The 127,581-nt window shown below is 45.2% G+C and overlaps 1 protein-coding gene, 1 long non-coding RNA gene and 1 other non-coding gene across 4 annotated transcripts; 1 reads left to right on the top strand and 2 right to left on the bottom strand.

The window, feature by feature from the left end:
- Positions 1-25,968: 25,968 nt before the first annotated feature.
- On the top strand, positions 25,969-94,772 carry Cdhr3 (cadherin related family member 3). The gene is made up of 20 exons (XM_015488209.2): positions 25,969-26,130; positions 35,486-35,688; positions 42,325-42,490; positions 44,642-44,739; positions 55,396-55,490; positions 56,264-56,368; positions 61,563-61,711; positions 64,857-65,046; positions 71,270-71,441; positions 72,452-72,554; positions 73,260-73,358; positions 74,825-75,051; positions 77,439-77,610; positions 79,754-80,004; positions 82,098-82,279; positions 85,053-85,066; positions 86,247-86,278; positions 88,019-88,067; positions 89,561-89,852; positions 94,187-94,772. The coding sequence occupies exons 1-20, from the start codon at positions 26,085-26,087 to the stop codon at positions 94,194-94,196; spliced, it is 2,655 nt and encodes an 884-aa protein (XP_015343695.2). The 5' UTR covers positions 25,969-26,084; the 3' UTR covers positions 94,197-94,772.
- Positions 57,740-94,217, bottom strand: LOC125611391. 2 transcript variants are annotated; one of them, XR_007341578.1, is made up of 6 exons: positions 93,487-94,217; positions 92,568-92,802; positions 87,194-87,251; positions 82,113-82,249; positions 66,276-66,305; positions 57,740-57,857 (listed from the first exon to the last, which is right to left on the bottom strand). It is a non-coding gene; the product is annotated as an uncharacterized LOC125611391 (long non-coding RNA). The 2 variants fall into 2 exon arrangements; XR_007341577.1 differs by lacking the exon at positions 93,487-94,217 and having other exon boundaries at positions 92,568-93,473.
- Positions 94,773-123,718: 28,946 nt separating the features above from the next.
- On the bottom strand, positions 123,719-123,790 carry Trnaa-ugc. Its single transcript has one exon. It is a non-coding gene; the product is annotated as a tRNA-Ala (tRNA).
- Between the last annotated feature and the right edge of the window lie 3,791 nt (positions 123,791-127,581).

The raw sequence follows: 127,581 nt of genomic DNA, 5'->3' as shown, positions 1-127,581 counted from the left end.
GGTATTTTTTTTTTTTTTTTTGGTACCAGGGATTGAACTCAGAGGCCCTCAACCACTGAGCCACACCCCCAGCCCTATTTTGTATTTTATTTAGAGACAGGGTCTCACTGAGTTGCTTAGCACTTGCGACAAAACATTCACAAGTTCAAGACTGGGGAAAATGTTTTGCGGCACATATATCTGACAAAGGGCTTATACAGCATATCAGCATATCTTCGCAATTTTTTTTTTGTTTGTTTTAATTTTGTTGCTTGGAGTTGAATCTAGGGGCTCTTTACCACGGAGCTACATTCCCAGACCTTTTTTTTTTTTTTTTAATCTTAGCAAGACCTAAGTGAGGGTCTTACTAAGTTGCTTAGACTGGCCTCAAACTTGTGATCCTCCTGTTTTAGCCTCCCAAGTCATTGGAATTACAGTTGTACACCACTGACTCTTAGCAATTTTTATAATTCAGTATGACAATTAGCCCAATTATAAATGGCCTAAAAGCACACTACCGCCATTAACCGTAAGGGAAATAGAAATCAAAACCAAATTGTGCTAAAGTGACTAAAATTAAAATTTGTTTTTAGCAGCAATGGTGAGGATGCAGAAAAATTGGAACTCTCATTTGTGTCTGACAGGAGGATAAAATGGTACAACCACTTTGGAAATTGGTCTAATGGTTATTCATAAAGAGAAATATATACCTACCGATGACCAAAATCACTGTTTCTGGGTGTGTGTGTGTTTTTTGCCTGAGATAAATGAAAACAAGCATATACTAAAAGACTTAACAGCTTTATTAATAATAGCCTAAAACTGGAAACTGTCCAAATGTCCCTCAGAGAATGGACATACAAATTGTTGTGTATCAACCACAAGAATGGAATCCTAATTAGAATAAGTTATACTCTATGTATGTATAATATGCAAAATACACTCTAATGCCATGTATATCTAAAAAATACTCTCAGTAATAATACTAATGAAAGGAGGAAACTATTGATTGACATGAAAACATGGATGAATCTTGAAAACACGATGCCAAGTCAAAGAGACCACATACACACAAGTACCTACTGTGTGCTGGGCATGGTGGCACATGCCTGTCATCCCAGTGGCTCAAGAGGCTGAGGCAGAAGGATCACAAGTTCAAAGCCAGCCTCAGCAAAAGCAAGTGCTAAGCAACTCAGTGAGACCCTGTCTCTAAATAAAGTACAAAATAGGGATTTTTGGTCTTTGTGGCTCAGTGGTCAAGTGTCCCTGAGTTCAATCCCTGGTACAAAAAAAAAAAAAAGTACCTACTGTGTGATCCCATTCACATAAAGTTCGACAACGAGCAAACTAAAATATGGAGAAAGGAATCAGAACAGAAGTTTGCCTCTAAGGTAGAAATGTCTATGAGTGACTGGGAAGCTCAGGGTAGAACTTTCTGGAATGTTGGATACATCCTACATCTTGATGATGGTGTGGGTTACAAAGCATATGCACTTATTGAGACTCATTTTCACATTTGGATCTCAGATGTTGCACATTTGATATCCAAACATTCAACTTAAATAAATTACATTACAAAAGGAAAAATTGAATTTGGAAAAAGTTCCCCAGACCATTTTGCTGCACAATAAGGGTTGAGAGTCAACGCTATGCCATCCAGTTCTTAAAACGTCTCCTGCCTTGACCTTGCAGTTTGAAAACCTGTTCTACATCCAGGCACCTCGTCTGCCAGCACTCAGTCTCCCAATCTCTTGCTGTTAGGAACTCCAGAACATCATGAGCGCTCACAGAAGATGTCTCATTTCCAGCATACCACCCACACTTCTCTGTTGGATAAAACAAAGTAAACCACACCAGGTCTCCTTTCTGGGCAAGGGAGTCCTCAGGAAGACAACTGGAAAAGTGACCACGGCTCTTCTGGTGGCAGAGGCTGGGGATCTGAGGTCCTCTGGCAGGCTGTCTTCCCTGCACGCAGAGCTGATGTTTCCCTGTGACTTTGGGGGAGAGCATCTTTTTGCTTCTGTACTTACTGATTTGGATGTAGTTGAATGTGTTCTTATTTAAAGTGAAGTTCTGTGTTGCTTTTTGTTAGACATACTTCTTTTGAATAAAACATGCTTTTGAAAGTTACTATTTCCATTCTAAATTCTCTCTTGCCAAGACCCAGGGATATCTCGGGGAATGTTTAACCATGATGTGTCTGGATTTTCAGACTACTTATCACCATTGCCCATGCCGTGCCTTACTTTCTTATCTGAGGGAGGTGCTTAGAAGTGATTTAGCTTCTGTTTTTAAGAACCTGCCTCAAATACCCATGAGCAATATGGAGGTGATGTGTGTCCCCTACTTAGCAGCTTTAACTGTCTAGGACTCAAATAATAACTAAAAAGTGAGCCACAGGGAGACTCTGAAGACACAAAGTAGATATCATAAAATCCATGCACCTGCCTCCGAGGTGAGCCCCGTGGATTACTCAGAGCCAATTTACTCTCACCTGGTACACAGGTGTAAAGCCTTCACAGCCTGGCCAGAAGAACCAAGACCCAAAACAGAACAGAGGTGGACCTTACAGATAGGTCGATAGCTCTCAAAAGGGGCAGCTGACAGGAGAGAAGAGGCAATCCTTTCCAATATCACCTTATCCTACTAAAATGTAAAGCAGTAAAAAAAAATCTAGTGGCTGTTTGTTTCAGGAGCATGTATGTAAAATCATTTCCCCAATAATCTCCAGAGGCATGATCACATTTGAGGTCAACACAAAGCTGCCATTGATGGCTATGTTTTTAAGCCATTGAGAGAGACTAACTTTCCATGCAAGACAAGGAGCAGAGAGTGTGTAATATGGCTTAGAAAGGTTTCTATCAAACTGGGTGGAAATAAAAATTTTGAGAGTTCCTGTGAGTAAGCTGCAGTATCTCAAACCTTGACCGTCTGGCGCCATGCCCTTGAGGACAGCTCTGGGTGATGGTGCCCAGGTGACAATTGTGGAGGCAGGACCAGACTCTCTCTGCTCCATTCCATGACTTGCCCTTGTCCCTTTTGGGTGGGGGAGTCCTCACCTGCAATTGCAGCCATTTGTGTGTGATTCTGGGCCCCTGACCCACCCTTCCGTTACATAGTACCTGTTGTTGTCTTTCTTCCTCAAAACCTCTGCCAATGGCCACCCTTGGCTTTCTCAGTCTCCTCGTGCCTCCAAATCTGACTTCAGTTTTCTCTGCCTGCACTCTTCACTCTACAAATCCATTGGAGGCTCACCTCCAAATCCTGTGACTGTGAAATAAAAAGAAGTTCTACAGATGAAATGTTAGTGATGTTTAGAGTTTGTTTTTAAAATAATTCAACGGGGGTAGAGTAGGAACAAGGGGTCCACTAACAATTGTGGAATTCAATGAGTGCAAACTAATTATTCTCTCCCTTTGTGTATGTTAGAAACTAGCCATTAAAAAAAGTTACAAAGATGTCAGACATAGAGGTGCATACCTGTAATTCCAGTAGCTTGGAGGCTGAGGTAGGAGGATCATAAGTTTGAGGTCAGCCTCAGTAATTTAGTGAGGCCCTATCTTTAAAAAATAAAAAGGATTTGGAGCTGGGGCTAGGGTTCAGTGGTGGAGTGCTTGCCTTAGCACATGTGAGGCACTGGGTTTGATCCTTAGCACCACATAAAAATGAATGAATAAGATGGGGGTGTCCTGTTCATCTACAGCTACAAAAAGAATTTTAAAAAATAAAAATGAAAAATAAAAAGGACTGGAGATGTGGCTCAGTGGTAAAGTGCCCCTAGGTTTGATCCCCAGTACCAAAAAAAAGTTACAAAGAAAACTGTGACAGAATGTCATATAACCTAAAGTACCTCTTATTTTTTATGGAAAGCTGGACAGAGAGTATAAATTTATTTAACCTTTAACCTAAGATCACTTAAAATTGTACCCTCAAGAACTTCATCCAGGAAATAAAACATTCAGGAATTATTTTATTTATTTTTTTTGGAACTAGGAATTGAAAACAGGGGCCCTTAACCACTGACCTACATCCCCAGCCTTTTTTATATTTTATTTTGAGACAGGATCTTGTTAAGTTGCTTAGGGCCTTGCTAAATTGCTAAGGCTACCTTTGAATTCACAATCCTCCTGCCTCGGCCTCCCAAGCCACTGGGATTACAGGCGTGCACCACCATGCCTGTCCAGGAATTTCTTTTTTTAAAAAAGAATCTCACTAGTGTGTTCATCTCTTTTTGCCTAATATAAGTTATGGTACAGATTATTCAGAGCAGATTAAAAGTGTCAATGTTGAGTGCCACTCCATGAAGATGGGACAGAAGCCAAGGCATACTTTACCTTTGAAGAGTCCTGGCACTCAGGCCCACATCTTTAGGCCAGTCCAGCAATCTGAATGATGGAGGTGAAAGGCCAAGTCTGAACACTTGTGAACTCTGATTCTTCAGGAAGGTGGCTCTCTGATCAGAAATTACTTCCCTTTTCTCTCTTGGCTCAAGTTTTCTCCCTTCCCTTTCCTTCTCTCCTTAGCTTCTTTTTATTTATTTTTCATTTTTTATTTATTTATTTTTTGAGAGAGAGAGAGAGAGAGAGAGAGAGAGAGAATTTTGATATTTATTTTTTAGTTTTTGGCGGACACAACATCTTTGTATGTGGTGCTGAGGATCGAACCTGGGCCCCAGGCATGCCAGGCGAGCCTGCTACCACTTGAGCCATGTCCGCAGCCCCTCCTTAGCTTCCTTTTAAACTCCACCATCACTACAGAAGGCCATGGTATGTTCGTGGGAGAATCTTACAGAGCTGCCGTCAACCTTAAGACACAAGTGTGGGCGGAAATTTTCAATTAATTAGAATAATTTTGATCATTATAATTAAAACAATAATTATGGACATGTTGAACATCCATCTTACTAATAAATGAACCTTTTGTGCCAATCACTCATCTTCAGCAGATGCTCATACATAGCCAATTTCCTTCCACCTGCCCCTCACGTCCATCCTCTTCCTCACCCCACCCCATGTTACTTTAAAACAAGTCCAAGGATAATATTATTTTATGTATAAATAATTAAGTTATAGTTCTCTGACTCTCTCTCTATCCTGTGTGTGTGTGTGTGTGTGTGTGTGTGTGTATGTTAATAGGAACTGAACCCAGAGCCTTAGGCATACTAATCAAGTGCTCTGAGCTATACCTAGCCCAATTCACAGTATTTCTAAGAGATACCTATCCTTTGAAAACATAATCATAATAGTATCATCACATCTAAAAATACCAACAATTTGTTAATATTATAAAATATTTGGTTAGTTCTCAAATTTCTAATTATCTCAAAATTTCTGTGTATTCTTCTTTTATTCAAATCAAGATCCAAGTAAGGTCCACACATTGCATTCAGTTGGAATGGCTCTTACCTGTTGTCTCTAGGCTTCCTTGCCCTCTTTTCTTGCCACTTACTTATTGGGGAACCTGTGCCATATGTCTTATATAATTGTCGACATTCTGGATTTTGCTGAGTTCATCCTCATGGTATTGTTTAACATGTTCCTGCATTGCCTGTGATTTCTGTCGGCTGATCATTGTACCTAGAAGCTTATCATTAGTGCTAGTAATCACAAAGACTTCCTAAGACTGACCATTTCTGCACAGGACGTCTGACCATGGTGAATGAGGCAGGGTCCCAAACTCTTCTGAGGCAACAACAACATAAAAGATGACCCCTTTGGTGGTAATGTCAAGTTTAGTCTCCGATCACTTCACAAAAGAAAGTCTGTCCGTCATTCCCACCTGCCTGTGAACTAGAATGGGCTCAGCCTCCCCTCTGGTTGTGGGAATGAACAGAGATGGGTGGAAGAAACACGAGCTAGGGAGTCAGACACCTCTTGATTCGAACCTGAATTCCCCTTTCAATAGGTACATATCTTTTCTAGTTACTTAATATCTTTAAGTCCCTGATTCTTTATGTGTACAAAGACAAAGTCTGTCCCACCTGGCTGCTGAGATGCACCTGTCATGTAGTGTGAGTTCAATAATCGCCTGTTTCTTTTCCAGTTTAGGTTAAAAAAGGGAATTGTCAAAAACCCACAAATCCACAGTTTGTTTAGAGCCAAACACAAATATGACATTCACTAGCTTCATAAACAATAGAGAAAGTTTTCAAACAAGCCTCAAGAAAACACATCCAGAAAGGGGAAGGAGCATGGGAACTGGAAATATTGCTCCTTTTCCCGCCTTGTAATTAGAGAGTTCAGGAAATTCTTCCCCAAAAAAGCGTGACCTAGTTCTGTCCCAAAATGTGCTGTTCTCTGGACGCTGCTGGCTTGAGAATGTATTTCTCTTACCAAAAAGATGAGTTCACAGTAAATGACTCAGAAACATATGGATGAAATTTCCCTGAAGCCACTCAGGGGATTAGAAATTAAGGGAAAGAGTGCTTGGCAAAATGCATTTGGGGTTTTGCCAAGACTGAGCCAACTGAGAAATAGTTAAGACGCAAGGCAGATCTCCAAGGTTGCCAAGTTTACCCATCTTAGCGGGACAGGGATTTATAATTACTCAGAAAAGCACTACCTCACGGTGGCAGAGGACAAAAAAGCCTTTGTCCCCAGTGTCTCAATGTGGTTATTTCCCTGATGGACCCTTTACAGCATGCATATCCTCTCAATCAGGGGTCAGGGGTCCTCAAACCCTGACCCAGCCAGCGCAGCTCATCTGGACGGAGCCCCAGACGTGCTCTCCGGGACTCTCATTTCTGGCCAGGCGGGATGTTGCTCACAGTGAATTCCTGGATGCAGAGAGCACATCTTGATGGGAGTTCTTGAATTACCCTGGAGAGCTGTTATGGGAAGACGTGACAAAGCAATTTCCTTCTCCGGTGTACACCTCGCCTTTCTGTCCCTTTCCTTTGTCACCTCCCACTGTGTTCTGTGGGTCTCTCTTTTCTGCAAAATGAAGGGATTCAGTCAGCTGTTTTCAAACTGTGCTACCTGGAGCCTTAAGGGTCCGGCTGGGCCCAGTGGAAGGTGCAGGCCAGGGAAGTAAAGAGAGAAAAGCAGAAGTGGGTCCAGCAAAAGATTTTGAGTGAAGCGAGGATTCTGGGGTTAGGCAATTTGGAAACCATGAGTCGTCTAATGGGTGAAGTCTAATGTTCCTTCTGACTCATCAGTGCCGGTGCTGTCTGTCCTACTGCTCAGTCTCCACTCACTGAGCCAAGTGTCCCCGGCGATGTGCACTGATTCTTCCAGCACTCCTCAGAGGGCTTCCCGGTGCCAGGCCCTCTGCTAAGCACTGGGCAGACACAGTGTGCAAAACATAGCTCCCACCCAGAGGAGCTAGAGACTAATTAGGAGAATCAGCACTAAACAAATAAATATGCGAATCCAAACCAAGATAGACACCATGAAAGGCAAGAGCGTGGCGGACAGTGAGTGGGCCTGGAGATGGGGGCAGGTGGTAGCATGTTTCCTGGCCCCCCTCTCAACCTGGCTCGCTGCCTGTTGCTATATAGAATAGCTAATCCTTGTTAAGTCATTGAAGGTTTCCATCAAAAATACACCTCAGTTACCTGACAGGAGAGGGCCAAGAAACCTACAGCACCAACCAGCTTGTGGGTCAGCTAGCTAATTGCTATGGCAGAGGGTGGACCTGAGAGAACAGAATGCAGCCTGCAGAAGGATAAATGTGGAGGCATTCACAGCCCGGTGGGCTGAGGAGAAAAGTCAGGTAGGTCACCTGGCAAGATATGAAAGATCCAGGGAGAGGTGACCCGAAGTGCTTTTGCCACGCGGGTAACGCATCCCCCACCCTTACTTATCTCACTCTTGTAAGGAAAGTTGTTCTTAATTCCGCTTCCTTGACCTCCACTGAGTTTAATATGCTCTACCTGTTAACTCATTACCACATCTTAATCCTATGACTACCCCTTGCTTCTGTTTAGCTCTTTCTCTTTATGTACATTTTGTCAAGAGATAACAAAACCAAAAACAATTCCTGGAGACATTGCCCTGGTTCCTACTGTAGGTAAGGATGTCCCTGGCCTGGAATGTGCCTGGCTACTTAGCTGGGAGGGAGGGAAGTGGGGGGGGGGGGAGGCTCAGCAGAAGGAGACCTACTTATCTGCTTAAAGAGTTTAGGCTCCTGTGGGGCACTAGATGGCAACATTTCCCCAAATCTAAACCTAGCAGAGGCAAGGGCCTGTGGTCAGGCCAACTTGGCACCGCTGCCAGTCCTGACATAATCTGTGAAACCCAGCTCAGGAAGGGAAGACTGAAGCTGGATCTGATGGAAGGGGGTGCCTACCAGTTTCTTGCTCAAGGCCTGGTCCATGTTGAGGACAATGCTGTTAGCTGTTATCACCACCACCATTATCACTACTACCGTTACCACTACCACCATTGCTAGTAACACTACCAATGCCACCGCTAGAAATTGAGTCACCCATGATGTTTTTGTTGATGTTAAAATGAAACTTTAATTTAGACTAATTTTAGGAGGAGAAATCTAGATATAGGAGCATATCTTTTTAATTTTAATTTTTTTTTGCCAATGTAATCTACAATTAGATTGACAAACAGCCACCTGATATAGAAACCTAGGAGAATTTCTTTAATGAATAGATATGAATGATTTGTTTTTGCATATCATTTTTTTTTGCTTCTTATCTGCTTAAACAATATTTGAAAACAGAGTGTTCTATGTAGACTGAAAATACCCTCTGGAGTTGTGTGTGCAGTATCAATTTATTTGGCACACTCTTTCTGCTTAGCAACCACCCCCACTCCCTGGGCTCTGTCCTTTTAATGAGTCACCTGTCACTGTATTTCAGTGTTCCTATTGAGGTACACCAACTGACCCATGGAGACTCAAGGCAAAGCACTTGACACAGAGCAAATATTTGCTAAACTTCTCATTTAATTGGGCTGGTCAATGAGTTTTTTTCTCAGAGACTAGAAATCAAACTCCTATGAAAGGACAGAATGAAGACTCTCAAGAAGTTGACAATGGCCAGGGGAAGATTATGCCAAGGCAGAAGGACAGGACCCAAAGTTGACTGATGGTTGCTAGTTAGAAGATAAAGCGTGCATACATGCACGCCATAGATCCCCTATGTTCCCCAGTGGCCACCGGACAGGTAATCTTTTATATAGTTCCATTCACGTTTTGAATCAGGAAATAATGATTGACGTCTAACATTGCCCAGTAAACGCCAGGCTTTTTGGATATAACAGTAAGCAAGGTAGGTGCCCTAAGGACGTTCACGTACTGATGAAGGAGAAAAACTGATGTGCAGATTACCAAATATAATTCAGGTTTGATAAGTGCCAAGAAAAAATGAAGCAGAATTCACACATAGTGATAAGTAATGGCGTGTGTGTGTGTGTGTGTGTGTGTGTGTATGTGTGTTTCCTTTGGCTATTTTTGTTAGATTCATCAAAGAAGGCTACTTGGAACAGATGACATATGAAAAGGCAGACCTAAATGAAATGAAGGGGTAAACTTGTTGAGAGTCTCTGAGCTAAAACTGAACTGACTTTAGTCATATAATGCACAGCTCTGATGAACAGAACCTAGGCCTAAGCTCCCTAAGCATGTGTCACCAATCTATACCTCAGTCCCACTCAGGTGCTTTTAGTTATTAAAATAGTTATTGAAAGAAGACTGAGATACATTTCAACAAATTCAAACAAATTCATATGTTGGCATGTAAGCCTCAAGGTGATGGCATTAAGAGGTGGGACCTTTTGGGATGTGATTAAGTCAGAAGGGCTTTACCCTCCTTATTGCCATTAATACCTTTGTAAGAAAGGCTTCAGAGCTGGACATGGTGGCACACACCTGTAATCCCATCGGCTCAGGAGCTGAGGCAGGAGAATTAAAAGTTCAAAGCCAGCCTCAGCAAAGGAGAGGCGCTAAGCAATTCAGTAGGACCCTGTCTCTAAATAAAATACAAAATAGGGCTGAGGATGTGGCTCAGTGGTCAAGTTTCCCCAGATTCAATTCCTAGTACCCGCCCCCCAATCCCCAAAAAAAGGCTTCAGAAAACTACCTGGTGCTTCCATCCCTTCTACCATGTGAGGGCACAACAAGGCACTCACTGTCTTGGAAGCAAGGAAAAGAGCCTCACCAGACCTGAAATCTGCCAGTGCCTTGAACTCAGACTTCCTACCAGGCAGGTTTTCAGGAAGTGGTGCTGAGACAGAGTCCAGGATGAAAAATGTTTATTAGGAATCAGACCCTGTGATTGGAAGGGAAAAGACCGTTGTCAGAAACAAATGCAAATGACATGGAACCAGTTAATATATGTGGCTAGTTCTGCTTTTAAAAAAGAAAGAAAGAAAAGCTCATTTATAATTGAATATTGCAAAGAGTAGAGATGATCTTTAAACTTCCTTTATTCCTCTTACACTTGTCTTCTTTTGCCAGAGCATGATGGGATCTATTTCCTTATCGATGGAGTTTATAATCTATTAAATTAACTGAAGAGAATTATTAATGGTAAATAATTGCTTTATTTGAAATCTGCTTTTTCTAGATGAATTTAAGTTCAATAACATTAAAGGCAAATTTAAAGAAAGGGAAAGGGAAGAAATCTGAATTGGGCAGAGGGGAAAACGGAACAATACTGCACACTGACAAGCCGCAGCCAACCCAAGGCTGACATCCGGGGTGAACATTGCACACTGGGATTGTCAAGCATTGGACAAAATTGGGATGAAGGAGAAAACCTGATATGCAAATTATTAAATATAATTCAGGTTTGTAAGTGCAATAAAAAATGAAGCAGAATTCATGCATAGTGATGTTATAATGGTGTGTGTGTGCGTGTGTGTGTGTGTGTGTGTGTGATTTACCTGGCTCAGTCACTGGGTAAGTTATAGGCAAGTTGTTCTCTACGACCAAAGCAGAACCTGAGGGTTCAGGTCATTGGCAGTGAGGCTCCCCACAGCTGGGCCACGATCCTCCTGTGAAGTGGGAATCTGGGCCACACATCTGTGTGTCTGCCACACTGCTCGTGAACAGTAAATAGCAAAGAATGGAACAGGTTTAAAATATTTTAGCCAACTCACATATCTTAAATACCTCAATTTCACCAACAAAAATCCATTTCTAATATCCATTGTACTTATTAACAACTAATTTCGACAATAATCCATTTTTTAAAAAATATTTATTTTTTTTAGTGGTAGTTGGACACAATATCTTTATTTTATTTATTTATGTGTTGCTAAGGATCGAACCCAGGGCCTCGCACATGCTAGGCAAGCACTCTGCCGCTGAGCCCCAGCCCAAGCCCCAATAATCCATTTTTAACATGCACTTTGCTGATTAAGAAAGCCTCAGTGAGACGTTGATCAAGGAAGCACTTGTCTGGCTGCCTCTAGACTGGGGCCTTGGAGAAAATACTAGCTCAGTACCCTGGAGTAGAATTTTCCATTAGAACAACTGACTGCCCTTAGAGTAAAAGCTAAAGTGAACCAGCATACACTGATGTCTTTCACTATCTCTACCTTACTGAAGAATTTTAGAGTAACTCACAGTCTTCCAATACCTCATTAGATATGCTTATCTTTGGGGTCCTAGAAGTCTGTTCTCTGATCTTGTCCAATCACACTGTGTTGGGGATTTGTTGTTGTTGTTCCTTGGACAGAAAGCTGCACAAACTAGTTTGGGTTTCATGGGGGTTACTGTGGGGACCCAAGGACTCAGTGGGCAACCTCTAGACACCAGGTTGGCAAGGAAGGCTCTTTGGACCACTCAGAGTAGGGCTGTGTGTTTGGTCTCCAACTTCGCCTGCTGCTCTTACTGGGCCTGTCTTCTTCACTTTTCTCTGGGTCTGCTCCTGTCCCCCTCTTCTCTTCCCTTCCCCCTTTCTTATTGTATACTTCCCCAGTCCTGATTCTACATAACATTGAGCAGAAGCACACACCATCATTTGAACATCTATCTCCACATCTTATAGGTCAATGCCTTCAAAGAGAAAATAGAATGGGGCCTGTGGCCTGAGGTCCCCTGGGTTACTTGAGCACCCAGGGTGTGTTGTGCATGATCAAGGGTGCAGCATGAGCAGGGTAAATGAGGGTCCTCCTTCTACAGGCTATGGGAGGACAAGTTCCCCAGGAAGAGGATGAATATGGGAGGTTCTGATCAGCTGCACACCTCAGCTCTACTTACTGGTAGTACAGTATCTTGCCAGAGAGTTCTTTGATGCACACACCCCTCTGTGCACAGGTACATGCAGGCACACCACATATAGTTGAGTAAGTTGATCCTAGAGTGGCCAAGGATATGGTTATGGTCTAGATATGAGATGTCCCCAAAGCTCCCGTATTAATGCAGGAATGTTCCGGGGTAAAATGATTAGACTACAAGGGCCGTAACCTAATCAGTCCGTCATTGTTTAAATGCACTGACTGGGTGGTAACCGAAGACAGAGGGAGCAGGGTGGGAGGCTATGGGTCATGGGACGTTCCCTGGAAAGGTTTGTTTGCCCTGTAGCCCTGTCCTCTTTCTCTCTCTGCTTCCTGGCTACCACGTCTTGAGCAGTTTTCCTCCACCTTACCCTTCTGCCATGATGTCCTGCCTCGCCAGGGCCCCAAGCAATGGACTTGGCTGACCTTGGACTAAACCTTTGGAACTGTGAGCCAAAGAATACTTTTCCTCCTCTAAGTTGTTCTTCTTGAGTATTTTGATAATAGTAATGAAAAGTTGACTTACACAGCCACATTTTTACATTATGATATTCAAGTTACACAAAACATTATTTCCCTGATTCAGTTCATGAAGTTCAGTTCACGATGGCGCACGCCTGTAATCCCAGCAGCTCAGGAGGCTGAGGCAGGAGGATTGTGAATTCAAAGCCAGTCTCTGTAATTTAGGGAGGCCCTAAGCAGCTCAGGGAGACCCCGTCTCTAAGTAAAGTATTTAAAAAGGGCTGGGGATGTTGCTCAGTGGTTAAGCATCCCTGGGTTCAAACCCTTGTACCAAAATAAATAAATAAATAATGAAAATAAAAAAAGGTCTTCTTGTTAGCTTTCTTGAAGACTTCATCTTCAAGAAATATGCCATCTTTTCAGTTATAACTTAAAGAGTTGGGAATTGACTTCTTCGGTGATGGCCACTTCCCTGAATCTAGGTAGAGCCCGGTAGCTCGGCTGGCCCAGTGTCTCTCCACAGACCACACACAGTGGACTTCTGTGGATCCAGTAGCTCACGAGGGGACCTTCTCTACAAGGGAATTGGCCTGCACCCTAACTGGCAATGAGTCCTCAGTGTGTGAGCCTATCAGTGGGGTTCTGATGAAGGAAAGCAAATCCATCCTCCTGCCTGAGTACACAGAAACCTCATATTGTTCTCAGTGTTTCCTTCCGTGCTTGCTCACTCACTTAGCATTTCCCAGGGACTCTGGTGTGCCGACTGATCTTACCAGCTGGGCTTTTTTTTTTTTTTTTTGGTATTGGGGACTGAACCCAGGGGTGCTTAACCACTGAGTCACATCCCCAGCCCTTTTTTATATTTTATTTAGAGACAAGGTCTCACTGAGTTGCTTAGGGCTTCCCTAAGTTACTGAGGTTGACCTTGAACTCAAGATCCTCCTGCCTCAGCGTCTCAGGTGTTTGCTTTCTCCTGAAAGCCTGTTGGAGAAATGTCCAAAACTGAAGACACTAAATAAAGACTTTCTTAGAGTTTGCCTCCCTCTAACGGCCCTTCAGGCCAGTTGTCATGCTCCTGATCACACAGCTGGCCCTGACAACTGAGTCCCAGACACCTACACTCTGTTCACAGCCTCCACCCAAACTCTTGCTCTGACTCACTCCTTTTCCTCACCGGCCTCTGATTTCCTGGGTGCTGAGCCCAGTCACCTGTTATTTATAGCCTCAGTTCCTCCTTCACACATGAAGCCCTCTCCAGCTCTGAGCTCTGCCTCTGCTCCTGAGTTGGGATCCACAGTCTCACTTTTGACCACGCACTACTCCACTTCCCCAGCCTTTTCTTACCCCTGGAGCTCCACCCTGGGACAGGACTTGGTGGCCGGCAAACCCTGGAGCCTCAGATCAGAGCAAGAGATATGTACACACACACAGAAAAGCAAATTGGAATGGGAACCATACTTCAATGTGGTAGAAAAGAGGAACTGTAGCCAATTTTGTAAGCAGCGTATATTCTCGTCTCACCCTGCTCCCTCCCAGCACAACCAGGCAGCTCCCCAGGAGAGGTAGACTCCAGGGCTTTTAACCCTCCTCTGGGTCATGAAGGTCAGGACAATAAAACCTGGATGTGCTTGTTTTTCACGAGAGACAACAGGCAGTCCTGGTTTGGGGCAGTGCTTGTTGATGGCCCCTTGACCTGACACATTGCACAGGGACTTTAGAGGCAGCCCTCAGCTGCTAAGGCCCCCAGGGCAGGGGTGAAGGGTGGCTTCTGGGTTTGGCCCTGCTCTGAATGAGGGTAAGTGGGTGGGAAAGAGGGGCCACTGTGTTCCAGACGCATCACACAGAGTGCGATAATGTTACCTAGAACTGTCTAGAGCCAACCCCTCCAAGACTGGTGACAGTCACATCCTTGCTGCTCACCCCCACCTCCCATCCATCAGCTGAGAATCCCAGGGAGGCCCCAGAGCAGAGGAGGAAAGGAGGCCCACCAGAGCCGAGGTGTCGGGCTCCCAGGCTGCTCTGCTGCCAGGACTGCTGCTGCCCCTTGTCGGCCCAGGTGTCTAGGTGTGGGGGTGACTGCACACATCAGCTTTACCAGAGAGCCCCTCGCTCAGGCTTGTGGGAGCAGAAAGGGGCCCCAGAGCTCAGGTCTGCCATTTTTCTGCTGGCATTTTTTGGCCCCAGAGGACATGGTCAAGGCTGATTTAGTTGTCTGCCTTTGCAATCCCTCTTTCCAGGCCTTTCTCATAGGATTCACCAGGGGTTGAGGCTCTTTTTTATTTCTCCAAGTAAAAACCTACCGAGAATTCATTCCTTCTGTTCTCTTTCACAGTAAAACCGGATGGTTCATCTGCAAGTGCCTCACGGCCCATTCACAAGATCCCTGAGGTCAAAACACCAAAGAGCCTGGCCCCCTCTCTGAGAGCAAGGAGCACCCAGACCCCTGAAACACCTTCCCTTCCATCCTGAGGACCAACCCCTCCCGCCTGCTCAAGGACAGACAGGGACAGAGCAGCAAATGACTGAACAAAAGAAAACCCAAACAGACTCAGAATGATTCCTGGTTCTGTGGGCTCTTTCCCTCACCCCTGCCCCCTCCCTATGCATTCACGCATGCACACACACAAAACACAAAACACACACACACACACACACACACACTCTTTCGGTTACCTTTCTTTCCAGTGAACATGGGAGTAAAAATGATAGAACTGCTGGTGGGTGATGGGGAGTCCCTTCTATTCAGGAAGACTAAGCGTGCTCTTGATGTACTCAGGCCACCTGGGTGGCACCATCCTTAGGGACAAAGAGGCTGACAGTGGAGTGGCTTGGAACGGAGACTCCAGGGCCAAATCAACTGGGTTTGAGTCCTGGCTGTACCCATTGCTAGGACTGTAGTCCTGGGCAAGTTCTCTGGCTTCTCTGCGCCATGGTTTTCCCATCTGTGAGATGAGGGATAATAGCATTAGTACAACTGTCTCACGCGCTGTGGTGAGGATGAAAGAGTCCGTCTATATTAAGCATGTAGCACCGTGTGGCTCGTGGAAAGCACTGGATAATGCTTGCTCTGATTTTTTGTAGAGAGATGACATAGGATTTGTTGTTGTCACTATATGACATGTGGGGAGCAAGTCTCTTCTGTCATTTATTCAGAATGAATCCTCAGCTACTTCCCGAAAGGATTTAAAGTGACTGAACAATGACAGAAACTGGAAAGCTCATCAGCTGGGGCCCTGTGTACAGTTCCTTTGTAAAGGATAATCGTTCTTAACTCAAAGGGAAAACTGCATTTTTTCCTGTTTGTTTCCTCTTGTGGTGTAATAGAAAGGATTCATAAACAGGGGGACCTGAATGGCGATTTTTTTGGGTTTTGTTATTATTTATTTTTTATGCCATGCCGAGGATGAAACCCAGTGTCTCCCACGTGCTGGGAGGGCGCTCTGACACTGAGCCATAACTCCAGCCTCGGCAATTTGGATGACACTGCAGGGGCTCAGTGACTCTTTGGGACTGTAAGTACTGTTTGGAGCACCTTCCTTGTGCTAGACCCTCACACAGATGGCCCCTTTGAGTCCTCAAAATCAGTTCTGCAATGTAGATACTATTATTCACATTTTTTGTACAAGAAAGCAAGATGGGGGATGTTAAGCAACCTCCTATAGGCACAAAGCAAGTGCTTGGAGTAGCAGGGCCAAGGCTGGGCCCAATGCAGCTGCAGGTGCTTCCTGCTCTTCCACTACCCACTGTGACTCGACAAAACAGGGACCACCTTTTCCAGGCCACCAGAGCCTTGGGTTTTGCAGGAGAAAAATCAGAGTAACTGGAACCTTCTGCCTCTTCACATCTGGATGAGGAAGGACAGGCCCCTTGTCTGGGATCTAACCCAGATATCAAGCCACCTAAGCATGTGGAGTTCATATCAATTTTTAACAAGCAGCAGAGACTGTAAACAATGAACCTGACCTTAATTCAAACACGAAGTGATTATGTTTGACAAAGAAATGTAAACACAGCTCCAGTTGATTCATGTGCTCACAATTGGTGGCTCATTTGTTATTGTCTTCTCTGTAATAGCCTCCATCTGGGATCTGGGGCCTGGGCTGCTACTGGAGTCTCTGCCACTGGTTGAGCTCAGGGCCAACATTCCTTTGTTGATTCATTCATTCATTTAACACATTAATGACACTGGGTTACACACATGAACAAAACATACGTGAACCCTGCCTTCACGGCACTCACAGTCTGATAGGCTGAAGACAGATTAACTCACGAAGAAATTAATAGTGAAAATGTGTGGTAAGAACCAGAAATGAAGGGAAGGAGGGAGCTCTGAGGGAGAGTGATCAAGAGGGGTAGTCAAGGAAGGCCTGTCTGAGAAGGGAGCTGCAAGATGAAAAGAGCCAGCCATTGATTGGGAAGTGAGTGGGGGCAACTATGTTCAGATGGGGCAAATAGTACTGTGCAAAGACCCTGGGGCAGGAAGAGCTTGGTGTTCTTGAGGGCATGTGGGCCACTGGGGCTAGAGGGAGCCATGGGGGGCAAGTTCCTTGGAATGAGGTAGTTAATAGGAAATACAGGGAAAATAGAAACATGCTAAACAACACATGGGGGGGTAATTATTAGAATACAGACTGTAGAAATACAGACTGGCCCCGTTTAACAGCAAATAGCAAATATTTGACAAGGGAAAAGAGGTAGAGGGAAAACCTATTGATTGAAAGTTAAAGAGTCATACCATAGACACGGAGAAATTGGAGCCCTCATACATTAGTGGTGGGACTGGAAACTGGTGCTTATTGGCAGTGACAGCAATCCTGGGGTATGGGCAGCAGCATTTTATTAATGGCCATGACCGCCGCTCCCACCATCTTCACACACTGCATTTCTGTACACAGAATGATTTCTGTTATGGGTTAAAATGTGTCTCTGCAAGAGATGTTGAAAGCCTAACCCACAATCCCTCACCTCAGATTATAACTATCAGGGCGCTTCAGAGAAACAGAACCAACAGAAGATTAAATGGCTGGAGAATGAGTGGATACATAGACAGATATTTATTGTAAGGAACTGTCCCACATGACTGGAGGCTGGCGATCTGCAGGGTGAGCCCACAGGCTGCAGACCCCGGGAAAAGCCAGGGTTGCAGCTCAAGTCCAAAGGCAGCCTGCTGGTAGAACCCCTTACTCAGGGAGGCTTTGATGCGGTAGAGACATTGAATACAGGCATAGAGAGCCCACAGGGACACAAAGAGCTGCTGAATACCCAATGGACTGAATTGAGAATTATTTTGGAGGATGGTTACCCCCCACAAGATGTGCAAGTGCACCTACATCCAAACATCCAAACGGAGCTTTCCACGTTAAGGGATAATATGCTTCTGATAAGATGCATGTTATGATTCGGATCTGGAATGTCCCCAATATCTGATGTGTTGAAGGCTTGGTCCCCAACGTAGCCATGTTCAGACGTGGGGCTTGTGAGAAGTGATCGGATCATGGGGCCTCTTACCTCATCAGTGGATTAATCCATCTGATGGATTAAGAACCTGAATGGACTTCTAGGAGGTGGGAGAAACTATAGGCAGGTGTGATGTGGTTAAAGGGAGTAGGTCCCAGGGGCAAGCACTGCAAGGGCATTTCTTGTCCCTGGTCCCTGCCAGCCCCTACCCCCACCCCCTCTCCTGAACCCTGCCTGCCTCCCCCATTCCCCCACCCTCTGTGTCTCTTTCTCCTCCCAACTGCCATGAGCTGAATATCTCCCTCCACCACGTTCTTCCTCCATGATGCCTTGGTGTCAGTTGGCCATGGACTGAAATCTCTGAAACCATGAGAATAAATATTACAAAATTAAATATTATAAAATAAATAAATATTAAAATAAATATTATAAAATAAATAAAATAAATATTTCCTCCTCTAAGTTGTATTTCTCAGGTATTTGTCACAGTGACAGAAAATTAACACAGTGCATATTAAGTTAAATTTTTTTGTATGTGTGAAACATTTTGATTACACAAAGAGAGGAACCACATTAAAAAGGAAGAAAACCACAAGTTCTCAAAGCTAAGCACAATCCATCAAGGAAACACAACTAAATTATTTTTATTGGAAGAGCACACGTTATTTACTTATTTTGAAAATTAAGATAATTTTCACTGAAGTTTTAAAAATACACATGCCTGGAAGGATATAATAATAAAAATTATTTCCATGTTATTTGTGAAATTTCAAAAGTTATATATTATATATAGTATACCTGAGTCATATGATAATATTTAGCAGGAACCTGATTTATAGAAACTTCCATAAAATCTTTATGTTTATGACTTTGAAAATACAACATAACAAAAAATGTTTGATAAAAAATGATGAAACTTTAGGCAGGTGGGATGTGGTTAAAGGGAGTAGGTCCCAGGGGCAAGCACTGCCATCAATGATGTTTCTTATTTGGCAATTAATGACTCAAGCATTAAAAATAGTTATTAACTTGTTATACCTTCAAAAACAGAAGTTTGCAATAAGCTTTCAAGTGTACTTAATTCTGGGGCTGGGGTGTGGCTCAGCGGGTGGAGCACTTGCCTACATGTGTGAAACACTGGGTTCAATTCTCAGCACCACTTACAAATTAATAAAATAAAGGTCTATTGACAACTAAAAATTTTTTTTAAAAAATTAGTTAATTTTGTAGACTAAGAATAAAATAGAATCTGTAATTGTAGGAAATGAAAGAGAAAGCAAAAACCTTAAAAGGTACCAAAAAGAAAATACAGATTTCTCAAAACAAAAATCAGAAAAATTTCAGACTAACAGCAAACTATTCAGAGATAGGATAGAACCAAAAGACAAGGAGAAAATGCCTTCAAGGAATGAAGAGAAAAATAATTGTTAATCTAGACTTTTATACTTAGCTAAACTATTATTTAAAGTGAACATGCAATTAAGATACTTCCACATACATAAAACTAAAAGCACTTATCACCCATGGACTCTTGCTGAAAGAATTACTAAACAGTATAACTAAGAATAAAACTAGAGAAAATGATTGAGAAAGAAACAAAGAAGAACCAGGTGCAGTGGCACACACCTATAATCTCAGTAACTCAGGAGGCTGAGGTAGGAGGACTGAAAGCTTGCTCAGTAACTTAGCAAGACTCTGTCTCAAAAAAAAAAAATTTACTGTAATCCCAGTGGCTTGGGAGGTTGAGGCAAGAGGGTTGCAAGTTCAAAGCCAGCCTCAGGGAAAAATGAGGTGCTAAGCAATTCAGTAAGACACTGTCTCTAAATAAAAGACAAAAATAGGGCTGGGAATGTGGCTCAATGGTCAAGTGCCCCTGAGTTCAATCCCAGGTACTCCTCCCCCTCTAAAGAATTAAAAAGGATTGAGGATGTAGTTCAGTGGTTTAATCCCCAGTATCCCTCCTTCTTGGAGGAGGAGGAGAAAAATTATCAAAGATTTACAAAGAAATCTGTAAAATATCTTGATATGTATAAGTACCAACAATATTGATAGTTAAAAAGTACATCTTAGAGGACTGGGGATATAGCTCAGTTGGTAGAGTGCTTGCCTCACATACACATAGCCCTGGGTTCAATCCCCAGCACCACACACACACAAAAAGTTCATTTTAGGGGCACTTGTGAGGCACTAGGTTCGATCCTCAGCACCACATAAATAAACAAAATAAAGGTATTGTGTCCATCTACAACTAATATATATATATATATATTTCAAAAAAAGCACATCTTAGCCAGGCATGGTGGCGCATGCCTGTAATCCCAGGTTAAGGCATGAGGATTACAAGTTCCAAGCCCATCTGGGTAGCTTGGTGAGATCCTGTCCCAAAATTTAAAAAATAAAATAGAATAAAAAGGATTGAGGATGTAGTTCAGTGGTAGAGCCTCCTGGGTTCAATTCCCAATACTGGGGAAAAAGAAAAGAAATTTAAAAAAGCATGTTGTGTTGTGTATAAAAGTCAAGAAGCTACTTAATTCTAGCAGAAAACAGAAAATGGGAAGACAGGTGAAGAGGAAAATTAAAAATTGGCAAAGGTCTTTGTTTTGAGAGGAAGAAAATAAAATAAAATTTAAAAAAACCCAGCTAGGATTGCTAGCTAGAGGGTCTGGGGTGTCAGAGGGATCCCCAGTGTGTCATCAGGCTGGCTCTGGCCTTGTTGCAGGAGGTCAGGAGAGTAAAGACATAACTTTAGGCAAAGGCAGTGCAGAAGGAGAATGTGGAACACCCCGTCCTGAAGAGTCAGACCCTTCCTTGGCACCCACGTGGTGACAGTGACTGGGGTCAAGTCAGCCATCTACTCAGTCCGGAGCTTTGTGATGGATGGGATTACTGTGTACAAGGCAGCAGACTGACCTGTCTAGAACATCCATGGGCCCACGTCCATGCAAATAAGGGGCCCCAGGCCTGGAAAGGAAAGTCTCAGCTTGATTCCTTCACCCAGTGGGAGAGGCCCTGTTCTCCTGTAAGTGGCCTGCTCTGACCTGAAGGGAGTTTCCTTCTCTTTTCTTCCAGGTATACTGTGGCAAGAGGCAGATTTTTTTTTTCATTGTAATAGTTCAATCCTAATAGTTAATCACTTTTTGAATATGAAAAAAAAAAAAAAAGTATTCCAATGTCCCCAATTCTTTAAGCCCATCATGAGGACTCTGGCTGCTTTAGTTTAAAGAAAACCAACTCCAAGACAGCTGATGGGAAGGGAAGTTCCCTCTGGAACCTACCTCACATCTGAAGGAACTATTCCAAAGAAACCAGAGGCCGATATTTGAAAATAAAAGTGTGACAATACTAGAAGAAGATAGCTGTATAAATCGGAACAACCTCTTTTTCTTACAGCTTACAGTATTTTTCATATTTTTTTCCTTTTTACTTAACAATATATCTGAGAATTCATTTTTAGAAATTTAATTCATAAATATACGCTCGCAAGCTCATTACATATGTTGATTGCATATGTTCAGTGATATTTATTGCAACATTATTTGTAACAGAAAAAGTTTGGAAACAAAGAAAACATCTATCAACAGGGACTGTATAAATAGTGACGCAACTATAGAAAGGATACTATGCCATTATAAAAAAGAATGAGCTGCTTTAATGTACTGATATGCCAGAATTTCCAAGATCTATTAAGACAAAAAACCTGGGTGAAGTAGAGTCTATGAGAAGCTGCGGTTTGCACTGGAGCAATGGAGATGCAGATGGTATGTGCTTGGTTTGCATAGACTGTCTCTAGGAGGACCACTGTAAGGGTGGTCTCTTTGGGAACAGGGTAGAACAGGAAGACTTACTTACTTTTCCTTGTTTACTCTTTTGAACACTTGGAATTTGGTATCGGGTGCATATTTTACCTAGTTGGGAAAAAAAAGTGTTTTCTTAAACACTGAGCTCCCCCAGGGATCAGTCAACTAGCAGAATACAGAGGTGGTAACCATGTTATTACAGACCTTGACGCTATTTCTTCCTTAGCCCAGTGGCTTTGTCCTGCCTTTCTCCGGCTCACTCTGCCACTTGCAAACTTCTCAGACGGCTCCACTCCCAGGCTGCAGCTGACTGAAGCCTGCTCTCACTGCCCCTGAGCGGGCCTCAAACACAGCCCCTGGCCCACTTGGTTGTGACTGTGGGATTACCTCTTTGTCTCTGGACAGGTTCAAGGTCTCTGGTGGGACAACGGTGTTAGGATAGACCTGAGGATCCTAGTCCCCAGCCCAGGGCCTGGCACATGGTGGGCTGCCCCGGGAGTGACGGCTGGCCAACTGGATGGATGGAAGAAATGGTGCTTCCAGAGTGTCAGGCAGGTGGCCAGGGAGCCTTTGTCTGTCTTGTTCCTTGCTATAAAGTTAGCGTGGGCAGCAGGGCTTGGCACGTAGACCACAGTCAATATTTGCTGAATGAATAAACAAGTGCCCCACCGAGGGAGAAGGAAGAAGTGAGTAGGTGGCATAAAGATATTTGAGCAAGGAGGCAGAGAGGTTAAGTAGGAGGCCTGTTGCTTGGAGCAGGGGTTCTGGGAAAGCCAATGAAGGCCGCTGGCTGGACACATATGAGGGAGAGGACCACGGGGCCCCCAGCCAAGTGGCATGGACACTCTCCTAAGGGAGAGGGAAGCATTTCCACTCCTCTGAGAAGCTTGGTGCCCTTAGCTTGGCTCTCATTGCTCTGAGTGTGGGCCTGGTCTTCAGGGGGACACGGGATGTCGGGGTGCTGCAGTGGTGGAGCCTGCCCTAGGATTTAGGTTCCTGCAAGCCTCTGTTCCAGGCTGGATGAAGAGGAACCAGGGATAGAACTTCCCCACAGACACAAAGGCGGTACGGTCCTCTGGCCAGCTGGCCAGTGCCCGAGGACCAACTCAAGGAGCTGAACTGTTGAACATTCGCAGCAAAGCTTCTGTGGTCATGGTCAGTCTGGGTGGTGTCAAGTGCACTGGAGACTGCGTAAGGTGTGTGGGCTGCAAACAACCCATCCACTGGAAAGTGTGTTCCCAGTTCTAAAGTCAACAAATATTCAGAACTCCACTCCTTTGGCACACTAGGCACTTGCTGGTTCCCAGGGGGGTCCCCTGAAATACTTTCAGGGCTGACCCCTGCTGGGCCAGGTAGGACTTAGGAGAAGAATCTCTGGTCCTTCATGGAAGCTGGAGTGGGGCCTTGCTCCAAAGGTTCTGGCCCTGGGTGTGAGCAGCCCCATCCACCAGCTGAGAGCAGGTGGAATAGGGACAGCTTTGTGCTGAAGTCAGGGGCCAGGAAAGCAAGGGGCCCCAGGGATCCCTCAGTCTCTGTGTGATCCTGACCCAGTCAGGGTCCCTGGTGCCGGGACCACGGGATCAGAAGGAGATGGGAACTGACACAAGGCAAAGGCCAACCCCAGTGACGACCACAGCCTCAGGGCTGGAAACAGAAGCTGCAATTACTAGAGAACACACACACACACACACACACATACACACACATCAAAATATGACCCTCCTACTCCCCAGAACCAGGGAGGGCAAGGGAGGAGAGACTCACAAGATCCTGGTGGGAACAGGGTAACATGAAAAATGCTGTGTAGTCAGGCTGAAAATGAAACAGATGTGAGTTTCTTTAATTCAAAGCCTTAATTATTCTGACGTTTTCCATAACTTAATCTGCGCCATCACTTCAGCTTTAATTATGCATAATGAAATGGATTATTTACAGTAACTAACACGACAGGAAAAACGGAGGGGTAAGAATTGGTAACTTGGCAACCGGTGTCTACTCCGCTTTTTTATTGAGCTGGTGCATATTGAACACCTACTATGTTTCAGCCCTTGCAAGGTACTACAGACATCCTACTGGGAAAAATAGTATCGTTGGAAGAAAAAATGCGGGCCAGTTTATTTCACTTTGTTATCTCATCCACTGCTTGCCATCGTTCAACAGAGCTAGCCTTATTTCTACTGATTTATGGAAGTGAACAGACCTGAGATTCAGAAAGGTTTGGTAATTTGCCCAAGGTCACACAGCAAAACCTGTGGGTTTTTTTTTTTTTTCTTGCCATCTATCTACTTCAGACAGAAGCCTGTAGTCTAAACATTCCAAATCTTACTACCCTTCCTGCTTTATACAATTTTTCCTAAGGGGAAAAAAGTTGTCTGTTATTTTAAGTAAGAAAGTGAGTGATCAAAATTGTACTTTTGGAAAATTAACCTGACAGACCTGGTGGGTTGCACTGGTGGCTATGGAGACAATTCAGGTCAGAGGCAAGGACCTTAAACCAGGGTGGTGGCATCGGGATGTTAGAAGGGGCTTGATGACTCTTGGACTTTGTGGGAGGGGAGGAGGACAGCCTTGCTGCCCTGGGTTTGGCTAGCAGGGAGCACTGGCTGGCAGTGCCCTGGGGCAGGTTGCCCACCCCCTGAGCCTTAGATTCCCTAAGGCTATCGCCAACCCTAATTCAGGGCATGTAAACCACAATGGCTTTATTTTTCCTTTATTCACTTTTTCAATGGACCTCTGTTAAATCTCCCTTTCTTGTCTCTTTTAACATCTTACTTTTGTGATGGCCCAGCTACTCAGGAGGCTGAGGCAGGAGGATCACAAGTTTGAGGCCAGCCTCAGTAAACTTAGCAAGACCCTCAGCAATACAGTGAGACCGTATCTCAATTAAAAAAAAAAAAAAAACAAACAAAAGGGCTAGGGATGTGGCCCAGTGGTAGAGTGCCCCTGGGTTCAATCCCCCGGACCATGAAAATAAATCAATAAATACCTCTTGCTTTCTGGTCACCATCAGTTATTCATAGCCCACTGCAGTTTAAAGCTTGCATCTCAGACTGGACTTAAATTTCGCTTCCTGCCACTGTCCTGTCCCCAGGCTGGCACAGCTGGGGCTGAGACTCTCAAAGTGTGGCATGACTGCCAGCTCCCTTCTCCCTCTCTGCCTTGGGGTGGAAGATGGGGGAGGGGAGGAGGAAAGGGACAGTCTACTCAGCTGGCCCTGGCTCTTGTCTCTCTGTTACTGTGGCGGCTCCTCTTGCTCACAAGGGCTAACTGGCAGGTGTTTTGTGCTGGTTTGCCAATGGGGCGTGTGTGAGGTTCTTGAGAGCACCTGTCAGGGACAGAGAGGTTCTGTCTCAACACCCCCTACTCCACTCCTGATGCCAGCCTTGAGCTGCTGAATCCCCCCTCCCAGGGGGCAGCCGTACCATGAAAGAAACAGAGAGACGGTTCCTTCCACAGTCCACGACTATTCTTACTGTTCCCAGTAGTGGACAGGCTGCCCTCTACCATCCTTCCTCTGCCCTGCATTGCCCCTCTCCTGAGTGGAGGCTGGAACCCAACCTAAGTCCACTTATTTGTCACTCCTTGTGCCCTGGAGCAGGGCTACTTGGTGCATAAAAACATGGTAAAGGGACAAAACGACCCCTGAGGGACAGGCCCCACCATTCCCTAGGGGGCTGAAGCCTCACGACCCTAGCAATCTTCATCCGCATTCTTCTTTAGGGTCTGGAGGGGCCGGGTGATGGCTGGAGTCAAGGGCAGCTCTACCAACACGCGTCTGCCTTGAAGAGAAGCCAGCTCTCGGCTCCTCTCAATTCAGGACAGCAGAAAAATCCCACCTCTGACGACACCTGATTGTGGGAATGACAAGCCTGGTTACAGGACAACTGAGACTATCAGGAGCCTGCTGGCTCCCTGCAGAGCCACAGGGTGCATGAGGACTTTTAGGATGGACTGGCTGGAGATTGCCGAGGCCTGGTTGCTGGGCCCCATGGGTACCATGCCATCAGAGAAGCAGGTGATCAAAGAACAAACAGTCCTGTGCTGTTTAGAGTCTCCCTAAGTTACCACCAAAGCCTCTGTTTGATTCCCTGCATGGCAACAAAGGCAGGAGGGGAAGATGAGCGGAGTCTGAGATAGACCTTGGGTGTGAGTCTGGAGTCAGTCCTGGATCCGTGCTGGAGGCGCACACAGGCGGGAGCCATCATCAAGCATGCGGGAAGCCGTCATCCTCCTGGTCCTCCTGGGTGCCACCTCAGGTGGGAGCTCCATTTTGCTTTGGAAACTTGCAGGGTCTACTTGGTTCGCAGGATACCATGGTGTGATAATGTCTTCAAAGAGGAAATTTCTTCTGGGAGGCCTTATTCCATGGTGGGCTTATCTGCAATGATGAATCAGACACAGCAGCTTCAGGAGGCCTGGGGGCTGGCGCAGGGGGTGCAAGAGAGAGGTGCTCCGAGGACCACCATCTAATCTGTCCGTACAGAGTTCACTCTCCCCCGTGCTCTGACTGGCTTGTGCTGGAACTTTCATAGCAGCGCTCTGTGCACACGTCAAGTCAGGCTTTATGGAGTTTATGGCTCCTCTCTGGAGCCTTGGGGGACAACCTAAGGTTGGCAAGTCTGGGGAAACTGAGATCCTTAGAGGCCACCGTCTTTGTATGGAGCAAAGAAAACACCTTCTGATAGAAAGAACCAAAAATTCAGCCTAATCCTTCTGATATCCCCCTCTTTCTTAATCAAGAGCTTTAAGAACTGGATGATCTTTTTTGATGTTGTCAGTTTGGATTATTGAACTTGAGATTTTTAAATTCTTTTATTTTTGAGTAGGTCGTTTATGCATAATGTATGGAATTCAATCATGTTAATTTGTAGATTAATTTAGGGATCATTTACATCTTGGATGAGTTATGTAGTCAAATACTTAGGGGAGTGTCTGGAACATAGTAAATGCTTAGTAAATGTTAGTGATTATTATTTGTGCAGCTGAGTCTTCCTGACTGAGGAGCAGTGTTCTAGATACTTGTTCAAGTCTTCCTTTGTTTTCCTCAGGAGTATTTTAAGGTTTCCTTCATATAGATATTGCACATTCTGATCATGGCTATTTCTAGTGCTTTCCTTTTTCTATTTTTACATGTGCAGATGGAATCTTTTCTTCCCTTGTCTTTTAACTTATTATTGTATGATATAGGAAATCTATTAGTGCATTATCTCACCATTTATGCTCTTCTCAGTTGATTCACATGCATTTTCCAGGTTTGAAAAGAATGAACATTTCTACTCTTCCTCTCCTATTTTTATACCCTCTGTTTCTCCCTCTTATCTAATTGCCAGGCCTATGCCTGCAGACCATTGTTAAATAATAAGAGTGTGCATTTCTGTCCTGTTCCACACTAAACATGATGCTAGCTTTCAGAGCGAGAGAAATGTTTGACATACTAAGGGGTTAGCCTTTGTTCTTGTTTTATTGGGAGTTTTTCTAAATAAAAATGGATTTTTAAGTCAAATGCTTTTTTAATGATCTATGGAAATGACCATTTGATTTTCCTCTTTGATCTGCTAACCGAATAAATGCCTGGGTTTCCTAAAGTGGAGGCTTCCTTCAACTTGGGCTTTCAGACCCTGCAGGGAGCAGGTGGAACTGTGCAGAGAAGCAGTCCTTGAGCAGCCCAGCCTCTTGCTTGAAGTAAACATTGCAGTTTCTGCAGAAGTATGGGCTTTTAGGCCATAATCATTTGAGTTAAGGGGTGACATTTATTGTCACTGTGGAGGGGAGAGTGAGGTTAGGAAGAACCCAGTGCCTCCTACTTGAACACTACCATTTGGATCTTTTTTATCAGATGTGTGAGAGGAGCAGATCACAAAGGTATGCAATAAATATTATATATATATATATATATATATATATATATATATATATATATATATATATNATATATATATATATATATATATATATATATATATATATATATATATATATAAAATTTAAAAAGATAATTCTCTGGAGGCTTTCTCAAAATGTCCACATCTTCTGCTCATAGTGGGTCCCCAAAGACCATGGATTTTATCATGCTTTTACTTCCACAGTTCAAATCCTAGTTTTGGAAGGGCTATCAGAATGCAAACTCTTCATCTCTCAACTTTTGTGAGTCCAAGTACCTGATCATGACGCTCCTGATATTGCACATTTTTTTTGGGGGGGGGCTATTGGGGATTGAACTCAGGGGCACTCAACCACTGAGCTACATCCCCAGCCCTATTTTGTATTTTATTTAGAGACAGGGTCTCACTGAGTTGCTTAGTGCCTTCCTTTTGCTGAGGCTGGCTTTGAACTCTTCCTGCCTCAGCCTCCTGAGCCACTGGGATTATAGACGTGCACCACCCCACCTGGTGATATGGTGCGTTCTGATTATGTCTATTTCTAGTGCTTGAACACTAGGGTGACAGGGGATTCTGGGGGCAAGGGCATACATATCAGCACCTGCCTTCAGCATGCAGGAAGTAGGCATCACTGTACACTCTCAAATAAACTAACATCCTCTCAGGCTTCTCTTCCCTTTCCTCGGGCCCTATGCTTCTTTCGAGGACCAGTTCAAGCCCCACCACCCTGTGGAGCTGCTCTATCTTGGGAAGAGCCCTCTTGCCACTGCACCCCGGAGCTCCTCTTGCCTGCATGACTGCTGTGTGCCAACCACTTGGCACAGTGCCCCACACACTCAGTGGCACTCAGCAAAGTTAGCAGGAGCTGTCATTCTGTAATCCATTTGATATGCGCCTGTCCCGGCTCTTCAACCACACTGCCATCCCTGCCGTATCAGGTTTAATGTTTCCTATTACCTTGTGGGTCCTGAGCGCCACACAGAGGAGACCCAATAAATGTTTGTCATTTCATCAACCACCATGCCTTCTGAATCTAGTGTGGGTTGATTTATTTTTTTCCCCACTTACTGATTACCCCCTCACCAAATGCAGAATTTTAGATTTATTTTTCTGCCTGCTTCATGTTGGCATTTAAAAAAAAATTTTTTTTAGTTATAGATGGACACCATACCTTGATTTTGTTTATTTATCCATTTTTATATGGTGTTGAGGATCAAACCCATGGAGGCTTTCTCAAAATGTCCACATCTTCTGCGCATAGTGGGTCCCCACATGTGTGAGGCAAGCACTCTACGGCTGAGCCACAACCCCAGCCCCTTCAGTTTGGCATTTAAATTAGCTTCTGTCCTTTTCATCTCCTATTAGGATGAAGGAAATGAAAGTTTCTCTTTGGGAAGGGATCATGTCCCATTCTAATAACAACTTACAAAGAAAGCACCCCTCCCCACACTGCAAAAAAAAAAAAAAAAAAATCTAGATGAAACTCTCAACTGTATTCATGGGAAAGGGTTGAGACAAAATAGCCTTCTCGAGCTGCCTCAGCACTGAAGAACCACCTGTAATTCTCAGAAGATGAAGGTCCTATTAAAGAAGCCTTGGTGTATTTGAACCCACTGCACTTAGAACCTGTCTACATTTCGAGAAAGTCTCCAGGGGACTAGCTTTTGTATTGCTCTCATGGAAATAGAACATTCCAGGGTTTTTACGGAGAGAAGGGTTCCTTGGTGATGGAGATCTCCATGAACATGCAAAGGTACCAAGCCATCTGCCTGACTTTTGTCCATAGCTGCAAAGCTATGCCTAGTCTCTCCAGGAAGTCCCTGAGCCCATCTTCTGGGCTTGGTACTTTGCTAGGCAATGTCAAGAAGTCAGAAAAAGTCCAAGATTCAATGTTTTATGCCCCTAGAGAAACTAGGTATAACTGTTTCTTAATGCTCTCTTCATTGAAAAAGGCAGGAAGATGCAGTCTATTTCCAGAAAGTCTTTCTCAAACACTGGAGTGAGGGCTCAAGTCCCTGGAACCCACCTGCTTTTCACCTTTGTGGAGCTGGTAAAGGTTTGAAAGAAACCAACCCTTCTCATATCAGAACCTGAGTGATGCTCCAAGGCAAGCAATTTTTTCTCTTGCCAATTATAATATAGTGCCATGTCCAGAATCATTGCGAGAGTTCTCTTCTTTTCCTCTGTGTCCAATTAAGGGCTCTGGTCTATCAATCTTTTCTGCATGGATCAGCTCTTCCAAAAGGAAAGGCAAGCATCCCATTCAGAAAGTACACATGGTGGAAATGAGAGCAACAGAAAAAAGTTGCACATACCCAAACAAACATTCTGTCATCTTTCATAGTTTACTGAATATAGGATTTTCATTTATGGTATCTGGGCTGTAACCGTGAGTTCTAGCAGGCCTGGTATGAGCCTGAGTTGTTTTGCTAAAGTTCCTGCACCATGCTGACCCTGATCAAGGCGTGAAGCAATGCTGCTTAGTAATGTGGTTTTGTAACCATGGGTCCTAGGAGTTTCTGCATGGTTTGTACCAGCCTGTAAGCATTGTTTAATTGATAACAGTGAGATTGATGATTTGCACCTGGTCTCACCTAGAACCTCACAAGGCTGTGCTGTCGAGGCTGGTTATATAGCAAGAATGTGCCTACAGCAAAAGAGAAAAAAATTCCAGCAGAGGCTCCATTTTGGGTACTGTGTTTCCAAGGTACTTGCTATGTTTCGAATGTGTCTCCCAAAGTTAAGGTCTTAGAAACAGTTCCCACTGAGAATATCAATGAGAGATGGAATCTTTAAGAGATGATCAGGTCATTATTGTGGAAGCTAAATGCCATTATGATGGGAGTGGGTTTGATGCTAAGGGAGTGGGCTGGACTTCTCTCACAGAACAGTGTCTTCTGCTACATTATGAAAAAAGCAGGAAGGCCCCTCAATTCGGATTTTCCAGCCTCCAGAACTGTGAGCCAAATAAACTTCCATTGCTTATAAATTACCCAGTCTGTGCTCTTCTGTTACTTGCAGCACAAACAGACTAAGATGGCATTTGTGCTTACATCTGTGATTCCTGACCTGACAAAGTGTATCCTGCATGTTCCTTAGAGGAAAAAGGGACAACAGGAGCTTACTTCCAGCCCTTCTGGATCTCTTGCTATGAGGCATCGTTCAGAGGTGATTAAGTATCCTCACTTTAATGTTCTTGCTATGTTGTATATTTTTTCTTATAATAAAACTGTAGATTCGCAAAATTATCACTGGGTCCTGGGCAAGTTCACCGGCAGTAGAACCTGCTTAAAAGCCCCTGTTGGTGTGGCACTGCATCCCTGAAAGACAGTTGATAGGGAAGCTCAGGCAGGGCCCAGCCCACTGTCACACAATCAAGTAGCAGCAAAGCCAAAGCCAGAAGCAAGAGCTAATTTCAAATCCCTTGCTCCTTTCACAACTCTGATTTCTTTTACTACTATTTCGATTAGCTACTAGAGAGTGGCACCTCAGATACGCACTATTCTCTCTGTGTACTGAAAAGAGCTACAAGTTAGAGCAGCCACGTCCCTAGAAGGAGAAGGTGGCCTCACCCCACATCCTGAATCTATGTCACCATTTATGGGGTTGGGGGCCCAGGGCAGTCACATTCTCCCCTGTAACTGAGGCTGAGGAGGCCTTGCCTCAACACAGACTCCTGGGAGGAGGCCCCAGGAGCTGTTTCTGGAAAGTCAGTGATTCAGGGGAAACAAGTGAGCACGTCAAGCACCCAGATCTCAAGCACAAGAGAGAAGCTGCAGTGGGCTCAGGGGCCGATACTAGATCTCCTGCAGGCCTTTCCTTTTTCAAAGTGTAACCTTCAAGCAATTCTAATTTGAGCATTAATTAAGATTCATGTGTAAGTCAAATTCCATTAAACCCTCATTCCTGCTCTTCAGTATTCAGACCATAAAATAAAGCCTTCTGGAAAAGTGACTTCCAAAGACCTGGCCCTTGGCCTTTAACCTGCCCTCTGCCACTGCTCAGTGGGGTGCTTTGGGTACACAGCTCAAACTTATCTGTGTAATGAATGGATTGACCATTTTGAACACTGCATCTTACTAATTGCTCTATTTATAGCACGAGTCACTTTTTAAATTATTGCTATTGCTATTACTAGTACTTTTTTTTTTTTTAAAGCAAAGAAGCTGGAAAAACTGGGCATTTAGATTGCAGTGGGTCTACCTTTCTTATCAGTATCCACAGAATGTCTGCCTTAAAGCTTTTGGATTCAGGTGCACAATCCTGGAACACACAACTGTACCCTGGGAAGAGAGGTCACCAGCCAAGTAGAACATTACCAGCAAGAATGTCCGCAGAATGGGCATATCCAAGGACAGCTTGGCTCTAGCCACATGTGGAGCAAACAGTTTTCAATACAAATTGCTTGAGGTCAAGGGATCTATCCACTTCTCCTTCCAAAATATCTCCCTCACTACAAAAATGACCATTCCAGGAAGACTATGAAAAGCCATATATATATATATATATATATATATATATATATATATATATATACACACACACACACATACATACAAGGAGGCAGTATAGAGCTGTACTTGAGTCAGATGTCTTGTGTTGGAATGCTGGTGTTCTTTCATGACATTAGTCTCCCAGACACAGTAATGCCAAAGTCATGATTGATGCAACAAAACCAAGGGATGCTCTCCCAGCAGAGCAAACCAGAACTGTCAGTAGACAATATATGGGGATGACAGCTTCTCGGTTTCCCTCAGCTCCTCAAAGGGAATGCATCAAGTTTGGTGGCCATGAGAATCTGCCTATTCAGGGCGAGGCTGTGGAAAAATCCAACTGGAGCTTAGCAAGCTGCTCATCCATGAACCCCCAGCAAGCTCATTTCCCAGCCCAATTCTTTATGTTATTCTAACAAACAAACAAACAAACAAACAAACAAAAAAAACAGCCTCTTGTAGATCACATCATCCAGATTTAGCATCCAGGTGGAAGGTCCAATTTCTTATCAAGCCCTGGAGCCATGTTGCTGCAGTGTTCCCAAGTGACAGAATAACTACTATGTGTCCCAGGTACATGGCTGTGTTGCAGATACAGAGCAACAGACTCTGTGGTAGGTATGGACTGTCAGTTATCTACAAGATCCAGAGGCAGGAAGCCAAGCCCACCACAGTCACTTACTGAGTGTGTGATGACTTCAGGTATGTTGGGAGTGGACGCCATAGGTAGGAAAGCCCCTGGCACTGTGCCTGGTGAGGTGAGGTTTGGTAAATACAGGTGGTTAATTGCTTCAGTCTGTTCATTTGGGTGGGGCAGGCTATTCATTGAAATTTTTTTAAAAATTAAAAAGTAGCAAGTTATGTCTTTGCTCCTCAATGGAGGGGCACAAGTCACTGAGGCGCAAGGAGGGGTGGAAAGGAGTACGGGCAAGAAGATGGGGCCCTAGAAAATTAAGTGCCAATCTCTGATTCTGCTGTGGTTGCCCTTGTCTTGCTAAGCAGTGAGGAAACTGTCGTGAACAGCTTGGGGGGTGCCCTGGTGAGTTTTGCTTGTGGTGAAAAGAATGTGAGCACGTTAGGCCTAAAAACTTTGTCCAACCAAAGTGATTCATTACTCTGCTCATTTTGAAAAACTCTTCATGGAAGCATTTCATCTCTAAATATTCCAACCATACTCTTTAGCTCCTGGTTTTTATTGCAAGACTGCTATTATATCAGAGTCAAGGTAAATAGATGTAAAAAAGCTACTCATAACCACATCACCCGAAACCTCGGCTGTTTGCATGTGTGAGTCCTTACACAGTCCCTGCATATAAAGCGCGATAATTCTGTGAGCAAAAATAAAAAGTATGCATTTTAATCTCTAAGTTGAAAGTTTGTATTCATGATGTGCTTCTATTTCAATTTTTCTCACACTTCCATGTATTCCTCTGCATCCCTCCCTTGCTGAAATAAAAGCATCCCCTGATAAAGCCAAACCTTTCCCCAGGACTTGACTGTCTCTAGAATCTTCACACCTTTCAGTAGGACAGATCCTTCTACTGTCCCTCCTTACCCCTGTGTCTCCTACCATTCTGGGAGTTTGGATCCCAGTGGCAGATGGTGGTCAAGAAGGGGAAGCTGCCTGGGAAGTAGAACCTCAACGTAAGTCTTGGCTTTGCTATTTGTTATTTGCTATGTGACTTTCCACTAAGCTTCCCCATCTGTAAAATGATAATATTAATACCTATCTGAGAGGGGTGGGTTTTTCTGGGTGGTGGGGGTACTAGGGATTAAACTCAGGGGCACTCAACCACTGAGCCACATCCCCAGCCCTATTTTGTATTTTATTTAGAGACAGGGTCTCACTGAGTTGCTTAGTGCCTCACTGTTGTTAAGGCTGGCTTTGAACTCATTCATGATCCTCCTGCCTCAGCCTCCTGAGCTGAGGCGCCACAGCGCCTGCCCGAGAGGGGTGTTTTTGAGAAGTAAATGAAGTAAAGGATTTTTCATTATACACTTATTTAGAACATTGGGGAAATGGTCATTGGATTTATTTCCTAGGGCTGCTGTGACCAATCACCTCAAATTGGGTGGCTTAAAACACTTTTCTCTCACATAGTTCAGGAGACCAGAAATCCAAAATCAAGGTATTGGCAGGGTTAATTCTTTCTTGAGGCAAAATCTGTTCTGTGCCCACTTCCACCTTGCTTCTGCTGATCGCTTTTTATTCCTTGACTCGTATCTGTATCTTTCCAATCTCTGCCTCTGTTATTTCATGGCCTTCCTGTGTCTCCGTGTCCTGCTTCCACACAAGGACACCAGTCTTGGGGTTAGAGCCCACACTAATCCAATATGCCTTCCTTTTAACTTTACTAATTACATGGGTGAAAACTCCATTTCCGAATCTTTGGGGGGAACTACTCAGTCCAGGACAGTCACAGAAACTAGGAAAGCCTGAGAGAATGGGGTCTCCACTGGCTCTCTCTGTGCTGGTCAAGTCTCACAGAGTATCACGAGTGTCTTAGAATGGTTCCAAGCCTTTCTTGGAAGAAATACCCTTTCTCTTAAATTAAAAAGGGACTTGTGTGTCACACAGCCTGAGGCAATCCACGTTCCCTCGCTTGATTCTCATTTTCTCCTCTGTGAAAGGGAGTTAATCAATCACCCAAGAAGTGCTGATGGACTCCCTACATGATGTCCAACAACATGGCACTAACAATGACAAAAAATTGCCCTTGAGATGGCTGGTAGATGTGGAGAGGTCACCCATGAGGTTGGAATTGTCTAGTCATACACACTCGATTCTCAGATGACCTCATGAATTGAACACTGCTGCGGAGACGGAAAACAAAATTACAAACTGCAAGAGAGAGAGAGAGAGAGGGTGTCCTTACCACACTAGGGCCTTCAAGGCGGCAGGGGCTGGGGAAGGTCCTCTCTCCTTAGATATCACATTTTTCTTTTCTTAGCTCTTCATAAAAACGGGTGTGAGGAAGAAGAAGAAGAAAAGTAGGGAGACAAGAGAAAAGGCAGCAGCTTCACTGACTGAAGGACAGAGCAGATTGCTGGGGTTGTTCCTCGGTTCCCAGAAGGTCTCACATTTCCTTTTCTAGCACTTGGCAGCAGCATTTGTTCTTGGGGAGTGACCAGGTCTCATCACTGCCGTGAACTGAAGCCACAAACCAAGTTGATAAGACCCCTGTTCCCAGCAAAAAGCTCTGTGCTCATGTCGTTTTGTGTCTTTTTTAAATCCACAGGAGGAGGGACCTTACATCTAATCCACTTACCTGCCACAAGCAATGTGGCAGAGAATTCCCCACCTGAGACTTTGGTGCACAAGTTTTCTGTGAATTTGTCAGTATCATTGTCACCTGTGATCCCAGGATTTCCCCTGATAATCAACTCCAATCCCCTCACTGAAGCCTTCAGGGTGAACTGGCTGTCGGGCACTGACTTTGAGGTAAGCTGCCTTTCACCAGCTCCACCCACAGGGAGTCATCTGCAAAGGGGTGGTCCTGAGATGGGGAGGGCTGGCAGTTCAGATCAGTGATCCTTTTCCCTCATTCCCTTGTTTAAACTCCCCTCTGTAAGATCCAGTTGTCCTATTTGGGGCATCCTAGCCAGCACCCCCTGTTCCTGATGCCTCTGTAGCCTTTGGACCTTCTTTCTCCATTGAATGCAGTCCCCATGAGCACTGGGAAATTTGTTAGGAAAGGAAGGCTTGTTTCTTTCTGGTGTGTGTGTGTGTGTGTGTGTGTGTGTGTGTGAGTGTGTGTCACTGGGGATTGAACCAAGGGGCTCTTAACCACTGAGCCATATCCCCAGCCCTTTTCTATTTTATTTAGAGACAGGGCCTTGTTCTGAGTTGCTCAGGCCCTCGCTAGGTTGCTGCAGCTAGCTTGCTTGAACTCATGATCCTCCTGCCTCAGCCTCCTGAGTCACTGGGATTACAGGTGTGCACTACCACAACCTTCGAAGGATTGTTTCTTACTGCCAACAAGCCACATGACATCAGGTGTTAGGTGTACTACACTAAATCCTTTGGGTTTGATAGTTTGGGTATTAAGCTCTTTAAAAACCAGGCTCTGATGAATTTGGGTCAACTGATTTTGCTTTTCCGTGATTCTGTGAGTTTTTTAGAAGGAAATCTATAAGTAGGTTTATTTAATATGCAAGGCATAGGCCCTTTAATAAAATATAAGTCTAAATGTCCACCTCTAATGTGCAACTGTTTCCTCTTGGGTAACTGAGACAATAGTTCAAGAGCTGTGCCACTGTTACTGCTTTCTTGCTCTTTTTTTTTTTTCCTTCAGTGCTGGAGATTGAACCCAGGGCCTTGCTCATACTAGACAAGTGCTCTGCCACTGAGCTACAACCCGAGCCCTGTTGCTGTTTTTCAGTTTGTCATTTGAGTCTTTCTCAAAGTTGTCATTTCCCCACAGGGAGGACCAACTTGCTGGTTGCATGCTTTACACTCCAGGGTCTTCTCAGGATGCCTTTAGCGTCTAGGTGTCTGGATTTGCCCAGGCTTTGATACTCCACACCCTGATCCCCTTCCTCAACTGGCCTAGGAACCTCCTGCAATTCTATCCTCAGCCTTGCCATTGGTCCTTGGGGTCTTTGTGGGACCCAGTGGGCTCTGGCCTGCCTGGTCCAGGCTGGGCTGCTTCTGTGAGGCACCTACGGGGTGTTCTTAAGGCAGCTCATCATCAGTCACTAGTAGAGCTTTCCAGAAGTTTGCAGATCTGCTCTAGAGCAGGTCTGCAGAACCTATGACTTGAGGTCAGCGCCCAGGCTTCTGGTACTCTGGTCACCCCAGGACAGGGCTCTCTGGTATGGTCAGTCTTCACTTCAGCATCCTCCCTGCATTGTCAGGCCCAGATGCCAGTCTGTGACTTAACTGCCTGCCTACCTGCTCCTTTGATGGCTGGCTTGTCTTCAACAGCTGCTGCCTTCTGTTCCCGTCAGTCTTGCCAACCGTTTACACTTACAGAGCACGTCACATATGCGAACACTGTTGAGAGTATGTTATAGGTGCTTGCCCTTGTGACCCCCAAAACAATCTAGTGACTGTGTCTGTAGTATCAGTCTCTTTTGCAGATGAGGAAATGAAGCCTGGAGAGTTTAAGTGATTTTCCCTGGGTGGCACAGCTAGTGGGCAGCTGAGCTGAGATGGGAAACCAGGCCGTCAGGCTTCAGAGCTCTCATTATTTTTTAAAACAGCTTTGTTGAGATACAATTCACACAGCATATTATCCACTTATTTAAATTGTACAATTCAGTGGTCTTTTGTATACTTACAGAGTTGTCCAACCATCACCACACTCTAATTTTAGAAAATTGTCATTATCCCAACATAAAACTATATCCTCATTAGCAGTCACTCTGTATTCTCCTGTTCCCCGTCGCTGGCAACCACTAATCTACTTTTTGTCTTTACAGATTTGCTTGTTCTGGACATTTCATATGAACAGAATGCATGTGGTCTTTTGTGACTGGCTTCTTTTGCTTAGCATAAAGTTTCGAGGGCCACCCATATTATAGCATGTATCAGTACTTCCCTCTTTTTATGGCTGAATAATATTCCATTTTATAAGTATATGCCACATGTTGTTTATCCATTCTTCAACTGACAGACATTTGGGTTGTTGCCCCTTGAGAGTTCTCATTCTCAGCCCTGTGGTCTGCTGCCTTTAATGATACTTCTCTTCCTTCACATTTGCATAAAGCTTCCCAAGAATATTCACATTCTTGATCTCCTGATTTTTACGATTAATAACAGTATTTCAAAGTTTTAATTCTTATTTTAGATATAATGCAGGGACAGCGAGTTTAAATGATTTTTTTCAAGACACAGCCATAAAAGATGGGATAAGAACTTAGCTCAGAGCTGGACACAGTAGTTTACACCTATAATCCCAGCAGCTCAGGGGGCTGAGGAAGGAGGATTGCGAGTTCAAAGGCAGCCTCAGCAAATTAGTGAGGTCCTAAGTAACTCAGTGAGACCCTGTCTCTAAATAAAATATTCAAAAGGGCTGGGGATGTGGCTCAGTGGTTAAGTGCCCCTGGGTTCAATCCCCAGTACCAAAAAAAAAAAAAAAAAAACCCAAGAAGAAGAAGAAGAAGAACAACAACAACAACTTAGCTCAGGTGTTCAGGTCTTCTTTCCCAACCCCAGGCTCTCGGTCTCCTCTTTTGTTGTGCATATTGATGGCCATTTTGGTGAGCTCCCAAATCCTTCCTCATGGGGTAGGTATGCTCTTTCCACATTTCGTGTGATTTAAGCAGGGCAACCAATCAAGGAAGAATTCCCTCCTATCCCCAAACTCTTGAAATGTCAATGTCTTAGCCCTTCAGCTAACTTAGGCTCAAGCATTTGTTGCATTATCCCTGTGCTCTCTGGGCACCATGCCCTGCAGCTGCCCAGACCCTTGCTTTAGCATGAGGATGGGCTTCTTCCTGGAAACCACCCAGCGTCGTCAGTGAGCCCACGAGTCACTCCTGCCCCCTTCCAGGCACAGTAATGCCGTCTCCGTGAAGGAACCTGGCTCCTGCTTGGGTTCTCTCCACACTCTGGAGGCTGATGGCCAGAAGTCTGGTCACTGATGGCCTTGAGACTCAGTCATGTCTTCTGAGGGTAAGCTCTGAGTTGTGCCAGAGGCCAGGTTTCCCTGCTTTGAGACACAGCTGCCAGGACTTCTCAGGTGGGGGGGATGTGAGGTGATTAATGATGACGCCATCAGCAACTCACATTGACAGAACATTTACCATATGCCAGGAATTTCCAGAATGTTTTATGGTTTCATTCATTTACTGTTTACAATAACGCTATGGAGTCCTTTACTGTTTTATTTGCAAGTTAAAGGTGGGAAAACTGAGGTATGGCTGACTCCAGGAATCCTTGTCCATGGTGGCCCCCATGCTGTGCTGGCTCACTATCGCCAGCAAGAGAGGTGTCAGCCTTAGTCAGCCGCAAGCGGCTGATCCTGGGTGGAGGGATTTTCTCCTGCAACAGCACCCTGAAGGATAGCTCTGAGAAGCCAGTAGCTGGGAAGACAGGAGCTCTCCAGGGTCCTGCACCTGCCACACTTTCATCTGTTCATCTCTTTCCCCATCTATTTTTTTTATTTGTGAGGGGTGTTACCAGGGATTGAACTCAGGGGCACAGGACCACTGAGCCACATCCCCAGCCCTATTTTGAATTTTATTTAGAGACAGGGTCTCACTGAGTTGCTTAACTCTTCGCTGTTACTGAGGTTGGCTTTGAACTCGTGATCCTCCTGCCTCAGCCTCCTGAGCCTCTGGGATTACAGGTGTGTGCCACTGCTCCTGGCTAGTCCTGAATTTTAAAATTTTGCTTATTTATTTTGTGATGCATGCTAGGCAAGCATTGTACTACTGAGCTAAATCCCCTTGGCCATGAACATTTGCTCAGCTTTGTCCAGGATGACTTCAGATTTAACATACTCTGTAGTGGCTTGCTTGCAACCAAATCAAGGGGTCGCCACTGTCAGATGTGAACTTAGGAGAGTCCCTTCCCCTGTCTTAGTGTCTTTGAATGTAAAATGGAGTGGGGTGGGGGGTTTACCTTTCACAATTGTTAGCATAAATAAAATGTTCCACAAAATAGCTTGACAAGATGTTAACAAGAACAAAAATAATTTTTTCCTTTGTCTGGATAGCAAGACAATTATTTTGGTTCCAAGATATAATGTTTTTGAGCCCTTTTTTGAGTGGTTAATTTGCTTGCTCTAGATTGTTAGAGTTGGTTCTCAAAGAGAAGGTGGCAATAGGTAATATTTAGGGAAGAGATCCATCCCAGCTCGGGATGCAGGAAGCTAGGGTATCAATCAGGAAAGCGGGGTGACCATCTTAACAGAGGGTCCTGCTCTGGGGAACATACATTTTAAAAAAAAAACTTTTTTTTTAGTTGTAGTTGGACACAATATTTTTATTTATTTATTTTTTATGTGTTGCTGAGGATCCAACCCAGTGCCTCACATGTGCAAGGCAGGCGCTCTACCACTGAGCTACAGCCCCAGCCCGAATGTACATTTTTGATGGCCTCATGTTGATAAAAGTCAGCATTAGCAAGATATTAGTTCTGAGCCAGGCAAGGTTCTACGGACTTCTCATGGATTAGCTCATTCGTCTTCACCCTATATAATGTTATTTTAACCCCCATTTTATAAATAGGGAAACTGAGGCATGGAAATAATGGGAAGGCTGAGCTCTAAAATCAGTGAGTCTGGCTCTAGAGTCTGTGATTGTGACCCCTGTGTCATGCTGCCTGACCTTCTATATGTAAAACAGAGAGACCATGTCACCTCCATTTAAGTGGCTACCAGATTGACCCTGCACAATATGGACACAACCTCTCTTCTCTCTCAACTCTTTGTGTATTCTTCCTCCACTGAGGGACGCATTCACATCTGAGGTTGTCTTCTCCACTCTTAACCAGGCCAGATCTCGCAAACACAATACCCACCACCTCCTCCGTGCAGCCTTCTCTGACCACACACAGCTCATGACGAATCGTCTCCCAATCTTCCATAGGACCCTGGCCTGGCTCTTTGTTATAATACTACGTATTATACTTCAGCTGTTTAACTAGGGCGAGGGATAGTTCCCTAATTATCATCACTTGGAAGCAAAATCAGGGGAAGGGAAAGCAACTCTCCCAAGGTCACATGGAAGTTTGGTGGTGGGAATGGAATTGCAGCCAGGTGCTCTCCCACTGCAGGATGCTGAATAGCTTACCACCTGGCCCCAGTCACATTGGTAGCCAAAAGTTCTGTTAGGACCCGTTGTGGATATATAAGAAATTTAGTCCTTGTTATCTGTCTTCATCTGATTTCTGCTACTATAACAGAATAGCACAGACTGGATGATTTAAAAGAGAAGAAATTTATTTCTCATAGTTCTGGTGGCTGGGAAGGCAATGTCAAGATGCTGGCATCTGGGCTGCGGATATAGCTCAGTTGGTAGAGTGCTTGCCTTGCATGCACAAGGCCCTAGGTTCAATCCCTAGCACCACCACCACAAAAAAAAAAAAAAAAAAAAAAGATGCTGGCATCTAGTGAGGGCCTTCTTTCTGGGACATGACGTGACAAAAGTACCTGCATGGTGAGAGAGCACTCAAGAGAGCAGGAGGGTGGGACAGGAAGCCCAGAAAGCCATGGCAACGAGGGCATCAATCCATCTAAGAGGTGGACCCTCGTGCTCTAATCTCTTACAGGACCCACCTCTCAATATCGTTATAGTGGCAATCACACTTCAAGTTAAGTTTTTATGGGCTATTCAAACCATAGCAATGTCTCAAAGGGCTGTGAGCTTTATAGGAGTTCCAGGGGCTAAGCTGATGGCAGAATGTGCCTATAGATATAAGAGGTCTCAGACCAGCCCCAGTTAGCAGGACCCCCCCACATGGACCCCAAGCGATCCTGCTGGCAACAGCTCTTAATTCTGGTGATGAGTCTCTGGTTCTGCCTCTTGATGTTGCTATCCCGCCTCCAAAGTACTAATAGTGCAGAGGACAACACTTCCTGACAATGGAAGGATGTGGGGGAAGTCGCAAGAAGAGGGAACAGTCTGTTGATTAAGGAAATATTCCTTCTATGTGCAGATGTATCCTTCTCCTCTTGCTCATTCTTGCTTGTGGCCTTAGGACAATTAGAGTGGAGTGACAAGTTGAGCCGCAGCTGGACGGCAACCCCAGGGAAGGGCAGCATCCTTTCTTAAAGATGAGAGACGATCCGACTGTATTCAGGGTACCTACAGGACTTTTCTAGAAGCCTACTCCCAAAATATGGTAGGTGTTTAATTCTCAGGCTTTCCGTCTCTGGTGAATTGCACCAGGATGTCTCCTGGATATTTTTCTTTCCTGTGAAAAGCAGCCGCACGCACAGGAGCCTTCAGTGTGGAGTGTCATGGGACTTACATTGAGAGCACTAAGACAAAACAACCGTTTCCTCTGGCAGCAAGTGAAAAATGGTCTTCAGGATGCTGGTTGCTTCCTTGCTAGTAAGGACCCTTTGCAAATGTGCGTGTGAAAAATCAGACCTTCTTTCACTAAGAATTTTTCATTTTGTTTTAGGTTGTCACCACTGGGGAGGAACAGCTAGATTTTGAAACAGGACCAAACATATATGACTTGCAGATTTATGTTAAGGATGACGTGGGTGTCACAGACCTGCAGATCCTGACTGTCCAGGTAACAGATGTGAATGAGCCTCCTCGGTTTCTAGGAAGGTTGGCAGAAGGTAAGATATACCAGAGTGTGCAATGCAGCCCAGACGGTGGCATCAGGGAGGACCCTGGAGGACAGAGAAAAACAGAAAAAAAAAAAAATAAACAAACAGCTGTTTCCTTGGAAAAGGCAGCTGCTTAACAAGCAGGGAATAGATGAAATGTCCTCCGGCTCAGCACACCCAGTCACAGTATCCAGCCGTTTACCAAGCCCTCCACAGCCACGGTTTCTCTTGGCCCCTTCCCTGTCCTATGGAGGAAACTGAGGCTCAGGGACCTCAAGAGGGTCATTCTAGAGGACCCTGGGCCAGGCCCATCACAGGCTTGTCACTGTGTTGCAGTCGGTGACTGACTTGCCCCTTCTTCCCATGGACTCTTCTCCTAGATGGCACTGAGTGTTCAGGGTCTGCCACAGAGTGGGGACAACATAAGGGTCCCCACTTATGTTGGAACAGGGGAACCTCCTACCTGTTCACTCCAAGCTCGTGGCTTTGATCACCACCTGAACTCTGACACCCCCAAGTCTCTAATTTGAGTTAAGGTTCTTGGCAGAACTTCTCACTGAAATGTCTGCCTGTCTTATCTGTCATCACCCAGATGTCTAATGGACTTCCCCAACTTAGTGTACCCCCCAAACCAAGTTCCTGACTCCCACTCCTCCCCGCCTCACCCTAGTCTGCTTCCCCGGTGTCTTTTCCAGCTTAGTTAATAGCCACTCCGTCCTTCTGGTTGCTTGGGCCAATATCTTCAGTCACCCCTCCCTGGCTTTCACAGCCAACATCCAATCCACCAGGAAATCTTCCCAGCTTCCAAATACATCCAGATCCAACCAGCATCTGCACCCCACCAACAGCACGGTCCAAGTCACAGTTGTGTCTCACCTGGATGATTGCCAGGGTCCCCCAGCTGGCCTCCTGGCTTCTGCCCCATCCCTCTCCCTGGGCTCACTCCAGTGGATTCTCCAGACAACAGCCAGAGGGATCCTGTTAAAATATCAGTTAAAGCAAATCTGAAAACACTGTGAGAACTTCTCACCTCATTCAAACAGACAGCCAGAGTCTCAAGGCCCCGTCCAAACTGGCAAGCCCCCTGCTACCCCAACACTGCCCATCAGCCTCTTCCCTCCTCTTCCTCCCCCTCCCCAGCTGGACCCTGCCATAGCTGCTCTATTTGAAATTGCAAGGCACCTCTGAGCACTCCCTTCCCTGACTTTGCTCCGTACCATTGCTCCCTAACATACACCTATTTTTCCGCACAGATTTTATTATCCATATCTTCCCACTGGAATGCAAGCGCCTTGAAAACAGGGTTTGGTCTGTCTGTGAACTATTGTCTTTCCAGTGTCTAGATCAGCCTTTGGGACATTCAAAGCACCATTTATTTTATTTTATTTTTAACAAAAGTATGAACAGTGACGAAAGTGAAGGAAAGTTCTGCTCCTATCCCTCTCCTCTGGGATTAGCTGAGGTGACGTCATAGCTTGTCTGAGCCTCATTTGTAAAGTGTCAATAACATGGAAAGAATAGTTACAATATCTTCTTCATAGGGCTGTTATGGAGATAAAATTTATGTTAGGTCCTCAGCACAGTGCACCTCAAATGTTGTTTGAGGTGTTGCTTTTAATAATATTAGTCACTTAGTGCAGGGTTGTGGGGCCCCTCAGGCAGGCCAGGCAATGTGGCCCTGCATCCATTAGCCAAGATGATCTCTGAGAGAAACTAGATAGGGTACTTGGCCTTTTCCCTGAGCCTCTGCACCCTCCACCTCTTCTCAGTCCCACCGGAGACACCTTGTTGAGAAGCTCACTTCTGCTGAGATGCCGAGTGCACGTCAAGGGGTCGCTTAGCACAGCTGAGGAACTCTATGCACATTGCAGTGGGTGGGGACCTGGAGCAGTCCCACGCTGGAGGCTCCTACCTGTGGTTCTTCCCAACCCTGCTCAGCAAGCAGCACCTCGTCACTCTCCATGGAGGAGATCGGTGATGGCTCGACACCATAGCATTTTGTCAGTTCCCATACATGGCTGGGCACATGCTCGCTGGCCAGTGGTCTTCCTCGTGGCCTGGGATATTGCTGCCCTCTGTCCCATGATGCCAACACACCTGGTTCCACCACTTGCTTTATCTAATAAAATGTTTCTTCTTCTACTTTGCACACTCGCACAGGTTTAGACCTCTTCATAGCAGAAAGAGAAACACCTGGATTTATTTATCAGGTCGAGGCCTTTGATCCAGAAGACACCAGACGAAACATTCCCCTCAGTGTAAGTCCCCTTGTCAAACTAAGAGGCTCTTGTGCCCATGGGTTTTGGCCAGGAGCCTGACATCCTGAGCCTTGGCAGGGCAGGGAGGGTCAGGGCAGTGGCAGTTGGGGGAATATGTTGTCCACTCCAAATCACAGAATATGGGGATGGTTGGAATGGATAGGGGGCTCTGGAGACAATTACCCCAGCCTGGATTCAGGGCTTTGTGTGATCTTGGACAAGTTCTTAATCTCTCTGAGCTTCAGTTTCTTTGTGTGTAACACAAGGAAAATAATAGCACCTACCACAGACGGAGGATGGTGTGTATTAGACAATGCATTCAAAGCCACTTAGCAGTGCCTGACATGTCAAAACTGCTCTATATATTTTTAAAATCTAAGCTGTTAAAAATCTACCTATACTGTTTTAAAAGTAAGCATAAAATGTATCCCCCAAAGCCAGGTATTAACATAACCGTTTTCAAGAGATAAAGCCAAGCTGCTTGGAACCAAATTAAAAAGAACACTTTTTTCTTAGAGTACCAGGAATTCTTGGGTGTGGGACAGGAGACTGGGCCTGGAGAGCTGCCTCACAGTTCAGTCTGAGACGGCTGAAGTCTCTCCTCTCTTTTTTCAGTTCCGTGCCTCAGTTCTTAACTCTGCCCACTAACATGCCCTGTGTGTACACCGCAGCCCGGCAGCCCAAGTTGGAGAGAAAAAAAAAAAACAAAAACGGAGCTAATTCCACCTGACCAACCTCTGCACAGGCCACACTCCTGCCAACCTGGCCTTGCAGAGAAGAGCATCCTTGAAATATGGCTCTCAGGGAATTGGTGACACCCGGAAGCTGCTTCCACTGTTCTCCGCATGATTTGTAGCAGCTGCATCAGTTTTGCTCATAGGATGGAAGTGAGCCTTGGGAATACACGCCAGCCAGGCGTGGAGGCACACGTCTGTAATCCCAGAGGCCAGGGAGGCTGAGGCAGGAGGATCACAAGTTCAAAGCCAGCCTCGGCCACTTAGGAAGGCCCTAAGCAACTTAGCGAGACCCTGTTTTTAAATAAAAAATTTTTTTAAAGAAGGGGGGCATGGGAAGGGGCTCTGGGGTTAAGCACCCCTGAGTTCAATTTCTAGTACCAAAAAAAAAAAAGTCTGTTGGGAACAAACTCCAGGACCCATATAATATAGTCCACAGGATCTGAAACAAAGCTGTTAAAAGATTATAAGACATAACTTAAAGTTAGGGGATAATCTGTTTTTATTAGATGATGCTTCTGTCCAAACAACAACAAAAAAGGCTCATCCATTAATTCACTCCCTTATTCAAGACTCATTCTTGTCAACATTTACATGGATAAGTGAATGAATGTGCAAACACTGAATGGGATCTCTACTCTGTGCTAAAAGTGATATTAGGTGCTTTAATGACATACTATGACAGTGACATGCTAGTTATGTCAAGTAGAAATATGTTTGTCAACAAATAAGAGAAAACTTAACCATAATGGCAGGCTGCCCAGGGCTGGTACAACTGCTGCCATCAGGAGCCTGATGCTACTGCTCTTCCACCCAGAGCAGTTTGTTGGCTTGGTCCTAATTTTCTCACCTCCTGATTACAAAATGACTGTTGCATCTCCAATCTTTACCTCTGAATTCCATGTAGGAAGAAGAAAGAAGGAAGTAAGAAAGGGTCAGGGTGAGGGGGTATGATCTAATGATAATAAATTAGGGAGACCTTAGTAGCGCTGTTTGTTCAGATTCTTCTTGGCCTCTGAGGATAATGCAGGATCCCTCTGGAATAAGGGTCTTATAACCTACTTCAGGTAGGCCAGAGAATTCCTTTATGACTTTGCTTCAGAGGCAAGCAGAGAGAAGGTCCCAGTGACCTTCCTGCTTATACAGGGTGTTCAATTGCCAAGATGCTGTATTTGGGGGTATCGTGTTCTGAGACCTGACACATGCATATACCAAATGATTTTAATTCAATGAAGTTTTTATAAGGTCTAACGGCAGGGAGGGGGCAGACAGAAGCAATCTCAGTTGTGAAGACAAATATTTATTTTTAAATCTCCATTTTAATATATCTCCAAATTATGCAGGCAGCATAAAGTCCTGGCCCCTGTGGGAGCACCCCACAGGTAGGTTGTTACCTTTCCAGATGAGGGGAAGCGCACGGGTGGGAGGCAACTGCGGTGATATGGTGGTTTTAAAACGTGTGGCTGGCAAAAGGTTTCTGAGAGCAGCTGTGGGGCCTGGAGCTGGTGGTGTCACGGTGGCTCCTTCGGTGAGGTAGGGGTTGTCTGGAAAGAGGCCTCTAGTGTTTAGCACCTGAGCTGGAACTAACAGGTGCACACAAAGTTGACAGCCAGCCTGCAGGAACAGCGATGATCTGGAAGGAAACTTCTGAGACTGGAGAAAGGTAATAACAGTTCAGGAAGTAACACATTATGGCCTTTGTACTCAGACATTTTATTCTGGGCACTTGGGGGTACTAAATGACATAGTTTGCTCTCGGTAAAAGTTGAAAGGAGATGGGTTAGTTTGCTATCGACCAAACCTGTGATTCTCAACCTTGGCCATAAATTGTTGCTGCCAGGAAACTTCAAACACACACAGATGTCTGGGTCTCCCCCCTCCCCCCTGAAAGTCTGATGTCATTGACCTGGGGTGTGGCCGACCCCTTGGGAACATAAAGCCCCAGGTGATATAATGCATAGCAGAGTCACCAGGTCAGTGGGCCCTCTAACTCAATCAAATATGGCTAACAAAAAATGGGTTAGGAAAAAAAATTATTTATTGCATTGATTTATTGTGTATAGCAAGATAGCTGTCCCATAGGCAGAGAAGTCAGGCAGCAAAGTGATCCCTCCTTAGAGTGGCAAGAAAGTCAAAGGGTGAACAACATTTATAGGGTTGTGAAGCGATATTCACAATGATGTTGCAACCTCTTCTGCACCTGCAGCATTTTGCACATGTTCAAAAATGTGACTAAAATTGTTTTAGGTCCCCCACCTCCACCCCAGGCTTATCTTTTAATGTAGAAATGCACTGAAATAAGAGTTACTTCCAGTCAAGGGGTAGTGGTCAGATTTGCCTGTATCAGTTTTGTGTTTTCTTGTTATTTATCTTGAGCAATGCATGCAGTTGGGGAAGGTCTTTTTACTATCATAATCATAAAGCACATAGTGCTTTTCTGACACCAGTTTATCCTGCTCACAAGGACTGAGAACCTCTACTTTAAGACACTGTCTCCCAGATTTTCAGAGTCCCTGTTTTGGATTCTGTGGGTCTGGGTTGACTCTGGGAATTTGCATAGTTGCCAAACACCCCTGGAGTCTCCTCTGATTAGAAAGGCTGGAAAGCTGGTTTATGAGTATTTCTCAGAGTGTGTTCGGGCATGCAAATCTATTTGGGCTGCTTTTTAAAATGCAGATTCCTGGACCCTGCAGGAGAACTTTAGAATGCAAACTTCCCCTGGGGATTCTGATGTATACTACCCGGTTTAGGACCACTGACCTGAGCAGAGCAAGAACAGGCTTTAATAAAACACCAAAGCATGTGCCTGAAGCATTTAAGGCTTAGTTCGAGCCTGTCATCTTGCCTGGTGGCCTCCACGGGTCCCCTTGCTAGTGGCAGCATATAAGGAATGAAGGATAAATTTTAAAAACAGCTCTTGGATACATCCTGAAGCCCCCAACTCCTTTAAAATGATCAATCTTAACAACCCTTATCCAGCTTAATGAAGTGAAATTGTGTCATAGATAATGTGGGAAACAGGGGTGTGTCCAAAAACCACTGGTATCTGCTCCCTCCTTTTAAAAGAAATTTGAAAAGCGTGTATGCTATTCACCAGGGACCAGTGCTGTTCCCCTGAGCTAGGATGTGAACCAGAAATGAGGGCTGCATAGGGACTTTTAAGTGTTCTAGTAGGTATATTAAAAGTACAAGAAAATGGGTGACATTAATTATAATATAGTTTATTTAACTCAATATAAAATGATTAATGAGATATTTTGCGTTCTTTTTCCATAGCGTCTTACAGCCTGCTATGCATTTTGCATTTAACAGCTCATCTCCATTCACAGTGGCCACATTTCAAATGCTCAGTGGTCACATGTTCGTGAGGCTAGTAGCTTGTACAGGACACACAGGCTTAGACCTGTCATTTGTTGCCCCCTCTCTGTGGGGTCATGAGAATGCAGGTAGCACAGGGCTCAGAGGTATGCAGCAAAATATAGAGAAGGATGAGATGCATGTGAATAATCGTATTTCCTGGCATTTCTTCTTGGGGTGCCCAGCCCAACTCCTTCTCCACCTCCTGAAGGAGGCTCCTTGAGGCTGGCCCCCTCCCACTGGACTCTCACACACACACCCCCACCCCTTTCCTTGGAAATGGCCCCGTGACTGCCTGCGTGACTGCGCAGAACCTCCTTGGAGACTCTGAGGACGTTAATCGGTTTCGCAGCTGGAGGCAAAGTGATCTAGTGCAGCAGTCCCTCCATTAAGGGGCTTTCTCCTGGCCCTTCCATTAAGGAAGGACTTTTGCATAAAATGAAGTGTGCTTTGTCTTCACCAAGGCAGACAAAGGATTAAATTAAAAGAGCAATAACCTTGCTATTAGCTGGGTACTGGGAGGGCCACAGAGGAAGTTATTCTCCACTTCCATCTTGCTCCAGGCTCTGAGAAGTGACAGCCAGTTTTGCCTTTTGGTCTTCCTGGGATCCTCACACGCTGAACCCAGCCCCGTCGAGGTCCTGGCTGGATAGGACTGTTTTTGTCCGTGGAACAGCCTCCATATATCTGGATAAGGAAGGAACCTGGGGCTTTTGCCTGGGCCAGGTAACTGCAAGGTCTCCTGACCCCACTCCTACTTACTCCATTTTCACCTGTTCTGGCAGTTCTGCCATGGGTGTCCCACCCCTTTCTTTCTTGAGTGACAGCACCCCCACCACACACACCCACACACCACACTCATTCAGCTCCCAGGCGTCTGCCTGCAAAGTCTAGAGTCACAACCAGGAGTCTTAGCAAAAGACATTCTACACCAGGTTCTTGTCAAATGCTCATAAAAGGAAAAAGCAGTGGTATTAGACAATTCCCACTCCAAAAACATGGCCACTGCGGGTTGCGCCTACTTTGAGGGGACCCTCTCAGATGCATTCACTGTCCTTAACATCAGGGGAGCCTGCAGGTAGCACAGGACCCAGCAGCCTAAGGCAAAGGAGTGACAGAATGTGAGGGGCGAGGGCCTGTAGATTTGTCAGTAAAGGATCACATATTAAAAGCATTTTCCTCTGGCCACAGGGTCTCTTAAAAACATTCCTTAAAAACAAGTACATCTTTACAACCCACCAAGCTCACCCTTAGAACTACACAACGCAGGCAGGAGCCCGGCCAAGGGCTGGAAGCGGGGAGTTTTTTAATGGTTGTTTTTCTTCCTCCAAGGCTTCCTTCCCTCTCTCCTCCCCCACCTGCCACCTCTGAGCAGGGATGGGGATAGAATAGGAGAAAAGAAAGAGAGCAACTGAGGATTTTACAAAAATATTCAGCTTAAACTGAGAAATGTACCAGGATTGTGGCTTCGTGTTTGTAATTTGCCACAGGCCAGCTGCAAGATTAAGCCAGGTGCTGTTGACCCTCTGGGGTGTGTTTGGGGCCATGCAATCAACAGTTTGCAGTCATTGGTACTCCCTGGACTTGGGAAAAATGAAGGTCCTTCCTTCCCACTGGAATCTTGGCCTAAGGTGGCCTGTAAATAGATAGCTCTGTTCTCTGGAAGACAGGAGGCTGAATTCTCATTTGTTTGCACTACTGCCCCCCAAAGCAACGGATGGCTTGTAAGCCGGGCACAGGTTGAATCACTGGCTTGTGACTCCAACTGTAGTCAGGGAGCCTGGAGGTGGCCTGCCCCCTGGGGAGCTGACATTTCAGGAAACTGCGCCTACTCCCTCTCACCTTCCTCTCTCCCTGTACCAAAGGCATGGTGAAGAGAGAATAGGGAAGGAAGGACGGGCTCTCTGTCTTCTAAACAGAAGCTTTTGTGTCCGAGAGCAATCCATAGCTGCAGAGGGATGGCAAATAAAGGAACCTGGGAGGTGGGAAAGGAATAGTCCCAGCGGGGAGACCAGAGAGCCAGTCTGACAAGCATTTGTTAACTGAATTGATCTGATTACTCAGGACTTTTCTTAGCCAGTACCGGGGCAGAGAGGGGCTGCGTTGGCTTTTCATTCTATTTAATTTCTGTTTTCCAAGAATGAATATCAAGGGAGCAACTTTGATTAAACAAGCCTTTAAAAAGGGGGAGAGAATGCCAGGTTTTACAGAAAGCCTTACCGAGTTCCTGGCAAATGGCCACATGACACAATATTTTTAGTCTATGGATATTATCTCCTTTCTAAGTACAAAAGTGCTATTCCCACGAACAAAGCATGAAGGTTCAGGGAGAAAAGAAATTAGCCTGGCACTAATACAAAAAAGGAAAAAAAAAATATCAAGATTCCGAGAAATCAGCCTTTTAACAGAAATTAAGAAGAATATTCTCTTGGTTCTCCATACCCTTTCTATCAGTTGCTGTTTCTTTTCCGCTTTCTCTCTTTCCTTTCCACATAAGTTGTTGAAATTGTAGGCCAAGCTGGGAAAGATTTCATAGCCAAATCTAGCATTACCACATAAGAACAGATTTTTACATAGTGTTTGGCAGGATGGTTTTTCATTGTTATTTTAAGAGTTTCTAAGGTGTCCTGTAGAAGAAAACCCCAATATTGAACACTTAGTAAATACTTATTAAGCATCTGTTATGTGCCAGCCACCATCCTATGCAGGGAATATAGCTATGAATCCAATGAAGCCCTTTCACTCAGGGCCTCCTTTTTTTGCAATCTGGGGATCAAATATAGGGGCCTCTCAAGGGCTCTACCACTAAGCTACATCCCCAACCCAAGATTTTAACCTTCTAATGAGTGTTAACAGAAAATAACTCTGCTTTAAGGAAATAAGAAAATAATTTATTCTGAGTCATATAGGAGTGACCTTGGATCAGGAACACTGATTCAACTTGGGGACACAGATTCAACCTAGCCAGAATGATATGGTTCTTCTGCAGAAGAAGTTACTCAATTTATAATCACAAAAGAAAGTAGGTGGGATCATCAAGGGACTACAAAGAGGCAGGGAGATCTTTCATAAGATTCAGATGTCCTCTTTAAGGAGGAGGGAAAATCTTTTACAGGATTTGGATGTTATGGCATTCTTGGCTTTAGGGTTGGTGGAGGCCAGGAGTTTTATCAAGTAGTCACGAGAATGCTAACTCAGATATAGAGGTTGATAGTGAATGGCTATTAAAAGGGACTAAAGGCTAAATGTGGTGGCACATGCCTGGAATCCCACTGACTTAGGAAACTGAGGCAGGAGGATAGCAAGTTTGAGGCCAGCCTCAGGAACGTAGCGAGACCCAAGCAACTTAGTGAAAACCTGTCTCAATAGAAAAAAAATGAAAAGGGGCTGAGGATTTGGTTTAGGGGATAAACACCTCAGGTTCAAACCCCACTACCCAAAAAAAAAAAAAAAAGGGACTAAAGGTAACCCAAGATAACTTTGGCCTTTGGCTCTTGGTCTGCAACATTCTGTCTCTCCAGTCATGAAGTCCTGGTGCACCGAGGTCAGTCTTCAGGCTCTTCAGTGAAGAGGCAGCTTCTGCAGAGAATTTCACCTCACCTGGGACAGCTGTAGTTAATGTTTGCTGTGGGTACCACTTGCCAAGCACTGTTCTAGCAGTTTACCTGGGGCAGGCTCTAGGACATTACTCTTAACACAAACCCACAGAGCTGTAAAACGGTGGAACCAGGATTCAATCCAGGAAGTCTGGCTCCAGCATCACTGAATTTACCTTACTACTGTCACCGCTGTTTACCGTGAAGAGTCCTTGCTTCCCCAAATGCTGAAGTATCACACCAGAGAATCACCTGGAGGCAAGTGTAGAGTGGAAAGGGAAAGGCTTTATTATAGGACAGCAGAACAGACATCCCCCTGGAGGAAGAAGGGGACCCGAAAGGCGAAATCCTTAGAAAGGGGAGGTCTTCCCTTTTTTATATCTAAGGTTTTCTTTTGTCCTCCCACATTCCGGTCCTTTATTTCCCTCTATCCTACACTTGGTGGGGATGCAGGTGGGAGGGCCAAAAGGTGGGAAACAGGAGGACTGATGGGGCTGGGAGGAGAGCTCTGGGCAGGAAGGGCCTAGGGTGGTTTGATTAGCATCTCCCAGTCTTGCTGGGAGCTACTTCATTAAGAGTTCTTTAGGACAGTCCAGGGGGCCTTGGGGACATTAACATTTCAATTTCCCCAGTTGTTGTTCTGGATTTCCCAGGCTCAGATCAGACTCCACTTTCCAATATGGTCTCCATTTTCTTTATTGGACTCAGTATCTGACCCCATTTACCTAACTACACTAACTGCCTGTCTTTAAATCTGGCTTCACTGCCCCAATTTGTGACCCTTACTTCAGATGACTCTGAGACCTTTTCCTCTATTCCCATCATATCCTATATTTATCTATCTTGGAGTCTCTCTCCCACATCTATTATATTCCCTCAGTTGACCATAAAGGCCTGTCTGTCATCTCTGTATCCCAAGACCGTTCACTGCTGGCACCAACTCATCTTTTAGAGCATGTGAAATATATGTGGAAAGACATCTGATTCAGGTGCATATGGTAAATGGTACCCCTATAGTAAATGGCCTTTAAAACTTTGTCCTTCAATCGCAATGAACTGGAGCCTCTAATTTGTGAATATGTGAGGATTCTCTGTAGAGAAGGCTCAGCTCAAAGACACAGAACTGTTCTGCATGTGGACAGCTGCAGACCCAGGAATAGCTGCCCAGAGAGAGAACTGGGCAGTTGGTGGGGACCTTGGGCTGCAACAGAGGGCAGCCAAGGGGTTTATATTATCTGAGAGTTTGGGGGAAATGAATTTTCCTTGGTATTGCCCAAATATTTCCTCATAAAAACAGGCAGGAAACATCTAAATGACCAGCTAGAAAGTCTTAGTAAAATAAACCCTTATAGGACATTTCTATGCCATCATTAAGTTATAAAATAAGTCTCAGGCATAGGAGGAGATGCTTGATACATCAATGCAAAGAGAAAGATATTACCATTTTGATTAGAACATCACCTCAAGATTTTGGAGTGACTATGTTTGCACAGAAAAGAATGAAAGATTATTCATCAAAATGCTGAGATTTTATAAATGACTTATATTTAGTCTTTTAGATACTTTTCCATCTTTCCCAATCTTTGTATTAAAAAGTATCTTCATTATAATTAGAAAGAGATTATGAAATAATAAACAGAAAGTAAATACTTTTAAAAGATGGTTTAAAAGCCTTATACCGGCCCCAAAGGAGACTTTTAATCTATTTTCTGTGTTCTCTCTTCTCATACTGGGAGCTCAGCAGCAATCACACAGAAAATCGTTGGGTTGGAAACCTTGGCCAGTATTTCCTTTGATTCTAGACTTCAGGGGCTATGGCTCTGGTTACAAAACCTCCACTGATTATCTGTTCCAGAGATCTAAGGCCTTGAGGATAGATCATTCCTCATCCTAGCAGGAATTAATGAACCTTTCTAACCCTAAAGCCCTTTGGAACAAATGGATATAAACATGTAAGTCTCAAATGTTGCTGCAGCCCTTTATATTTTATAGTGCACAACCTCATTTAATCCTGCTAGGAACACAGAGGAGCAATTGGTGGTATCATCCTTGAGTTACAGCAAGGAAGGGACTTGTCCCAGAATTTGCACCTAGCTCTTCTGGTCCGGCCCTTTCCCTCTTTCCTTGACTCCACTGTCTGGGCAAGGAAGCAATCTCGATGAGCACCCAAGGGTAGAACAGCCATGATCCTCCTGTGGGATTTGGGATTGCCCTTGTGCACACGAGCTCGTGTGTTTCCATCAGACCAAAGGGTTCTGAGCAGGGAATTATCAGGAGAGCTGCCTGGACTCTGGGGGCCATGGTTGACAAAGGTTCTCACTACCTACAGATGTGACAAGGACTTCACCAGAATGAAGTCACAAGGCCACCAGAATGAGATTTAAAAATAGTTCTTTTATAGCCCCAACCTGGGCTCCAATCTGGGCTCTAAGCACTGCTCAATTTCTTTCTCAGGTCTCACTCGTCTTTTCCCTGTCTCCGTCATCATTTCAAAGACTGCTGTTTGTGTATATTTTTGTACCCTTTTATACCACAAGGTCTTTTAGGAGAGAAGGTCTTATTTACTTTGGCATAGTCCTGTTATTTAATGGATGGTAGGTATTCTTAGACAGTGTTGGTTAAAGACAGAATTAAAGCCAGGCATTGTCTGGAAGCAGAAGTGAGAATATAATCATGGGGATAAGGGGACTGGACTCAGCAAAGCCTGCCAAGCCAGGGCCCTTTGTATCCTTGCAGGTTCCAATGACCAGCCTCTCAAGGTGTGGTCAGTTAGAGCCAGAGGCTCAGGCCAGCAAATCTGGACGCCCTTATGTTCAGCAGTCAAGTCTGAGAACTGCCCGTTTGGGCTCATCCTGACTCATCAAAAATGCTCCAAGGGCCAAGAATATAAAATGGGAACCAAACAAACCCATCTGAAGAAAGGTGTACCCATGTGCTGGTTTAATTCTACTTTCCCCCTTGTTTTTTAGTATTTCCTGATTTCTTCTTCAAATAACTTTGGAATGTCTGCTAACGGCACCATCTTCTCCACGACGGAGTTGGACTTCGAAGCAGGACACAACAGGTAGCACGCCAATGACCTTCTTTCAAGTGTGGTTTAGCTGAGGGGCAAAGAAAAAGTGAGGAAGCAGCCATGTGCTACCTAAAGGCAGCCGGGGCCCTGAGCAGGCTGCTGCTTCACTGTGAGTTCCGTGGACATTGAACCCAAGGAAGAGCAGATGAGGAGACTGCCTGGAAGGTGTCTTGCCTGTCCAGAACCATCCTCTCCAGACAGGAAGAATGATGGTATGGGCGCCCACACATCAGGGGGATGCTCAGAATCCAGTGTCATTTGAGAGGCAGCTGTCCAGGAAGGGACTGGCGAGCGGGAGGACCACAGGATGGGAGGAGCAGGCTCAGAGGAGAGGCTGGGCTTCAGAATGATAACCATGGCCTTGGGTGAGCCAGGTAAGGCTCCTGGCCTTGCACCTATCGTGAGAGCTAAGGTATTACTTATGCCATGGGGGCCTGGTTCCTCTCAAGCAGGATAGACACTTGGCAGGGACAGTGAGAGGAACCAGGAGACTGAGGGCCCAGCTTGGCTGGCTTGAGCAGATGTCCATCCTAGAGGTGGTGGCTGTGAAGAACAACCACAGAAGGAGAAATGGGGGAGTGGGCTTTCAGAGCCGGGTAGAGAAGGCCAGCATAGCAGGTCTAATGGCTGCAAGGGCATAAGGAGGGGGTGGCCAGAAAGGGGACAGATTCTTGCCTCACTCCTCCCATTCCATTCTCTTCCACCCCTCTTTGTTATAATGTCAGAAAAGCTTGCCTCTCTTACTTGCACGGTTTCCCCCACAGCTGCCACCTCATTGTGGAAGTGAGGGATAGCGGAGGCCTCAAAGCCTCCACGATGCTCCGGCTGACCATAGTGAACATCAATGATGAGATCCCTCGCTTTACCAGGTAGGCCTGAGGGTATGCAGGGCTCTCTGGGCAACAGGCACTGACTTTCAAGCCTCCTTGGACACATTTATCACAAGACAGAGAGATGCCCTTTGCTCTGGCCTCAAGGAGAGACAAGAGGCACAAGATCTTCAGTGTCTTTTATCTGGGCATCTGGACTTCCATTCTCCACCGTGGCTCCCTGTGCCTTCAGTATCCCACACTCACACGTTCCATGGGACTGTGGACATGATAGGGAGAGGATTAGGGGCTGGATGCAATGACTAGTTTGTGGCTTGTCACTGTGCACACGTAGAAGATCAATATAAGGCAGATAACTTATACAATAAGTGTTTCATGTTAATAACGGCAGAATCCTGGAGCATATATCATCAGTCAGGACTCCATAAAGCCTACTCTTAGAGTGTGTCCTCGGTGCCTAAGGCACTCAAAGTTTCTTCCTGCCCTGGTGAATCCAGAAAGACTTCTGGCTGTGTCCACAGCCAAGGTGGGGCAGGTAGGCACTTCCAACAAGGCAGCCTGTGGCAGTGGATCTGGTACCATTCCAGGCCCAGAGCTGGAAGCCTAGCCTGTGGCAGTTGGGGATGCAGGAGGGGAAGATGGGGCTTGGAGTCTGGCTTTTTAATTATAGAGAGTCTGCCTGCCCCAGTACCCGAGATGGGCACAGATGCAATCTATAAGGAAAATGGAAAAATAACCTGCCTGCATATTAACTGCATGAATGGCTGAGAATAATTCAGCACAGGATACTCTACCAACAAAAAGTGATTAGGATACACGTAGTATTTGTCAATTTCAAATAAAATTAAATAAAAGTATATTTTTAAAAGCCAGGTAGAGTGCTTACAAAAATATTCTAAGATTGGGAGGTATTGAGATTACTACATTCCCAGGCTAAGCCAGTGCCACTTTGTAAACACACCACAATTGTGAACCTTCTGGATATGAACCACAGTCCACAGCCCAGTGTCTGGGGGTCAACATGGAGGTGACAGCAGCAGACAATAATGCTTCCCACATAATGCTTCTCATCGGTGCCTATTGCTGGGTCAGGCTCAGGAAAGCACACTGCATTTCTTTCCACTGATGGGTTGTTCCAGATGCACACACCAAGTCAGTGCTTAAGTAGCTGTGACATCCCAGCTGGGCCTCAGGCTAAGATACTGGCCAACACAGTTCTGTGGATTCCTCAGTAACCCCAGGAGGAAGGTGAAGGCTGTGGAGCTAGAACCACTGCATTCTCTTTTGTTGTTATTACGGAGGATTGAACTCAGGAACACTTGACCACTGAGCCAAATCCCCAGCCCTATTTTTTCTTTTATTTAGATACAGGGTCTCACTGAGTTGCTCAACATCTTGCTTTTGCTGAGGCTGGCTTTCAACTCATGATCCTCCTGTTTCAGCCTCCCAAGCCGCTGGGATTACAACAGATGTGTGCCACTGTGCCTGGCGTCATTGCATTCTTTGGTGCCATCCCCAGGTGTCGAGTCTATGAGATGGAGAAGCAGATTAATAGGATTTCAAAAGGGAAAATAAGTTCTCCTCAGGGGCAGAGTTTGTAAATCATCTGATTTGTACGTTGTCTTCTAAAATGCAGCAATTGGCCTTAGCAGGGAGAGAAATTGACCTTGGCTGGTTTGCCACCCCCCCACCCCAACCCCCGAGGTCAACCTGAATCTCCATGGTTCTTGTATGTGGTTTGAGAGATGAACCTATTAGGTTCCATCCCTGGGTGGAGACTATTATTAGCTGTGGGATTCTGTAATTTTCTTTAATTAGTCCCCTTTATTTCAGTGGTCAGTGGAGGGTGAGTCTCTAGGAGCCTGCCCTCCAAAAAAAGGGTATGGGCCAGATCACTGCCCAGCTCTGCCCAGGATGTTCAATTGTAAGCTACTTCATCTTTAAGCCATCCACATGTCAAAGGATCTGCGCGGTGTTGGACTAAGTGCTGACCTGGGGGCTTAGAGGATTCCCTTGGACTTCTGATTTTTCTGTCCTCCCAAACTATAGCTAGCACTGACCATAAATCATTTAATTCAGGATTAATAAAGCTAAATCTTCCAACTGACTCAAGTACATTGAGTTTGAATGTGACACAGAGACATAAAACGTAGAAACTGCCCTTCTACCTTCCCTATTTGTTAAGCGCCTGCAATTTATTAATTGCATCGAAAGCAAGTGCTGTTTCTGTTGTTGAAAATGTCTCACCGTTTCATCCCTGTGTAGTGACAAATGTCTAAATGCTTTGTGGACTCATGATGTGTACTCCAGAAGCCTGTCATTATTAAAGTTGAGCACTTTATTATAAAAGTACCTGACATATTTACTCTTTACAGGTGCTCAGTGCTTGCTATTTTTGCAGAGTGCTTTATTTTAGGTATCAGCAGGTAGGTCTCCCTTGCCTTACCCCTGCTCCCAACCCCCAAACACATTTCTTTCATATTTGCTCTGGGTCTTCTTTTACCTGGTGCCTGGCCATGCCATGAACACTTCAAGCACTTAATGAGTACTGATTCATAGGGATGAAGCCATCCTGTGTCACCCAGAATTCCCACCCTTTCCTGTCACTGTGACCACAGGTACCTGCCTACCCCTTGCCCAGGCTCTAGTGATCAGGGGTTATGGGGAAGAGGGTATGAGAATGTAATTGGTACCAGAGCTTTACCAGTCCGCTTTGTATAGATCTGAACCTTCCCAGGCCTTGATGTTGAATGATATTTTGAATGGAGCTGGATCTTGGATCCCAAATCAAATAGATCAAAGATTTTTGTCTTCTTTCAAACTGACGATCAGGGCAGCCGAGGAGAGGCCGTTTGACCTGAGGAACCATCATTTGTAGCCTAACCAGCCCCTTCACGGGGCCTGCTCTCCCAGCATGAACCAGAGGAACCTTCCAAGTGGGATTTAACAGTGTGCCACCGGCATTCACAGCCAGATACCTCTTTAAGGCAGGCCTGTCCTGTGTACTGTAGAATGTTTCGCAGAATCTGGCTCTTACCTTTTAGCTATCCAGAGTAGCTCCCTCCCCAAGTTGTGACAACCCAAAATGAGTCCAGATAGAACCCCCGTCACCAAGTGAGAACCACTGCCTAAAGGAAGGGCAGAGGGTGGGGGAAGGGAGTTTTCCTCCAGGGTGTCTTCTCTATGTCCTGGGACAGGCGAAGACCCTGTGGTGATCAGCTCTGGCAACACCTAATAATAGAGGTCCTTCTCAAACTGTAAAGTGCATGCCTATCCCCTGGACATTCTGTGAACATTCCAATAGTCCTTCAGCAGTCTGGGGTGGCTGAGCCTGGACTCTGCATCCTAATGAAGTCCCTGTTGGCCCTGGCTCTGCTGGTCCTGGGAGTGGCCTGGGAAGCAGGGTGAGTCTAGGTGTCAAGGAGTCTTAGTGATCCCTTTGTGAGAAATTAACAGAACTACTCAGTGACAAAAGAAAGAGCATCCCAGGGGGAAAACAGTGTTGTCACTGAATGGACAGAGGGCTCAGTTGGTCACAGGAGATAGGGTGACTGCCTCTGTCCTCTGATTTTGGTTCCTGCCCCCACCCCAGCTTCCTCAGCCTTACCCACTTTGTCTATTTTTGGACCCATCTGTGGTCTGTGTCACAGATGTCCCTGAGAAGGGATGTGTGACAGGTAAGTGAGAAGACTAATTAATGGGTCTGCTCAGGGCACACCGGGCAGGGAAACCCAGACCATGGATGATGGGGTGCACCCACAGGAGGCTCCCTCACTGAGGAGGGTGGGGACCCAGGACCCAGGGAGGCCCCTGGTGGGGAAGGACTGTGTGAGTGCCTGGGTTGGCCTTGCTCTGCCTGCCCCTGTTCCCCTTGTAATCTCCTTCCTCTGGCTCTACCTCCTTGATGGGAATGGTGAGGTGGGTCTGGAGAAACATTCTGACTCCGACATGAATGCAGTCACTTAGATCTGAGGTAAAGAAGAGCCCAGGTGGCAACACGCCAACACGGGAAACTGGGAAATCAGAGGTGACCCTTTGCCCCACTGAAATGTTTGTCCCTCTGTTAGGGAACTTTCTGCAGTTGTTTTAAACAACAAGCCCCCTTGGTGCCTTCAAAACTACTCAGTTTGCCTCAATTATATAGTTAAAACTTCCAACCTATGTTTCTTTCTTTTTTTAAAAAATATTTTTATTTGTTGATGGACCTTGTTTATTTATTTAATTGCTTATATGTGGTGCTGAGAATCGAACCCAGTGCCTCACACATGCTAGGCAAGCGCTACACTGAGCCACACCCCCAGCCCCAACCTATGTTTCTTATTGCCGGCCCTTTACGAAGGCATTGGAGGTCTGAGGAAGACGGGTAAGTTGGCGATTTGGGGTTATCTTTTAAGAAGTGACCGTTGGAGAACAGTGCTCTGAACTTATATCCTGCCAGGGGGACTTACTTTTCAGTTCAGAGATTTGACCTCACGATTAATGCAACTTGGAAAGAAGTGTAAATTCTACATCCTCAGGCCCCCCCCCCAAAAAAAAAGAAAGAAAGAAAAGAAAAAAAAAAAGACAAGGAAGAAAAAAGTGAGCAAAGGTGCTAGAACAGAAGCCTTACAATTTTCCAGCTTCTGGTGGCCTCCACAGGGTGGGAGTCAGATACAAGGAAGGAAACCAGCAGTACTAGATGTTGTGTTCAGATGGATTTTTAAAAGAATTTCAGGCAAATTCTGCACAAAAATTGGGAGGGGGATGGGGTTGTGGCTCAGCGGTAGAGCACTTGCCTAGCATGGGCGGGACCCGGGTTCAATCCTCAGCACCACATAAAAATAAAGGCATTGTGTTGTGTCCATCTACACCTAAAATATAAATATAAAAAAAATTGGGAGGAGAGAAGATGGTGAAGATGGCTGGATGGGCTGAGTGTCTCTATTTTAAAAGATGTTAATGCCACGGCTGATCTGAAATGGCATCAGGCAGGCATGTGTCGAGTCAGAGACTGTGGCCTGTGTAAATTGTTGCAATAACAGTGTGGCGCTTTCTTTGCATCCTCAGGGATGTGATCTTTGGAAATACAAAAGCCAGTCACCGGCTCCTTGCAGTGCTGTGTTCTCTCTCCAAGCGCGTGGATGCAACTTCAACAGCGTGGTGCTATATTTAGCATGAACCAAAATACCCACCACCCAGACAGCACCCTCCCATGCCCTGCAGATCAGCTGTGTCTGCTGTATTTCTGTTCTAGCCCAACAAGAGTGTACTCGATTCCGGAGGAACTGAGTATAGGAACCATCGTGGCCAATATCACAGCTGAGGATCCTGATGACGAAGGCTCTTCCGGCCACCTTCTCTACAGCATGACTACTGTTGGCAACTACTTTGTGATAAACCAGTGTGAGTCACAAACAACTGTCCCTAAGGGCATCCTCTAATTCCGTCCTCTGGATGGTCTTACAATATTTTCTCTGTCTTCTGGCCTGGGGCATGCCTTTTTGTCTAGTGTCCTCCTTAGTGACCAAGGAATAAAGGTCTTAAAAGCAGCTGACACAGGAGTTGTGGAAACCAAATAGGACCCAGTGGTGACAGCTACATCATCCTTTGCCTTTGTAGGGGTGAGGAGATTTCTTTTCTCACCCATCAGTAGATTCATGATTGATACCCATATAATCTGTCTATACATATACAAGGCAGATTAACAAGGAAAAAAGGCATACACATTTATTTAATGTGAGTTTAGTATAATTCAGGAACTTTCAGAAACGAAGACTCAAAGATACGGGGAAAACTGTATTTGTGTGCAAAGTTTGATGAAGAAGCAAACAGTTGTGAGTTAGGGCAAGAGGGCAAAGGTGTGGATCTAATGACAATAAGCCAGAAGGGTCTGAGCAAGGCTTGGGTTCAGAGCCTTCTTGACCTTTCTGTGTCTTCCAGTATAAGGGTGCTTCTTTTCTCTGGGCACGGGTAGAGTATCTGGAATGAAGGTCTTATGACTGCTTTTTTTTGTTTGTTTGTACCCAGGATTGAACCCAGGGGTGCTTAACTACTGAGCCACATGCCCAGCCCTTTTTTATATTTTACTTAAGTTACTTAAGACCTTGTTAAATTGCTGAGGCTACTTTCAACTCACAATCCTCCTGCCTCAGCCTCCCGAGCTGCTAGGATTACAGGCGTGCACCACCATACCCAGCTCTTATGACCACTTCTGAGGATAGTCAGAAAACTCTCTTATGGCCTACTTCAGGGGGAAGGTAGGAGGGGGTTAGAGAGGCCTTCTGACTCCTGGTGTTTTCTCAGATGCCAAAGAGCTATATTGTGGGGTAGTGTGCACCAAGCCCCATCAGATTGACGAAGGTGGATATGTGAGGATACATGAGTTACCTACCCTGAGGTACCCCGAAGTCTTTGGAGGAGTGAATCTGTACAGTGTTGAAATAGGATGAAATCAAATATGTAATTTTGGGGCTGGGGTTATGATTCAGTGGCAGAGCACTTGCCTAGCATGTGTGAGGCACTGGGTTCGATCCTCAGCACCACATATAAATACATAAAAAATAAAGGTACATCAACAACTAAAAAATATTTTAAAAAATATGTGTAATTTCAAAAATCTCTATAATTACAGTGTTAAAAAGTAAAAAGAAGCAAGTGAAGTTAATTTTAAATATGGCATTTTTATTTAATTCAGTAGATCCACAATATTATCATTTCAACATGTAATCAATATTGAGAAGATATTAATGAGCTATTTTAGATAATTTTCTTTGGTACCAATTCTTGAAAGCTTGTTGTATACTTCAAGCACATCTCAGTGAGGACTAGCCCTACGTCAAGTGGTAAATAGCTACACGTAGTTAGTGGTAATATATTGAATAGTGTCTCTCTTGATCAATCTGCTGGACTGCTGGGAGTTATTTTCCAATCTGAGTTTCTTAGTGCAGAGAAAGAGAGTTTCTCCTTTCTGTAAATGCCACCTTCACTGGAGACTTCATATATATTAGGCATTATGCTGAGTGCTCTATATGCATTCCACCCCAAATACTCAACACAACCCAATAAAGTTTCATAATTCACACTTTACAGAAGGAGAAACTGAGGCTTAGGGAGAGGTCTGCACAGGTAAAGTGACTTGTCCAAGGTCTTACTGCTCATAAGTCATGAAGCAGAATACCAGTCCAAGCCAGCTGACCCCAGAGCCTGACCTCTGAGTCACTAGTGGATTATACCACCTCCATAAATCCAGAGCACATTTCCCCAAAGTATTTCACTTGACATAATGATTTATGGAGACGCGCCTTGAACAATCCCAGAAAAACAATGCATTGTTGACCCCATAAGCTTTAGGGCAAGGTACACCTATTCCCAGGGTGGGCAGGCAAAGGTAATCCCTGGGCTGAACCGCCCTGGAATTGAGGACCTCACTCAGCTAACAGTGTGAGGAAGGACAATCATGGTCAAGAATTCTGTTCTCCCTGGCGTGGTGGTGCACATCTGTCATCCCAGCATCTAGGGAGGCTGGGGCAGAAGGATTGCAAATTCAAAGCCAGCTTCAGCAACTTAGCAAGGTGCTAAGCAACTCAAAGAGACCCTGTTTCTAAATAAAATATAAAAAGGGTTATGGATGTGTCTCAGTGGTTAAGTGTCCCTGGGTTCAATCCCTGGAACTCCTCCCCCCAAAAGAATTCTGTTCTAAAAAGTATTGCAAAATTGAACTTTTAACCAGCATACATTTGGGGGTTTGTTTTGTTTTTGTACTGCTAGTAATTTAAATAAATCAAACCAAGTACTCTAGTTGCAAGTAACAGAAACTAAGGCAAACTAAACTAAGCATGAGAAAAGAAAAACGGTAGGGAAGTCAATGGAAAGGATACTGGGAGCCAGGATGTGGTGATGTGCGCTTGTAATCCCAGTGACTCAGGCAACTGAGGCCGGAGGATGGCAAGTTTGAGAGCAACCTCAGAAACTTGGTGAGACCCTCAGCAACTTAGCAAGACCCTTATCAAGTCTCAAAATAAAAAAAAAATTAAAGAATTGGGATGTAGCTCAGTGGTTAATCCCCAGTTAATAGAAAAAAGGAAAAAGAAAAGAGATACTGGGTATTTCAGAAAAAGGAGTTGACTAAGCAGGACACAGGGCTTAGGAAAGTGTAAATCAGTGCTGCTCCAGAGACCTTGGCGGCTAGAGTTCTGGCTTTTACCTGTAGATCTACTGTCAGCCTCACTGATTCCCCAAGGTATGTCTCTCAGATACAAATTACTCAATAAGAGAACCCACTGGGTCAAACTAGAGTCAGCTATTTGCCAAATCTGTTAGCTGTGGGAAAGGACTGCAGCCTGGGGCCCTGAAAAATTCTAGATATTCCAATAAATGTCTAATACGGGGACTTACATAAGTTTATTTAAAAACTATTTGAATAGAGAATATTCTCTGTTTAAGTCAGTCCTCGTGTTAAAGTAGTCTTCTCCAATGTTCTCCTAGTCTCCATACACCTTTATTCTTCACTTGTCTTCAGAGGGTCATCTTCTGACCTTTACCTTCTCAGTGACTGGTACAATCCATGTAGCCCAGAGGATGGACCGAGATGCAGGTGAATTAAGACAGAATCCCACCATTTCTGTGGAAGTTCTGGTGAAGGACAGACCCTTTGGGGGCCAGGAGAACCGCATGCAGATAACCTTCGTTGTGGAAGACATTAATGACAACCCAGCCACATGCAGAAAGCTCACCTTCAGGTATTTACATTTTGAAACTCGTGCTGGGCATTTTGCTTCTTGGGTGGCCCTTGACCTTTTGGCTTCTCTGCCATGTTCTCAGGAGGAAGCAAAGAAACATGGGCATTTGGGGAAATGGCCCATTACAGTAAGTACATTTGCACTGTCTGATTTTGTTCAGAGGGCTTTTTTCATCATTCCTTTCTCTTCCCTCCCCTTCATTTTCTTTCCTCTTTGTTATTTCCCTTCTCCACTTTCCAACTCTGTTAAGAGCTATTTTTTATTTTGCTCTGTTGGTAAAAAGTACCAGAGGGACTTGTTAGACCCTCTCTGGACTGTGCCTTTTCTTTATTTATTGCTACCAGTGGCAAGACGGTGCTGTTAGTTAGCAGCTATAATAGATGCCAGAGACTAAGGATTAGTAACTAGGAACTCCCAGAGAAATGTACTACTAGTAATTTAAATAAATCAAACCAAGTACTTATGTAAAACAAAACAAAGCATCTAATTCACCTTACACCACTTAATAGCATATAAACAAGGGGAAAATGCAGATACAAGTGGGATATGAGTTATTTTGAATAGTTTGATTTGTTCTTTGTCTCACAATCTATTCACAGTTGTTTTAAAATAAACTTTCTTGTAATTCTGGGTCCGTATGCCTTTTTGAGGACACTATTGTCTTTCTACTAGCTATTTTGTCAAAACCTCCCCACACAAGATCAGCAGTTCCCTGGGTTAGCCTTATCTCCGTGTTTTCTATACTAGCAAGTCACTGGTTTCTTGGGAGTCTGAAGAGGGCCCTTCTCAAGTTAGAGGAGGCATCTCAGCAGTGACCCTTGCAGGGAGCAAGGGTCTGAAGACCAGAGCATCTGCAGCAAGACTGAAGACCAGAGCAGGTCTCTGTTTCAGATGTCCCCATGGGGAAAGTCTCTTGAGTCTTTAACAAGTTTTGCAAGTTTGTTCCATGTGACTTTGGACTCAATATATAAGTATGCCATGCAAATGACAAAAGACCCTAAACAAAGATTGTTGTAATCAACAGAAATATAAATTCCTTTATTACACTTATGAATGTTTCCCTGTTCTCTCAGTTGATATACCCAGCATAGTGCTAGAGAATAAGTGTAGCCTTGATATCAAACAGTTCTCTGTTCTGGATACCTACTTGATCTGCTCATTCAGATCCAGTCTCTACCCTGCCCTATGTGGCAGGAGGCTGACCTCAGGGTACCAACTGGCTTCCTTACCTTCCATCTTCTGTTGACCAATGGGGAGCCCTAGAAAGAGGGAGAAAGTGAAGTCAGTGCAGTCCCCTGGCTGTCTCTCTGTCTGTCCTCTGAGTGTATCCCTCTGCCTTCTGAAGATCCTATAAGACAGCTGTCTGCATACAGCACTCTCCATCCCTGGGTTCTGGTTTCAGGAACTGCTCCCCGACTGGCTTCTCTGGGCCTAGGGTGGTAAACATTGCACATCCTGAAGCACATCCTGAAGCATTGCACATCCCCTGAGATTCACATGTCCCCTCTGTGTACCTTGGTAACAACCCCTTTACTAAGCCTCCTAGAATTCTCCTATTTTGCCATCTGCTTCTGGTTGAGACCCCGTTAAACTCAGTCACAGGCCCAGATCATGTGACAGGTTCCTACCCACAACCTAAGCATTCCTGTACCTCAGAGGCTCTTAGATGAATAGCAATGGTTGCCATGGGTAGTGAGGATTTTGACCCTACTGTGTACATAAATTGAACCCAACTTCAGTTAAGAGAAGTCTGGGTCCTAGAGATGGAGTAAAAATGATTTGTAGAGTCACACTTTCTTTGAAAATCTAAATCTATGCCAGCACTCGGTGGTCCCAACATATCTTGGGAAATTTCTCTCTTCATGTCCCACCCACCTAGGCCCTCCTCCTTTCTTCTTTGTTCCCCTGCCTAGAGAGGTAGGTAGGGATTTCAGGTAAGGAGTAAGAACTCTGGATACCAGTGCTTGCATCTTCTGGAGTCTCCCCTGTTTCCTCCCTTCAGTGTGTATCTATTCATTGCAAATTCTGCCTTCCTGTGGTCCCCTGAGGTGGTGGAAGAGCAGTTTGCAGACTGTGTTCCAAATTAGCTGGTGAAATCACATTTTGAATGCCCTAGACCATCCAGGCAAGCCCATACAGAGTCTTGCTCTTGATCTTCTCTTCAAATTAGCCCTGAAGGCCAACACTAAGTCAGTAACTGGACTAATGATATTTATTACCGGAGCTAATTCTAAACAATGCTCAAGTCTCTCCTCTGGGCTTGTGAGGGAGGGTAATTCCCAGTTGGGCTATGAAAGCCAAGATGTGAGGAGACAATAAAAGGGCCCCTTCCTCTGGGGCCCAGGAGTGCAAGTCTGCCCTAGGAGCTCAGTCTGTGCATCCCACCGCTCAGGAGGACAGGTTAGGGCTGAGCCTGCGTTACCACCTCCTCCTGCGCTTAAGCCTTAGTCTCCATCCTAACCATGGCAAAGCCAAGCTCACAAGCAGAACAAAAAGAAAGGACAACGGAAACGAAGCAGCCTCAGTCTCTGACCCTTGTCTCTGAATACGGTGATTTTTGAAGTTTCTACGGGCAGGGAGAAGAGTGGGAAGGTAGGGCGCCAGCACCCAGCGGCAGCAACCGGGTGGTTGCAGGGTAGCTGTGCACCCAGGGCAGAGAGTGGCCTGGAGGCGGCGGGCGCCCCCTGCTGCTCACCGCGGGCCCTGTGGGCTCTTAGCCCTTAGCACCGAGGCCTCTGCGGCTTTCCCAGGCTGGTGACCAATGAGCCCAGGGCCCCACTAAGGCATCAAAGGCGCCGAGGCAGCCCCCATTTAGGTTGTAAATCGTCAGGCGCTTGGCTGAAAGCGCCTCGCAAGCTGTTTGTGAGCAAGAGGCGGAGAATGCGGGACCGAATGCGGCTGGGCTCAGTCACCTCTGCATTGGGAAGGACCTGTGATCAGACAGTTGGGAGCTAAGGCCACTCGCCTTTGAAGCAGGGATTGATGAATGAAAAGGAGTGGCTTTCCAAGTGACGCGTTTAGGGGAGAAATACCAAGAGTCAGGGAAGAATGAAAGAACATGCCAGGTTCGATCTCAAACAATGCCACAAACAATAATAATAATGATAATAACAAATAAATAAAAATTAAAAACCCAAGACACTTGGAAGGTTTGAAAGGTCTGGTTTCTGAATTCTTTAGATGATGAGATCTCCTGGCTTCTGCAGAGTTGTAATCAAGGCTCAGATCTTTGAATGCCGTTGCTCTGTGGGCCTGGATATTCCCTGATGGAATTTAAAGTTTACAATGACTCTAAAACTAGGGGCATGAACTTTCTTGGACAAATCCTAAAACTGCTTTGAATCGCTCTTTCTTCACCTGTAAAATGAGGACAGAGTTCAGACCTCTTGGAGATGAAGGCATTAGAGTTTTAAAAGTGCTTAATGTAATACAGCATGCAGCTGCTCTTTAATAAGTGGTGTCTATTCTAAGTTGTGAATGGTACCATGGCATTGTGTGATCAATGCAGGAATGAGGATGCTCAGCTTCCACTCCTGCTAAAACACAGACAGGACTTTTGCCAGTGAGGCATAGTGGAGACTCAGGTACGACTGCTTTCTCTCCAGCAAACAAACCCAATTATCCTCCACAGCCCAAAGCCATGCTTGCTCCATAGTTACTGAGCCCAGAGCCGTTAAGAGAGGTTGTAGAATGGAAAAGGGGCATAATTTGATTGCAGAGAGAGGTACAGAGGATAAAACTTAACACATGTTAGTCTGGGTGTTCTGAAAACCAGATGCCAAGATAGGACTAAATGTGCAAGACTTTTATTGGGGGAAATGCCTGTGGGAGAAAACAGGCAGACAGCTGGGTGAGGCTGAGGGAGTCTTTAGACCATGATGCAAATCTGACCTGAGTGAAGGAAAGAGGAAGGAATGTGGTTGGAAATGTTCTAGATTGTATGGTAGTCTAAGGTATGTTCATGAGTCCATCAGGAGTTCTGAAGCCAAAGTCAGCTGTCAAAGGACAGAATGAGCCTATCTTAGTATATCTGTCCCACTCAGTCATTGGTACATGGCCTCACTACAAAACCCAGGGACAGATTTCAAAGCACAACTGCTGGGGCCTGTGGTCAGTTATAATCCCATTGGCTGAAGGTCTTCTAGGCACCTTCTCATGGCAGCCATAATATGTTTTTGTAAGAACTTTTGCAAAGGCAAAATATGATTGATACCCAAGGAACAACCACAAATCCTCCCATGCCTCTCGCCATCTCTATGAAAATCACTTTTACAAGGTGATTTTATTGTTCCTCCCATCAAGAGATGGACTTCTCTCCTTGCATCTGTGCTTGACCATGTAAATTGCTTTGGCTACTGGAACATTCACAAACACGGCACAATGGAGGCTTGCAAAGTGCTTGTGCATTGGGCTTGCTCTCTCTTGCTGCTTTTGGAACCCTGGGATCTCCATGTGAAGAGCCTGGTGGCCTCCTGAAGGATGAGAGCAAGGAGACCAACCACTTCTCACCACCAGCAGTGTGAGCAAGACCATCCTAGACCTCCGGTCCCAGCTGAACTGCCAATGACCACAGGAACCAGCCAAACCCAACAAGAACTGTGGGATAACCCACAGTATAATGAAAAAATAAAATAAAATAAATGCTTGTTGTTTTAAGTTACCAGATTTTGGGCTGGTGTGTTATGTGGCAAAAGCTCACTGACATGATTTATGTGCATTTCATAGATGGAGAAGCTGAAACTTAGAGACATGATAAAAACTCTCCATGAAATGAAGCCTTTAGAGTCTCAGAGTCTTCCACACCAACCTGGGCCTGGCCAGAGGCTCTGAGTTTGGAGATAGCTTTATTCATTTGTGTTATTTGTCCAGAACCTGGGTCAACTGAGATTAGGACCCCAAATTCAACCCTCAATAAATCTGTCTTGAATGAGTGATACTAGGTCATTGGGAGCCTCTCTATTGCACTGGTATGGCTGGGATACTACTCAAGGCATTCCCAACCTTCAAAGCATGGGAGATGATGTAGGATCAAGGGCTGCAAGGGCTGCAAGCGTACAGGGCTTTTCTCTAACCAGATTATAAACTCCTACAGTTTAAGGTTGGGGGTGAAATTTATATTTTTCTTATTTTCTTCTTTATGACTGTTCTCTCATCTGCTGCTGTCATTCATTCATTCAACAAATTTTTACTGAGTGCCCAAAACAGAGCAAATAAATCTTCCTCAAAGTGCTTATGGTCTAGGGGGGAAAACGGACAATAAACAGGATAAATAAGCAAAATATGTAGTATGCTGGATTACATTAAGTGCTAAGATTTAGAAATAAAGAGGGGAACAGGAGGGGAAGCCATGGGCAGGGGTCACTGATATTTTAGATAGGGTAGCCTCACTGGGAAGGTGATGTTTGATCAGAGGCTAAAGAAAGCCAAAGAGGGAGTGACTCAGCTCTCTGTTACTATAACAAATGCCTGAGATAATCAACTTATAAAGAGAAAGATTTATTTTGGCTCACAATTTCACAGGTTTCAGTCCGTGATCAGTTGGCCCCATTACTTAGGTAAGGCAGCACATCATGGCGGTAGTGTGCAGCGGAACAAAACCACTCACTTTATGGCTAGGAAACAAAAGAGGTCGAGGAAGGGGCCAAGGTCCCACACTCCCCTTCAAGGGTATGCTTCCAATGACCTAAGGATCTCCAAGTAGGCCCCACATCTTAAAGGGTCCACCATGTCCCAACAGTGCCACCCTGGGAGGCCAAGCCTTTAATACACGGGCCTTTGGGAGACTGTCAATGACAGCAAATGCAACGACCCAAGGCTAGAGCATGGCAGAGTGTGCAAGGAATGGAAGGAGGTCAGAATGGCAGGAGGAGCATGCACCAGGAGCTACAGGAAGTGAGTTCAGAGGGAGAACATGCAGCATGTCATGAGGGTCCTTCAGATCAAAGTTAGATGTCAAGTGAAGTGAGGAGCCACTTAGGACTTAGAAGCAGAGGACTGACACAATCGGACAACATTTTAACTGGACGCCTCTGGTTGCTATGTTAAAAATTATCTGAAAGGAGGCAAGGACTGCAAAAGGGAGAACTGGGAGGAGCTTACTTCAATAACCAAGGACTTGCTTTGAACTGAAAATAAAGCCGAGGTGTGAGCCCAGGGCCTAGGTTAGAAGGAGCTCTCCATCACCATGTGTTGGGGGAAAATACTGACTCTGTGTTTTCACCAGCATTATGGTGTCTGAAACAGCAGCCAACGGGACGTCGCTTCTGGACCTGAACAAACTCTGCTTTGATGAGGACAGCGAAGCACCAAACAATAAATTCAACTTCACCACGCCATCTGGAGTGGGGAGCAGTCACAGATTTTTACAGGATCCAGCTGGCTCGGGGAAAATTGTGGTCAGTTTATGGTCATTGCATCATTAAGAGGGCATTGGGGAAGCTGGTCCAACATGCATAGTTTATTTGCTGCCCCATTGAGAGAAATTTCCAAGGTAACCCCCTCTCAGAGCCTCTGTAACAGACAAATTTAATAGCAAGCTTGCGTCCTGGTCACTCTTTATTTTACACAGGTACCGGGAATCATTTGTTACACGCATGGCTGGGCTAGGGCGCTGGGGACTGGGTTCTTCTCCTCTTAGCTGCCAGCACGCAGGCCTGCTCAGTGCGCCCTTACAGACACCTTAGTGGCCTGCCCTCTGTGCTCACGCTGTTTTGTTTATTGGAGGGCTCATTCATCAAATGACGTGTAGGGAGAGAAAGCAGGGCCTGGGCCACGAATGTGTCTTGGTGGGTTTCATATCACATCATAGAACCGCCAGAGACTCAAAGGAAGATAAGACAAGGAGGGTGGGAAGGGCACGCACCAGGGCAAAAGCAGAATCAGAGCGTAGAGGTAGGTCTCAACAAGCTTCTTGAGACCTTCACCTGCCCGAGACTCTTGCCCAAGGCTCCTGCCCAAGGATGTGGGTGGTGGTGGTGAAGGTGTCTGCCACAAGTGTGAAGCTGCAGGGCTTTGCAGCTTCTGGGGATTGAGCCCAGGGGTGTTTTACCACTGAGCTATATCCACAGCTCTTTTTATTTTAGACAGGGTCTCACTAAATTGCCTAGGGCCTTGCTAAAGTGTTGAGGCTTAGCCTCAAACTTGGAATCCTCCTGCCTCAGTCTCCCAAATTGCTGGGATTACAGATACATGCCACCTCGCCTGCCTGTTGGTAAATCCTTTTGAATAAGTTCTCTAACAGTGCACAACGGTATGGTTGTCACTTTTAAAACCCCCTCAAATACATGTGAAAAGTGCTTCCAAAAGGATTATGCTAATTTACATATCCTCCAGCAGCATATGAAAATGTCTTTGTCAGTTTGATAAATAGATTGTTTATTTGTGTAATGTCTCTGTTTTAACCTAGTTGATTGGTGATCTAGATTGTGAAAATCCAAGTAATCTAGCAGCTGGCAATAAATACACCCTGATAATCCAGGTGCAAGACGTTGCCTTTCCTTACTATAAAAGCAAGTATCATTTTGATTTTTTTTCATGTGGTATCTTCCTTGAGCATCAGTGACTAAACTGTGCTAAGTAATTGAAGGAGTTGTGCTAGGTCTTCCAGCCTTCTGATTGGGCTCTGATGCAGGGGCCTCCTTTTTCTTGACTGAATTACAACACTTAAGGGTTTTGTAAGGGTCTCTCCATCTTTAGTCTTGCTCCTTTCTAATGTATCTTCCTTTCTGTCAGTGATTTTTCAGGAAATGCACATGCCATCATATAATTTCCTTGAGTGTGTTTCTCATTGTCAAGTTGAGGTTCAAACTTTGGCTTGGCATACGAGTACTTTCATCATCCCACTGCTGCTTTTTAACTCACTAGAGGCATCTCCTCCCCACCCCGAAAGGCCCTGCCCCCTACTTTTTTCAACTGGACCAAACAGTTTACTGTTGTCCTGTGTGAATCATGTGTTTTTACACCTTGGTATTTTTGCACATCCCTAGAACACTCCCCCATCCCATCCTGTTCATCTGTCTAACTTCGTCCTTGTAAGGTTCCATAGTGACCTGTACCTGTGCTTATCAGGAGGTGACTACCCTAAACGTCTTCAAGGAAGGAACCATCAGACCTTATCCACCTGTATTCCTGAACCTGCCCCGAAGATGCTTTAAAAATGTTGAATAAACAAATAACAATTCTGACTTAAATTTGTTTCTATTTTCATTTTTTAGGTAACATCTACATTTTTATCTTAACAAGCCAAGAAGATGAGTTTCCCCTCATCTTTGATAGGCCATTCTATGTATTCAATGTGTCTGAAATAAGACCAGGTGAGTCAGTCGAGAGGTAGGCCACAGGGCTCTGGTCCAAATGCACATTTGCCTCCTTCCAGAGGCCCCCAGGCATGTTTTTCACATTGATTCACAGCTGATTAGTGTTTATCGCACCTCTTATGTTTTTTGAATTGTCCTTGCTGCTGCAGCATCCTTCAGGTGAAACTGTGTATTGGAGCTGTGGATTAAACTGCATTTCCCTGAAATCCCTGGTTGCTTCCTTGGCGCTGTTGCCTGATTCTGCTCATCCTCCCTTTTTGTAACCTAAAATTTTCCTCTTGGTTTCCACTGTGATTTTTTTTTTTTTTTTGGTCAACTCACTAAGAGAATTGAAACTTGAAAGTAGAACTTTCTCATTTCTCTATTTTCTTCACTTAAAAACAAAGACATTTTCTCTCTCTGCTCAGAATCACTGGACACTTTTTTTTTTCTGCCCGCCCTTTATTACACTTTGATTTTCGTAGGCTTTTCCCAACAAGAAAAGACTCCTACTCCCAACTTCAGTTTGTCCTCATCTCCCTGGGTTTGAAGGTAATACTGTTTGCTAGCTTTCCTTTATAATCGAGTATATAAACTCTGGAGTGTAACAGACGTCCCCACAGCCTTTGATCTTGAGAACATGGACATTTCTTCCATATTTCAAAACCAAACCAAATCCAGAGCACTCCCCCTAAAATTATCTCCTCTCCACTGTCTTCTTTCTTTATTATCGTCTCCATCTCTTGACATTAAGTCTTAAAACACTTAAAAAGAAGGTCCGAAGAAAATGCTTTTAATTCCTTATACCTTACCCAGTGGAAAACACATTCAGCAGGAATAGGCTTTTGATGAATTCACTGCAATTATTTTTGACCACCTGCTCTGGGTCACACACTAGGTTAAAGAATAAGAGAAGCTTTCTGCCCAGGAGGAGTGTAATTTTTAAGAAAGAACTTCTATAAAACAAGGAAGCTAGAACTCCAACAGCCACACCAATGATATTTGTGAAACAGGCAAAATGGAACTATATTTTAAAATCTACACTCTGTAATCATCAGTTGCTAAATTCTTTTTTTTAAAGTGCTTTTCATCTTGTTTATAAGAGCAATTCATGCTCATTATAGGAAAATCTGAAAAATAGAAAAGACTTTTAGACAGCACTGTTAACAAAAAGATATGTGGGGATGGATGTTCTTTGCCCTGTTGTTTATGATAACAAAATAATTGGTGCCCTCAGAGCCTCTTTAAAGGCATGAATTGTCTTTCACACCTCACAGGACTGTTTGGATCATAGAGCCAATAACCTAGTGGGTGCTCATTAGCATTATTTGAACTTAAGAGAATTGAAGTATAAAACATGCAAGATCTGAACCACAAGGAGTCCTCCAAAAGTCTTTCTGCCCATAGCTGTGAAGATACATGTTCCTGGGCCATCTGCTTCCCCAACCCAGTCAGGACTAATCCCAGGTGCTTTATTCCTCCAGCTAGAACACGAGTTGGACAGGTGCGAGCAACCGATGGAGACTTCCCCCAGAGCAGCATCGTTTATTCCGTCTCCTCTGGAGGGGCCAGCCCCCAGTACCCAAACATATTCTGGATTAATCCCAAGACAGGAGAACTTCAGCTAATAACAAAAGCTGACTATGAGACAACCTCCATCTACATTCTCAGAATCCAGGCCACCAATGGCGAGGACACCAGCTCAGTCACTGTGAGTACATTCACTTATCCAACTGGTTGATCAGAGTCTCTCTGCTGCAAAGGGGGATCTTCACAGGGCATATCTTGCAGAGGCAAGGAGAAATGAGTAGTAGTGCCCAGGACATAAAGATCCACATCTGTATCTGAGGGCCAAGTTTGTGCGTGACTGGGAGAAGCATTGAGATGGATGACCAGACACTGGGTATCTGTTCAACCCACAAACCCACTTTGTGGGACAAGGTTCCTTCTAAGGCCCTTTAAATCTCACTTTGCCTTCCATGTGGGCTTGCAGTGAGATGCACATTGCTGGAAGTTGGGTGTGGTCTTATCGTTACCTGTCTCTTCTCCAAGAGCTGTTTTGCCATGTGCACCAAATGGGGTAGATCTTACAATGGTGCTGTATCAGTCAGCTTTGTGTCACTATATGAAGTACCTGATGCAGGCTATTCTCACAATTCAGGAAGTTAAAGTCCATGATTAGGTGGACAAATGGATTAGTCCCATTTGTTTGGGCTCCTAGTGAGGGTGGGTGGCACATCATGGTGGGAGTGTTATCTCAGAGTATCTCAGAGAGTGCTCACAATTTGAGCCAGGAAGCAGAGAGAGAAGATGGGCCAGGGTCCCACACTCCCCTTGGGAGCACACCTTCAATGACCTAAGGACATCTCCCACAGGTTTCTCCATTTTGGTCCTTGGGGACCAAGCCTTCAACATGTGGACCTTTAGGGGACACTCCTCCAAACCATAGCGGATGTCTACTGCTGCAATGCTTTCCATCCCTTGATGCTGAGAATCCTGGGAAATGCAGATTCTTGTGAGCAGGGGTGGGGCCTGAGATCCTGCATCTCTAGCATGCTTCCCAGTGGTTCTGCTAGTCCATGGCCACATGAGTAGCACATCAGGGTCATAGGAGGGTCTAATAGGTCCACTGGGTCAGGGATTAGGATTATCTGAGGACAACATCATGACCATAAAGACATAACTATTCCTTGTTCTTTCCCACTAATAAAATAAAAGAGCATGAAGGCAAATGGACTCTTAGCTAGAAGCAGATTCCTGTGTGATATAGACAATGACTGGCTTGGAGTCGGGAGAATGAGTTCATTTATCAACTTTGATCTTAATTTTCCAAGGGGGTCTGAACAAGGCTTATCTCTATGTCCTTATTTCAGTACTTCTTAAGCGGAAAGTCCCCTGATAAATCCAATACCCAAATAGTTCAGTTCCTCTGATGACTTGTTTTGAATTAATGGGATGATGTTTTCAATGATGTGTGGGAGACTGGGCATTGCTAGCCGAGGAAAGCTGGAGATAATTGCAGTGTTTGTTAGGCTACAGGGTTTTTTTGAGAAAAATGAATGGACTTTACTGTGGAAGCTAACTAGAGTGAACATTTCAATTTATTCCCAAGCTCAGAAAGAGCTGAAATCCCCAAATTTCAAAAGTAGAATGAATATGACTCAAAATTCATAAGCTTTTTAAAAGGGTGATGAACTAAACGATCATATAAGTCCCTTTCAGCTGACATTCTATGATTCTTGCTGGCAGGCATCCCAGTCTATATATGCCAATTTGCCGGGCACAAAGGATAGTGATGAAAGAGAATAGACTGGCCCCTGCTTGTGGCAGGTCAGCTCCTGGGCTCAGTGTGGTGCTAATAGCCCCAGTTACAGATGAGATCCCAGCTCCACCAGGCCCACTCATTCTGGCCCAGTGCTCCTCAGCCACCGCTGCATGTCAGAATCTGCTGGAGAACATGAAAAACCGTGCCTGGCTCCACCCTCCTGGGATTCCAATTCATTTGGTCTGAAACTGGCTCAAGAAAGTGGAGCCAGGGTTGAGAACCATTTCTGTGCCCACCAAAGTTAGAGACTGAGCTTCCAATTCACAAGGGAAGGCAAACAAGGAAGTGCGTGGGGTCCCTGCAAATCTATACCCACTTGGGAAAAGAACTCAGCATCAACCTCAGGGAACGCATGCATGGAGGTGCCTGCGTGTATCATGAGGCTTGTGAAATGTCTGCATAGGCTACTTGCACACACATGTGCATGTGGGTGCAAATGGCAAAGATGTTAACAGGTTGGGATTTAGGATAGAAGAGAACTGAATTCAGATCCCAGTTTTGCCTCTTACCAGCTGAATGGTGTTAGATCAATTACCTCATCTCTCTAAGTCTTCTTTTCCTCATCCATAAACTGAAACAAAGTGGGAATGCAGCTTGGTGGTAGAGCACTTGCTTAGCATGCCTGAGGTCCTGAGTTCTAATCCCCAGTACTATAAAACAAACCAAAAAAAAAAAAAAAGGAATTATCATGTATCCTCCTCTTGTGAGGTTAAGTGAGCTTACTCCATGGAAAGTACCTGGCATACAGTAAGCACCCCTTCTTGTTGCTCTAGGTCACTGTGAACATCATTGGAGAAAATGATGAAAAGCCAATGTGTACCCCCAACTCTTATTTCCTAGCCATCCCAGTGGATCTGAAAGTTGGCACAAACATTCAGAATTTCAAGCTGACATGTACCGACTTGGATTCCAGCCCCAAATCTTTTCGTTACTCCATTGGCCCAGGTACAGTATTTGGTGTGGACAGCCCTGGACCTGTCTCTGAGACAGGACTGTGGCGTTGTGTCCACACACTGGCCCGGGATCCATGTGGGGTGGGGTTTGAATAAGGAAGGAGGAATGAGTTGTTTAGTGATCCCTGTGCTTTCCAGTGCTCCTCTTGGCTTCCCCATCTCATCTAATTCTCCCACACCCATACACTCAGCTGAGCACAGGTCTCAGGAAGGGTGAATCCTGTTGATAGCGAATCCCAGCCCTCAAATTTCCAAACTATGAGTCACATGCCCCTATTAGTGTAATTTTTAAAAAATTGAGTCTAACTCCTCAACCGCCCCTTTTCCTAAAAGCTTGTCAGGGGAGGCAGGGCATCCTAGGCCTCTCTCTGGATAACAATAGATTAAATAGATTAAATGCATTTTGAAACTGTGTCCTCAGCAATTCTCTTCTGCGCCATTCATTTTCTCTCTTTAAAAATATACCATTGTGGGGGAAAAAAAAGAGCACCTCTCAATGGAAATTAGACCAAAATAGCTCATCTAATGAAGTGCTGGGGCCAGAGATTTAAACCCAAACAAGCAGAGCAATTGCACAGGAAAGAGTAAAAATCCATCTCGGCCGCCTGCTGAGCCCTGGCAGAGCAGGAACTTGAACAGTAGGAAGCCTCTGAGCCGGCTGTGTCACAAAACCCAGGGGCAGACACTGCCTTGAGACTGCAGTTGCTGAAGATGGAAATAATCCATACTGAGAACCCTAAGGCCTTTATGGAGCACTTTGCTGCTCAGGGAGTAGAAATTGCATCATCTCCTGCTCCATTTACTGGTTTTCAGTCGGTAATGAGTCTGGAGCCACCGGAGGAATGAGCAGGAGCTATGCCTGGGCTGGCAGCCGTCCTGCCCCAGGCTCCCTGAGCTGTGTGCTGTGAGCCCCAACAGACTGTGTGCGTGTTTAGCGAGGAGTGGGGTGAGTTTAGAAGGACCTGGGGTTGCGCTCCATACCAAACCAGGAGGCACCTTCCTTTGGAGAACTCCGGGGACATCGGTAACCCATATGACCAGTCAGGTTCCATGAAAGGCCTGGGGAGAATTTAGCCTGTGTTAGGGATGTGACTGCTCTACCTCTTGCGGCCCACTCGTGGTCATGTTAGGGGACAGCAGATGTGAATGGGAACACAAGTTAAGAGAATAATGTTATAAAATGGGCCCACTGGGCTGACCCCACAGGCTTTCTTTTCAAAGAAGCAATTTACCTGTAGCCCTGCCTGGCCTGAGTGATCAGGATATGTCACATTCCTCAGCAAACTACCTGTTCACTGCAGGAGAAATGGAGGCCCAAAATAACGTTGATAAGAGGAACCCAAGTCACCCTGAAGGTGGAGACTTTTTTGACCAGATCCTGAAACTCTGGGAGATAAGGGTAATTCCTCCTATCCATAAAATCCTCCTAACTATAGAATCCAATTAGCATCGGTCAGCACGGGCCAAGGTGACCTAGAGTTGCCATAATAGTGGGGACTTGAAAGTCTGATGTCAGCCTGCTGTCAGTCAAAAGTCAAGGGGTGGACCTGGATGGGACTCTCTAGAAACTTCTCTGGGATCTCCAATAAAACAAGAGTGCAGGAGAGGCACATTGTCCCTCTTCTTTCTGAGAGGACCCACTCTCTTCCTTGATAGTGTCCCCTTTCCCTTTTCCTATCCCTTCAACAACCTATTCCTGTTACTCTGAGCAACATGTCTGAAATATTTCTGACTTGATCACAATAATCCGGGTTTGAAGTGGGGGACTTTGCACCTTCTCAGTTTCTCAGAAGTCCTCAGCTCTGTAACAGTCTGAGTGTGAGTTACATGTTATTGCTAAATAAATCCTGGATTGTCAGCTAGTGGGGGCTGTACCATGTTATTAAATCTCTTCTGCCTGATGGCACCTAGGACAGGTAGGCCGTGGTGCTTTTCTACTCATCCTTGTTTGCAGCCACTCTGCTTATAAGTGAGTTTCTTTATACTAATGAAATCTCCCATGCAGCCATGACCCAGCCCTGGTGCCTCAGTCATGACGTCTACCCTCCAGTGTGGACATTAATGCAGTTTTCTTCTAAACCTCTATCTGCACTCTTCTTCCTTTTACCAACACCCTGGTATCACATCTCATTTAGGCAACATCAACAGTCACTTCACCTTCTCTCCCAATGCTGGCTCCAATGTCACACGTCTGCTGCTTGCATCCAGCTTTGACTACGAGGGTGGCCTTGATAAGATCTGGGACTACACACTACTTGTCTACATAACTGATGACAACTTGCTGTCTGGCAGAAGGAAAGCTGAGGCTCTTGTTGAAACAGGGACGGTGACACTGAGTATTAAAGTCCTTCCCCACCCCACCACGATCATCACCACCACCCCCAGGGTAAGCACTTGGGGGTATGGAATCCTGAACCACGTGCCCTTGTGGTTTATATCAATAGAGCCATTTGATCCAGGAGAAGAGTGGGATGGGCTACAAAGAGTTGAGGTATTAGGCTGGATCAGAGTGGCCACCAGGTAGGTAAAGCCCTGGCTGAGACCTTGGACCCTTGGAACTTTTAACGTTATATCCTGGTTTAAAAAAAAAAAAAAAAAAAAAAAAAAACTACCTTCAGTAGATGAATGGATAAAGAAATTGTGGTATATATACACAATGGAATATTACTCAGCATTAAAAGAGAATAAATCATGGCATTTGCAGGATGGAGTTGGAGAATATCATGCTAAGTGAAGTTAGTCAATCCCAAAAAAACCAAAGGCCAAGTGTTTTCTGTGATATATGGATGCTGATCCAAAATGGGGGTGGGGGGGGAACCACGGGAGAAATGAAGGAACTTTAATAGGGCAAAGGGGAGGGAGGAGAATGGAGGGGACATGGGGGTAGAAAAGATGGTGGTGGAATGAGATGGACATCATTACCCTAAGTACATGTATGAAGACATGAATGATGTGATACTACTTTGTGTATAACCAGAGAAATGAAAAATTATGCTCTATGTGTGTACTATGAATTGAAATGCATTCTGCTGTCATATATAACAAATTAGAATAAATAAATAATTTTTAAAAAAGAAATTTTTTTCAGACCCACTCCAGATTATTGTTATGATTAACATTATAATTATTGGTATTGGTATTGGTATTATTTTGTGAAACTGGGGATTGAACCCAGGAGTGCTCTACCACTAAGCTACATTCCCTGCCATTTTTTGTTTTACTTTTTATTTTGAGAAAGGGTCTTGCTATATTGCCCACACTGGCCTTGAATTTGCAATCCTCCTGCCTCAGCTTCCTGAGTAGTTGGAAATATACCACCATGCCCAGTCCACTCCAGATTATTAGTTATACCTCACCCAACCATGACCTCCAGGGAAGGAGGCGGGAACCTGGAATCCCTAACCCCATCTCTAGACCCATTGGATCAGAAACTTGGTGTTGGGAGCCAGCAATCTATGCTTGTAAAGAGCCTTCCAGGGAATTCTGTTGTGCATGAAAGGTTGAGAGCCACTGACTTAGAAGGGGTGACAGATTACAATCAAGCACACCAATTAATAAAATAATTGCAGATTGTGGTAATTGTTAAGAAAAAAAAAATAGCAGGTGCCATAAAAGAGAAGAAAGGGAGAAACTTGGAATCTGACAAGAGTATCTCCTCTGCCCCTCGGAGGAACTGGTCTCTCTTCTTTTGTCCCCTTCCTTCTTCTCCTAGTAAAAGTTGCACCCCTGGTCACAGGCCCCATATTTGTAGCATACCAGAAGAAAGTGATTGGAACCTTAGAAAACCACCTACCACGGTGGCCAACTTGTGCTTGGCAGAGTCTTCCTGGGAGCTGGGTACTGTTTCTCTCCTGTGCTCCAGTGGATATGACCCCCCATGAGTGGAGCCAGCAAGCTTAAGGACTCTTTGTGTAACTAGTAGGCTCCCTTGAGAAAGGCATTGCCACCTTTCTTGGGCTTACAGCATGACCTAGTTATGGCATCTCCATGGCTTGTTTGCTGTGTCTCCTGCTCTAGGAAGCAGATGCTGAACTCGAGGCTCCGCTGTGATAGCAGCCCACTCACCTGGCAGCGCCAGCTGTCTCCAGTGAACACTGAAAAGCCTACGAGGTGTTAGAAAAACAGCTTTCGTGGTTCATGCCTTCTCAGTGAGAGACAAGGGCTATATTAGTCCCTGGATTATGCTGTTATTGCAGAAAAACAGCCAATGGATCTTTTAGCTTTTGGGAAGGGGACAAGAGATAGAATGAAATTAGGCCTGGAGTTGCTTTTCAGTTCTCCAATTTTTCTGGGTTTGGGTCTAATGCGTGCTTTCAAAGACTATAAATAAGGCAATGGGTGGAAGTAGCAAGAACAGGGCAGATAGATGTCGGTGTAAGAGCAGGAACAGAGTGGAATGAACACACACACACAGGGAGAGTGCTTAATGTCAAAGACGCAACCACCCTCTGCTCACACTCGGGCTCTCTCTTGTTCAAGCCCAGGATCACTTACCAGGTCTTCAGGGAAAACGTGTATTCTCCATCTGCGTGGTATGTGCCTTTCGTCGTCACCACAGGCTCCGTGTTGCTTCTGGGTCTCTTGGTGTCTCTGATCATCCTGTTGGCCAAAGCCATCCACAGATGCTGTCCCTGCAAGATGGGGAAGAACAAGAAACCTCTGTAAGTTGCTGTGGGCTGGGATTTCCTCAGGATTTTTCAACAGGACAGGATTCCTGGAGTGACAGAGGGAAAAGGAGATAGGGAGGAGGAATCCCAGCTGCCCTTGGGCCTGGTGTACCCTCTTTGTCATAGGTGGGACCAGGAAACCATTCCCTGGACTTTCTCTGAAAACCTGCTCTGTCCCTGATGGGATTTCAGTGAAATTGGGCTGTCAGCCTTTTGGTGACCTTGTTCTGCATAAAAGCCTCAGAAAAGCCCTGTTGTGAGTAGTGACAGAATACGCTGTGCTCTTATTCATAGAACATTAATAGGAGGTGGTGGAATTAAAGGAAACACAAGAGCCGATAAGGGAATTAAACTTTTGGCTCTCATGATGCAGTTGGGCTTGTGCATAACTAAACCATCATCGTTCTTTGCCTCGATCTCAGGGACTATACACACAGGCCAGTTTTTCTCCTCGCTGTTCTCTCCTGTGGACACATAGGTCTCTTATTGTGACAACCTGTGGAGTGTCCTTTCCTGGTTAAAGTGAGGCAGTGGTGTGAGCAGAACATTGAATCGTCACAGACTTCTCTCACAGCCACTTTTCTGGTGTCTCAGTGACTCTTACCGTTTGAGCATGGTGATTCTGAGTTGGGACTTTGAAATTAGACGGGGCCTGGGTTCAAACTTTGACGTTACCATCTTCTGGTATGTGGCTTTGGGCAAGTGATGACCAATTAAATAAGCAAACTCAAATAAGCACTTCGCACTATTCCCTAGTAGGTAACAGATGTTTAAAACATCATAGCCATTATTTTAAAAATTTTATTGCATTCTTCTTCACAGCTAAGACCCAGTGAGTTTATGATTCTAGATTTCAAGTTTGGCTTTGCACCCAAGTATCTTAGAACATTGAAACCACTGAGTCTCAGGATTCTCAATTGCAATAAAGGAGGGGTAATTAGATTGATCTGCCCTTTAAAGGTATTTTTTAAAAAAAAATATTTTTAGTTGTAGATGGACACAATATCTTTAGTTTTTTTGTAGTGCTGGGAACCAAACCCAGTGCCTTACATATGCTAGGCAAGTGCTCTACCACTGAGTCACAACCCCAGCCCTCTTAAAGATATTTTTAAGGTTAACTAAATAATTCAAAATGATTTAAAATAATTAAAATAATTTAAAACTTATGGATGAAAGATTATATACAAGTAAAAGGCATTAGCATATAGATGTGCATTGCATTTTGCCATATTTATTTGGGAAGTTGCTATTGGCAACCTTGACTTCAAGGTAAGAAATCCTTGAGTATTTGTTGAAATTAAAAAAAAAAAAATCTTTGTTTGGACTGTACTCACAATTTGACTTAAAAAATTATCCTAAGGCTGGTGCAGTGGCACACGTTTGTAATCCCAGAGGCTGAGAAAGAAGGATCACACATTTGAGGCCAACCTTAACAACTTAGTGAAAACCTGTCTCAAAAGAAAAAAATAAAAAGGGCTGGGGATGTAGCTTAGTGGTAAAGCTCTCCTGGGTCAAATCCCCAGGACCAAAAAGAAAAAAAAAAACATGATTCTAAAAGAGTGACACTTAAGCTTGTAAGGATGGTGTTATCCTGTGGTGGGATTTGGGTAGAAGTTCTTGAAGGAAGTAATCCAATAGACAGTGCAACTCACACGGAATAGATGGCTAAATGTTAAATGTGCACCTTGAACCTGGTAGTTTTAACTTACAATCTTAAATACCGTTTCCAGCATTGTTGACTTAAGAAAGAAAACTAGCTAGAAATTCATACCCAGACCTGAACATCTTTAGAAGTAAGTTGTACCATGTGACCATCAGCATTTGTCAAAGAGCAAAGAATCAAAATTAGAATCACAGAAGTATAGAATCCGAGTGTATTAGTCGGGGTTCTGCACAGTCCAAGAGGCTGAAGCATCAGAACAAGAGGGATCAGTGATGCTACCCCAGGAGACCAAAAGGCTTCTGGAAACTCCCTGGAGAATCACTGGCAGCGTGTGCTTTGGAAGAGTAAAGAAGTGAGAGTCTGATATCCTCAGGCGATAGCAATAGCCATCAAGAACCCATTCAAGAAGAATTGAGCCTGCATCTGCCCTTGCTTCCTTGTTCTTCCAACTTTTACTCTATCCAAGCCACCATGCTCCTATTGGATGGTGCTGCTCATGCTTAGGGAGGGTCTCCACTTCAATTTGCTATCCCAGATGGCAATCATTCCTAGACACACACTCATTGACACACCCAGAAGCCTCTTAATCATCAGCATATTTTAATCCAATCAGGTTGGCAATTCAAATTAACCATTACACCAAGGTTATCAGGAGAGGGGTCTTAGAGTTCAGGTCTAGCTCTTTCCTCATGTTACAGGAAACCAAATTTAACTGCCAGCCCTCAAACTGCCATCTGTGAGCCAACCCCCCTGCTCAGCTAGTTCTGTGGGAGAAAAAGGGAAAGAATTGCCTGGCCATCTGACCTGGCTGATGACGCCCTTGCCAGGTGTCCTCAGCGGAGTCGTCATATTTCCTGAATTCTATAAGGCAATAGTAGTCAAAATTTTCAAACTCCCCAAACCTTCCAAGGCCAAAGCCATTGGTGACAAAGCCATTTTGTTTGGAGCCAGGTCTTCTTTTTGGCCCTCATCAATGACCCCTTTTGCAAATCAGCCCTGGAACCCCAAGCAACACAGTTGCCCAAAGGACCCTATGTTATCTTGTGTTCACCTGTGTGGACCACTTTCAGGTTAATTAATACCCATTCTTTTTCTTTCCCATAGGGCAAAGAAAGGAGGTATGTACAGTGCTTATTCCATTTTTTTTTTTTGCTTGCATGCTCTGTTGTACTACATAAAAAAGGACCCAACAGAGCCAGTTGGCACAATTATATATTGGTGAGTTTTTAGCAGCATCATTGTTGGTAGAATGAAGCACAGGGCAGATGCTGCTGGAGCACAGGAAGGGCTGGGTGCATGGTGCCTTTGGCCTATTGGGAAAACTCCCGTGGGCCCTGCCTGCTCCCACCCAGGGTCATCTCCAATCAGTTTACCTTCTGCACCTGGGCTTGTTCCCCACTGAGTGGGACAGGAATAAAGAATCCTCCATGTGTTAAACACAGTATCTACTCAGTACAGCACATGGAGGGGCGTGATCCCTCCTGAGGATAGCTAATGCTCTGTCTTGGACACCTGCCTCTTTTGAAAGAACAAATGAGATTTTATTCTCAGGCTGCAATGGATCTGATCATTTGCACAAATTATTTAGGCCAGACTAGTTAGAAAGAGGGATCGAGGGCAGCCAGATTAGCCGGGAGCTGAACAATTTCAGGAAAGTTTGTAAATTGAGCCAGGTCTGTTTGAAAGCTCTAGGCTTGAGGAAGTGTCTCGTCCTGCCCCTGGCCAACAAGTTGTTGCCTGAAGGTGACCCCAGGCTAGTGGGAGAGACAAGATATAAAATTGAAAAGTGTGTTAAAAAAATGTTTGCCTTAGTCACTCCATCCACAGCATGTGTCTGACGTACATAAAGCATGTACATCAGGGTTCAAAATTTGATCATAATGATTATTGATCATATTAAATGAGATGACCTGTGAAATTTTACAAACTGTTTCCAATCCCAGTTATTTTTTAAGAAGGGCATAGATGAAATGAAAAGAAAAAAAAATCCCCACATTTGAGTGAGTGTATCAACTCAATCTTTCTTTTTGATCTCTGAGTCTATTTGAAAGCTAATTTTTTAGGTCCCCCAAAAAATAATAAGTTGGAAAAAAGGTTTAAAAATTTAAGTGTGTGTGTGTGTGTATTGAAAATACATGTGCATATTTTTCTGAGAAGATGGAAAGCTATCAATGTCTACAGTCAGAAAAATTCTTTGCCTTATCTGTAAGACTGGTTTCAAAGCCTGTTTAGGGTATATCTCATTGTGGGGGTAGAATTTTAAGGAAAATTAACTGCTGCCTGTTCTCTTTCCTGCAGACATGAAGAAGACAAACAGAGAGGTTGTGGTGGTGAGTGTGGTCAGCCACAGGCACCTGACTTGGGTGTTGGCTGGTGGTCCTGTGGGGGTGTTTGTCATTCAGGGAGGTATGGTATTTGGCCACTGGAAGAGCTTGCTGTGTGACAGAGTTCCTGATAGAATTCCTTCCCTCCACTGAGCATGTCTGCTGATGCATTTACAGAAGCACTGACTTTCATAAATATAGAGTTGTGGTGTCTACCGTCTCCACCAGCTCTCCAGCAGAGTGTGTTGGAGGAGTGGAGGTTAAAGACCCCAACTGGCACTTCAGTTTCCAGTGGAATTTAATTTTTCTTTGCTGTTTCCACAACCTTGAAGAAAAGTGATAGAGAAAGAGCACTGCTATCTATGGTCCAGGCCTATCGCTTAGCCACATGGCCTTAGGGACCCCTCAGCTGCTTGGAGCTTTAGATTCCTCAGTAGTGAAATGGGAGCAAGGTCACCTGCCGTGAGATAACAGGTGGGGAAATATGGTGAAAATTGTTGGGTGTCACACAAATGCGGAGTTTATAGGGTAGCTGGAGAGTTACCCTGCCACCTCACTCTGTCTCTCACCGAGACTGCTGTCTTCACTGGGAAGTGATGGAACTTGAAGGTGATTCTCCTTTCTCTTCCCCTATGATGAGACTTCATTTATGAGCCAAAACTCTGTATTTGGTGAATGAGCACCGTGAGGTGGTTGATGGGGTACACTGGGATTTTTGCTTCAGGCCCATCACCTTAGAGCTTGGACCTTCTTGTTGGTCTACAAATGGGGAGAAGAAGCAGTCTTTGGTCTTTGTGGTCTTATTGCCTAAGGCAGGTACCCTTGGGTATGCCTCTCAGAGATGGTCTTAGAACTAGGTAATGCTAAATTAATCTATTAAATAAATAGATCCTCGTGACTATAAAAAGTGGGGCTGCTTACCTGATCCAGTGGACGAAACCCATGTAAATCCCTATATCCTCTCTTCAGAGTTGGGGAGCTGTGGGGAAGGAGAGGTGATTATGTACAAATGTGATGAAAATACAAAGACCAGAGGTCCTCTAAGCTCTAAATGCCGTCCTCATTAGCATACTAAAGACCCTGTCTATGGCACCTTTACAGGGTATCATGTGAAGGAAGGGGGTGCCATGGGGTCAGGGACAGGTGCATTTTTTTTGGACACAAGTCAGGTCCTTAAGGATGGCACAAAGTACAGATCATGGACCCAGGGCTTAGGGAAGGCCTGAATGAGACTGTGCATTGGCCTATTTGAGGGGGCAGCAGGAAAAGGCAGGAGTGTCAGGCTGGTGTGCCAGGGCCAGAGATGGGAGCTCCTGGGGGCTCCTCTGTGCCTGCTTTGCAAATCTGCCTTATAATGATCTCACCAAGGTGACACACTGTGTGGTGTTTCTACTCTTCCTTTGATGCAACTCAGGTGTCACTTACTCAGGTTGCTCTTTTAACCACCAAGTCTGGATTAAATGTCCCCCTCACTCCCACCTGTGTCCCATAGCATCCCACATATCTCCTCCCATGGTCTTTTGACTGCACAGGAACCCCTGTTCATCAGTGGCAAGTGGGCAGCAACCGCACATGTCTTGTTCACCCCAGTGTCCCTAACACCTAGCACAGTGCCTATCACATAGATAAATGTCAAGAAGAAGCTTTGGGTAAGGAACCGGCTGCGGGGCTGTGAGGATGAGTGGCCTTGCCTGGGGCAGGGGAAGCCTAGGGTTGTGCTTGAAGCTGTCTCTTTCTGCTCTGTAGGAAACTGTCCAGATGAACATGGTCTTTGATGGAGAAGCTGTAGACCCAGGTAATTGACTGGCAAGGCCACCCATAAGAATGCTTTCCCTATCCCAGGCTGGTCTATGACCTTGTCCTGTTTCCTGCTCTTCACTCAGTGAATCCACCCAATCACGTTGCCTGTAGTGCAGCGCTGACACTTCTAGGCTAAAATACAACAGGAGATCCACTCTGCGCACAGCGGGCGTGCAGGCTGGCAGCACCCTCCCCTGTGGGTTTCCACTGAAGGGCTCCCGCTCAAGGACACGCCTTTCTTGCCTCCCTGCCGAATTCACAGTTTAGGGAAATGGTAAATTCAAGAACCCACTCTTCTCTCTTTTCTTTCCCCCCTGCTCATTGGAACTCTCTCCCCTCCCCTCATCTTCCTGAAAGCTTCTAGTACCATCCTATTAGCAGTGGAAGAAATGGCAAGTTTGGCTTCTTCTTTTCCCCTAGATCAGGGCCAAGAATTTCTTCTTGGTTGGCAAGATGAACATAAGGTAAAGCTGGCCTGCAGACTCTCATCACCCCCACGAAATCAGCTCCCAATTTAGCTCCTTTACACACATCCCTCCACTTACAAAGGCTCAATTATAGACGTGAATAAAGGGAAGGAAACCGAATCCAGGAAGCAAGTGTGCTGGCTCCCTGCCACCCTCACATGCAGACCGCTGTGGTCCTCCTCACAAGGAGGATGGCTCCTCTCCAGTGAGAAGCTGCTGCTGTTGGAATTAAATTTCCCTCTATTATTAGGTACTTGTTACCATAATGTGCCCACATTAACATAAGTGCTGGTGGGATTCTGAGCGGAGAGGCCACTCGTGCTCTACAGAAATGGCAGGAGCCGGGGCTTGACTTAAACCCTATTTCCAGTGCAAAAGCCGGAGGCCTTTTGCAGTTTTTGTGTGTTGGAAAGATTTAAAAAGAAGGAGAAGAAATCTGCCAATTGACTTAATGTGAACAAACACATCAGTTAGTGTCTGTGAGCTCTGACACAATCAAAATGGCTCCCTTGCCTCGTCTCCAATGGGGCCACATATTTGTGTCTGAGTCCTTGAATCTCTACTCACCTAACATAAACAAAAAAATCAAAGTCTTGCCCTCCTTACTTGGTGAGTTCCTTTTTATAGCAGGCATCCGGGGGTCTTTTCAAACAAACCAAATAAATCAGAACATAATGGGTAACCCCATTAGAAACCGAACCTCATTTATCTGATGCCCGTAGGAGTTCAAGACTTCCTTGAAATTGCACTTGACATGGCTTTGAGGCTCTTCTGAACCTTTCTATCCACGAGGTGTGGCACATGCTCCCCGTGTGGTTTGAGTTGCGTGGTTTGGGGCAGGGGCAGGCTGGTGAAGATGGTCTGTGCTGCTCACCAACCTGCTTTCTTTGTCTGTGCTTCACGTGGTGGTTGCATGTCTCATTGCATGTCTCTTGGCCATCAGAACCACGTGGGGGAGAGGTGGGGCAAGACAGAAGTATTTGAATTCCTTGGTTTATATGATTGTATTTCTCTCCTCTAGTGACTGGGGAAATCTATCAATTCAACTCAAAAACTGGAGCCAGGAAGTGGAAAGATCCATTAAAACAAATGCCAAAATGGACAGAGCCCAGCCTTCAGGGAGCTGCAGCTGCGGCAGGGTGGGAGCCTGCAAGGAGCATAAGCAAGGAAGGAGACTGGCCGAGTGGCAAAGCCCCCGCCCAGGACAGCGGCCTGAGTTCCAGAAGCAAAGACGTCAAGCTGGACACCCGAAGAACAGAAGCCCAGCCCTCACAAGAAGGACTTTCTTCAAATCGCAAGCCGGAAAGTAAACGGTGGGTAGTTCCCAAGACCACCTAGCAGGATGGGGGGGCCCGACCCTCAGGGGGGCTGCCTCACCCTAATTTCTACAGGGACAGGGGTGGGCAAGGCTCAGGTGTGGAAATATGGGCCTGACCCAGATATGGACATATGGGGCTTAGGGATTCAGATATCTAGGGTCCCAAATGGGAAGGTTGACAAAAGTTAAAAGATAGGGTTTGCTCACATAATTGCCTTTTGTTGAAGTGGCACAGGAAAATTTCTTTCAGGGCTCCGAACTACATGTGCTTCTGATCAGCTGAGACTGCTCATTTAAAAAAAAAATGTTTTTTTTTTTAGTTGTAGATGGACACAATACTTTTATTTTGTTTATTTATTTTTATGTGGTGTTTGAGGATTGAACCTAGTGCCTCACTCGTGCTAGGCAAGCGCTCTAATACTGAGCCACAATTCCAGCCTGAGACTGCTAGTGTTTGAATTCAGAACTGGCTGTGTTTCTTCTTTGCATTGAAAGCTCCATTCAGTTCACCCCAGGAAGTGCAGAGGACTTCCTGACATAAATATCGAGGACTACCCTCACATCTGGTTTCACCTAATATTCCCATCTTCACCTATAGATGTAGTTCAACACTATACGCTTTTGTAAGTCACCTCAATTTTTTTTAAATTCAAAAACAGAGCAAAGAAAAAAAAGGTGAGTAAATAATGAGTTGTTCACTTGGGAAGAAGAAAACACAATAGATGCCTCCTATTTTTAATTGAGATGTCACTTACATTTGACAAAGATCTAAGGGGTTCAACTTGATCCTATGTAGACTTATCCTAGAGACAACGACCATTCTGATCTTTATTATCATAGATTAGTTTTGTCATTTTTTAATTTCATATCAACAGGGTCTCACAAGATGTACACTTTCCTTTCTGATGTCTGTGGGCTCAGCCTCACGTCTGTGGGGTGAGCCCAAGACACTCTGTAGCAGTCATCCAGCTTTCTCCATCATTGTGTCTGATGCCTTTGTATGCTTATGCCGCACTTTATTTACCTATTCTATGCTTGAGTGGGTGCTTCAGCATCCAATAGCTTTTTTTTTCTTAGCTATTGTGAATTAGCACTATGAACTTTATAGTACACGTATTTTGGTGAACACAAATGCTCATTGCTTCTGAACATATACCTGGGAGCAGGATTGCTGGAGCAATTGCTGAATACTACTAAAGAGTTCCAAGGTGGTATATCCTGTTTACACTCCAGCAGCAAGGATTGAGACTTCCAATCCCAAGTGTGGCATCCTTGTCAACACTTGGGATTGACAGGTGTTTTAATTTTAGCCATTCTGGTTAAAATGACTCTTGAGCCAGGCACAGTGGCATGCATGCCTATAATCCAGCAACTTGGGAGACTGAGGCAGGAGGATCACAAATTCGAGGCCACCCTTAGCAACTTAGTGAAAACTTGTCTCAAAATATAACATAAAAAGGGCTGGAGAAGACACATGTGGTGGTGCAAACCAGTAATCCCAGAGGTTTGGGAGGCTGAGGCAGGAGGATCACAGGTACAAAGTCAGCATCAGCAACCGAGCAATGCCCTAAGCAATTTAGCAAGACCCTATCTCAAAATAAAAAATAAAAAGGGCCTCAAAATGAAATCACTCTTTTCAAAGCTGAACACCAATCTTATAACCACCTGCTCTGCTTCTTCCCATTTTCTGTGACTGAAGGGCACCATGGCACTCTGAGTGGGGCCACACCACAGGCTGTTGGTCTGAGCACTGAGCTGAGAGTAAATGCATTGTGATGGAACAGAAAATGAAACTCTCCAGCACAGACCTAAGCAGAGACCTGGCTCTCTGTCCTGCTCCTCAGCTGCTGGCGCCCACGTCCAACAACTATAAGACCCAGTGAGAGTCCATCAGAGCAGCACCCCCTTCTGGCTGGGGCATGAGATGAGAACTCACAGACCCACAGTGGCCTGAGGGAGGCACAGGACAGCCAGCAAGTGAAGACCTTGGAGAGTGCTGCTGCTTGTTGACAGTGTGCCTGGGCCACAGCGTGACTTAAGAAAGAGAAACATTTGTCAAATGCCCTGCTCTGGCCTAGACCAGGCATGGTTTGTTAATAAGGGTGGGTTGTCAGGGAAGTCCCTTGAATGGGGTTTACATTTTGCAAAAGAAGGCTGAGCTGTTCATTCGTGGAGGTTAAAGTGGGTGAGGTGGCTGATTACCCGTTTAAGACCTGGCAAGTGGGTGGGGCCCCTACCTCAGAAGCACTGTTTCCAAGCAAGTAAAATGAGGCTCGGAGAAGGCTGAAGGGGCCTTGATAACTGTTTATAAGCCCATTAAGGAAGGTGAGAAGGAGAAGCTGTCCTTCCTTCTCCAGCAGTGACAGCACCAGAGGGAATTGTGCTGAACACTCAAAAGGAGAGACTGAAGTCAGGCTCTGGGAGGGACTTCCCGAAGACTAGGCTATGCATGAAGAGCTCAGCATTTTTCCTAGTGACCGGCAGGAAGAGATGCTTGTCTTCCAGGCCCCAAGCTGAGGCCAGAGGATCCAGAAAAAGTAAGAGCAGCCCCAGGAGGCTTGGAGGAGGGAGACTCCTCCTCCCCTTTTTCTGGCATATATTTGGCTAACTGACAGAAGGGAAATCCAGAAGTCTGAAGTCCAGGGCGGAGACCATTGGTTTCTAACGTTTACCAGGTTTGACCAAAATCCCAAAAAAAAAAAAAAGTTACCTGAATGAAATGAAGGCAGCAATCAGTGTTTGCTTCCATTTCTCTCTCAAGGCCTTCAACGCACACGAATCAACTGTAGCCTGTGTTTACTTTTCCCATCCTGATTCATTTTAAATTCGGTGGAGATCTTCAGGGAGCAGAGTACTAGGGATTCATTATTGTTGAGGGGCTGAACATTGGCTGAGGTTGGAGATGTTTTGTGCCCTGTAGAAAGTGGAGTCCCGCCTCAGCAGGCCTGTGTGGAAAACACATGGGATTCACAAACAAGAGATGGCGCTTCTGCTCCTCAGAGTCCTCTTTCATGTCTGTGGCTCGGTTGTTTGCCTTTTTATTTAATGTGTGTATCGATGACTGAGAAAATTAAATGACAAAATGAGTGAACTTGAAAGTGATCACTATTGCAACATGGTATTTCTCACTCAAAACTTAGTGTGTTGAGGGGGTTGGTGGCTGCCTTCCATTCACCCAGTGACACTTAAGGAGCAGCTGCATGTGCCCGTTGTGGTTACCTTAGCCAACGTGACAGCCCCAGATCCCTGCCCTTGCAGAGCTTACATTCTGTCTGCCATAGCTGAGTGTAGGTTACTAAAGAGCTAGCCCAACAGATTCTATTTCCAGTTCCATTTCTTTCTTGGTTCCTTGAGTTTTTATCTGAAAGATAAATTAACCCCAGCTTGGAATCAAACAACAATAACAGAACTGAGTGGAGAGCCCTTGTCTGAAAGTTGTTGAGATGCCTAAGTGGGGGTCATCCCTGGGTGATACAGCCAGAGTACTGCTCCTCCACCTCTAGATGGCAGACCAGAGCCAGGTGTGACTTCTGTGTGGAAGGTGAGGTCAGTGACATATTTAATCTAAAAACTAGGGAAAAGGTCAAATATCAGGAGACCCAGATCACTGAGACCCTCCTGTGTTTCACCTGTATCAGGGGCAAGATGGGACTCCTGTTCCAAGGGAGTAATCCAACTGATTACCGGATAACCAGCTCATGGAAGAGGCAATCAAGAGCCACCACAGTGGTGCATGACTCTAGTCCCAGTTACTCAGGAGGCTGAGGCAGGAGGATTGCTTGGGTCAGGAGTTCAAGACCTAGAAAATACAGTTAAGACTCTATGTCAAAACAAAAACCAAACCAAAACAAAACAAAACACCCAAAACAAACAAACTAACAAAACCCCCATCAACTACCACATAGACACTTTTTGAGATGTAAATGAGAGCTGGAGGAAGTGAAACAGTCTCAACACAATGAAGACCTGGAAACTGAAGGGGTCCTAAAAGTGGAGATGAAATCAAAGTGGCATTATGAGCCTGGACTAAAGCATTCGGAATCCTATCTTCAGTTCATTTTCAGCCAGTATTTGTCTCATGTAACCTGGACTGGTCTCCAGGGTATGTAGAAAGCACTCAACAAACATTTGTAGAATTGGATTGAATCAAGCAGGCTTGTAGGTAGTTTTCTACCCAAGTGAAAAATAGAGTCACATCTTTTCTAATTAGATATAGATTAACATTATCACCCTCAACAACAAATAGTGAGGGCCCACCCCACCCCACATGTTCTAGGCTCTGGGGATATGGCAATAAATACAACAATGTTCTTTTTGTTTCTTTTCTAGGGAGGAATGAAAGACTGAATATCCAACTGGACAATGGCTGGGTCACCCATAAAAACAGAACTCCAACTCACAGCCGCAGCAACCTGCCCAGGACACTACCTGGCTTATCCATAACCAACAACCCAGAAATCCAGCCAGCTGTGATTCAGACTTGCAAGAAGCCAGAACTCTAGCTCTAATAACAGTCCAGGAAGCCCAACAATAACCCCTGTAACAATGGAGCCCAAACAACCAGGACTTCATGAATAATTGAAAGCTTCCCTATGTTTTGTTCCTATTTCTAATTTAGAACCATCCAGAGAAAACCAAAGGTACACCAATCACCTAGACTGCCGCCTCTAGTTAGTCCACCTATAGCTTTCCCAGGTCAACAGCTTGGAGTCAACGTATACCTGGAACCTTCTCGTTTTTCTACTGTAAAGTTTTACCTCTCTCTGCCTGCCTTTGGGACCCCACTAAAATACCATGCAAGCTGACTCCCTCGCTCTAGCAACTTGGAATAAACAGCCTTTGCTTTTCTCTTGTGGTTGGTCTTTATTTATTTCTACTGGGATGACAGACAGATTTGATAAAGAAATATGATTTATAATAACCCATGCTACCTACCTCTATCTCTATCTCTATCTCTATCTCTATCTCTCTATCTACCTATCTATCTATAGTGTTAATTGAGGTAAATATCATTGAAAAAATAAACAGGGTTGAGGGTTATAGAGATCAGGATGGTCACTTAAATAGGTTGTCAAGGAAGGCCCAGTGTGAGGTGAGAATCCAGCCATGGAAGTGTGGGAAGAAGCCATGCAGATAGCTGGGGAGAGCCTTCAAGACAGAGAGTGAAAGGACAAGGGCAAACTGAGGAACAGCAGGAGAAATACCAATGAGCTGAGGACCAGGGGAGAGGACTTCAGAGAAGGATGTGCGGGGAGACATGTCTGTGTCGGGGGGTGTTGGAGGGTGCAGTCTGCAGGGTGTCTGTGGTGAGGGGTTTACCCATGACCTAGGGCCTTGTGGCGCCTTGTCAGGACTTTAGCTTTTACCCCAGGTGTGAGAGCCACGGAAGGCTTTCCAGCAGAGGAGTGACAGAACCTACACTCTGAAAGCATCTCTCTGATGGCTAACGTGGGACTAGACTTAAGGAAGACAAGGGACAAGTTTGGAAGGAGAGAGAGACCTATGAGGTAGCTAGCTCATCCAAAGAGGAGGGGGTGCCGTCTTGAGCCAGGCCCCAAAGGTGGAGACAGTTGAAACCTTGGGGCCTGTATTAGTCAGCTTTTTTTGCTGCTGTGACCGAAGGATCTGACCAGAGCAATCACAGAGGAGGAAAAGTTTATTTGAGGGCTCGCGGTTTCAGAGGTCTCAATCCATGGACAGCGGGCTCCATTCCTCAGGACTCCAGATGAGGCAGGAACAACATGGCAGAAGAGTGTGACAGAGGAAAGCGGCTTACGTGGTGATCAGGAAGCAGAGAGGCTCCGCTGGCCTGATACAAATATATCTCCAAAGCCACACCCCAATTCCCACCTCCTCCAGCCACACCCTACCACTTTGGTTATCACTCAGTTAATCCCTATCAGGGGATAAATCACTGATTGGGTTAAGACTCTCACAACCCAGTCATTTCTCCTCTGAACCTTCTTGCATTGTCTCACAGGTAAGCTTTTGGGAGACACCTCACATCCAAATCATAACAAGGCCCCTCTTTGAAGCAAGGTCTCAGATATGGAAGAAGTGCTGAGTTCTCTTGGGCCCTGTTTCTGTGTCAGATTTAGGCTCCCTGGAAGGGTCAATCACTCCCTCAGGGAAAGCTACCAGATACTGTTATTTTAGATAACAGATTGAGCTCTCCCTGAGTGTGGCTGCCCTGGGTCTAGTCTGAGATACCTATTGCTATTGGGAGGTGCGTTGGCAGAGAACAGAACCCCCAAGTGTTTCTGCCACACTGAACTTCCTGCCAATATTCCAAACAACAATCCTAGAAACCAGAGGGAGTAGGCCTGGACAGGATTTTCCTGGTGTGTGTTCTGTGCCCTTCTGTGAAAAAGTCTACCGGCACCTCACCTAACCTGAGCAGGCATTAGATTGGCTCCTTCTCGAAAAGGATGGTTCTGATTAAATGCCTTTCAACTGGACAGCTTAGTTATAGGAAACTCATGACTTTTGCCTATGACTCCCAAAGACTCTGAGTTTTTTTGGAAACTTGTCTGTTTGGGGGGACAAAGGGAGATGAGTGTTTCCTAGAAAACCAAACCCTATACCCAAAGTTTTGGAGACACTCCCTACTTCAAATAGTGTCTCCTACTGCCCCTGTGAGTACAAATCGTAGCAATCAGCCCTGGTTTGGGGTTTGGAAAACATGGCTCTTGCAAGTCTTGAGACCAAGCTAAGGTGTGTTCTTGAGCTTGAGCTTATTCCTGTGGTACCTCCTGATGAGGCTGAGCATCCCCCCTGTTCAAGTCCCGGGACCCCCTATACTCAGAAGCCTTTAAATTCCTTGGATAAAGCCTGTGACTGCTGTAGCTCCTTCAGACCTGGCGCAGTGAGGGAGGAAAGCTGGTTAATCTGATTTATAAGTAAAGCTCACGAGAGTTCCACTCCTGCACTGCCTGTCCCATTTGTCCGTCCACAGTCAGAACACACTCCAGCTGGCTAAGGGTAGTCTTTTTTAACTAACAGTTTTATTGTGATGGAATTCACATACAGTAGAATTCAGTGGTTTTTCGTATATTCACAGTTATGCAACCATCACCACGATATAATTCCCAAACATTTTCATTACCCCCAAAATAAACCACACGCCCATGAACGGTCATGGCCATCCCCAGGCACTGTCATCTGCTAATCTACTTTCTCTGTGTCTGGATTTGCCTATTCTGAACAGTTTATATAAATGGAGTCACATGGTATTTATCCGTTTGTGTGTCAATTATTTCACGTAGCTTGTTTTCAAGATCCATCCACATCAGTATTTTGTTCCTTTTACAGCCACAGAATAGTCCACTGTACAAATGCACATATTTCATTGATTCCATTCTCCAGTCGATGGGTACTGGCTTGTGTCCATTTTTTGTCTATAATGAATAATTCTGCATTGAGTGATGCTGCAATGAACATTCACATACAAGTTCCCGCATGGACATATGTTCTCATTTAGCCTGGGTATATACCTAGGAATGGAAATGCTGGGTCACATGGTAACTATACTTACCTTTCTGAGAAACTGCCAGTTTCCCACAGTGGCTGCAAAGTTTTACATTCTCACCAGCAATGCATGAGGATTTCCTAAGATTTTTCAAAGGACAAGTGAGGCACCTTAAGCCCAAGTTGCAGAGTAGGGCATTCAGCCCTTCCTAGATCCCATTCACTGTGGCCTGAGGAGTCTGGAATGCTGGTCCACCTCACCAACATGCATGGCAAAAGCTTTGCTTGTACCTGAGTAGTCTGCAGACAGGCCTCTATCAGTGTGGTGGTGTGGCTAATTGGAGCTGGGCACTCTACCCCCGTGACTGTTAATCCTCACAGCCTCTTCTGGGGATGGCCTCTATCTTGAGGATTAACTACATTTTACAGATAAGAAAATTGAAGGCTGGAGAGATTAGGGAACATGCCCAGGGGACACAGAGCCAGGCCAACCTGGGTGTGTCTCCTCTGAGCTTAAGTGGGGAGGGTTCAGCTGTATTCTTTTTTTGTGTGGGGGGGAAGTACCGGGGATTGAATCAGGGGCCCTTGACCACTGAGCCACATCCCCAGCCCTATTTTGTATTTTATTTAGAGACAGGGTCTCACTGAGTTGCTTAGCACCTTGCTTTTGCTGAGGCTGGCTTTGAACTCGCAATTCTCCTGCCTCAGCCTCCCAAGATGCTGGGATTACAGGCATGCACCACTGTGCCTGGTTCAGCTGTATTCTTTATTTTAGTCATTGGATACCTTTTCCATCCGAACACAAACTCCCAAATGGATCCTCTGAATGAATAGCTCTTTGCCTTGACAGTCCAAGGCTTCTCACGGCTGCAGAAATCAAACATCAACAGGTGCAGAGCCAATACAGCTCCTGAACAAGCAATATGCTCTGAGAGCATCTTCTCCTGAGAAGTGAGAGGTGAAGGATTGAAATAGCTACAGGTTTAAGGTGTGAAAGGGAAAGTTTGGGGCGTGGAATGGGAATGTTCTACATGCACTCCCTATCCGTTGTTCAATGAAAACAGTCTTATCTTGGTTATGAGTGCACATGTACCTTCCAGGCCAAGATCTGGATTATTCAAAAATAACCTCTTCCTTAAGACCCAAGAGGCTGCAGTTACTCATACTGGCCAGCAGGGGCACTGCCATTTAACTCTGGTGAATGGTCCAGATAGGCCCCTGGGAAAAGACGGGCTCTTCTTTCCACTTTTGCCCAAGCTTTCCAGGGTCTGTGGCTTCAATGCCTCAATGCACAGAGCAGCTGCAGGGCACCCAGGGTCAGGATTCTGGCTGGTGGCCATCCCCTCAAAACCACAGCCTCAATGTGGTAGCTGGAAATCAGGGAGGTCCACAACAAACCTTCTGGAGGAAGGAGTATGAGGCCAGCTCCACCCACAAGTGGCCTTTACCCAGAAGGCCCCAGGACAGCTGCCATGGCATTTGGCTAAGCAAGCTACAGCTATTGACCGAGACAGCTCCCAGCTGGGCTCTGAAAGAGTTCATCACTACTGACATAAGTATAGAGGGTTAGAATAAGCAATGGTGCTTGGCAGCTCTGAAGAGATCCCCTGGACTTTGTTTCCTTTCCACACCATCTTGCTACAGGTTCAGGAGAATGAAGGTCCCAAATTCTGTGTCCTTTTTTGGTTGAGTGTTTGTGAGTGTGTGTGTGTGTGTCAGTGTGTCTATGTCAGGAACCTGTAGTAATAAAATCATTTTGCATTTATAGAATGCCTGACATGTGCTGGAGCACCTGGGGTTCCTTAACGTTTATATTTGCATTTGATGCATATCTCTGTAAGTGCTATTTAATTTACATATAGAGCATTGAGTCTCATAAAGAAGTGACCTGACAAAGGTCTCACAACTATAGTAAGTGGCAGTTCTGACTTTGAAGCCACTTTGTGCCAGGCTGGTGTGAGTGCCTGGAAATCCTATAGGCTGAAAAAGGCATTCAGAATGGGGACTGTGCCACTGAATAGCTCATTGGTGTCATTGGGCACCAGGAGAGGGAGATAAAAGAGAATGAAGAGGAAGAAAGGGAGGAGGAGGGAGAAGCAGGGGCAGAGGAGGGCTTGGTGGCCTGAAGCCTCTTACTGGGGAGCCCCCTGCCTGGGGGACTGGCAGGAGCAAGCACAGCCTTCATTCTCTCGAGCAGGGCCAACAAAGGGCAGCTGAATCACAGGATTTCTCAAGAAATAAAAATTCCTAGCACACTCCTGGGGCCTCAGGGAGAAAAACTGACAAGTGTTGATTGAAAACAGACTGAGCTGTTGCGCGCTCACAGCGGAAGGCCTTGCTCTCACAGGTTCACAGCGACACCTAGTGGTCTCTTGGGGCACCTGCTACTTCATGGAAATTGTGAAGACTGTAGGCCACAAGGCCAAATTGGTCCTTCAAAAGGTTTGGGGTCTAGAGCAGACATTTTCTTCTTTCTGTGCTGTCCAAGCCCATATTCTTCACAGGTGTCCACCCTCTTGCTTTGTGGACTACGTCAGTATTATAAGGGAAGCACCATGTACCTCTGTGATAGGGGTGGGGCACCACTGGTCAAAGACTGGACTTCCCAAAATTTATCCCCAGGTAGCCAATTGTGTATATCCAACTGACTGCCCCATCCAGATGTTCTGAATTGGTCATCATTTCCTTTGACCTTGTTCTTTTCACTTACGAAATGTAACTAATGTATTTAAGGGCGATACCTTTGCCTGACTTTTACACAAATGAATTCTCCGGTAAGAGATATTTCTTTGTTGGACTACGTGTTCAGAAAATATAATGACTATACTTCTATATTAGGTCAGAGACCTAAGCTTCCCTAGTGACCCTGGCCAGTAAGTCTGCTTAAAAAATGAAAACCACATCTCTTTCAGGGTAATGGTACATTAACATTTCTATTCCCTTCCTTACCTCCCCTCACTCCATTTAAGCTCAGGCTAATTTACTTGTCTGAAGGCTCTCTGGGGGCAGAGTGTGTTCAGTATTAGCACTATGCCTGGGACATAGTAGGTCAAAAAACTATCCTTTCGCTGAATGACTTCAGCTCCTGATTGAGCAGCAGACAGCCACAGGAGGAAAATCAGATAACTCAACCCCCTGGGAATAGCTGCTAAAGGATTATAGACTCTGAAGGGCGACATATCAGACCAGGGAGATGCTTTCCGGAGGTCCCCACCCCACACCTAACTTCTTATTAATGGCAGGGGTGGTGGGTGGTGATTTGTGGTTAAACAGTAGCCCAGTGTGGTATTCATAGATTTATTTAATAAATTGGCATTCCTGGGAGGGTTCCCATGGTCATGCTTTGCAGACACCCTCAGGAGCCCCCTGGGATTTTTCATTTGAAGAACCCACAAGCTTCTGTGAGTTCATTTTTTTGGGAAGGAAACTACTACCCCTAAGCTAAATTTTATCTAAATTATGATGGTCAAATGGCCTTATGTTAACTGGGTTCCATTTGTTGTAAAGAGCAGAGATCCACTGCTTTGTTAGGAGGCCATATGCAGAAATAAAGAGGCTGGTCTCTATTGCTTGGTCTCTTCAGAACCCAGAAGAGGAATAACACCTGTTTGAGGCATAGTATAGTGGATGCAGATCTTATGGGAGTCATCCCAGTATCATCTGAATAGCCTTCCTAAATTTGAGAAACATGCCATTGGAATGGTTTGGATAAGGGTCACCCAAAGGTCCATGTATTAAAGTCTTGGTCCTCTGGGTGGGGCTACTTGGAGGTGTTGATCTAGTGGGAAATCTTTAGGTTATTGGAGGTGTGCCTTTAAAGGGCATGTGGGACCCCAGCCTCATCCTCTTTTATTTTTATTTTTTTTTAACTTTCTGTCTGTGAGGTGAGAAGTTTGTGCTCTTTGCCATTATCCTCTGGCAGAGGCTTGAAGTAAATGGGTCTACCTGATGTCGAACTGGACCCTCCAGAACTGTCAGCCAAAATAAGCCTTTTATCTGTATAAGTTATGTATCTCAGGTATTTCATTATAGTAACAGAAAGCTGATAAATGCAGCCATGTTAAGGGGACCACCTCACCAGGGTGGAGATCAGAACTCAGCAACGATATAGGCATATGACCCAGATTCTGCTACATGATACGGCATCTTGAGACTTCAGCCTAGAAGATTGAAAAGTGAAGGACAGCTGTGATATGAGATTGCATCTTGGTGATGAGAGGTGGTGCAGGGTGGAGGGACAAAGAAACCTGGATGCAACTGAGATGCACACAGTAGTATGCACCAAAGACAGTGGGATCAAGCCTGTGACCAGGCAGGTGGAAAGTTAGATATTGTTCATAGCTATAGAGCCCCAATTTTTCTTTTGCTCTGATCCCAATGGAGAGTCTGTGAGCCACTAATATGCTTTAATAAATTCTTTTTGTATTTAAACAAACCAGGGTGAGTTAAATGCATCATGAAAGTGTTCATTGCAAAAGCCATTCAGAGTTTGAGGCTGTAGCTCAGCGATGAGCTCTTGCCTAGTGAGCGCAAGTCCCTGGGTTTGAACCCAGTACTGCCAAAGTGGGGGGAAAAAAGTTCTTTTTTTAAAGGTCATTTGGCATTCAAGTAAACTATAAGAAGTTAAAGCCAGTTTAAGAGTCTTTGCTTCAGAGAGGTTGTACTCAACTATTTTGTTTGGGGCTGTGGCTACTGTTACTATCTGTTTAATATCCCTCCAGCAACAACCATCTTCTACAGTAGTCTCCTGGGGTTGATATCAGGCCCTGGATCCAGAACTAGGTATGTGACCTGAGCCAGGCCAATCAGATTGCTGCTTCTCCCTGGCTCTGGTGATTGGCTGTGGAATGGATACATGTCCCAGTGTGGACCAACAAGAGCTATTCCTGGGACTTGTGCTGTAAGCCAGGGAATGACCCTTTTTCTACTGAGGCTGCTATGCTGGAGAGAGGTAAGCGTGAAAACTGAAGCCAACATTGGCCACCTTGTTGTGTGTGGGAAGAACCTGCCAACGAAAGAAAACACCAACTGGAAGAGGGCAGAATAAGAGAAAAATACTAATTCCTGATGATATTCAGCATTTGTATCCAGCCACAATTAAAGTCAGTTCTATCCTTAAATTTTTCTATTATGTGAATCATCAGATTCCTTTGTAAGTTCATTTGAGTTGGATTTCTGTTACTTGAAACCAGAAGGATCCTGACTAATACGTTGGCATACCTTCATATACTAGAATTTTTGGCAAGCCTTTTAAGGGATTAGATCACAGCCCTACTTATCATAGCATCTGCTTGGCTACTCTTTGAGCTCATGTCTTTATTTATGGCTTCAATATGGTTCGTCCCCTCTGAAATTCACATCGAAATTTGATCGCCTTTGTGGCGGTGCTGGGAGGGGGCTTCCAGGGGCTGGGGGGGGGGTGTTTGGGTCACAGAAGCCCAGAGACCTCATGAATGGATGAATGCTTTTCTTATAGGAATGAGTTAACTATCAAGGGAATTTGGCCCTGACTTCTCCTGTCTTCTGCATGCACCCACATGCCCATCTGCTTTCTGCCATAAGTTGAAGCAGCATGAGGCCCTCACCAGATGCCAAGCAGATGCTGGTGCCCTGTCTTAAACTGTCCAGCCTCTAGAATGTAAGCTCAATGAGCCTCTTTCCTTTGTAAATTTTCCAGTCTGAATATTCTGTTACAGCAACAGAAAACAGACTAAGACAGGCCCCAACTGCGTTCTCTTCTGTACCGAGACAGTTTCCACATAACCTGGGAGACATGTGGTCGTGTTGGCACACACATGTCCTTGTGCTCGCCTCTTCCCCCCAGTGTGCATGCTTGGGATCCTCCCACTCTACCTGAAGCCTTCCTCTCAACATTCTGTCTGACACACACACTGTTGTACAATATATATCCTCAGTGGCAACAAAAGGTACATTTTCTACCTTGAGCACAATGTGGTGCCCACCTGTGAAGGCAATGCTGCCAGCCAACATGCAGAGGCATCTGGGCTCACAACCACTGGGCCTGGAGCTCCGGCATCAATATGCTCGGGATCTGCAGTCTTCCCTTAACCCCGTCTGAGTGTATCTTTATGATTCTTATCTGCTATCAGTTGGCTTATTTTCTCTTTATTTCTCAAATCAGTTTCCTGAGCGGGAGATACTCGGATTGATCTAATTGCTAACTCTAATTCTCAAGAATTGGGAAGAATTGGTTGAGCTGGACCGCATCAGACCATACCGGCTAGTCTCTGGACAGGAGGTCCTGGGTGAGAGGTCCACTTCTATCCATCCACACATGGCCAAGACGGGATGTGGGTCATATGGTGAAAACACAGCAAATGCTGGATAAGGAACAGCTTGAGGACACTTCTGTCATTGGGGATTATCACTAGGGCAGTTTTTCTTCACCAGGAATGACGAGTCTGTTAGCTCCCATGATTGATGCATCTGGTGCATTCCCCTGACTCACAAATAATAGGATAAAATCATGAAGATGATGGGGTGGGGAAGATGATAAATGTCAAGCCTGGCTTCACCTTCAACACTGTCTTCTTCCTGAATCATTGGCTGTCTCTGAGAATGTTATCAATTTTTATCTTCCAGAAGCCAAAGGGCTGACTTGGTTTAGGGTTTCTGAGGGACTGGGAGGGAAGAGGAACTTCTAAGCACTGAAAACTCTTTTCCCTGACTCGGAGCACACATCTGCCATCCTCACTGTGAGACAAGTGGTCTTTAGACAGATTGAGCATTGGGCATAGAGTTGAGAGTTGAGCATTCTCACCTCCTTTCTCCAAGCTGGACAAGGGCATGTGTGCCCTGTAACTTTCCCCGGTAACTGGGAGCATGACTATGGCTATGGGTGTGTGGCTCTCTAGATTGTTTCTCCTTTCCCCCCTAGTGTTGGGTCAGCCCTCCAAGCTGACTCCAGGATTTCTAGCTTCAAATCAAAGTACTTTCAAAACAACCAGGAGACTCCCCGGGAGGCCTTCCTCACACAAGCGCCTGTGGCAGTGTGGAAGCTCTGCTGTTACTAACTGTGTGTGATCTAGTGAAGGGAAAGACACCAGGACACCTCCTTTCTTAATCAAATAAAATCACTAACCACCAGAGGGACGAAATCTGTTGAGGATGGTGGGTGGACCAAAAGCCCCCTTAGAATGTTCTTAGTTGGGTCAGGATAACTGAGGCAGCCACATCTTCCTGGGTTATCTTCTGCCAAGGCCAAGAGTGCTGTCCTAAGTTTAATCCCTTTTTGTATGAACAGGCTCCTAGAATCTTTGAATTATAATTTCCAAAAGCTTGATAGTTCATTTCTCCAAATTGTTGGACTTTTTCTATTAAAGGGGTGTCTCAAACAAACAAAAAAAAAATGGTATCTAATCTAACATAAAATAACACCAAAGTGACTCAGTCTGACTCTGGAGAAGACGTGGCTTAGTGGTTAAGGGTGTGGACTTTACTATTCCTTAATGTACTTGGGTTCAAATATTAACTTTGTGACCTTGTGTAAGTTATTTAAGCTTCTGTTTCCTCCCATGAGAAATGGGGACGATGCTGATGACAGTAACTCTGCATTGTGTGTCTATTAAATGAGATTGTGAGCATGGTAAACACTTAGGCGCCAGCTGCTGTTTCTTCTCTGGCTAGGTGGGATTTCCCAGGACATCCATTAGACCTTTTTCCAGAGACCTCATGGAGTTGTCTGCGCTTTGGAGCCCTTCCAGGGGAGGGTGACAAACATCTCAGCTGTGAATCTCCTCCAGCTCTCTTCCTCCTGCCTCTAGGTACCTCCAGCCAAACATCACTGGTTCCAGAAAAGAGAGCCAAGGCAACAGCCGGCTTGGAATGTGCAAGCCTGGACCTGGGCCATTCACCAAGTGGAAAGTGTGCTGAGCACTGACTGGCAGAAATGACCAGTTTGGAGTTTTCTTTTAGTGGGTGTTGCGGCTTGACATCCCTGGGCACTGGACTTTCAGTATAGGGATTGGGCATGGTGGAGAAGCCTCACCTCTGCCTATTTATCTTGATCTATAAATGTTAACTGGCTCAAAGGACAGGTCTTCAACTCTGGGACAGCTAATCTAAACTCAGCCAGGCTTTTGTTGAATCTGTGATCTAAGGAGCTGGCAAATCCCTTAAGAACAGTGTCTGGGAGGTGACAGCCCAGGTAGATCCAGGGCTTTCAGTCTCCCTGTCATTGTGAGAGCTGATGTGCATGTACTTTTCAGTTTGCGAGGGGTTCACAGACCACGTCTAATTTAATCCTTGAAATAATCCTGTAGGTTGGGCAGAGTTTAGAGAGAGAAAACTCCCTGTGGAGTTTAAACTCTGTGAAGAAAGTTGAGGTCAACAGCTTCACCCCCTTGTTCTGCAGATAAGGAAAACAAAGCCAGAGAAACCCAGGTCACCTCACTAATGAGGAGCGGCACCAGAGCCAGGACCTGGGACCTTTGTTCTTCTGCCTCCCACAGTGTATCTAAGTAGGGGAACTTGAGCTGGCTTGGGGAGCCCGACATGCAGATTTAGGCTAGTGTGTGTCTTAGCCCACTTTTGCATTGCTTCTGGATCAGTCCTGGAGTGAGGAGAGGGAATAAAGCCAGCCTGGGTGGCTGCTCCAGCTTTCAGCTGCCCCAAGGAGCCAGTCTGAGCCTTTTGCAAGTCCCAGTTGGGAATCTCAGATCTCTGATGGGAATTCTGCAACCCTGGGGATGAGTCACCAAGGGATCAGCCGAGCATTCCCTGGCTTGCCTGTTTTCTTCAGAATCTGCCAAAGTGCTGGAACGTGGCTAGGGTGGAAAGTGAAGTCCCTCTCTCTGGTCTTAATTCATTAGAATGATGGTGCACAGACTGTGTTCCCAGCATTGGATTTGCAGGTGTGCCTCAAGGTCAGAGGCTGTCCTTAGCCCAATGTCTGGTGGTGCTCCATCAGGAAGGGAGGGGGACATGTCATGAAGAGCGGGGTCCTGAGGGGATCCTGGGTGATGTGTGAAATCCCCTGAAAGGGCTGCTGCCTTGGGCTGTCCTCTGGGCATGGTGCCAGGCTGGCTATCCTGAGGTTACTCTTGGGGTTCCTCAAGGTGGGAGGGCACTTCTGGAGGTGCTTCTTAGGGGACGTTGGCCACGCATGCACATTTCCTCAGAAACACATCTGCTCAGCCCCACTACAAACAGCATCTTTGCTGAGTTATTTAGCGTCCATTAAGTTCATATTCAAATTAACATGCAGGAGGAGAAAGAGGAGGGGTTACAATCCCCAAAGGGGGTTAGAGAGGCATTTAAAATGTATGAAGATCTGTGTACCAGATGTTTGTCTCACTAAAATAAAATAATAAAACAACACAGAACAAAACATGGCACCAAAAACTCTGTCTCTGAGAGCAAGGGGAAAGCTCGGTGTCTCTTAACCCTTTCTTTCTCAGGCTTTACCCCAAGGTCACAATTGGAGGTCACCAACAGTCTTGTGGTGGGTGCTAGACAGCCATGGAGTCCCAGTGCGTTGGAGTTAGACAGTAGTGTTGGAAGCAATTAGCACCCACACAACAGACCCTTCAAAATCTTAAGCAACTTTGGGACATTGCACAAGGAGGATTTCAGAGGATGAGCTCACTGTTCTGAGAGCTGTGTCAGAGGCAGGCCTCAGTGCTAAGGGGTGTGGTGTCATCCTGGGTCAGCAGGGCAAAGATCAGGAGGTCCTGAGTGAGACCCTTGGAGCTCTCTGCATTGCCTAGACGATGAGCCAGTGGGTTCAAGCCCCCTCCCAGCAGAAGGGGCTGCTCCGAGGTTTCTTCTCCATTCCCACCAGATCCCCTGTGCATGTCCAGGGAGCATCAAAGTACCCCAGAAAATGCCTGAATATCTCCTCAGCCTGCAGTGGCTAGCCTGTGTGTCCCTCCTAGAGTGGGAAAATGTTCTGCCATTGGAAACCAGACCCTCACTGTAAGCTCAGATCTCCCTGACCCTGGGAATGAAGATGAAATGGGAGACAAAGGGCTGTTTTATTTGTTGTTCTCCTTAGGTCTTGTGAACCTCCCTACCAAAGTCTACTCCTTAACCCATGTCAAGTAATAGTATGAAATTGTCTCAATTGTAGTTTGTGAATGGAAGAAACCCAACATGGACCCCGCTGTAGAACACCTGACTCAGAGCATTTCTGAAAACATCGCCTCTGGGCCAGTGAACTGCTAGTAACTGTGAGTAGCACCTTTTATGCCACCATAAAATCCAGAGGCACTTGGCCAAGGAGAAGGCAGGGATCTTGAAAGAGCTCTGGAGCCAGGGAAGCACATTCCATGAAAGAGGACTTCTGCAAGGAAAGCGGCCAGTTCTGCTATGTCAGTGCCCTGGAAGAGCCCTTCTCATTTCCTGGTCCTGTTCCATGAGCCACCTACCAGCCCAGGCCCAACCCATTGTGAGATTTCAATTTTCAGTCCACCGCTACCTGCTTTATTTCTTAAATATGGGTAATTCTGCTGCCTTGCTGGAATGCAGTTACATATCTTACTGAAGCCAGCAGCCCTGCAGAATAACTGGTATTTTCCTGTCTATAATAGAGATGTCCTTTCCTCTATGCCAAGGGAGCTCTTCCAAACATTTGCATTAGCTCATGTACCTGGGAAAATAAGCTTCTTTGCTACCTAATAAAGGGGAGGAGAATGCTTTTCCTAAAAACTGAACTGAACCCTTAATGAACGTTCTGTGTAAGCTTAGGCCCAGTTGTATAGTTGGGGAATGAACATTAAGCTCTGCTTCCTCCTATCTCAGGGCCTTTTATCCTGCAATTCCACTTTCTGGAACTTGGTCTTTCATTCATTCATCACATATTGGCTGATCATCTGTTACACACTAGGACTCTGGCACCTACAGGTGCTGGGTGAACAAGCCAGGGGTATGGAGTATAGCAATTAAAGGTGAGGTGTGGTTGGACCCGTATTTATTTCTCACTGGTACCCCATCTGCCAGAGAACATCACTATGAGGACATCTGACCCATGGTTCTCAAAGGTGAACAGCGAAGAAACCTATGGGGAAACAGGGGTGAAGAGAGAAATATGAGACTGGGGACAATGTAGGAGCACAAGAAAAGCCACCCCTCCTTTCCCAAAATTCATCAGAGCAGTGCCTCTCAAATTTTTTGACGAAGATCCACTATAACAAACAGGTTTCACATAATAATCCAGCATATACACAGATACATGTGTATCCACACAAAAATACACACATCTAGAAAAATTTTGAGACATCGCCAACCTTTATTATGTACGATGACTTTGAAATCAATCCTATTCTCTTCTATTTGATTCTGTTCTGTTCTGATCTATCCAAAATGATGTTCATGAATTTTCTAGTCTAAGGTGCAAATGTCACTTTGAAATACACTAAAGGCAAAAATATGTAGAAAGGAAAAAAAGAAAACTGTGGGAAGAAGTAACCATTACATCTCTCTTTAACTGCATTCATCGAACCCTCTGTTTAGACCACCAAGGAAAATTCTCCTATAAAGCAAATTCTTCTGCTCTTATTTGCATTTAAGAAGACCCAACCTTCTGCTTTGGGGTTTGCTTAAAGCCAAGCCCAGCCTGATGCCTGTTTTTCTGCAGCCTGTGAACTAAGAATGGTTCTAAATGAAAAAAAAAAAAAAATCAAAGAAGAATAATTTCACAACACATGAAAATCACATGAAATTCAAATTTCTGTGTCTATACATATTGGATCACAGCCATGCTCGTTCGTTTGCATATTATCTGTGGCTGCCTTTGAGCTACCAGGGCCCAGTTGAGTTGCTGCATTTGAGACCATATGGTCCTCCAAGCCTAAAATATTTACTGTCTGGCCCCAGACAGAAAGAGTTTGCTGACCCCTGGCTTAAAGTGTGGTATTTTTAATGCTGGGATGGAGTGACCCTAAAATAAATGATTTTGCTGGTAGGAGGCCTTTAAAGAGCTGGCTGAAGGAGAATGGCTGGCTTTCCTGTCTTCCCTCTGGTCCACAGGACAATCTGTGCTGTGCTGCTATTTGGTGAACTCACCTAAACACAGGAACTGGCAAGCAGCCGGCCAAACACCATCCAGAGACCTCTGCCTGGCTGTCAGGCTCTTTTGTGGCCTGGCCTCTGTGGAGTAGTAGGGGGGCCGGGGCTCAGACAGTGTGGCCCTTGAACAATTCCCCAGTATTGGGCTCTGACTTCTCCATTTGATCTTCTCTCCCCTCTTAGATTTGCTAGTAACACCTTCTCTCTTCTTTTTTTCTCTTTTTCTGTATGCTTACATGAATTCTAGGTCAGTGTTTTCCAGCAAAGTAGGTGACAAAGTAAGATTTTGAAATATTAATGAACAACTTTTTTCATTTGAGGGTCTTTTTGTCTTTACCCTTCCTCCTCTCAGATTCCCTCCTGTCCTAGTGAAGCAGTCGGTTGTCTTGGACTCTTGTTCCAAGGGAGTATAGGGGTGGGTGGGGGTGTCCCTATAGCTCTGACTGTAGGGACAAGAGGCCTTGAGGACTCTCAGCAGAAACTGCTCCAGGAAAACATTAAAGGAGAGAACAAGACTTCCCCCACCTGGCTGTCTGGGCTGAAGTGGGTGGGAAACTGAGAGGGATGCTAACTGAAGAGGAATCAGCGGATAAGCGAGGAGATGCAGACCCTGGAGACAGGGAGGCCAGCACTCAGCAGGACATCTCAGCAGAGGAGCCAGGAGGAGCAGGCTTGAGCCACCTAGATGGGTCAACCTGCACTGAAGGAAGCTCACCCAGGGGTACAGGCTGGCAGCAGCAGCACTTCCTTGGGTGACTCCACTCTGGCACCATACCATCCCAGTGTTGGCTCTGTCCTCATCTGATAAGGACAGAGGAATCACTGCCCTTGCAGTGTTGTCCCCAGATCTGAATCAGTCCAAGAAACAGAGAAAGGTGCTGGACATTATGAGCATGATGACTGACCTATCCTCGATTTCCATGTTTCCTGAACTGGATGGCCAGGCTGGTGGTGACCCCCAGGATGTGGTGTTTGAGACTGTGTAATGGGATTTGTGTAATGGGATGAGAATGAAAGGAAGGAGAGCTAAGTAGCCAGGCAGATATCCACCACACCACACAAGTGTGTGTCCCCATGTCCCATGACTTGATCATGTGATCCTCTTTGTCCTCACCGATTGCCTTCCACACAAGTGCCCAGTCTACTATGCCTGAAGGAGGCTGCACTGGGTGCCCAGCCTTCCTCCTGGTCCCTTTGTGATGTGTCAGTCACCTCTCTCTGACTCTGGGAGATGGTCCCTGCCTTTTCTGCTCCATTCCTAGGCTAGCTTTGGTTCTTCCTAAGGGGGCCCCACAAGGGAAGGAGGAGGGGGTTGGAGGTGAGGTGAATTCCCTCATCTCCCCACTCTGGCCCAGGACCCTCAGGAGATTTTTCTGACTTGAGAGGTGGAGAGAAGTTTTTTGCAGTCTCCCTGGTGTTAAGGGACATCGGGTCCACTTCCTTCACCTGGTGCCAGAGCTTTGAAGCCTGACCTGAACATCACAGAAGTCAGCACCACCAGTTTCAGCTCAATTACAGTAGACTGCTTGATCTCATTTATTTTCTCCCATATACTTGAAGTTAGGACAGCTTTAATTTGAAATGGAAATTTATGCAAATACTATGTAAATTAGGTCATTCCCAGATTAACTGGGGGAAAAAAATCTGGTCTCCTTAGCAGGCACCATCTGTTCCCTCCTCATTCTTTCCATATCTGAACCCCACCCTCCCCTTTCCCAATCAACTTGGAAACTTGTTTTCCTGGGGCTGAGAAAAGAGATCTTTGAAGGGAAAGAAACAAATCACCCATCAGTTTCCCAGGTAGGTGTTCAACTGTGTGTTCTGCTGTGGAAGGGGCTGAGGGAGAAGTTGTGGAAGAGGTTTAGGGTTAACTCCGGGTCAGTGGTTTGGAGGGAGCTCCGCATCCTACATGTGTGCCAGTGAGCATCTGACCTCTTTCCTGCTGGTCTCTGCAGCCCAGATTCTTTCCCTCCTCCCCTTTGCCTTTGTCTGAAGGCTTCAAATGGCACCCAGAGACCCTCCTACTCCTTATAGCATTTGGAGTAGGAAGGCTTTGGGGTAGTGCAGTCCTCCAGAGTTGTGGGGGACTTGGTGTGTGTGTGTGCAGGGGAGGGGTGTGGTGGTTGGTTGGCTCAGTGCCCAGGGAAGAGCCTCCGATTCCTCCCCAATGGCTGTACTCCACTCCTGCTCCAGAGCAGTGACAGCTTCAGTCCTGATCTGGGAAGGCCAAACATCCTATTTCTGTAGCTTCAGAAGGCTTCCATTGGACACCTTTAGCCTTCTTGTCCTCATAAAGACTTTAATACTATGGAAGCAGAGGCTCCTGGCTATCTTCTTTAGTGCCATTTTCTTCTTTAAGGAGAGAAAAGTAAGAAGACTTCCTGGCAATTCATTAGTCCTCTGTTCTGCAGTGAAGCAGAGCCATAGCTGACCAATGGCAATAAGTAACTGGAGTGACAAATACTTTTATTGCTATGTGCCGCTGAGATTCCGAGACTATCTTTTATCACAGCAAAACTTAATGAGAACTGACTAATTTACTCTTTATAATCTTCATCAACATGTCCCAAAAGCTGCCTAAAAACTTAAAAAATATATATATATTTAATGTATTCCTGTGATATTTTCTCAGTGTTTAGTCCAAATGAAAATAAAAGCATCTTCATAAACATTTTTTTCTTGACTCATAATATGACTGTACAAACTGCCTTGTGTACATGGTCGCTGGATCAGAGTAAGCAGTGGTACAGGCGTAGGAAGGGAGGCCGGAGTGCAGTGTGGGCAGTGGGCCACCCCAGTGTGGGCTCCAAAGGAGGTGCAATTTCAGGAGGGAAGCACAAGGTGGCGCCATGGCACTCTTCACAGTCACTGTTGACCACACTTGGCGCTGGTGGTGGAAAAGCAGTCACATTTTCTTACCCTCCAAAATGCCTCTCCCAGGGGATCAAAGTCTGCCAAGTTTGGAGAAAGTCATAAACGATGGGCTTTTAGAGGAAGAACTTTGGAGATCTCTTTCTTCAAGAATGACCACATGGGGGCATTGATCTCTATGTACCAACTCCAGGACTATGGAATCCCCTGAATTCTGAATTACAAAATGAACTTTTGAGGGGAAACCGCTGAAGTTTTTATTTCACTCCAAGGGATCAGTCTATGACTCAAAAGGGGTAATGAACTTCTGACTTCAACCAGTCATTCCATTAAGGCCACATTTGACAAGAACTTCCTCACCAGCCAATAGCCTGGGCCATATCCACATTATTACCAGATGCCCTGGAGAACTAGATCTGGGAACCTGTGTCTCTCAGTGGAGGAACCCAGAGAATGCTCTGAACCACTGGGCCCAAGGACTGACCCTGGGGCCCTCCTTTAAGAAACGAGAACTGTAGCCCAGCCTGGCAGCACACGCCTGTAATCCCAGCAGCTGTGAGACTGAGGCAGGAGGATTGCAAATTCAAAACCAGCCTCAGCAAAGGTGAGCCACTAAGCAGCTCAGTGAGACCCTGTCTTTAGATAAAATACAAAATAGGACTGGGGATGTGGCTCAGTGGTCCAATGCTCCTGAGTTCAATCCCCGGTAACTGCCTGCCCCATCCACCAAATAAAAGAAGAGAACTTTATTGAGGAGCCTGCAAACTTACACACACACTCTCTGCTGTCTTCACACTGAGCAGCTAACATACTGTGCACATGAATGGCCTGTTAGTTTTCAAAGATACCTAAATGGGCCAATGTAAAAATAGAGTCACAATTAGTGAGGTTACTAAATTCACATTCACTTTGATCATTAGTTTCTCATCCACAGGATGTTCTATGTAAATCTAATATATAATTAGTCTACTATAAATCTAATATATATTAGACTCTAAGTAAGTAATGGAGAGTCGGTCAAATATTTTGAGTTAAACAGAAAACTTTACACTCAAAAATGGCTGGAACCACTGTCGTGGTGAAGGGAATGGAAGAGCCTGGTGTGGAGAAGTTTGATTACCTACAGGTGAACAGGCTGGGCAGGAAGCTAAGTCGGGCAGCCAGTGGAGCATAAAGGCAGAAGTGAGAGCCTGTGGGACTGCTCAAGGGGAACCATAGCAGACCAAGGATAGCTCCTCTGATGAGCAAAGATGCAAATTTATAATTCAGTGTCTTCTAAAAGAAAAAAGAAAGCCCCTGCAACAAAACTACTTGCTATTGGTGTTTTAAAATACCCTTTAAATCCCACATCTGCCACTGTCTCTTCTCTCCTTCAAGCTGCTGAAGAAGCTTGGCTTCCCCCTCCTTCCCTGAGAACTGGGCTTGAGAACCCAAGCATCCGCCTCCGATATTTAGACCTGCAGGTGGGCGGTTTCCCAGGGACCCCTTAAAAGCAATCCACCAGCAGAAAGCAGAGACTGAGGTTTGGGATTCCTTTGTAGGTCTCCTCCCAGCTTTTCTTCAGCTCACTGCTTAAGAATGTCCTCCAGACATGGACTCAGAGGCCAGAGCTCTTGAATATTTATCGAGTGCCTCCTGACACACGTGGGAGACTGAGAACAGGAAAATCAGGCCCAGGCGGGTGTCTGAGGAGCCTGCCTGGGAACTGGCCAGACTTTGCAAGTTTCAAGCTGCCTAGTTTATTCTGCAGAATCCTGCCCTGCCCTGCCCTTCTCCCTTGAGATGTGGGTGTGGAGCCAGTGGCTGCCAGGGAGTTGGCTTCTTGTTGCTATTCTCCATGCTGACTTCCATTGCTCCTCTGTAAACAATGGCCTGGGCTGACCATCTCGGCCTAGAGCCCTTCCCTGGCAGGATGCAGACTAACGCCGTGTCACAAAGCCTTGCTTTGTGGCCCTGACTGGAAGAGTTGTCACTAGCTAGGAGATGGTCCCTGGCAGATCCTGGCATGTGGTGAGCAGACAGCTCTGTGCTGGTCACAGTATTCAAAGTACCTCCCACTGGATGTCGCATCCTGGGTCCTGAAGTCTCTGCAGGATGTGCTGCCTCTGTCTTCTTGTGGAGCTTGCTGGCCTCAAGTTCATGGGCACTTTGATCACTGACCCTGAACCAGGTACCAGGGAGATTAGGAGCAGTAGTTTTTGGCCTGGTGATTGTCGCCTGGAGCCTGAGGCCAGCATCCAGGCTGTAGCATATGGCTGTGTCTGTTTCCAGGAATGGCAGCCCTAAGGTTGTGCAGAGCCTTTACACAGTGATCCTCCTCACATCAGGGGGATGTATGGAACCTGCCAACTCCTGCCTCAGAGCACAGGTCCCTAAACAGCACCCTTGAGGGTGGGAGACACAGGCAGAAAGAAATAACATAAGAAGTAAATATCCAGTCAGAAATAAAATAATAAAATAAAAGTAAATATCTCTTTTATCTTGGGATAGGGAATGTCTTAAATAAGATACAGTCAAAAACCCGTCAACTCATAAAAGATTAATAATTTCAGCTAATTAAACTTAAGAACCTTGATTCATTACAAATACTTTCAAGAAACATCAAAGATAAGACAGAAGCTGGGAAAAAATTATATATGTGTTACATACAAAATGACAAAGGGTTAGAATTGAGGACATTGGAGTCCTGCTTTCCTGATGGGGTGGAGGGAGTGGGAAATACAGTTAAGTATGAAAATGGACAAAAAATATGAACAGGCATTTACAGATGGGAAAACACATAGGATCAGTCAACATAAGAAGATGCTAACCCTGTCAGTATCCAGTAAAATATAAGGCAGAGCCCCAGAGAGACACGTTTCCTGAGTCCAGGCAACCTGCTTCTATCTCCCTGGGCCTGAAGAGCCCTTCTCAGGCTTCTGTCTGGGATGCCTGGCCTGCTGGGCTCCGCAGAGCCCTCTGCCCTTCCTTCCCCCAGCTCTCTTCCCAGCCAGGGCCTGAGTCTGACCCTGATTCTTCCCTTTCCTGTCTCCATCGGTGGACATAGCAGATCCTCCAGGGCCCACACCCATCCTCAGTCTTCCTCCCATGTCTCAGCAGGCCAAGTGGGCCCTAGGGCGCACATTTTCTTTTCTTTTTTTGAAACTGACAAATGGATTATTTTTTATTCTTATAAATGTATTTGACAATTTCATGAGAAATGAAACAAAGTATCACATTTTCACACAGAAGGGTAGTCCACCTTAGGACTGAATTTCAGGCTGACCTCAGAGCAGAGTCATGATAGGATAACATGGCCATCGATTAGCATCTCCTAAATCAAGTTCAAGTATGAAAGGGGCTGTCTTGGCTGACTGCAGAGCCACCCTTTCCCCCTGTGGGCAGCTGTGTCTGGTCATTGGTCTGGGAAGGAACCTCATCATAACACAGCGCACGTGCAGACGGGAGCCAGCCCCATGGAGACTGTGTGCCTGAGCAGTGCTAGCACTGCTCAGGCCTGCTTCTCAGAATCATGCGACACTTTTCCTCCGGAGCTTACCAGGTTCAGAAACCTCTACTGATTATCCTTTTGACACCTGAAAACATAAACTGAAGTGAGTGGACCTGTGCTTGAAATGACAACTAGAAACCACAGAGCAGATGGTGAACTTCTGCATCATTCTGTGTCCAACAAAAACCAACACTAAACAGTGGGATTTGGGTGCCACTTCTACTCTTACTGCTCTTAGCAACTGGTGAACCCTTTGGTCCAGCGCAGCTGAGGGACACTTCAGTCAAGGTCTAAGTCCTTGCTCCACTGCTCTCCTAAATCTGGCTCAGGGCTCCTCTCCTTCCCAGTGTCTGATTCACTTTGGATTCTAAGCCAGTCCAGGCACAATGATCACCATTTTTCCTCCATGACCTTTATGAAAACAGCAGGCTGGGTAGTTCTCATCAACTGTATATCTAAGGAGATTTCACTTTTTTTCTCTCTCTCAGTGTCTCACTCTGTTTCTACTGTGCACTCTGCAAATCAAGCGCTCATTACTGAGATACATCAGTGAACAAAAAAGTCTCAAATCCTTGCCCTCGTGGAGATTGCACTCCAACAGAGGAGAAAGAAAATAAGCAGAATAAAAAGTGAAACCTATGATGTGCAGAGGGTGGTAAGCAATCCCAAAAACAGCTTTTAGATATTTGCATGGCACTACAGCTGTAAAAATAGATAGTTTTACTGACCACTTACTAATAATGAACATGGGTGGAGCAATCTCTTAGGCCAGGCATTTCATTCAGTGACTATTTATTTATTTATTTATTTCTGATGGTGAAGATCAAGCCCAGGATCTTGTGTATGCCAGGCATGCACTCCACCATCAACCTGTACTCCCAACTTCTCAGTGATTCATTTCAATTGTATGATAACCCAGGTGGTAGGTGTTATTCTTTTGGGGGGTGGGTACCGGGGATTGAACTGAGGGGCACTTGACCACTGAGTCACGCCCCCCCGGCCTTATTTTGTATTTTATCTAGAGACAGGGTCTCACAGAGTTGCTGAGCCCCTCATTTTTGCTGAGGCTGGCTTTGAACTCATGATCCTCCCGTAATCCTCTGCTGGGATTACAGGCGTGCACCGCCATGCCCGGTGGTAGGTGTTATTCTTATCCCCAGCTTACAGAAGATGAAACTGGTGCACAGGGACTTCTCAAGATCAGCTGCTTAAAAATAGAGTCAGATCTAACACTGTGGAACTATGAACTCTTTTTTCTTAGTCAAGCTGTGCTATAGTTTGAATGTTTCCACCAAAACTCATGTTGAAATTTAATCAGCATTGTGAGAGGGTCCACTCACGCTGGGATAGAGAATGGACACTTAGTTTGACCGTGGGATTTGGAGGCAGGAACTTTGGGAAGTGATGAAGGTTAAGTGAAGCCATAAACGGGGGCCTTACTCTAGCGAGACCGTGGCTTTATAAGAAGAGGAGGAAGAACCCGAGCGAGGATGTTCTGTTCCAACAGATGTGCCCTGCGCCACCCAGGGACTCTGCAAATGATTTTGCAGAAGATCCTTACTAGATGTGGTCCCTTGGACCTCCCTTGACCTTGGACCTCCAAAACCATGAATTAAATTACTTTGATTCTTTATGATTTATGCACTCTATGGTATTCAGTTACAGCATGAGAAAATGGATGAAGATACTGTGCAATACACCTCTCCCTGGGCTCCTCTGTACTGCAGGCACCACATTGGGGCAGGAGTGCGTAGCCACAGCACATAAGAGTGATGAAAGGAGTCTTTCAGTGGGTCTGAAGTGACCACTGTCCCCCTCCTGTGCAGAAGGCTTTGCCTGCCCTGCATGTCCAGCTGACCCAATCTTGGCAACAATTGCCTGGAAGTGGCCTTTTAGCCCTGTTTTGGCCCTGCCAGGAGTGTGTTTAACAGGGCACAGTGTTACCCTGCTCTGACTCAGACTCTGGTGAAATGGATCCCTGAGTCAGAGGGGGCTCCTGTAGCTTCACTGCCTGCCATCTCAACAAAGCAGGGCCTAAACCCCCGGATCTGTTGGGGCAGCCTGAATGCGCTTGGCCAGGATTGAAGGTGGTCTCAGAATGCGGAGTCCCCTGTATCCCCTGAAGACTATTCTCCCTAAGCGGGGTCTATAGCATAGGGAGGGGGCATACTTCCCACAGTGGCAGGAAGCTGAACCCAGGAGAGAAGCAGAATGTGTGTATTCCTGTGTGCAAAATGCCTTACTCAATATGTGAGGCCAAACGCTGGTGCTTGCTCCTCCCTGGTTTGTAGTGGCAAGAACACCAAGTCAATACCAGGGGAATGAGTTCCCGTGTTTCTAGTCCTAAGCCATGTGACCTGGGCCAGGCTGCCCAACCTCTCTCACAGTCAATGTCTTTGTCTATAAAATGGGGCTCCCTTCCTGCCTGACTCTAGGATTTGTGGTGAGGACCACAGGAAATAATGTACCTGAGTGTGCTCTGTAAAATATAAGGTGACCTAGTGTGTTGGGCATGTCCATCATCCTGGTGGTGTCTGAAATTTGGGGTCCTATCAGAAGGAATCAGTATGGGGCTTATTTGGATTTCAGACAAGCAGAAGGCAAAATTCCTGCTCATCAGAAAAGGCCACATGTACCAAACCCCTCCTTGTTCCAGAAACATCCTCTAAGGTTAATTTGTTCCATGAAAGGTTCCTGTGGTGACCCTTCCCAACAGTCTTCCACTCCCTCCAACAGGTGAGCGGCTGGGGAGCCAGGAGGAGCTGGGTGAGCGAGAGTCAGAGAGAGCAGGTGTCTTAAGGATCTGGGCTGCAGAGCCAAGGCTTGTGCCATGCTGGGTTTAAACAGGGCCCCGCTGCACGTATCACCCCCATCGGTCACGACAACAGCCACACCATAAGGCCTCTCCCCATGATCAGTGCGGATCCCAGCAGATGTGCCATTCACCCTCCACAGCGACAGATGTGCCCCTAAAACCAACAAGGTCCCTGCCCTGACAGCTCAACTGGCTTGTCTTCCTCTCTGGAGAGGGAGGGAGCAAGGATTCTGGTTGTTTAGACAAAGGGAGCTCTCGTTTATGGGGCCCCCTCCTGCTTGCCATATGCTACTTCTGTTTAATCCTCCCAACAGCTCCGTGAGGTATTAGCCCTGTTCCCTCTCCAGGGAAGCTGAGCCTTAGAGAGGCCGCGGCATTCATCTCAGCCTCGCAGTCGGCAGGCAGCAGGCTCAAATTGGAACCCAGATTTGTTGGACCCTAAATCATAGGCTCTGACAAGTCTTGTTATTAACCAGGCCATAAATACTTCCTAAGTACCTGTTCTGTCTCTGGAACTGCTGGGGATACGACAGGCACGGGAGGTGAGGTCCGGGGCTCCCGGGATTGGGGCAAACCTGGAGATAAGTGAGCAGGAGACCTGCAGCAGGTGTTCTCCACTCTTCCATCACACTCTGAGCCCAGCAGGGAGTCTGGGGGAAAAGCCAGGAGGATTTCGATGGCCTGGCAGCCACTGAGGATGGGAGAGACAGCTGTCAGGGCCAGAGGGAAGTGTGAGTCATCCCAGCCCAAGATGGACTCAGGAGCTCAGGGTGATTCATGCACACATAAAGAAGCCCAAGCAGGACTTGAGCTCCCATCCAGTTCTCTTTGAGCCTTGAAGGGGTGAGGAAAGGGTGGTTCAGGCCAACTAAGGCCTCGGCCCCCAGGGGTGTCTGTGTGGACATGCCTGTGCCAAGCCCACAGGTTCTGTGAGGGCCGCCCATGCCAAGCCCGCTGGTCCGCGTGAGCAGCTGTTTCTATTTTCCCTCCAGCCTCCATTCTGGGAACCAGGCCAGCATTCATAGCCTTTGCCTTTCTGTAAAAGAGAAAACTACTCAGGGCTGCCAGACACTAGAAGCTTGCTCAGGGTGCACTGGCCACATTCTGCTGGCCTGGAAGGCACAGCTTCCTGGGAGCCCCTGTTCCCTGGGCTGGCCACGTTGAGCCTTCCCCTCTCCTACAGCAGCTGGAATCCACCTTTGGGGGCCCACTCTTTTCATGGGGGTTTCTCCCTGCTCTTTGTTCCTAAAACAGATCAGCTTGCTGTCCGTCCCAATTTCCAGGGATGGGGGAGGGGAGCCTTCAATATGTTGTCCCAGGAGAGAGTCCTGCAGCCCTAGTGCTGCCTTGAACCCTCTCAAGATGTGCAGTTTGACAGTGACTTAGGTACAACTTGACTTCAGGCGTTCTGAGATGTGTCTAAGAGCTCAGTCTGAAGCTGCGTAGTTGAGAAAGGTTGAGGGGGGGCAGGCTTCATTCACCTTTGTCCCCGGGCCCCTTCCCTGCCTCTAGGGTTAGCTATTGGTACTTGAAATCCAGTGTTCCAAGATGAGTGGAGTTCCTTTCTAGAATAATCTGTGGCATGCTTGTTCACTCTTCTCGACAGCTTCTCCCAACCTCGGAGTGCCCTTGTGACTACAAACAGTTCCATAGGACACACGCAGAGGAACATTCAGTTACAAACCTCTTGTTTTCTTACATGATTTTCTTGACTGTTTCCCTGGAGGTTTTTATCGAAACAACTTTCTTTTTTAGGTAAACAAGAGGGGAGTCTGATCTGTTATCCTCAGAAATTAGAATGCATGAAATTACACTGGCTTTGAAGGCATTGCAGCATTTGCAGAGCTTTGGTTGAGGTCTTGGTAGTAGGTGATGGAAGCCCCACTACCTGCCTTGAGAATCTGCTCAGAGGCTGGTGGGAGATGAAAAAGCCAATAGAAAATTGCAAAGCTGTGCTCCAAAGCTATAGAAGAGGTGCAAAAAAGGATTCTGGAAATCCACAGGATGGGTAGGAGGCCACAGAGGCTAAATCTTGAAGATGGGCAGGAATTCTTCAGAAAGACATCATGAGCTTGATAGCAGCACTGCACTCATAAAGTGCACTTGTGAGGCAGGAGACCCTAAAGGTTCACGCTACATAAACAGCGTGTGACATTTGAGAGGGAGGAGGAAGTGAAACTCCCTACAGAGAGCCCTGGCTAGTGGCCCTGATAAGGAACCTTTCTGTCAGGTACTGTCTAGGCATAGACAGGGGAGAGAGGGCTGCCAATGTGGGCACTGGGGTTACTACTGGGGAAGTGCTGTCCAGGGTGGGGGAGTGGCTGAAGATGGAGGGTGACCTTCCTCAGCACTTTTGCCATAGCTAGAATCCACTCTAGTTCCTCTGGTGAGAACGTGCCATGAGTTCCGCCTGCTTTTCATACCCTGTTGGCAGGATGTCAGGATCAATGTTGCCAACACAACTACTTCCCACCCCAACAACAGTTTCTGAAACCCGAGGCCAGCAGTGGCTGTCCTTTGTTCCTGGAGTCAGGAGGAGCTTGACCGAGCTCAACCCCAACACACCACCTGCTCCACCCTGAGGCTGGGCTCTGTCTTTTGAGCGCATGAAGCCCTGCCAGAATAAGGGTGAAGGAGCCACAAACATACTGAGTTGGCAAAGGCTGAGTCATCTCTAACTCCTTCACCTGGCAGGTGAAGACAGAGGCCTGGGGATGAGACCAGGGGAGGGCAACTGCACCCTGTCCTCACCCCAAATCAGTGCTCTACCATCTCTTTTTATCTTTACCCAAGACTGGGTCAGGAGCCTTTTCTCTGAGGTCCCCTAACAACTCCTGGTGATCCCTGTTAGGTTTATAGACATTCACATCAAAGGCTCCCACTGCCTCTCAGTCTAGCTAGGAGGGTGCCATGTCTTTTTCGTCTGTTGCATAGTAGGTGTTCAAGGAATATTGAATGCTGTAAGTCTGGGCAGGAATAGCCGGCACTCTTTTGGGTCACTGCTTTTTCTTTTCTTTTTTTAATATTTATTTTTTAGTTGTAGTTGGACACAATACCTTTATTTCACTTATTTATTTTTATGTGGTGCTGAGGATTGAACCAGCGCTCTACCGCTGAGCCACAACCCCAGCCCGGGTCGCTGCTTCTTAAACATAGCTGGATCCAACTTCAGAAAAGAAAGTTTCATCTTAATATAAACAGCACTGTTAAACTTACAAGTTAAAAAAAACTAAATTTCCCTTTTCAGATCTTGGAGTAGAATGAAGATCATGCCATTTTTGATTCTGTGGCTCCTCTCACCCTTCTTTCCCCAGCCCCAGTTCCACAGTGCTGTCCTCCTAGATAATACTGTGCTGATTTGAGAAGTGGGGTTTGGGGAGGCTGGGCTGAGCAGGTACCTTATTCCCTTTGTCTTGGCTGGGACTATTTTGCTTTGAGGCAGAGTGAAGACAGGACGGAGAGCAACCCTGGCATGTGCCCAGACTCCTGTGTGGCATTGCCTTGTGCCCTTATGAAAGGAGTTAGGACCACCTACTTTTCCACCCCTGAGGAAATCGCTTTCCTGGGGAGTCAGGGAAAAGGAAACCAGGGCAGAGAAGAGGTCAGGCCACTTGCCACGTTGCCAATATGGTCCGCCTTTCTCACCTTAACTCTCTACTCTGAGCTCTGACGCTTTCAGCGCAACTGTAGTAAGGTAGACAGCAAACAGGAAGTGAGGTTTAGCAGATATCCCCTTAAGAACACAGGGGAGCTCAGAGGAGCTTGGCTCTAGCTGATACATGCTAGAAGGAAGTTTTGTGTAATGAATAAAAACCACATTGTATCAAAGAGCTCTTGCCCCCGAGATTCTGTGGTTGGTAGCCAAGGGTATTTTGTTGGCATGTATATTCTTCTGATCTCTTAGGAAATGACTTTTGTAGGCATTAAAAGCAAGAGTACTTTAGGCCCCTTCCTGAGCCTCTAGGCAACCTTAAAAGATTAAACCACAACACCAAGATTGGATGCTGGTTTGGAGTTTCACCCCCCAAAAGGATGGCCCCGACATCCTCTCCCAAATGGCGGACTTGGGAAGGTTATGTTTGGAAAGAAGAAAGAAACATCCCTGAGCAGTTCTGGGCCTGTGGAAGGCATGGTTTCATGTTCAAGTACAGAGGTAAACAGAGCATAGCAGTGGGTTAAAGGGATCGTTTATCTTCTTGCTGATGACAGACATGAGCTCTGGCCCAAGGCCCAAGCTTCTTATCCTTGAAAAACACATTTTACAGATTGTTGGCAAAGGCAGCCAACCCAGATTAAGCTGCCAGACCTAACTATTTTAGATCTTCCTCCTACTCCTCTTGAAAAAATACAAGATAAAGATTTGGAGGGATACTTCTTCCCTGCATTTGAAAGAGGAATTCAAGGAGAGCTTGGAATTGGATTTGTAGGGGTTTGCTGACCCCAGAAAGCCCAATGTACAACTTCAGATCAGTTCCATAACAAGAGCTGATTGCATTTCTAATAGGATTCCTTCAAATGGTGGATTCCTAAGGACATTTAAGGATTTATTTACAGATTGTTAACTTGCTTGTCAAAGAACCTGAGGGCAGAGACATTTTGAGCTGACATTTTGGGAGTGCACCCTCAAAGGGTGATCAACCAGAAATAAAGATAAAGAGCCTTTGAAATGGTAATGTGAAGTAATGGGGACAGTATTTCCTTTGATAGGTACCATTTTAGAAAACATCTCTAGTGGAAGGCAAAGCCTAGATGTGCATGTCACTTGCTTTTCACTGACTAATTAATATTTCAGTGACTGGCAATCCTCAGTCATCACCATAAAATTTTTCTAGAAACTGCCACATAAATTGGACCATCATAAAACAGGTTTCTGCAAAATGCATTATATTTTTTATCATGAGAACAAAGTTACAAATTTGAAGTTACATTCCTGATTAGGGACCTGACATCAAACATATCAGATATATGTTGACAATTTCTGCCAGAAATGCAAAAATAAAAGAACTCTAAACTCCATGCTTTTTATACATAGTAAGCCCATGCTCTAAGTGCTATATAAAGTGGGGGTAAAAGTGCCATATGCTTCCCCAGGGTATCCTGTTAGTGCCTGCAATTGCTAACTTGCTTGACTATTTTTTTAAAATATTTTTTTAGTTGTAGATGGACACAATATCTTTATTCATTTATTTTTATGTGGTGCTGGGGATCAAACCCAGGTCTCCTGCATGCAAGGCAAGCGCTCTACCACTGAGCTACAGCCCCAGCCCTTGCTTGACTATTGACTGGTGACTGTTGTCATCAGTACACTAACCCTGAGGTAAGAAAGGCAGGTCTTGGTCCCTGAGTCCATCAGATAAGGAAACTGAGGCTCATGAATGCATAGCTAGTTGGAAGTGTATCAGAGACTTACAGAATAAGTTTTGTTTGATTCTTCTTTTTTTTTTTTTTTTGGTACTGGGTATTGAACCCAGGAGCACTCAATCACTGAGTCACATCCCCAGCCCTTTTGTATATTGTATTTAAAGACAGGGTCTTGCTGAGTTGCTCAGGGGCTAAGTTGCTGAGGCTGACTTTAAACTTGTGATCCTCCTGCCTTAGCCTCCCAAATTGCTGGGATTACCAGCATGTGCCACTGTGCCTGGCTTTGATTCTTAACTCTGGTCACTTTTCACAGCACCACAGTGACCACTTATGAAATCCTGCCTATGAGACAGTGGCATTGAATATTTGTGTGTCTAAAGGGATAAGGTTTAAAAGCACATACACTCTAGTTTCCCTACTCCCCCCACCCTTCTTCTTCTTCATCTTCCTATTTCTAAATAAAAACGCCTGTTTTAAATCAAGTCAAATGCCTATGTTACTATGTGGAAACTGAAGGATGTGGGGCTGTGTAAAGGTATACAGAAAACCTCAATAGGAAATTACACAGAGGAAAAGTGTAAAACACTACAATACAAACTTGACCTAAAGCAAATGCTTAGAATAAACATGTAACACTCTTATTTGTTTTTTTTTCTCCTAGAATTTAAATGAGCCCTTTATTACCAGAGTTTTAAAATAAACAAATGAAAAACTGTCTCTAAAAGCTGACACTTTTTTTTGTTGTTGTTTCTTTCTGAAGAGGTTTTCAAAATATTTCCTGGACTTCAGAACTGCTAGAAGCAGCACAGAGTTCACTTGACATTTTGTTGACAAGACCTGCAACACTTCACACTTCATTGGAAAGCCATAAAAGCAGGTTCCAGGTCATTAACTGAGTCTTCTAAGAGGAGCTGCTAGCTGCATTCAGATAGTGGGATTAAGAAAAAAATTCTTTTATTACAGTTGTCAGGGTCTTGTGGTTGTTGTTTTTAAAATGGATTTCAAGTGCACAGACTGCAATTAATTAAATCTCTTGATTCATGACACACCATCATCATAGATCCAATGTCATTTTTACTTCGTCAACTTTTTAAAATAACAAGCATCCGGTGAGACCACTGTCCAACCAAGAATTAGATGCTCACCTTTTACCTTGACCTAGGGAGAAGGCCCCCACTCATCCCCACTGTCTGTCTCTCTTGCATTGGTCACTCTTTTCCTAAATTGGTTGTTTGTAATTCCATCACTCTTTTAAAAAATAATTACCAAATATGCTTGAACACCTACATAGCATCTAGGGCTTTCTCAGTTAATAAAAGTAGCATCACACTCTTCAGTATTTTGTAGCTTCTTCTCACTTGACGCTGTTTCTGAGATATCCACTTTGTCAGGAAAGCTGTAGCTCATTCATCTCACCTGTTGTAGTCCACTGTGTGACTCTCGTAAAACATAGTAGAATTTCTTCTGCCAACAAGTATTCATTTTGTTTCTATTTCTTTGCCTAAGAAAATATTTCTTGCTATGAACATTCTTCTTCATATTATGCAGGTGCCAATATTTCCCTTGGGTAAGTACCTAGATGTGGAATTCCTGGGTCTTAAAGTATGAACAAACTTACAAGATAACTACACATGATTTTCCAGAGTGCTTATGCTAATTTACACTCTTGCCAGCAGTTTGATTACTTTGCTTCCTGTTACCCTCAAACTTTTATTGTCAGCCTTAATTTTTATAAATAGATGTAAACTGGTATCTTTGCATGGTTTTAATTTACATTTCCCTGATAATGAGGCTGAACGTTGCTTCATGTATATTAGTTATATGTATTTCCTCCTCTATGAAATGCCTGTTTGAACTTTTTGCAGTTTTCTATCATTTTTCTTACTGGTGTTAGGAACCTAATATATTCTGCATGCTAACTCTTTTGCTGTAATAATTTCTCCTAGTTTTAATTTTTCCATTTTCTTTACAGTTTATGTCAATGACTAATTTATGTATAGGAAGTTGTGAATATTGCCTCTAAATGTTTCAAGTATTTCTGTGTCTCATTTAAGAAATTCCTCCCTATTCAAAGATCAGGAAAATATTCATTTATGTTTTTCTTTAAAGGTTAAAAGTCTCTTCTCAGCTTTTAAGCTCACAATCTATGTTTGATTTTTGAGTATGGAGTGAAGTAAGATCTTATTTCATTTTTTCACATGGATAACCAATATTTCTGCCTCATTTGTTATTAAGTCTTTCCTTTCCTGAGTTCACTACTTCTAGCCTGTCTTAAAATTTCAAATATGTATAGGTATAATTGGGCTCTATTCTGTCTACTGGGCATTTCTTTTATTCCTGCACTGATATCATCTTGTCTTAATTACTATAACTTCATAAAAAATCATTGGATCTGCTAGGATAAATTAATTTTCTTCTTCAAAAAATCTTGGTTCCCCTTTGCTCCTCTGTACATATTAGAATCAACTAATGTTCTATGAAAAACCTTTTTGGTATTTTGACCATAATTGATTGCATCTTGTAGATCAATTTGGAGAAATTTATCTTGCTTATGAAGACCTATATGTTAATAAAGACAGGATATTTCTCCATTTAGATGTCCTTTAATCCTTTTTGCTAAAATTTTAGAATTTTTAAGTATAGATTTTGCACATCTTGTTATATTTCTCCCTAGCACTTTTATAGTTTCGTGATTTTCTAAGTCAATAATACTGATATTTATTTTTTAAAATAAATTATGCTTTTTTCAGAGTCTGGTATATGAAAATGAAATTGTGCTTTATATTCTTCTTATCAAAATCTTCTTTTATGTCTAATAATTTATTTTTAGAGTCTTCAGGGATTTCCATGTAGATAATCATATCATCCATAAATAATGCAATTTTTTTGGTCTTTCCAATCTTTTTGTGTTTAATTTCTTGACTTACTGTATCATACAGGATCACTTCACAATGCTGATGGAAATGGTGAGGGTAGGCATTTTTACTTTGGTCCTGATTGTTAAAGACAAACTCCCCATGTTTTTGTTGCTGAGCTTTATTTAAAATTGAGATTTTTGAAGTCCCTCACAGCAGCATTTCCATTCCTTTGGCCAGCACTTAGTCACAATGTCACAGATAGCTGCAAGGGAGGCTGGGAAATATACAGTAGTTTTTTTAGCTGGGTGGCACCAGACAAGTGGAGTTCTGCTAATTTGAGATGAAAAGGAAAGTGAATAATTCATTGCTGATGAATAGGGAGTTTCTACTCTGTCTTGTGGCTGTTGCCCCAACACCAAGATAGGCAATCAGGCTAGCATCATAGGGATATTTTTCAAGATACAGTAATGTCTTAGGCCTTTCCATGAAATTACAAAAGCAAACAATAACATTGTAAAAACAGCTGCATTTCCTTAACCCTGATCCTGCCTCTCCTGAACTTTGAGTTCCATTCAGGGCCAAACCTAAGACTCCCCACTTGTCATTAGAAACCACATCACTGATCACTTCTTTTCAGTTAAAGGGAAATTTAATTTTAGTTAAATTTTAATTGCCAGTGTCATTTGTTACCATTCCATCAATACTTCTTTGTATTTTGTGACTGAGGATTGAACACAGGGTCTCATACATGCCAGGAAAGTGGTCTATCACTGAGTTACTTTCCCAGATTTATTTCTTTATATATATATATATATATATATATATATATATATAT

Source organism: Marmota marmota, unplaced genomic scaffold (genome assembly GCF_001458135.2).
Source record: "Marmota marmota marmota unplaced genomic scaffold, marMar, whole genome shotgun sequence".
Taxonomy (NCBI): domain Eukaryota; kingdom Metazoa; phylum Chordata; class Mammalia; order Rodentia; family Sciuridae; genus Marmota; species Marmota marmota.
Note: the sequence above shows the minus strand (reverse complement) of the source record. Positions and strands in the feature narration are given on the sequence as shown.

Bases quoted from the DNA above. Each gene is read 5' to 3' on its own strand.
- Cdhr3 (XM_015488209.2), top strand. From the start codon at position 26,085: ATGCGGGAAGCCGTCATCCTCCTGGTCCTCCTGGGTGCCACCTCAG. The intron at 77,611-79,753 runs GTACAGTATTTG...CATCTCATTTAG, and splicing joins TCGTTACTCCATTGGCCCAG to GCAACATCAACAGTCACTTC. The intron at 86,279-88,018 runs GTGAGTGTGGTC...TCTGCTCTGTAG, and splicing joins CAAACAGAGAGGTTGTGGTG to GAAACTGTCCAGATGAACAT.